The sequence below is a fragment of the Culex pipiens genome, chromosome 2, assembly GCF_016801865.2.
Source record: "Culex pipiens pallens isolate TS chromosome 2, TS_CPP_V2, whole genome shotgun sequence".
NCBI lineage: Eukaryota > Metazoa > Arthropoda > Insecta > Diptera > Culicidae > Culex > Culex pipiens.
In genome coordinates this window covers 34,904,425-35,048,603 of record NC_068938.1, presented here as the reverse complement: position 1 = coordinate 35,048,603, position 144,179 = coordinate 34,904,425, and the positions used below count along the sequence as shown (strand labels likewise).

The 144,179-nt window shown below is 35.9% G+C and overlaps 3 protein-coding genes and 1 long non-coding RNA gene across 4 annotated transcripts; 2 read left to right on the top strand and 2 right to left on the bottom strand.

Annotated features, from left to right (window-relative positions):
- Window positions 1–19,089: 19,089 nt before the first annotated feature.
- LOC120415722 (uncharacterized) lies at window positions 19,090–24,683 on the bottom strand. The gene is made up of 3 exons (XM_039577318.1): window positions 20,475–24,683; window positions 19,427–19,757; window positions 19,090–19,316 (listed from the first exon to the last, which is right to left on the bottom strand). The coding sequence occupies exons 1-3, from the start codon at window positions 24,681–24,683 to the stop codon at window positions 19,090–19,092; spliced, it is 4,767 nt and encodes a 1,588-aa protein (XP_039433252.1).
- A 31,922-nt stretch (window positions 24,684–56,605) lies between these two features.
- LOC120415710 (uncharacterized) lies at window positions 56,606–58,812 on the top strand. Its single transcript, XR_005605250.2, has 3 exons — window positions 56,606–57,366; window positions 57,440–57,835; window positions 57,901–58,812. It is a non-coding gene; the product is annotated as an uncharacterized LOC120415710 (long non-coding RNA).
- Window positions 58,813–61,795: 2,983 nt separating this feature from the next.
- Window positions 61,796–115,068, top strand: LOC120415723 (zinc finger homeobox protein 4-like). Its single transcript, XM_052706886.1, has 5 exons — window positions 61,796–61,813; window positions 63,121–63,506; window positions 63,576–63,747; window positions 63,790–64,049; window positions 114,996–115,068. Exons 1-5 carry the CDS (start codon window positions 61,796–61,798, stop codon window positions 115,066–115,068), a joined length of 909 nt encoding a protein of 302 aa, XP_052562846.1.
- A 14,515-nt stretch (window positions 115,069–129,583) lies between these two features.
- Window positions 129,584–130,429, bottom strand: LOC120415718 (uncharacterized). Its single transcript, XM_039577313.2, has 2 exons — window positions 130,041–130,429; window positions 129,584–129,922 (listed from the first exon to the last, which is right to left on the bottom strand). The coding sequence occupies exons 1-2, from the start codon at window positions 130,209–130,211 to the stop codon at window positions 129,782–129,784; spliced, it is 312 nt and encodes a 103-aa protein (XP_039433247.1). The 5' UTR covers window positions 130,212–130,429; the 3' UTR covers window positions 129,584–129,781.
- Between the last annotated feature and the right edge of the window lie 13,750 nt (window positions 130,430–144,179).

Below are 144,179 nucleotides of genomic sequence, written 5' to 3'. Positions count from 1 at the left end.
ATGTGTCTAATTCATTGTTTTCAGAAAATACAAATAAACAATGTTGCATTTTGAGCTAGTTCCGATTTTCTATCGATTACAGCAGCTTAAAAATAAACCCAACCACTTCTCTAATTATTCAACGCAACACCTGATATCAATTGTTTATTATGTATCCAGCCAACTCCTATGCAAAAAGCTTGTTCCCATCCCCCAAAACTAATGAGGTGTGCAGAAAGGATTATTGTAGTTGGATGAATAAATAGTTCCTTCTGACATGATAGCGAAATTATTTACACCGACTGTTATCAACGGGTGCCCCAAAGCAGTGAAGGGGTCAATCAATAAATTCATTGGGATTAATTGGATTTTTCTCGGGGCCAATCAATCATTTCGAGTTTGCCCTTGAAATATAATTTCATCACAAGCATAAATAAAAAAAATATTTAAATGGCAATGAATCACAAATCGAACTAATATTGTAAGGAAAGAAATTTGACGATTAAACTCTTGAATATGACTAATTACTTTAACGTATAGTTTGGTTAACCATTTTGTGAATTTTATTATATTTTATTCATTTAATCATAATTATGCATAGTTAACAATGGGCAAGATAATGTGACCAATCATTCCTTGTTTCAAATATGTTCAAATAAGTTAAGTTTATTGACTTATGGTCTTTTCAGTTTAACTACTATTTTTGAAGAAAATTGCATGCTCATTCGAATGACGACAAATTGAGCCATTGCAGATTGTATTGTAATGTTATATTAAATGACCCATGTCGAGGTCGAGAAGAGAGCTGAAAAACTAAATTTAATAAATTTCAGGCATTTTTTTTATAATTTTAAAGCAAAGATGTTAGCAAAATGAATTTACTTGTTTGTATCGTTCGCTGCAGATATTTTTTTTAATCCACGGCTTTTCTAAAAAACAATATCCTTTTTAATAAATAATAAAATAATAATAATTAATAATTAATTGCAGTACATTTTTAAATCCTTAAATATATTTCAACATCGACGAAACATATTGAAAAAAGACGAAAGTGCAAAAAATATATTTTACGGAAGGTCCAAAAATTGACTATGGAATTGATGAATGGACTAACTCCAATTTTCTTCTAAATGGTTGATCGAAAACCAATCTAAAATTTCTCACATTATTGAACAATTTAAAAATTGACGATGATTTTGGACAAGCAGAAATGTTTCAAAAATCGTGTTGCCAAAGCGGAATGCCAGTGCATTACACTTTTTTCTGAGATCGGATTTTCGATTCATTGTAATTTAGGACTAATCCAGTAATCCTGCATTACAGCTTCCTATTAAATTTGTTATTACATTTTTGTAATTCTTAAATACACAAATTTGAATAGTATAACTTTGTAATTTGTGATTACCTATCCAGACCATTTTACATCGCCACATTCTGCGCAACGTTTTTTTCACGCACGACTTGGTAAACAACTTTGATTCTTTTAAATCGAACTAGGTTCTATTTTTTTATAAACACAACAACAACAACATCAATTTATGTACGAGTACTTACATTTCGAAAAGAATTATTTTGCTTTAGATTTGATTAATTCTAGTTTTCAACAACCGAGCTTCCGTTGCCGTAAGGTTACGGGTTTCGACTTGTAAACGGAAGGAGATGGGTTCGATTCCTGTCTGGCCCGGACAAGTCAGATCCCTTCAAAGAGTAAATCTGCTCACTGGGAATACTGACCGATAGGGGATGGTTTTTGACTAACGGCGTGCTGGATTTCCAACCCAGAGGTCGTGAGTTCGATTCTCGTACCGGGATGATGAAGTTTAAAAAAAACTGTGATTGTAATAGACTGCTTTTACCAAATTGATCGTTTGTTCTGTCCCATGAGCATGACGAAGGCCAATTTGCAAAAAGTTTATTTGAAAAAAAAATATTTCATTATGTTGTTCTCCTAAAAAATCATCAGTTTACGATTTTTGTTTTAAAAAACACAATTTCAAAGTCAGGCTTTGTCATACACACAGAATATGTATTGAGAGCCCCATAGTATTAAAAAAAAACGCTGATCGCAATTTCTTCATAAAACTTTAACGAGTCATTGGAAATCATTATTTAAGTGGATTAAATAGACCTTTTGTACTATGATAAAATTTTGTGATTTTCTGCATGTATGTAACCCCTAATTTGCATTCTAATTTCAAATTCATCTCTGAAGTTTATTTTTTCATAAAAATTCCCCTTTATTGTTTGGATGAGGGTATTTTTTGTTAAATCAATTATTGACTGATTACTATTTGAATAATTGAAAACTATTTGAAACTGATTTACCTGCGATGACAATCATATTTAGCTTATTTGGACCTGTTAAAAAACAAAAATTATTCCGATGTACAGTTCCGCAAAAGTGTTTTATCGCGATAAAAAATCCTCAATGCTTATATATTTAAAGAACCATTGATAGAAAAAAAAACTTGACAGATGTGAAGTAAAATTTAAAAAACTTATATCGATTGACTGCTGCATTCATGACCAATAATTAAATTTTTTGGAATATTTTGAGAATTATCAATAAAATATATTTACACATAAATCACCTTCCTAATTGAAAAAAAAAGTTCAAGATGGTATGTCAGAGACATAACCGAAAGACATAGGACCAAACAATTAGAATGTGTTGTTGGATTGCTAGTGAAATCTGGAATAAGATTATTTTATTTTGTTTCATGGATTTGTCGGCAAAATTGTCATAAATGTTCTCCCAAGGTGAACCTTTCATGAAGGCACCGGCAACTCCAGGTTGTGGCCACTACGGTCGAAATGTCAATTTTCATGTTCAGTATCAAAAACCATGAATTTTGATACCCATATTGCCACAACTCGTATGGTTCTGTAAAAGACCCTCGAGGCCCCGGGGGAACCTGCTTTGAGATCACCGGCCACTCCAGGTTGTGGCCACTACTCTCGGAATGTCAATTTTCATGTACAGTATCAAAAATCATGAATTTTGATACCCATATTGCCACAACTCGTATGGTTCTGTAAATGTCCCCCCAAGCCCCGGGGGAACCTTCTTTGATGGCACCGGCCACTCCAGGTTGTGGCCACCACTGTCGAAATGGCCATTATCATGTTCAGTATCAAAAATCATGAATTTTGATTCCCATATTGCCACAACTCGTATGGTTCTGTAAATGTCCGCCCAAGCCCCGGGGGAACCTTCTTTGAGGGCACCGGCCACTCCAGGTTGTGGCCACTACTGTCGAAATGGCCATTATAATGTTCAGTATCAAAAACCATGAATTTTGATACCCATATTGCCACAACTCGTATGGTTCTGTAAATGTCCCCCCAGGCCCCGGGGGAACCTTCTTTGAGGGCACCGGCCACTCCAGGTTGTGGCCGCTACTGTCGAAATGGCCATTATTATGTTCAGTATCAAAAACCATGAATTTTGATACCCATATTGCCACAACTCGTATGTTTCTGTAAATGTCCCCCCAAGCCCCGGGGGAACCTTCTTTGAGGGCACCGGCCACTCCAGGTTGTGGCCACTACTGTCGAAATGGCCATTATTATGTTCAGTATCAAAAACCATGAATTTTGATACCCATATTGCCACAACTCGTATGGTTCTGTAAATGTCCCCCCGGGCCCCGAGGGAACCTTCTTTGAGGGCACCTGCCACTCCTAGTTGTGGCCACTACTGTCGAAATGGCCATTATTATGTTCAGTATCAAAAACCATGAATTTTGATACCCATATTGCCACAACTCGTATGTTTCTGTAAATGTCCCCCCAAGCCCCGGGGGAACCTTCTTTGAGGGCACCGGCCACTCCAAGTTGTGGCCACTACTGTCGAAATGGCCATTATTATGTTCAGTATCAAAAATCATGAATTTTGATACCCATATTGCCACAACTCGTATGGTTCTGTAAATGTCCCCCCAGGCCCCGGGGGAACCTTCTTTGAGGGCACCGGCCACTTCAAGTTGTGGCCACTACTGTCGAAATGGCCATTATTATGTTCAGTATCAAAAATCATGAATTTTGATACCCATATTGCCACAACTCGTATGGTTCTGTAAATGTCCCCCCGGGCCCCGAGGGAACCTGCTTTGAGATCACCGGCCACTCCAGGTTGTGGCCACTACTCTCGGAATGTCAATTGTCATGTACAGTATCAAAAATCATGAATTTTGATACCCATATTGCCACAACTCGTATGGTTCTGTAAATGTCCCCCCAGGCCCCGGGGGAACCTTCTTTGAAGGCACCGGCCACTCCAGGTTGTGGCCGCTACTGTCGAAATGGCCATTATTATGTTCAGTATCAAAAACCATGAATTTTGATACCCATATTGCCACAACTCGTATGTTTCTGTAAATGTCCCCCCAAGCCCCGGGGGAACAGGTTGTGGCCGCTACTGTCGAAATGGCCATTATTATGTTCAGTATCAAAAACCATGAATTTTGATACCCATATTGCCACAACTCGTATGTTTCTGTAAATGTCCCCCCAAGCCCCGGGGGAACCTTCTTTGAGGGCACCGGCCACTCCAGGTTGTGGCCACTACTGTCGAAATGGCCATTATTATGTTCAGTATCAAAAACCATGAATTTTGATACCCATATTGCCACAACTCGTATGGTTCTGTAAATGTCCCCCCGGGCCCCGAGGGAACCTTCTTTGAGGGCACCTGCCACTCCTAGTTGTGGCCACTACTGTCGAAATGGCCATTATTATGTTCAGTATCAAAAACCATGAATTTTGATACCCATATTGCCACAACTCGTATGTTTCTGTAAATGTCCCCCCAAGCCCCGGGGGAACCTTCTTTGAGGGCACCGGCCACTCCAAGTTGTGGCCACTACTGTCGAAATGGCCATTATTATGTTCAGTATCAAAAATCATGAATTTTGATACCCATATTGCCACAACTCGTATGGTTCTGTAAATGTCCCCCCAGGCCCCGGGGGAACCTTCTTTGAGGGCACCGGCCACTTCAAGTTGTGGCCACTACTGTCGAAATGGCCATTATTATGTTCAGTATCAAAAATCATGAATTTTGATACCCATATTGCCACAACTCGTATGGTTCTGTAAATGTCCCCCCGGGCCCCGAGGGAACCTGCTTTGAGATCACCGGCCACTCCAGGTTGTGGCCACTACTCTCGGAATGTCAATTTTCATGTACAGTATCAAAAATCATGAATTTTGATACCCATATTGCCACAACTCGTATGGTTCTGTAAATGTCCCCCCAGGCCCCGGGGGAACCTTCTTTGAAGGCACCGGCCACTCCAGGTTGTGGCCGCTACTGTCGAAATGGCCATTATTATGTTCAGTATCAAAAACCATGAATTTTGATACCCATATTGCCACAACTCGTATGTTTCTGTAAATGTCCCCCCAAGCCCCGGGGGAACCTTCTTTGAGGGCACCGGCCACTCCAGGTTGTGGCCACCACTGTCGAAATGGCCATTATCATGTTCAGTATCAAAAATCATGAATTTTGATACCCATATTGCCACAACTCGTATGGTTCTGTAAATGTCCCCCCGGGCCCCGAGGGAACCTTCTTTGAGGGCACCGGCCACTCCAGGTTGTGGCCACTACTGTCGAAATGGCCATTATTATGTTCAGTATTAAAAAGCATGAATTTTGATACCCATATTGCCACAACTCATATGGTTCTGTAAAAGTTCCCCCAGGCCCCGGGGGAACCTACTTCGAGGGTACCGGCCACTCCAGGTTTTTTCCACCACCAATTCGAAATTTTTCATGAGAACCGCCGCATCATAGTGGCTTCAACGCGGTCCGCTTCGCTCGAATTTCCTCCTTCTGCTACCGGTGGTTCTTCCTTCTGGTTGCTGGTCCTCTTCTTCTATTGGCCGCTGCTGCTGCTGCTGCTCCGCGCCTGCCCGACGTGCACAGTTCGAGTGCTCGTTCCAAAGTGACTTGCTTTTGCGAAATTTTCTGCTTAAATAGCGGCAGAGCCGGAGAACGGCACAAAAGGGGCGCGGTCTCGAATGCATACGCTCGCTCTGATTGGTCATCTGTCCGATTTGTACTGAAAAATTACTCATTTTGATTGCATGTTTTAAGTGCTTTAACTATGTTTAGTCAAACTATCTATGTAGTTAAACAATAGCTGAAGTCTTCCTCTTTCGATTGGTGGTCCAACCGTCTGTATTGATTCACAGGGAAAAAAGATATAAGCGTTCAAAATGTCCCCTTTTTTAACGCTTAAATGTGACGCTTTGGATCGAATTTCTGAACTGGCCCCCCAATATAGTAAGTAGAGACATAGTCCTATGTCAAAAATATTTTGATGCAAAAACATCAGGGGTTTGCTTTTAACCATCACGATTTACCGCGACTTTGGGGGAAAAAAAAATTGGGTGCCGTTGATCATGGCTATTCACCCTTGACAGAAACGAACGTCGAAACAAAAAGAAACAAAATAGTAGTTTATGCAACAAGTTGCAAAAAGAAGATTTATTCAGCACTAGTGCTGAAAAGTTCAACTTTTCAGCATCCTTTTCAGTGCTGAAAAGTAAAACTTTTCAGCATTTGTTTTAAAATGTGTTTCTATTCGATTCTGTTATTTATAGTAGATAAAAGTAGGCTGTTTCGTCTTACGAGAATGACAGGAAAAGTAGGAAGTTTCAAGACGGAATTGCAAAAATAACTTTTCAAAACTTTTTATCGTAAAATCGTGATAACTCGCGATGGGTGCTAGCAAACTTCTTATGTTTGTGTATCAAAATTTTTGTAATTTTCTGCTCTACAACTTTAGTACGTCATAGAATCCTGCTTCCAATTTTACATAAAAGTTCCTTTGACACCAAATTTCAAAACAACCACCATTTCAGGCTGATTTTTTTTTGAAATATACCTCTTTTTTCGTTTAACAAAAATGGAAGGGGTCGTACTACCCCTTCGTCACGAGATATCAAAAATTGGAGCTAGGATTCGTGATCAGGGACACAAGTTACCCCTTAGGACAAAGTTGCACTCAAATCGAAGAGGGCTACTGCTGGTTGCCCATTAAACACATTTAAAAATGTCAAATAAAAGCTCCTCAAACACATCACAACCACTTTTCCTTTTTTCCCAGAAAGAAGTCCTGCATTAATGTATTACAACAGCCCTGCCAATCGCATTAGTCACCAGGGCTGAACTTTCGCTCGAGTTTTACCCCGCTGCTCGTCGTCAACGGTTGTCGTCCACCGGTGGACGACGCCGACGACAACGAGCTAAACAAGCAGACAAATCACTTTTGGATGCAGAAGTTTCTAATGAAAATTTAATTAGACACAGTTAGTCGTCGTCGAGATCGACAGAGGATGAAATTCTGGAACCAACGAACGAAAGTTGCGATACAAAATTAGACTCTGTCGAGCGCAAAGCGTTCGTCACTGTCAGTGAAATCTAATGATTTGTAATAAATTGTGAATTTAAATGTTGTTTCGTGCTGTTAAAACTTTTCCTGGTTGAAAATTGCTGCAACCAGAGCCGGTTTAAATTTTCCCGGAAAACTTTATCTGCTTCAGTGGAAAATGCATTTTTCGCTCGGTACTTAATTTCCCGACCCGTTCCACCAAGTAAAACTTGCCCCTTTTGGCAGTTTTGCATTTATTTCGAGCTCGCCAAAATCGGCTTAATAGGCAATTAAATTTTTTTCACGAATAATAAATTCTCTCTCATTACCCTCTCCCACGCAGGATATTGATCACCGGTGCACATAATACAGTTAACTTGACCACCATCCCAGGGGGACTCTAGGGGCTTGGTGGCGAGAGGGGAAGTAAAGGACCAGGAATAAAGGCCGCGAAATCGAATCCTGCCTACCTCCTCCGGGGGCCCCTGGTGGAACCGACCAATGCCATTTCTGATTAATGGAGGGGCAAAATCTGAACGCTGGCAGCCGCCATCGGGCGAAAAGCAGCTTTTCGAGGCCAAAAAAAAGGAGTGACCAAACTTAATTCATTTTGACACCGGAACTGGCAGATCGGATTTTAACGGATGGATTGCAATGAAATTAAAGCTTCGTTTTCAAGGGTGATTTTTTCTGAACAAAAAAATCAGCGAAACCACCTTTGAAAGTCAAACCAGAGCGTTTCAATTAAGTTTCTTCTTCAGAGTTGACGAGATAGCACCGTTCCAATCATTTTTTTAATCAACACGACATTCAGCCAGCCAGCTGAGTCCTGGATCTGGGTCGATAAAAATATCCAAGGGAAATCCAAGTGGATGCCTCGAATTGGTTTCTGGGTTGTTTGCTCTGCGAACAAATAATGATTGTAAAAAAAAGTTGAGAAGTGGAAACTAACCACTGCTTGGCAAAATCAGCAAGCACACCAGGGGAACGGAAATTTAATTTTGATTGAATCTGATTTCCATTTTAAAATCTTTCTTATCGCTTGAGCGGTGAACTTGGAATCAATTTGAGATAGAGGCAAAAGAGTAGCTTTGTGTGGAAAAAAATGTGGTTTGAAGAGAATAGCATCCAATTCAAGTTTATTATGCTACGACAAAAGGGAACATTTTGCATCATTGGTTCGTCCATACCAATCTCGGTTTGGTGTCTTCAGTTATGTATGAATATGTAAAAAATATTGAAGAGAGTTTCAGACATAGAATAATTGTAACGTCACGTCAAAATGTGACTGTTATTTATTTTTATTTTGTTAGATGTAATTCAAAACTGTAATCAGGAATAGATAATATCTCAACTTTTCTGATATACTTACTTTACTTTTACTGATTTTCTGATATAAAGATCCGTAAAACCATGTCGTCTTGATTCCCAAGAGTTTCTTCCGCAAATTTATTCCAATCTGGTGAACTGATGAATCGCTCAGAAATAGATACGACGGAGGAATCGTTGCTCCCGCACGACACACAATCAGTGCCGATTAAATTTGCCACATCGGCTAATGCAACCTGTCACGTACTACGGCGCTCGCCCGAAACTGCCACAGTCTCACTGCAAGAAGTTGCGACGCGCAGAATTGTCACCATTTGGCCGGAACGCTCGAGGAACGACTGTGCGTCGGCGTTTACGCGGAATGAGGAAAAAATTTATAATCTTGGTCGTTGAATTCCTTCCTCTTCTTTCCCGCAGGTGAGTGCTGTCTATCGCGTAGACGGACCTGCTACTGCTATCGGAATGCTACGTTTCGCATTCCGATTTGAGAAACTGCCGCAGCCATCACGAATTCCCAAGAGTGGCACCTCTCGGCAAGCCACAGGCACGTTTCGGTCCCGTAATTTAATTTCACTTGGCTGACACGTAGGTATCGTTTTCATGACGTCTTTGGTTGCTCCGGCAAAGCTTCCGGGAGGACACATCGCAGCTCGCCGGCCACACTTTGAATGAGTGCTCGAGCTCACTCGTCCTCCCAAGGTGAAGGAAAACGACAACACGCCAAATGGATGTCAAAGCTTGATCGCGGCACGAATTGCGGTTCTCATCATCATCATCATCACTTTTGTGTCGCGGAAGAACCGTGTGCCGTGCTTCCGTTGTCTTCCGTGGCAACAAATTGGCTGAACGACGGAAACGGAATTGTTGGCGAGGTTTTCTTGTGGCTTCGCCATCTGTATCAGATCGTTGATATGGCTTAAAATAGCCGTTTTGATTCAGATTCAGAGCTAAACGATGATGAAGGGGGAAAACCAACTGATACTCACAATCACAAACTTCCGTTGAAAAGCAAACACATATTGCACAACCTAATCTATGGCTTGTGATTCGATTGCTTGTTAACAAACCCACAGTTTACCACCAACGTAAAATATGTCAAAACAAAGCAAATATGTTCTGTTTCGTTGAATTGCTAACGAGCCACATCCTACCGAGTTTTTTTCCCAAGAAAACCACATGCCACGTGTAGGAAGCAACATATAATAAACCGAGACAACCTATTGAAGTATTTATGAAGAGTTGTATTTCATCGTTCCGAATAATTTGTGGTTTAATTTCTAGAAAATATTGTTGAAAGAATTGATATGGCAGATATTCCAAGGGTCCCATACATCGCAATTGAATTGTTTGATGTTTCGACAAGTAGTTCAAAAGTTATGTATAGAAATGTGTTTTCTCATATATCCGGATCTCATTTAAATGAATGTAAACTATGTCCAGATCCATTATCCAACCTATCGTTGGTTAGGTTATTGAAAGACCTTTTCAACGAAACCAAAACATTGAATTGGGTACTAAAGCCCTAAGTAAATTTTTACATACAACGGTAAAAAAACACGATCAAAAACCATTTCTGATCGCTTTTTTTTTCATTTTAATGCCAAAAAAATTTACAAGACAACAATTTTTCGATGGATCAACTATGGTCCCCTTGGAACGAGCTGCACCCTTACCAAAAATCATGACTTTGTGTGGAGTGTTTTTTTGTTTCAGTGTATTTTTTTTTCGGAAAGCCCGTCGAATTTCCTACAAGTTTGTCTTTGATCACAACGGCTTCGAGATAAAGTAATATTTAAATTACGAATTACAAAAATATTGAAAACACTTACGCCCTTCTCAAATGCCATTATAGAGTGTAACAGGCTTCATATACACAAAAATGGCTTATATAAGCGTAGGATAACATGTCTACAAAGTTTCATTGAAATCGGAGAGGGTCGAGAAAAAAGTACCTAAAAAAATCCTGTTTTGGGCTGGTTACTCAAATTTCGAAGTTTTCCAAATTTTTTGACCACACTTCTCTATGACTCAAAAGTTGCGAGTTTTTGTCCCCTATTTTTTCACGATAAACACAAACTAAAGCACGCAATGCAAACAATAACAAACACGTTTTGTTTGGCTGACCATTATGTACATGGTCCCGAAGTTTGGTTGAAGTTGGTTGCTGGAGTCCCGAGTTATAATTACAAATGTATACACTAGTCTAACTTGTACGTGCGTCAAACGCGTTCTGACCTGAAATCCCTTTGGCCAGTTGTCGCACTTACATCAATTTTCAGGGAGTGACCTTTTTGGTTTTCATTGAATATCTCAGGATTGATATCGAATTTTGGGAATATGTGAAGGTTAAAAGATGAGGCATTCTGAGCTGCACAAAATGGCGTTCTTGACTCAATTAGGAAAAAATGCACGTACGACAAGTTAGAACGACAGCAACGATTTGTTGTCAGAGGGACTCTTGTGTAAAATTGGACGCCCGAGCTGATGGTGTGCTCAAAATTTTAGAAAGTATATTTTTAATCATAAAATAATGTATACATTTCCTGCCATTTTTCATAACTCATAAAAATCGTAAAATATTTCATTTTATGGGAAATTTAATGTACCGTCAGTGAGGGTGACATAGGTCTGGGGGGTGAGATTCGATCAAAGTGATTTTTATGGATTTTACCATTTCTCAGGTTATTCTCAATGAAACTGAATTTTGTTAAAAGTGTTGTGTAGGGGACATCTTAAGATGACTTCGCTGAAAAAATCTCGTTCCTAAAACAAATCCTGTTATTTTGGCAGATGTCTGAATTTAGGGGACGTTTTTGGCCAAAAATGACTTCTCGAAAAATCATTTTCTAATATTTTTGTGAGAATTGCTCGAAAACTAACAAATGATTGAAAATCTCCACTTCAAACATTGCAGCGTGTCAATACGATTCCCTCGAACAAGAAACACTGTTGGATGACTTGTTTTTACCATATCGTTATATTTGAGCATCATTTTAGTTTCATTTGACCCAATGTCACCCCCTCTAAGGGGTGGGATTGGGTAGTTTTTTAAACTATTGGCATTTAAGGTTGTGTTCATCGAAATACACCATATTTTGGGAAAATGTTAGTAAACTATCTAAGAACAAATCTACGTTGAAAGATTTTCGATGTTATTTAAATTGTTTTTGTTATTAAGAAATTACGAAAGGTGTATCATTTATTGACCCATAGTCACCACCACTGACGGTACTTTTCAAATTTGCAATAACCTAGAAAAGTAATTTTTTCTCATTTAGTACAAAATTTTAAATTTTTAAATCAGTTTTTTGTTACATTGAAGAGTTATTTCTTAGAGTGTAACAATGTTCTATAGAGTTGTAGAGCATACAGAAACAACAAAAACTGGTTAAAAATTATCGAAAAATAAATTAAAATCCCATCAATGTCCCCCCGGTTTTTGATACTTGAAAATAAAACCATTGCAAGAACATAAAACGAATGGCAAAATAATCAAACATAAAGTTTGATTTTATGAAAAACTATCTGTTTTTGATCTGGTTTTCTTAATCTTTTTTTGCATATTTATTTTAACTAAATTCTAAAATGGCAGTTTTTAAAATGCTTGGTTCAAGGATAAGTTGAAAATTTCACTGTAATTATTATTACTTTGCGGAAGATCTCAGAACTGTTTCAATGCCTTTAATTAAATTATCAATAACAAAAATGTTGTATAAACAAGGAAATATGTCGAAATTATTTTCTGTTGTTTTGAACAAATGAGGCTTATAAAACAGTTTTAAAATGATTATAAATACACGCTCAGAAAAATATATATCAGAAAAAAGGTAGATTTGCTACAAAAAATGTTACATTTTGTAACAGATTATGCAGCAAACCCGTGTATCAATTTTGCCCGTGTGTAAACAAATCAGCGATGTGCAGTTGTAACCAACACATATAATGCTGGCCCTTCCTCGAGCAACACATCAGAAAGAAGAATATGTTGTATGTTGGTGCTCTGTCCTTCACAATTCATGAAGCGTCCTTGGCGTGGTGGTAGCGTTTCGGATAAATAACCAAGAAGTTGATGGTTTCAATCCTCGTTCTGAAAGATTTTTGTCTGCAATAGAATCAATCAGACATCGGTAACGTCGATAATTGTCGGTAACGGGCAAATATAGCATACCCCAATATCGCAAAAAAAATGCATGAGGACAGATTCCATGCAGAATCTGATATGGCAACATTTTTTTTTTTAATTTCCAACATGTTAGTTTATAGAACAAAATAAGTTTAAAAGTTCATTACGATTCCAAATTCGATTTAACATTGAAATTATGTTTTGAATATTTTCATGTTTTGAATACTACCATAAATCACTCTATCATAAAATGATCCATGATTAACACTAAAAAGGTAGCATTATCACAAAAAAAGCATGTTAAGGAATTCATAGAGAAAGTGTATTAATAAAATGTGTCTTATTTTATTCTATTTAATCATTCAATACAACCGAAAAAAGTCTTCAAAAACAATGAAAAAAAATAAAGTCTTCAAATCGAAAAGAGAAACTCCAAAATATGCGAACAATGCACAAAAGTTCTGCAACATGCCAGCACAAGTACCTCCTCACCGAACAGCGGAAACCAACTTGTACTTCGTGAACGGACCAACGTTTCAATTTCCAGTTTTACAAAGCACACCCACCGACGACTACATGCGGCTACTGCCTGCGGTAACACGATCTCTCACTCTCCGTGGTATGATGAAGATGACCACACAGAACTTTCTCACCGCAGTAGCAGTAGCAGTACTAACTGCGCTAGAGTTACTGGGACGATTGCTGGGAGGGTGTGGCCTCGGCTCAACTGGCTAATCACATACCGCAGAAAGTTTGATACATGCTCCTCCAGTACAACATTATCCCGGCGGACCACGGGACCACAGTGCGACGTCGTCGTTTGAATCATGAGGTCGGACTCAATTTGGACGGAACAACCTTGTCCCCCCGTGGGCTTACGAATTGTTGCTTGGAATTAGTACACTCAGTAGCCCACAAAATGGACTGTGGCGTTAGAGTTGTAGTCGCTGAATCCCCAGAAGCCTGAGTGCAGCAAATATCCTGCTCCTGCTCGGGAGTTTGTGGTTTCGCGAAAGTGTGCGTTCACCCCTCGGATCAGTACGACATGAGATGACCCATAAATACGCGTCCTCCCACGACCAGGAAGCATCGACATTCCGTGGTTCGTCGTCAGATTTGCTACAAACATTGCATTCCGCTACAAATCGGCAGCGGTAACGTTTACGCCGGAATTCCAATCCACTGACTGACGGGCATTACGAAACACGGAAGAAGACGTTCACGCTTGGCCGACCGAACGCTCAGAACTTCGCGGGAATCCATTACCATAATGTGCACTGCACATTGGTCTAATTGAAAGTGATTCACGGATGGGCGAGTTGGCGTGTAACTGCAACGGAATTCTAGTTGGATTGATGATCGGGCTCGAGGCAGGAAGCGGAGCGGGATTCCACGAAATTATCGAACGTGGTTTTGGTGATTTGTGGATGGGGTTGTCGAGCTTCACCAAAGTTACCTTCAATTTGAAAAATCTAAAATCAGCCAAGACTAACATTTCAAAAAGGCGTAATATTGAATGCTTGGCCCTTTTGAAATGTTAGTCTTGATTAAAAAATAGAATAAAATATTTTTTTCGAAGAGATCGGAAAATTTCACGAACATTTTGTAATTAAACATTGTTAATCGGACCATTAGTTGCTGAGATATGGACATTACACAGTGTTCGAAATGGCAAAATTAAGTGGAATAAATTGATAACTTCTTTATTTGACTTCCTCTTCCTAGCCAGTGGCCTACTATGTTCTGAAGAGTTGTTCATGGCATAAAATTACATATCTTTGCCGAAGACAGCAAAGTATTACGAGTGTTTATTGAGGAGTTATAACCATTTTTATGTGGTTTTGAGCCTATTTTCATGTTGCTATGTCTTCAAAATGGCGAATTTTGGCACAAAACTGAACAATGCACCTAAAAGTACACACTTTCAACTACATAATATAATACCCCTGACTCAAGGCGGTTCTAAAAACACCCAAAAAGCAAAAACTGGAAATTTGGTTTATTGGTCCTTTTCAAAAAAAACTCCAGATATCCTGAAAATATCTCCGTGTCTATCGGAGTCTATTATTAGAATTCTCAATTTGAATTTGACGGTTTTTAACCAATTTATTTATATATGTTTTTCGAAATATTTTTGAAAACGAGGCAAAAATCGGAAAATTGAAGGATAAATTGAACAATTTTTATGGAAAAAACACGGAGATATTTTCAGGAAATGTAATTGAAAGTATGTACTTTTAGGTGCATTGTTCAGTTTTGCGCCAAAATGCGCCATTTTGAACATATAGCAACATGAAAATATACTCAAAATCACTTAAAAATGGTTATAGCTCCTCAATAAAGGCTCGGAAGACTTTGCTGTCTTCGGAAAAGATGTGTAATTTTATGTCATGAAAAACTCTTCGGAACATAGTAGGCTGCTAAAATGGTAACATTTTGAGTTATCACCAAAAAAGTGCTTTTTTGGACCATTTTTGCAAAAATGGCGTTTATGTCAAGAAGATTAAGAAATTTTTTCTTCTGCAACTTTGCCGAAGACACCAAAGCCCTACAACGTCATCCAACAAAGTAAGTTTTTGATTGACACCCTGGAAGGTCGTCACCTTGTATGTCAATAACTTCAAAAGATAGTCCTTATCAAGTACAACAACTCTTCCGAAGACACCATTTGGCTAGGAAGTCAAGTAAAGAAGTTTCCAATTTATTCCACTTATTTTTGCCATTCCGAACACTATGCATTAGAAAATTGTGGGATGTTTGGGTAAGGCTTATTAAACATCAATTTTTCTGTTTTTTAATCTTTGCATGACAGTATCTCAGCAACTAAGGGTCGTATCAACATAGTTCATAAAAGCAAAATATAGAGAATTTTCTCAGCTCTTTAAAAATATTTTTTCAAATGTAGGCAAACATAGCCACAAATTTAAAAAAATGAATACCAGCGACTATTTTCATGAAATACCTGAAAATTGTTATAACTTAAAACGGTGCACTTTATGATAATTTCACTCAAATACTTTTTGATTGCTCATTCAATTCAACATCGAAAAATGAAGTTGACAAATTTTTGCGACCTTTTTCTCAGCTTTTCAAAAATATTTTTTTCAAAAGGGGGCAAACTCGGACACCAATTTTCAAAAATGAATAACTGCGACTATTCTCAAAAAAGTTACCTAAAAAAAGCCGTTACTTGAAAACGGTGCACTTTATCAAAATTTCACTAAAGTACTTTGTGAATGTTGAAGTTGACAAATTTTTGCGACTAGTATGTCGATTTTTTGTAAAAAAAAACGGTATTGCTTCACATATTCATAACTCGGACAAAGATTTTTTGCACATTCTGGAAATTTCTGAAAATTTTGGTATTTGATGTTCCCTAAAACATATCAGAAAAAACAATGTTGTTTATGCAAATCAAGCTTTTGCATAGCATAGCATAGCATTGGTGACAAAAAGTGAAATTAAAAAACACCAAAAAAAATTATCTTTTATCATTTTTTCAACTTTGCTCAAGACACCAAATCGATCAAAAAAAATCCTTCAGAAGATACAGTTTTTTGTTAATTTTCATATATCATTTTTGTATGGAAAATGATATGGACAAACTAATGATGCAACATGGATTCTTTGGGCATACCAAAGGCACCAAAAAAGTTTCAGCCGAATTGAAAAGTACGAAAAAAATCGAATTACCGAAATCTCAGAGAATTCCTCAATAAAAATAAGACACGAATACAAAAACAACAAAATTCTAAAAATTAGTTTAAAATGTCAAAAAATGCAATTGTTTCAGCTGTATTAGGAGATGTACAAAAATGTACAAAAGTTGTCTGAAAAAAAAAATCATCGATTTACATTTATAGAACTATTATTTATAAATAGAATAAATTGTTATAAAGTAGTCAATTGCTTCTATTTTGGGCACGATTTTCCAGTTAAAGAAATATAGTGCATCAGTCGAAAAAATCAATCGTATGACATTCTTCGTCTAAAACAACACACATTTGCAAATGTATCACTCCCACATTTGCTTTCCAATTCAATAGCCGTCCCGTCTATCGATTTCGCTCCACACCCCGCTTTCAGCAGAAACTGCGAACCCAGCCGCTGTCACCGGGTCGATGGCGCGACACTTCCAACATGTGGTTCCCAAACCTCCCCCTCCAATGCCGCTGAAGATGGATCGATTTTCCGTCGACACTTTGTGCCACATCAGCATGACCTTCCCTAATGAAACCATAACCTATAGCGGAATGAATAATTCACTACAACACCACGCTCTTTTCAGCATCACGCCGTCTCGTTTGACAGTGCGCTAAAGTTCAGCCCGCGTGTCAACCTTTTTTAAGATGGAGGAGGTGCCAGGTGATTACATAGGAGGGAAGACGGGGGTGTGGGTGTGGTACAACATACGCGTCTAATTACGAGCTGAGCCAGGCCCATTTTCTTCACCCTGATGTCGACACAAATTTACCAACGCGAGACTGACGCAACAACCTCCCCCACCCTCATCCTCCGCCGCTCTCATTGGTGTTCAAATAAAGCAATTTATATTTACCTGTGTTTAAACACGCACACATTCAAACATACCCCACACGCAAGGGATCCAACAGTTAAGGGTAAGCCGGTAAAATGAGGTTCATTCAACGGAGAAGAAGGATTTTCCCGCTCGTTCTTTGCAAAGCACTGCGCGGCGCTGGGTGCACGGAGAAAAATGAGTTCCTAAAATCGTGAACGAGCGTTCATGAAAATGGGAACCACGAACAAAGTGTTCAAATTCCATGGTACGTTTTTGGAAATCGTACCATGGAATTTGAACACTTTGTTCGTGGTTCTCATTTTCATGAACGCTCGTTCACGATTTTGGGAACTCTTTTTTCTCCGTGTGGATTTTCCACCAGAAGACGACGACGTGGTGACAATGATTTATCAACAAAGTAATTAAATTAAAAGTTTGTAAAACTCGTGCTGCTTTACACCTACACGCGCGTAAGTCTAGTCGAATGTTTGGTGAGTGTTGGCAGTGGGTTGTTTGTTAGGGAAGTTTTGCTGGAACCGCAATAAAAGTTGCAATTTTCTATCTCTTAAACTTTTTGTCTTGATGGGTTTTAGCAAGCACAGAATAATAAAAGCTGTTGCACTCGTTGTATTATGTCTCCGTTCAAAATAATTCTTGAAAAAATCACAAGTGTCAAATAATCTAAATCTAAATAGTTCAAGATTAAATTAACTTTCTGATTTAAAACTCTGATTGAGCTATCGACCTAACCCTCTAGGTTAGACCGGGGCCAACATTTACTTCCTTAACCAACGGAAGGCGTGATCAGACAAATCTCGTCTCGAAAAATGCTACCGGGACCGAACTCAGGCCGATTGGTGAGAGGCAACCACGCCTACCCTACACTATCGGTCCCAATTATAGATCTACAATTTTAACAAAAAATCAGATGCCCTCGACCCGCAGGAAGCAGCCAAGGTGGCCCCCGAGACGGTGGAGCCACGGAGAAGGAAGCCGGGAAGGTACTCTACAGGTCGGCTGAGCTGTGGGGGATTTTCTCCGAGTACATCGGCAGGTTCAAGACCTGCAAGACCCGCTTGGACCAAGTAACCCTCGTCAGTTACATGATCTCCAAGTATGGAATTTAAGGAGTTTTTTTTTGTTATGAGCAATTCTCTCTAAAACCGGAGGATTTTATTTGTATTTTTTGATTCGGCTCAAACATTGTGGGGGCCTTCCCTATGACCAAATATGCTATTTTGCGTCATTGGTTCACCCATACAAGTCTCCATACAATTTTGGCAGCTGTCCATACAAAAATGGTATGTAAATATTCAAACAGCTGTAACTTTCAAGTGAATTTTCTGATCAATTTGGTGTGTGGGGGTGTTGGCAACGGTCCAGCCAGCACTCCACATCGACCACTGGTTGACGGGAACGGGTGAGCACCGATGATGGACAATTCGGTGAGGGACTTCCAACGGGTCAAGGCAGATTACCCGGGTTCCAACCGGGCCAGGTTCCGGGTTAGCGAACGGTTTGAACAAATAAAATCACGTACAACACTTTTAGACAGGAAACCACTTATATTTCGACAAACTACATTTATTTTTCTAACACCTAACAAACTATGTTCTTATTGAACCACACGTTAAAATTTGTGCGAGGGCCTAGCTTGACCCTTTTTCATCTGGTGACCAGGAATGACTGAGAGTTTTAGTTACGTAATTTCTTAGCTTATATAATAATTGGGTCATGTTGATACGGGTCATGCAAAGCTCATCCTCGTCGATCCTCTCTGAGAATCGGCGACATCAACTCGCTCCCCCGATCTGCTGCTGCTGGTCCGTCGATGACTATCGATGACGCTGGCCATCTCGTTCCCGCTGCAGCAACCACGCAATCGCGGTCCAGAGCTCGTCGCTCGATGGACTGGCACAATAGCTCGCGGTGATCCAGGGTTGTATCCCCGAACATTCTCACCCACCCAGAAATATCCAGCATTTCTGAAAATAAATAAAAAAATCCTCTTCGAGGGAGTGGGAGTGGGAGGGGATGGGAAAGTGATGTTTTCATTTTTCCTCTGTAGAGTCTGTTGTTGGCTGTTCATCCGGACGTGGTAATAAACATATTTTTTCCACCGGGCGTTTCAGGAATCCCGAAGCCGTCTTCAGCGTTACCACCCGTACAACCCCATCGTCCCCGGGATGTACCGTGTGTATTCTGCCGAGCTTCCAACGTATTGGTGGCAGGTTGTCGTCCACCACGACTACTAGCCGGCCAACTTCAATTGGGACTGCTGCATACAAACGTTTAGTTCTGCTCTGAAGTTGCGACAAATAGTCGCGTTTCCAACGTCTCCAGAATTCTTGGACCTTGCGTTGAACCTGCTGCCAGTAGTTGAGTCGGTTTGTGGGCACGTCGAGGTAGCTTGGATCCGGCAAAGACTGCAGCGAAGAAGTTACGAGGAAGTGTCCAGGTGTTAGGGGTTCCAAATCGTTTGGGTCGTCTGACAATTGTGTGATTGGGCGAGAATTCATGCAACTTTCGACCTGAACCAACAAAGTTGTCATGTCTTCGATGGCTAAAGTTTCCTCCCCCAACACTCGTAGCAGATGATGTTTTGCTGATCGTACAGCGGCCTCCCACAAACCGCCAAAGTGTGGTGCGCTTGGTGGGCTGAAAATCCAACGAATGCCTTGATCAGCAAACTCCTTAGCGACCTTCTCTTTGTGCTCCGAGTCTTTCATCAAAGCGAACAGTTCTTGAAGCCGATTTTTACCACCAACAAAATTTGTTCCGTTATCAGACCAGATCTCTGCGGGTCTGCCACGGCGACCTATGAACCTCCGCAGCGCTTGCAGGTACCGATCTGTAGATAAATCCGACACAAGTTCCAAATGAACTGCTTTTGTGCATAGACAAATGAATAAACAAACGTATGCCTTCACTGCTGTACGCCTCGGTCCTGGTCGCACGTAAACTGGTCCAAAAAAGTCGATTCCAGTCTTGGAGAACGGACGAGAGACCGTGACTCGCGCTGCAGGCAGATCTCCCATAAATTGTTGTACAGGTGATGGTTTGCACCTGTAGCACCGATTGCACTGGTGTACGATGAGCCGAGCCAAGCTTCTGCCTCCCAACGGCCAAAAACGAAGTCTCACCGCACCAAGTAGTAGTTGTGGGCCAGCGTGGAGCAGCCGCATGTGATAGTGTTGAAGAATCATGCGTGTGAGCTGGTGACGAGCAGGCAGAACAGCTGGATGTTTCGTTTCTTCTCCTTCCTCCGAGTGCGTCAATCGCCCACCGACCCGCAGAATTTGATCACGATCGATGTACGGATGGTACCAGCGAAGCGGGGATTTCTTCGGCAGCGGTTGACTTGCTGACAGGGCCTTCCATTCTTCAGCAAACACTTCTTTCTGCACACGACGAATGAGCACATACTCAGCCTGCCTCAACTCTGCAGAAGTGATGAAACCCCTGGACCGCTCCTCATCCGGTAAAGGCAGATTCTTCATCAAGCGCAACCAGATTGCTGTTCTTCGTATCAAAATAGGGTAAGTTTCAAACTTGGACAAATAATAATCAGTAAACTCTTGCAGGTTTGATGCAACGATCGCCACTGCTGTGCGTCGACGCTCCGTCTCAACTTCATCGTGCGCCACTGTAGCTGTTGAGTTTGGCCAATGCTCCCGTCCCAACGCTAACCATGGTGGTCCGTTCCACCAGAGAAGATTGTCTACGATGTCATTTGGCATGATTCCTCTGGATATCAGATCTGCTGGATTCTGCACACCTGGAACGTGCTTCCATTGATGTCCCTCCGTGATCGTTTGGATCTTGGAAACTCGATTCGCGACGAAAGTGGCCCACGTTGTTGGAATCGCGTCAAGCCAGCTGAGAACACACGTCGAATCCGTCCAAAAATGCGCGCTCAACGGGATGTCCAGTGCCTCCTGCAGAACTTTGAAGAGTTGGGCTACCAGCGTCGCGCCACACAGCTCCAGCCGTGGAATCGTTTGTACCTTCAGCGGCGCCACTCTGGATTTGGAAGCCACCAGTCGTACCATGACGTCGCCAGCTGCATTTTCGCTTCGTACATAAACACAACCTCCGTACGCTTTCTTTGATGCATCCGAAAAGCAATGTAACTCCACCTTTTCCGCATTTGGAATGACCACACAACGAGCAAAACGAATTGAATTGAGCACTGGAAGTTGTTCCTCATACTTCCTCCAATTCTCACCCACCGTGGGTGGTAACGGGGTGTCCCAATCTAATCGCTTTCCGTCAGCATCTACCAGTGTCCACAACTGCTGGAGAAAGATCTTCGCTGTTGTGATTGTTGCCCCAAACCAGCCGTGCGGGTCGAAAAGAGATGCAGCCTTTGATAAAACGACACGTTTGCAGAGTTCGTCCTCGGCAACAGTTGGTGTTATGTCGAACTGTACCTTGAACTCATCCGTGTTAGGGATCCAAGTTAAACCCAATGTTTTTACGGACGATTCCTTGTCCAGGTTGATTCCTTCTGGAAATGGAATGGCCAAATTCTCCTCAGCAACACCGCGCAAGACCTCTGCACGGTTGCACGCCCACTTTCTGAGCCGAAATCCCCCGCTGATCATCATTTCGTCCAGCTGAATTCTCAGATTGCGTGCTGCGTCCTCATCGTCCATCCCGGTTATGACGTCATCCATGTAGACGTCCTCGCTTATTGCCTTTGCCGCTAGGGGAAAACGATGCTTTTCATCCATTGCCAACTGTTTCAGAGCGCGAGTGGCAAGAAACGGTGCCGATTTCGTTCCATACGTAACCGTATTCAGTTCATACGTGCACACCTCAGCGGACGGCGTTGGTCGCCAGAGTACGCACTGTAGAGCTCGATCTTCCGGGGTGATTCCAATTTGTCGGAACATCTTCTCGACGTCCGACACCAGCATAATCTGCTTGATACGGCAGCGGTAGATTAGCGACCGTAAATCTTGCTGTATGACTGGACCGCATAACAGCGCATCGTTTAGGGAAACTCCTGACGATGTTTTGCAACTTGCGTCAAATACCACGCGAACCTTGGTGGTCGTGCTGGCTTCCCTGACTACTGGATGGTGTGGGAGATAGCACCGCTTGACTGCATCAGTTTCCTCAACCTTGTGCATATGCCCCAGGCGCAGATATTCGTCCATAAATTCCGTGTATTGATCCTGAAGATGCGCGTCCCGCGCCAGCCTTCGCTCCGTACCGTGAAGGCGTCTGAGTGCGATGTTCCTCGACTCGCCGAGCTTCGAGAGAATAGCCTCGTTCTTCGGTAAAGCCACCGAGTAGCGACCGTCAGCTCCGCGCTGAACCGTTTGCGCGAAAAGAGCTTCGCAACGTGCTTCCTCCGGCGAAAAACTGCTGCCTGACTCAACCTCCTCGCAGGACCAAAACCGAGTCACCAAAGCTTCTAGTTTATCCCTCGCCGACACGTTGCATGTGATGCGAATAGATTCTCCTGAGTCTGCAATTCCTCCGCAGACTACCCAACCGAAAACTGATTCGTTGAGTGCTGGTAGTTCCTCGCCCAATGAAATCTTACGACCAGTTTCGAAGAAATCGAAGAAACTTTCAATGCCCAACACCATGTCTACGCCCTTGGAGACAGAGAAGGTTGGGTCGGCCAGGACCACGTTGTCGGGAATGGTCCAACCGGCAGTGTTGATGTTTGAAGTTGGTAAGCTAACCGTCACCTTGGGTAGTACCAGAAACCGCATGTCTCGGGAGAAGTTGGAGACACGTGAGCACAGCGTAGCTCGAATCTGCTGTTTGACCTTGGATACCGATCTTCCAATGCCCGAAACGGAAATGTCCACCTTATTCCGTCGTACGCGAAGCCTTTGGCTCAGATGCTCCGAGATGAAATTGCTTTCTGATCCGGAATCCAAGAGGGCTCGTGCCGGAAGTCGGTTGCCTTCATCGTCCTCGATGATGACAATTGCAGTTGCTAACAGGACCTGAGTTGAAAACAGCTGAGCTGAGTTCGAAACTGTTATCTCGGGAGTGACTTGATTTGACGTGCTCGAGCTGGAATGTCCTGATGCTTGAGATTCGTCCGTAGCTGCCTTAGAGTTGTCTCGCTTGTATTGGGCAGAACCTTTATCCTTCCCCGATTTGAAACACAACAGCGTGTGATGTCGCTTGTTGCAGTTTCGACACGAGAATCTCGACGAGCAGTCCTTTGCCAAGTGGCCGGATTTCAAACAGTTTCGACATAACGAATTGGTTCGGAGTAGTGCCTCTCTGTCTGACACCGTCCTTTGTTGAAACGATTTGCACTGGTGTAGAAAGTGCGTTCCAGAACATGCACAACAAGGCCCTCCAGACTCCTGTGCAGTGTTGTAACTAGCTTTCACCACCGCTGGTTTCGACCGGACTTGGTTCTGTCTAACAACCTTGCTGTCTGCCTTCTTCTTGGGTAGCGATTCGAGAATTCTAATACGCGTCTGGAGAAAGTCCGTCATGTCCTTTAAAGTATCATTATCCTTTGCTGAATACTCTTCCCAAGCTCGACGAGTAATCGAGTCAAGCCGAGATGATAAGATGTTGACCAGTAGCAAGTCCTTGAAGTTCGCTTCCTCCAAAACACGATCCAATGTTTGTACAATTCTCACGAATCCATCCACGAGAGTGTGCAAGTCTGAAGAAGATTCCTCGGTGATTACAGGTAGTTCAAATAGCGATTGAATCTGCCGCTTCTTCAGAAGCTTATCGTTGTCGTACTCATTCAGCAGAATAGTCCAGGCCACAGTGTAGCTTTCTGCAGTGATCTTCAGATGATCGATCAAGCCAGCCGGTTTTCCATCAAGGCAACCCCTCAGGTAGTAAAACTTTTCGACGTCTGAGAGTTCGGCCTTCGAATGAATGAGCGATACAAACAGATCTCTAAAGCTGAGCCATTCCTCAATTATTCCGGTGAACTTCTGCAACTTAATCTGCGGTAGCCGAATGTGATCGTTGAGTCCATGCGAAGTTTCCTCAGACCGGATGGTCTGTTCCAGAACCGCAGGAGGAGCTTGAAGTTCTCTCGATTTGGTGATTAAACGAGATTTGTTGAGAAAGTAACTCTCACTGAACTTCGCACGGTCAGCTTCATAAGTTGCGTCTTCCGTGGCCACGTACTCTCCATGAGATTGAATCTCAACCAGAGTCTCATTGAAGTCTACCCACAGCTCATCTAAAGCACCCAATCTTACTTCGACATCAGCAATCGTACAGCTCTTTTCCAAATCTGCCGAAAAGTTAAAAATGTCCTGCATTGACGCTTTCACCTGCTTGAAAACCGTCGTCAACTGTTTGAGTGACAACGTTTTGTTACTCCGGGTGGTGATCGGCATGTTGTGTTGTTGTTGCAATGAAGAGATCAGAAACGAGATGCGTGGGTGTAGTATTCTGCGGTTGGGCCTAGCTTCGCTAGACATACACTAAAATGTGTTACCTGGACAAGCAGGTGTTGGTACCTCCCAACCGATGCAGACTAGCGTCAAATATTTGTCGTCACAAATCGTTCGATTCGGCTCAAACGGCTCAATGTTACGTACAGTACACGTGGCAGAAGAGGGCGAAAGTGTGGGCATGTAGTATCCAAAGTAATGCTTCGGCTGACATATACCGTGTTGTATTACCTGTAGGAACCAACAGCAACACAGCAGCCAACAAAACGAAGATCTGATCCCACCAAAGTTCTACGAATCGTGCGAAGCCAGTCCAATAATCAGCTCAGTCGATCGTGTGTAGGGCGAAGAGGATGAAAAACCATGGATGTAGTATCACCAAGAAACTGCCTCGGCAGGCATATACTGTTGGCCTCACCTGGAGAAACTAACAGCCGATCCAAAATTCAAATGCAAATCCAAATGGGGTTGGTGGACACGCTCGAGGCGTGATGCACAGGGATGTGGTGGTACAATAGGCAATCGAAGAGGTGAAAATATGATTTAATGGCGTGTATTTCCGTTCAGGCCTCGGCAGACATATACTGCGTCTAAAGTATTTACCTGGAAAAACAACCGATGATGCTGCCTCTTCGATGCTCGCGATGTATTCCAGCTATCCAGCCGGTGATCCGCAACGACGTCGTCCAGCTCGTGCCGTCGACGTGTCGTCGATCTCTCCCGTGACGATCCTCGCGGTGTGCACCAATTAGTACATTCGTCTCCCAGTCGAAGATGGCAGCCAGCAGGCAACCGACACCATGTAGTCCCGTTCGGTCGTCGCGCAGAACGCTGCGCTGTACGTTGACTCACGTTACCGGCCTAATCCGGGTTGGCGATGGTCATCCAGTCGAGTCGTAGGTGGCACCAGATGATCGATCCGATCAGTAGCACTTACAGGTCACAGGTCACAACGTAAAGAAGAGGTCGAAATGGCGGTGTTAGATTCACGTATGTGGCGCGCCGGCCAGACATATACTGAACTCAAAGTATTTACCTGGACAAGCAGTGTCCCGCGCTGAAGTTCAGTAGCAGGCGACGATCTACGATGCCGTGCGAGGACGATCCCAAATCGCAGTCGTCCCAGGCCGTCCGATGGCCAGTCCCAAGCTACAGGTGTTGCCAAGCCAAGTTGGCGCCAAAGGCACAAAGGTGAAGATAGCAGAAGTTATCTTGCAAGTACTAAAGAAGTTATCTTGCAAGTACTAAAAATCAAAAAACATCGCTGCAAGATAACTTTTTAGCACAGAAGTTATCTTGCAGCGATGTTTTTTCTGAAATCATCGAATCTGTAAGATAACTTTCTGCAAGATAACTTCAGCTCAAAAATGCGAGATAACTTTCTGCAAGATAACTTCAGTTCGGATTCTGCAAGGTAACTTCAGCTCGATTTTTGCAAAATAACTTTCTTCAAGGTAATTCCAGCTCATTTTTTTGCAAGGCAATTTTTTTGCGAAATAACTTCAGTTGGTTTCATGGAACTAGGCTGCAAGATAACTTCAGTTGGTTTCATAGAACCAGACTGCTAGGCAATTTAGAATTTATTCAGAATAATTGTAGGAATATTTTTAAGAATAAATTAAATAAAATAAATTCCCTTCTAAATTTTTTACTCGCAAGATAACTTCAGTTGGTTTCATGGAATTAGGCTGCAAGATAACTTCAGTTGGTTTCATAGAATCAGACTGCTAGGCAATTTAGAATTCATTTAGAATAATTGTTGGAATACTTTTAAGAATAAATAAAATAAAATAAATTCTCTTCTAAAATTTTAACTCGCAAGATAACTTCAGTTGGTTTCATGGAATTAGGCTGCAAGATAACTTCAGTTGGTTTCATAGAACCAGACTGCTAGGCAATTTAGAATTTATTCAGAATAATTGTAGGAATATTTTTAAGAATAAATTAAATAAAATAAATTCCCTTCTAAATTTTTTACTCGCAAGATAACTTCAGTTGGTTTCATGGAATTAGGCTGCAAGATAACTTCAGTTGGTTTCATAGAATCAGACTGCTAGGCAATTTCGAATTTATTTAGAATAATTGTTGGAATACTTTTAAGAATAAATAAAAAAAATAAATTCTCTTCTAAAATTTTAACTCGCAAGATAACTTCAGTTGGTTTCATGGAATTAGGCTGCAAGATAACTTCAGTTGGTTTCATAGAACCAGACTGCTAGGCAATTTAGAATTTATTCAGAATAATTGTAGGAATATTTTTAAGAATAAATTAAATAAAATAAATTCCCTTCTAAATTTTTTACTCGCAAGATAACTTCAGTTGGTTTCATGGCATTAGGCTGCAAGATAACTTCAGTTGGTTTCATAGAACCAGACTGCTAGGTAATTTCGAATTTATTCAGAATAATTGTAGGAATATTTTTAAGAATAAATTAAATAAAATAAATTCCCTTCTAAATTTTTTACTCGCAAGATAACTTCAGTTGGTTTCATGGAATTAGGCTGCAAGATAACTTCAGTTGGTTTCATAGAATCAGACTGCTAGGCAATTTAGAATTTATTCAGAATAATTGTAGGAATATTTTTAAGAATAAATTAAATAAAATAAATTCCCTTCTAAATTTTTTACTCGCAAGATAACTTCAGTTGGTTTCATGGAATTAGGCTGCAAGATAACTTCAGTTGGTTTCATAGAATCAGACTGCTAGGCAATTTAGAATTCATTTAGAATAATTGTTGGAATACTTTTAAGAATAAATAAAATAAAATAAATTCTCTTCTAAAATTTTAACTCGCAAGATAACTTCAGTTGGTTTCATGGAATTAGGCTGCAAGATAACTTCAGTTGGTTTCATAGAACCAGACTGCTAGGCAATTTAGAATTTATTCAGAATAATTGTAGGAATATTTTTAAGAATAAATTAAATAAAATAAATTCCCTTCTAAATTTTTTACTCGCAAGATAACTTCAGTTGGTTTCATGGAATTAGGCTGCAAGATAACTTCAGTTGGTTTCATAGAATCAGACTGCTAGGCAATTTCGAATTTATTTAGAATAATTGTTGGAATACTTTTAAGAATAAATAAAAAAAATAAATTCTCTTCTAAAATTTTAACTCGCAAGATAACTTCAGTTGGTTTCATGGAATTAGGCTGCAAGATAACTTCAGTTGGTTTCATAGAATCAGACTGCTAGGCAATTTCGAATTTATTTAGAATAATTGTTGGAATACTTTTAAGAATAAATAAAATAAAATAAATTCTCTTCTAAAATTTTAACTCGCAAGATAACTTCAGTTGGTTTCATGGCATTAGGCTGCAAGATAACTTCAGTTGGTTTCATAGAACCAGACTGCTAGGTAATTTCGAATTTATTCAGAATAATTGTAGGAATATTTTTAAGAATAAATTAAATAAAATAAATTCCCTTCTAAATTTTTTACTCGCAAGATAACTTCAGTTGGTTTCATGGAATTAGGCTGCAAGATAACTTCAGTTGGTTTCATAGAATCAGACTGCTAGGCAATTTCGAATTTATTTAGAATAATTGTTGGAATACTTTTAAGAATAAATAAAAAAAATAAATTCTCTTCTAAAATTTTAACTCGCAAGATAACTTCAGTTGGTTTCATGGAATTAGGCTGCAAGATAACTTCAGTTGGTTTCATAGAATCAGACTGCTAGGCAATTTCGAATTTATTTAGAATAATTGTTGGAATACTTTTAAGAATAAATAAAAAAAATAAATTCTCTTCTAAAATTTTAACTCGCAAGATAACTTCAGTTGGTTTCATGGAATTAGGCTGCAAGATAACTTCAGTTGGTTTCATAGAACCAGACTGCTAGGCAATTTAGAATTTATTCAGAATAATTGTAGGAATATTTTTAAGAATAAATTAAATAAAATAAATTCCCTTCTAAATTTTTTACTCGCAAGATAACTTCAGTTGGTTTCATGGAATTAGGCTGCAAGATAACTTCAGTTGGTTTCATAGAATCAGACTGCTAGGCAATTTCGAATTTATTTAGAATAATTGTTGGAATACTTTTAAGAATAAATAAAATAAAATAAATTCTCTTCTAAAATTTTAACTCGCAAGATAACTTCAGTTGGTTTCATGGAATTAGGCTGCAAGATAACTTCAGTTGGTTTCATAGAACCAGACTGCTAGGCAATTTCGAATTTATTTAGAATAATTGTTGGAATACTTTTAAGAATAAATAAAATAAAATAAATTCTCTTCTAAAATTTTAACTCGCAAGATAACTTCAGTTGGTTTCATGGCATTAGGCTGCAAGATAACTTCAGTTGGTTTCATAGAACCAGACTGCTAGGTAATTTCGAATTTATTCAGAATAATTGTTGGAATATTTTAAAGAATAAATTAAATAAAATAAATTCCCTTCTAAAATTTTAACTCGCAAGATAACTTCAGTTGGTTTCATGGCATTAGGCTGCAAGATAACTTCAGTTGGTTTCATAGAACCAGACTGCTAGGTAATTTCGAATTTATTCAGAATAATTGTAGGAATATTTTTAAGAATAAATTAAATAAAATAAATTCCCTTCTAAATTTTTTACTCGCAAGATAACTTCAGTTGGTTTCATGGAATTAGGCTGCAAGATAACTTCAGTTGGTTTCATAGAACCAGACTGCTAGGCAATTTAGAATTTATTCAGAATAATTGTAGGAATATTTTTAAGAATAAATTAAATAAAATAAATTCCCTTCTAAATTTTTTACTCGCAAGATAACTTCAGTTGGTTTCATGGAATTAGGCTGCAAGATAACTTCAGTTGGTTTCATAGAATCAGACTGCTAGGCAATTTAGAATTCATTTAGAATAATTGTTGGAATACTTTTAAGAATAAATAAAATAAAATAAATTCTCTTCTAAAATTTTAACTCGCAAGATAACTTCAGTTGGTTTCATGGAATTAGGCTGCAAGATAACTTCAGTTGGTTTCATAGAACCAGACTGCTAGGCAATTTAGAATTTATTCAGAATAATTGTAGGAATATTTTTAAGAATAAATTAAATAAAATAAATTCCCTTCTAAATTTTTTACTCGCAAGATAACTTCAGTTGGTTTCATGGAATTAGGCTGCAAGATAACTTCAGTTGGTTTCATAGAATCAGACTGCTAGGCAATTTAGAATTCATTTAGAATAATTGTTGGAATACTTTTAAGAATAAATAAAATAAAATAAATTCTCTTCTAAAATTTTAACTCGCAAGATAACTTCAGTTGGTTTCATGGAATTAGGCTGCAAGATAACTTCAGTTGGTTTCATAGAACCAGACTGCTAGGCAATTTAGAATTTATTCAGAATAATTGTAGGAATATTTTTAAGAATAAATTAAATAAAATAAATTCCCTTCTAAATTTTTTACTCGCAAGATAACTTCAGTTGGTTTCATGGAATTAGGCTGCAAGATAACTTCAGTTGGTTTCATAGAATCAGACTGCTAGGCAATTTCGAATTTATTTAGAATAATTGTTGGAATACTTTTAAGAATAAATAAAAAAAATAAATTCTCTTCTAAAATTTTAACTCGCAAGATAACTTCAGTTGGTTTCATGGAATTAGGCTGCAAGATAACTTCAGTTGGTTTCATAGAATCAGACTGCTAGGCAATTTCGAATTTATTTAGAATAATTGTTGGAATACTTTTAAGAATAAATAAAATAAAATAAATTCTCTTCTAAAATTTTAACTCGCAAGATAACTTCAGTTGGTTTCATGGAATTAGGCTGCAAGATAACTTCAGTTGGTTTCATAGAATCAGACTGCTAGGCAATTTAGAATTCATTTAGAATAATTGTTGGAATACTTTTAAGAATAAATAAAATAAAATAAATTCTCTTCTAAAATTTTAACTCGCAAGATAACTTCAGTTGGTTTCATGGAATTAGGCTGCAAGATAACTTCAGTTGGTTTCATAGAACCAGACTGCTAGGCAATTTAGAATTTATTCAGAATAATTGTAGGAATATTTTTAAGAATAAATTAAATAAAATAAATTCCCTTCTAAATTTTTTACTCGCAAGATAACTTCAGTTGGTTTCATGGAATTAGGCTGCAAGATAACTTCAGTTGGTTTCATAGAATCAGACTGCTAGGCAATTTCGAATTTATTTAGAATAATTGTTGGAATACTTTTAAGAATAAATAAAAAAAATAAATTCTCTTCTAAAATTTTAACTCGCAAGATAACTTCAGTTGGTTTCATGGAATTAGGCTGCAAGATAACTTCAGTTGGTTTCATAGAACCAGACTGCTAGGCAATTTAGAATTTATTCAGAATAATTGTAGGAATATTTTTAAGAATAAATTAAATAAAATAAATTCCCTTCTAAATTTTTTACTCGCAAGATAACTTCAGTTGGTTTCATGGCATTAGGCTGCAAGATAACTTCAGTTGGTTTCATAGAACCAGACTGCTAGGTAATTTCGAATTTATTCAGAATAATTGTAGGAATATTTTTAAGAATAAATTAAATAAAATAAATTCCCTTCTAAATTTTTTACTCGCAAGATAACTTCAGTTGGTTTCATGGAATTAGGCTGCAAGATAACTTCAGTTGGTTTCATAGAATCAGACTGCTAGGCAATTTAGAATTTATTCAGAATAATTGTAGGAATATTTTTAAGAATAAATTAAATAAAATAAATTCCCTTCTAAATTTTTTACTCGCAAGATAACTTCAGTTGGTTTCATGGAATTAGGCTGCAAGATAACTTCAGTTGGTTTCATAGAATCAGACTGCTAGGCAATTTAGAATTCATTTAGAATAATTGTTGGAATACTTTTAAGAATAAATAAAATAAAATAAATTCTCTTCTAAAATTTTAACTCGCAAGATAACTTCAGTTGGTTTCATGGAATTAGGCTGCAAGATAACTTCAGTTGGTTTCATAGAACCAGACTGCTAGGCAATTTAGAATTTATTCAGAATAATTGTAGGAATATTTTTAAGAATAAATTAAATAAAATAAATTCCCTTCTAAATTTTTTACTCGCAAGATAACTTCAGTTGGTTTCATGGAATTAGGCTGCAAGATAACTTCAGTTGGTTTCATAGAATCAGACTGCTAGGCAATTTCGAATTTATTTAGAATAATTGTTGGAATACTTTTAAGAATAAATAAAAAAAATAAATTCTCTTCTAAAATTTTAACTCGCAAGATAACTTCAGTTGGTTTCATGGAATTAGGCTGCAAGATAACTTCAGTTGGTTTCATAGAATCAGACTGCTAGGCAATTTCGAATTTATTTAGAATAATTGTTGGAATACTTTTAAGAATAAATAAAATAAAATAAATTCTCTTCTAAAATTTTAACTCGCAAGATAACTTCAGTTGGTTTCATGGCATTAGGCTGCAAGATAACTTCAGTTGGTTTCATAGAACCAGACTGCTAGGTAATTTCGAATTTATTCAGAATAATTGTAGGAATATTTTTAAGAATAAATTAAATAAAATAAATTCCCTTCTAAATTTTTTACTCGCAAGATAACTTCAGTTGGTTTCATGGAATTAGGCTGCAAGATAACTTCAGTTGGTTTCATAGAATCAGACTGCTAGGCAATTTCGAATTTATTTAGAATAATTGTTGGAATACTTTTAAGAATAAATAAAAAAAATAAATTCTCTTCTAAAATTTTAACTCGCAAGATAACTTCAGTTGGTTTCATGGAATTAGGCTGCAAGATAACTTCAGTTGGTTTCATAGAATCAGACTGCTAGGCAATTTCGAATTTATTTAGAATAATTGTTGGAATACTTTTAAGAATAAATAAAAAAAATAAATTCTCTTCTAAAATTTTAACTCGCAAGATAACTTCAGTTGGTTTCATGGAATTAGGCTGCAAGATAACTTCAGTTGGTTTCATAGAACCAGACTGCTAGGCAATTTAGAATTTATTCAGAATAATTGTAGGAATATTTTTAAGAATAAATTAAATAAAATAAATTCCCTTCTAAATTTTTTACTCGCAAGATAACTTCAGTTGGTTTCATGGAATTAGGCTGCAAGATAACTTCAGTTGGTTTCATAGAATCAGACTGCTAGGCAATTTCGAATTTATTTAGAATAATTGTTGGAATACTTTTAAGAATAAATAAAATAAAATAAATTCTCTTCTAAAATTTTAACTCGCAAGATAACTTCAGTTGGTTTCATGGAATTAGGCTGCAAGATAACTTCAGTTGGTTTCATAGAACCAGACTGCTAGGCAATTTCGAATTTATTTAGAATAATTGTTGGAATACTTTTAAGAATAAATAAAATAAAATAAATTCTCTTCTAAAATTTTAACTCGCAAGATAACTTCAGTTGGTTTCATGGCATTAGGCTGCAAGATAACTTCAGTTGGTTTCATAGAACCAGACTGCTAGGTAATTTCGAATTTATTCAGAATAATTGTTGGAATATTTTAAAGAATAAATTAAATAAAATAAATTCCCTTCTAAAATTTTAACTCGCAAGATAACTTCAGTTGGTTTCATGGCATTAGGCTGCAAGATAACTTCAGTTGGTTTCATAGAACCAGACTGCTAGGTAATTTCGAATTTATTCAGAATAATTGTAGGAATATTTTTAAGAATAAATTAAATAAAATAAATTCCCTTCTAAATTTTTTACTCGCAAGATAACTTCAGTTGGTTTCATGGAATTAGGCTGCAAGATAACTTCAGTTGGTTTCATAGAACCAGACTGCTAGGCAATTTAGAATTTATTCAGAATAATTGTAGGAATATTTTTAAGAATAAATTAAATAAAATAAATTCCCTTCTAAATTTTTTACTCGCAAGATAACTTCAGTTGGTTTCATGGAATTAGGCTGCAAGATAACTTCAGTTGGTTTCATAGAATCAGACTGCTAGGCAATTTCGAATTTATTTAGAATAATTGTTGGAATACTTTTAAGAATAAATAAAATAAAATAAATTCTCTTCTAAAATTTTAACTCGCAAGATAACTTCAGTTGGTTTCATGGAATTAGGCTGCAAGATAACTTCAGTTGGTTTCATAGAACCAGACTGCTAGGCAATTTCGAATTTATTTAGAATAATTGTTGGAATACTTTTAAGAATAAATAAAATAAAATAAATTCTCTTCTAAAATTTTAACTCGCAAGATAACTTCAGTTGGTTTCATGGCATTAGGCTGCAAGATAACTTCAGTTGGTTTCATAGAACCAGACTGCTAGGTAATTTCGAATTTATTCAGAATAATTGTTGGAATATTTTTAAGAATAAATTAAATAAAATAAATTCCCTTCTAAAATTTTAACTCGCAAGATAACTTCAGTTGGTTTCATGGCATTAGGCTGCAAGATAACTTCAGTTGGTTTCATAGAACCAGACTGCTAGGTAATTTCGAATTTATTCAGAATAATTGTAGGAATATTTTTAAGAATAAATTAAATAAAATAAATTCCCTTCTAAATTTTTTACTCGCAAGATAACTTCAGTTGGTTTCATGGAATTAGGCTGCAAGATAACTTCAGTTGGTTTCATAGAATCAGACTGCTAGGCAATTTCGAATTTATTTAGAATAATTGTTGGAATACTTTTAAGAATAAATAAAAAAAATAAATTCTCTTCTAAAATTTTAACTCGCAAGATAACTTCAGTTGGTTTCATGGAATTAGGCTGCAAGATAACTTCAGTTGGTTTCATAGAATCAGACTGCTAGGCAATTTCGAATTTATTTAGAATAATTGTTGGAATACTTTTAAGAATAAATAAAATAAAATAAATTCTCTTCTAAAATTTTAACTCGCAAGATAACTTCAGTTGGTTTCATGGCATTAGGCTGCAAGATAACTTCAGTTGGTTTCATAGAACCAGACTGCTAGGTAATTTCGAATTTATTCAGAATAATTGTAGGAATATTTTTAAGAATAAATTAAATAAAATAAATTCCCTTCTAAATTTTTTACTCGCAAGATAACTTCAGTTGGTTTCATGGAATTAGGCTGCAAGATAACTTCAGTTGGTTTCATAGAATCAGACTGCTAGGCAATTTCGAATTTATTTAGAATAATTGTTGGAATACTTTTAAGAATAAATAAAAAAAATAAATTCTCTTCTAAAATTTTAACTCGCAAGATAACTTCAGTTGGTTTCATGGAATTAGGCTGCAAGATAACTTCAGTTGGTTTCATAGAACCAGACTGCTAGGCAATTTAGAATTTATTCAGAATAATTGTAGGAATATTTTTAAGAATAAATTAAATAAAATAAATTCCCTTCTAAATTTTTTACTCGCAAGATAACTTCAGTTGGTTTCATGGCATTAGGCTGCAAGATAACTTCAGTTGGTTTCATAGAACCAGACTGCTAGGTAATTTCGAATTTATTCAGAATAATTGTAGGAATATTTTTAAGAATAAATTAAATAAAATAAATTCCCTTCTAAATTTTTTACTCGCAAGATAACTTCAGTTGGTTTCATGGAATTAGGCTGCAAGATAACTTCAGTTGGTTTCATAGAATCAGACTGCTAGGCAATTTAGAATTTATTCAGAATAATTGTAGGAATATTTTTAAGAATAAATTAAATAAAATAAATTCCCTTCTAAATTTTTTACTCGCAAGATAACTTCAGTTGGTTTCATGGAATTAGGCTGCAAGATAACTTCAGTTGGTTTCATAGAATCAGACTGCTAGGCAATTTAGAATTCATTTAGAATAATTGTTGGAATACTTTTAAGAATAAATAAAATAAAATAAATTCTCTTCTAAATTTTTTACTCGCAAGATAACTTCAGTTGGTTTCATGGAATTAGGCTGCAAGATAACTTCAGTTGGTTTCATAGAATCAGACTGCTAGGCAATTTAGAATTTATTCAGAATAATTGTAGGAATATTTTTAAGAATAAATTAAATAAAATAAATTCCCTTCTAAATTTTTTACTCGCAAGATAACTTCAGTTGGTTTCATGGAATTAGGCTGCAAGATAACTTCAGTTGGTTTCATAGAATCAGACTGCTAGGCAATTTAGAATTTATTCAGAATAATTGTAGGAATATTTTTAAGAATAAATTAAATAAAATAAATTCCCTTCTAAATTTTTTACTCGCAAGATAACTTCAGTTGGTTTCATGGAATTAGGCTGCAAGATAACTTCAGTTGGTTTCATAGAATCAGACTGCTAGGCAATTTCGAATTTATTTAGAATAATTGTTGGAATACTTTTAAGAATAAATAAAATAAAATAAATTCTCTTCTAAAATTTTAACTCGCAAGATAACTTCAGTTGGTTTCATGGCATTAGGCTGCAAGATAACTTCAGTTGGTTTCATAGAACCAGACTGCTAGGTAATTTCGAATTTATTCAGAATAATTGTAGGAATATTTTTAAGAATAAATTAAATAAAATAAATTCCCTTCTAAATTTTTTACTCGCAAGATAACTTCAGTTGGTTTCATGGAATTAGGCTGCAAGATAACTTCAGTTGGTTTCATAGAATCAGACTGCTAGGCAATTTCGAATTTATTTAGAATAATTGTTGGAATACTTTTAAGAATAAATAAAAAAAATAAATTCTCTTCTAAAATTTTAACTCGCAAGATAACTTCAGTTGGTTTCATGGAATTAGGCTGCAAGATAACTTCAGTTGGTTTCATAGAACCAGACTGCTAGGCAATTTAGAATTTATTCAGAATAATTGTAGGAATATTTTTAAGAATAAATTAAATAAAATAAATTCCCTTCTAAATTTTTTACTCGCAAGATAACTTCAGTTGGTTTCATGGCATTAGGCTGCAAGATAACTTCAGTTGGTTTCATAGAACCAGACTGCTAGGTAATTTCGAATTTATTCAGAATAATTGTAGGAATATTTTTAAGAATAAATTAAATAAAATAAATTCCCTTCTAAATTTTTTACTCGCAAGATAACTTCAGTTGGTTTCATGGAATTAGGCTGCAAGATAACTTCAGTTGGTTTCATAGAATCAGACTGCTAGGCAATTTAGAATTTATTCAGAATAATTGTAGGAATATTTTTAAGAATAAATTAAATAAAATAAATTCCCTTCTAAATTTTTTACTCGCAAGATAACTTCAGTTGGTTTCATGGAATTAGGCTGCAAGATAACTTCAGTTGGTTTCATAGAACCAGACTGCTAGGCAATTTAGAATTTATTCAGAATAATTGTAGGAATATTTTTAAGAATAAATTAAATAAAATAAATTCCCTTCTAAATTTTTTACTCGCAAGATAACTTCAGTTGGTTTCATGGCATTAGGCTGCAAGATAACTTCAGTTGGTTTCATAGAACCAGACTGCTAGGTAATTTCGAATTTATTCAGAATAATTGTAGGAATATTTTTAAGAATAAATTAAATAAAATAAATTCCCTTCTAAATTTTTTACTCGCAAGATAACTTCAGTTGGTTTCATGGAATTAGGCTGCAAGATAACTTCAGTTGGTTTCATAGAATCAGACTGCTAGGCAATTTAGAATTTATTCAGAATAATTGTAGGAATATTTTTAAGAATAAATTAAATAAAATAAATTCCCTTCTAAATTTTTTACTCGCAAGATAACTTCAGTTGGTTTCATGGAATTAGGCTGCAAGATAACTTCAGTTGGTTTCATAGAATCAGACTGCTAGGCAATTTAGAATTCATTTAGAATAATTGTTGGAATACTTTTAAGAATAAATAAAATAAAATAAATTCTCTTCTAAAATTTTAACTCGCAAGATAACTTCAGTTGGTTTCATGGAATTAGGCTGCAAGATAACTTCAGTTGGTTTCATAGAACCAGACTGCTAGGCAATTTAGAATTTATTCAGAATAATTGTAGGAATATTTTTAAGAATAAATTAAATAAAATAAATTCCCTTCTAAATTTTTTACTCGCAAGATAACTTCAGTTGGTTTCATGGAATTAGGCTGCAAGATAACTTCAGTTGGTTTCATAGAATCAGACTGCTAGGCAATTTCGAATTTATTTAGAATAATTGTTGGAATACTTTTAAGAATAAATAAAAAAAATAAATTCTCTTCTAAAATTTTAACTCGCAAGATAACTTCAGTTGGTTTCATGGAATTAGGCTGCAAGATAACTTCAGTTGGTTTCATAGAATCAGACTGCTAGGCAATTTCGAATTTATTTAGAATAATTGTTGGAATACTTTTAAGAATAAATAAAAAAAATAAATTCTCTTCTAAAATTTTAACTCGCAAGATAACTTCAGTTGGTTTCATGGAATTAGGCTGCAAGATAACTTCAGTTGGTTTCATAGAACCAGACTGCTAGGCAATTTAGAATTTATTCAGAATAATTGTAGGAATATTTTTAAGAATAAATTAAATAAAATAAATTCCCTTCTAAATTTTTTACTCGCAAGATAACTTCAGTTGGTTTCATGGAATTAGGCTGCAAGATAACTTCAGTTGGTTTCATAGAATCAGACTGCTAGGCAATTTCGAATTTATTTAGAATAATTGTTGGAATACTTTTAAGAATAAATAAAATAAAATAAATTCTCTTCTAAAATTTTAACTCGCAAGATAACTTCAGTTGGTTTCATGGAATTAGGCTGCAAGATAACTTCAGTTGGTTTCATAGAACCAGACTGCTAGGCAATTTCGAATTTATTTAGAATAATTGTTGGAATACTTTTAAGAATAAATAAAATAAAATAAATTCTCTTCTAAAATTTTAACTCGCAAGATAACTTCAGTTGGTTTCATGGCATTAGGCTGCAAGATAACTTCAGTTGGTTTCATAGAACCAGACTGCTAGGTAATTTCGAATTTATTCAGAATAATTGTTGGAATATTTTAAAGAATAAATTAAATAAAATAAATTCCCTTCTAAAATTTTAACTCGCAAGATAACTTCAGTTGGTTTCATGGCATTAGGCTGCAAGATAACTTCAGTTGGTTTCATAGAACCAGACTGCTAGGTAATTTCGAATTTATTCAGAATAATTGTAGGAATATTTTTAAGAATAAATTAAATAAAATAAATTCCCTTCTAAATTTTTTACTCGCAAGATAACTTCAGTTGGTTTCATGGAATTAGGCTGCAAGATAACTTCAGTTGGTTTCATAGAACCAGACTGCTAGGCAATTTAGAATTTATTCAGAATAATTGTAGGAATATTTTTAAGAATAAATTAAATAAAATAAATTCCCTTCTAAATTTTTTACTCGCAAGATAACTTCAGTTGGTTTCATGGAATTAGGCTGCAAGATAACTTCAGTTGGTTTCATAGAATCAGACTGCTAGGCAATTTAGAATTCATTTAGAATAATTGTTGGAATACTTTTAAGAATAAATAAAATAAAATAAATTCTCTTCTAAAATTTTAACTCGCAAGATAACTTCAGTTGGTTTCATGGAATTAGGCTGCAAGATAACTTCAGTTGGTTTCATAGAACCAGACTGCTAGGCAATTTAGAATTTATTCAGAATAATTGTAGGAATATTTTTAAGAATAAATTAAATAAAATAAATTCCCTTCTAAATTTTTTACTCGCAAGATAACTTCAGTTGGTTTCATGGAATTAGGCTGCAAGATAACTTCAGTTGGTTTCATAGAATCAGACTGCTAGGCAATTTCGAATTTATTTAGAATAATTGTTGGAATACTTTTAAGAATAAATAAAAAAAATAAATTCTCTTCTAAAATTTTAACTCGCAAGATAACTTCAGTTGGTTTCATGGAATTAGGCTGCAAGATAACTTCAGTTGGTTTCATAGAACCAGACTGCTAGGCAATTTAGAATTTATTCAGAATAATTGTAGGAATATTTTTAAGAATAAATTAAATAAAATAAATTCCCTTCTAAATTTTTTACTCGCAAGATAACTTCAGTTGGTTTCATGGCATTAGGCTGCAAGATAACTTCAGTTGGTTTCATAGAACCAGACTGCTAGGTAATTTCGAATTTATTCAGAATAATTGTAGGAATATTTTTAAGAATAAATTAAATAAAATAAATTCCCTTCTAAATTTTTTACTCGCAAGATAACTTCAGTTGGTTTCATGGAATTAGGCTGCAAGATAACTTCAGTTGGTTTCATAGAATCAGACTGCTAGGCAATTTCGAATTTATTTAGAATAATTGTTGGAATACTTTTAAGAATAAATAAAAAAAATAAATTCTCTTCTAAAATTTTAACTCGCAAGATAACTTCAGTTGGTTTCATGGAATTAGGCTGCAAGATAACTTCAGTTGGTTTCATAGAACCAGACTGCTAGGCAATTTAGAATTTATTCAGAATAATTGTAGGAATATTTTTAAGAATAAATTAAATAAAATAAATTCCCTTCTAAATTTTTTACTCGCAAGATAACTTCAGTTGGTTTCATGGAATTAGGCTGCAAGATAACTTCAGTTGGTTTCATAGAATCAGACTGCTAGGCAATTTCGAATTTATTTAGAATAATTGTTGGAATACTTTTAAGAATAAATAAAATAAAATAAATTCTCTTCTAAAATTTTAACTCGCAAGATAACTTCAGTTGGTTTCATGGAATTAGGCTGCAAGATAACTTCAGTTGGTTTCATAGAACCAGACTGCTAGGCAATTTCGAATTTATTTAGAATAATTGTTGGAATACTTTTAAGAATAAATAAAATAAAATAAATTCTCTTCTAAAATTTTAACTCGCAAGATAACTTCAGTTGGTTTCATGGCATTAGGCTGCAAGATAACTTCAGTTGGTTTCATAGAACCAGACTGCTAGGTAATTTCGAATTTATTCAGAATAATTGTTGGAATATTTTTAAGAATAAATTAAATAAAATAAATTCCCTTCTAAAATTTTAACTCGCAAGATAACTTCAGTTGGTTTCATGGCATTAGGCTGCAAGATAACTTCAGTTGGTTTCATAGAACCAGACTGCTAGGTAATTTCGAATTTATTCAGAATAATTGTAGGAATATTTTTAAGAATAAATTAAATAAAATAAATTCCCTTCTAAATTTTTTACTCGCAAGATAACTTCAGTTGGTTTCATGGAATTAGGCTGCAAGATAACTTCAGTTGGTTTCATAGAATCAGACTGCTAGGCAATTTCGAATTTATTTAGAATAATTGTTGGAATACTTTTAAGAATAAATAAAAAAAATAAATTCTCTTCTAAAATTTTAACTCGCAAGATAACTTCAGTTGGTTTCATGGAATTAGGCTGCAAGATAACTTCAGTTGGTTTCATAGAATCAGACTGCTAGGCAATTTCGAATTTATTTAGAATAATTGTTGGAATACTTTTAAGAATAAATAAAATAAAATAAATTCTCTTCTAAAATTTTAACTCGCAAGATAACTTCAGTTGGTTTCATGGCATTAGGCTGCAAGATAACTTCAGTTGGTTTCATAGAACCAGACTGCTAGGTAATTTCGAATTTATTCAGAATAATTGTAGGAATATTTTTAAGAATAAATTAAATAAAATAAATTCCCTTCTAAATTTTTTACTCGCAAGATAACTTCAGTTGGTTTCATGGAATTAGGCTGCAAGATAACTTCAGTTGGTTTCATAGAATCAGACTGCTAGGCAATTTCGAATTTATTTAGAATAATTGTTGGAATACTTTTAAGAATAAATAAAAAAAATAAATTCTCTTCTAAAATTTTAACTCGCAAGATAACTTCAGTTGGTTTCATGGAATTAGGCTGCAAGATAACTTCAGTTGGTTTCATAGAACCAGACTGCTAGGCAATTTAGAATTTATTCAGAATAATTGTAGGAATATTTTTAAGAATAAATTAAATAAAATAAATTCCCTTCTAAATTTTTTACTCGCAAGATAACTTCAGTTGGTTTCATGGCATTAGGCTGCAAGATAACTTCAGTTGGTTTCATAGAACCAGACTGCTAGGTAATTTCGAATTTATTCAGAATAATTGTAGGAATATTTTTAAGAATAAATTAAATAAAATAAATTCCCTTCTAAATTTTTTACTCGCAAGATAACTTCAGTTGGTTTCATGGAATTAGGCTGCAAGATAACTTCAGTTGGTTTCATAGAATCAGACTGCTAGGCAATTTAGAATTTATTCAGAATAATTGTAGGAATATTTTTAAGAATAAATTAAATAAAATAAATTCCCTTCTAAATTTTTTACTCGCAAGATAACTTCAGTTGGTTTCATGGAATTAGGCTGCAAGATAACTTCAGTTGGTTTCATAGAATCAGACTGCTAGGCAATTTAGAATTCATTTAGAATAATTGTTGGAATACTTTTAAGAATAAATAAAATAAAATAAATTCTCTTCTAAATTTTTTACTCGCAAGATAACTTCAGTTGGTTTCATGGAATTAGGCTGCAAGATAACTTCAGTTGGTTTCATAGAATCAGACTGCTAGGCAATTTAGAATTTATTCAGAATAATTGTAGGAATATTTTTAAGAATAAATTAAATAAAATAAATTCCCTTCTAAATTTTTTACTCGCAAGATAACTTCAGTTGGTTTCATGGAATTAGGCTGCAAGATAACTTCAGTTGGTTTCATAGAATCAGACTGCTAGGCAATTTAGAATTTATTCAGAATAATTGTAGGAATATTTTTAAGAATAAATTAAATAAAATAAATTCCCTTCTAAATTTTTTACTCGCAAGATAACTTCAGTTGGTTTCATGGAATTAGGCTGCAAGATAACTTCAGTTGGTTTCATAGAATCAGACTGCTAGGCAATTTCGAATTTATTTAGAATAATTGTTGGAATACTTTTAAGAATAAATAAAATAAAATAAATTCTCTTCTAAAATTTTAACTCGCAAGATAACTTCAGTTGGTTTCATGGCATTAGGCTGCAAGATAACTTCAGTTGGTTTCATAGAACCAGACTGCTAGGTAATTTCGAATTTATTCAGAATAATTGTAGGAATATTTTTAAGAATAAATTAAATAAAATAAATTCCCTTCTAAATTTTTTACTCGCAAGATAACTTCAGTTGGTTTCATGGAATTAGGCTGCAAGATAACTTCAGTTGGTTTCATAGAATCAGACTGCTAGGCAATTTCGAATTTATTTAGAATAATTGTTGGAATACTTTTAAGAATAAATAAAAAAAATAAATTCTCTTCTAAAATTTTAACTCGCAAGATAACTTCAGTTGGTTTCATGGAATTAGGCTGCAAGATAACTTCAGTTGGTTTCATAGAACCAGACTGCTAGGCAATTTAGAATTTATTCAGAATAATTGTAGGAATATTTTTAAGAATAAATTAAATAAAATAAATTCCCTTCTAAATTTTTTACTCGCAAGATAACTTCAGTTGGTTTCATGGCATTAGGCTGCAAGATAACTTCAGTTGGTTTCATAGAACCAGACTGCTAGGTAATTTCGAATTTATTCAGAATAATTGTAGGAATATTTTTAAGAATAAATTAAATAAAATAAATTCCCTTCTAAATTTTTTACTCGCAAGATAACTTCAGTTGGTTTCATGGAATTAGGCTGCAAGATAACTTCAGTTGGTTTCATAGAATCAGACTGCTAGGCAATTTAGAATTTATTCAGAATAATTGTAGGAATATTTTTAAGAATAAATTAAATAAAATAAATTCCCTTCTAAATTTTTTACTCGCAAGATAACTTCAGTTGGTTTCATGGAATTAGGCTGCAAGATAACTTCAGTTGGTTTCATAGAACCAGACTGCTAGGCAATTTAGAATTTATTCAGAATAATTGTAGGAATATTTTTAAGAATAAATTAAATAAAATAAATTCCCTTCTAAATTTTTTACTCGCAAGATAACTTCAGTTGGTTTCATGGCATTAGGCTGCAAGATAACTTCAGTTGGTTTCATAGAACCAGACTGCTAGGTAATTTCGAATTTATTCAGAATAATTGTAGGAATATTTTTAAGAATAAATTAAATAAAATAAATTCCCTTCTAAATTTTTTACTCGCAAGATAACTTCAGTTGGTTTCATGGAATTAGGCTGCAAGATAACTTCAGTTGGTTTCATAGAATCAGACTGCTAGGCAATTTAGAATTTATTCAGAATAATTGTAGGAATATTTTTAAGAATAAATTAAATAAAATAAATTCCCTTCTAAATTTTTTACTCGCAAGATAACTTCAGTTGGTTTCATGGAATTAGGCTGCAAGATAACTTCAGTTGGTTTCATAGAATCAGACTGCTAGGCAATTTAGAATTCATTTAGAATAATTGTTGGAATACTTTTAAGAATAAATAAAATAAAATAAATTCTCTTCTAAAATTTTAACTCGCAAGATAACTTCAGTTGGTTTCATGGAATTAGGCTGCAAGATAACTTCAGTTGGTTTCATAGAACCAGACTGCTAGGCAATTTAGAATTTATTCAGAATAATTGTAGGAATATTTTTAAGAATAAATTAAATAAAATAAATTCCCTTCTAAATTTTTTACTCGCAAGATAACTTCAGTTGGTTTCATGGAATTAGGCTGCAAGATAACTTCAGTTGGTTTCATAGAATCAGACTGCTAGGCAATTTCGAATTTATTTAGAATAATTGTTGGAATACTTTTAAGAATAAATAAAAAAAATAAATTCTCTTCTAAAATTTTAACTCGCAAGATAACTTCAGTTGGTTTCATGGAATTAGGCTGCAAGATAACTTCAGTTGGTTTCATAGAATCAGACTGCTAGGCAATTTCGAATTTATTTAGAATAATTGTTGGAATACTTTTAAGAATAAATAAAATAAAATAAATTCTCTTCTAAAATTTTAACTCGCAAGATAACTTCAGTTGGTTTCATGGCATTAGGCTGCAAGATAACTTCAGTTGGTTTCATAGAACCAGACTGCTAGGTAATTTCGAATTTATTCAGAATAATTGTAGGAATATTTTTAAGAATAAATTAAATAAAATAAATTCCCTTCTAAATTTTTTACTCGCAAGATAACTTCAGTTGGTTTCATGGAATTAGGCTGCAAGATAACTTCAGTTGGTTTCATAGAATCAGACTGCTAGGCAATTTCGAATTTATTTAGAATAATTGTTGGAATACTTTTAAGAATAAATAAAAAAAATAAATTCTCTTCTAAAATTTTAACTCGCAAGATAACTTCAGTTGGTTTCATGGAATTAGGCTGCAAGATAACTTCAGTTGGTTTCATAGAATCAGACTGCTAGGCAATTTCGAATTTATTTAGAATAATTGTTGGAATACTTTTAAGAATAAATAAAAAAAATAAATTCTCTTCTAAAATTTTAACTCGCAAGATAACTTCAGTTGGTTTCATGGAATTAGGCTGCAAGATAACTTCAGTTGGTTTCATAGAACCAGACTGCTAGGCAATTTAGAATTTATTCAGAATAATTGTAGGAATATTTTTAAGAATAAATTAAATAAAATAAATTCCCTTCTAAATTTTTTACTCGCAAGATAACTTCAGTTGGTTTCATGGAATTAGGCTGCAAGATAACTTCAGTTGGTTTCATAGAATCAGACTGCTAGGCAATTTCGAATTTATTTAGAATAATTGTTGGAATACTTTTAAGAATAAATAAAATAAAATAAATTCTCTTCTAAAATTTTAACTCGCAAGATAACTTCAGTTGGTTTCATGGAATTAGGCTGCAAGATAACTTCAGTTGGTTTCATAGAACCAGACTGCTAGGCAATTTCGAATTTATTTAGAATAATTGTTGGAATACTTTTAAGAATAAATAAAATAAAATAAATTCTCTTCTAAAATTTTAACTCGCAAGATAACTTCAGTTGGTTTCATGGCATTAGGCTGCAAGATAACTTCAGTTGGTTTCATAGAACCAGACTGCTAGGTAATTTCGAATTTATTCAGAATAATTGTTGGAATATTTTAAAGAATAAATTAAATAAAATAAATTCCCTTCTAAAATTTTAACTCGCAAGATAACTTCAGTTGGTTTCATGGCATTAGGCTGCAAGATAACTTCAGTTGGTTTCATAGAACCAGACTGCTAGGTAATTTCGAATTTATTCAGAATAATTGTAGGAATATTTTTAAGAATAAATTAAATAAAATAAATTCCCTTCTAAATTTTTTACTCGCAAGATAACTTCAGTTGGTTTCATGGAATTAGGCTGCAAGATAACTTCAGTTGGTTTCATAGAACCAGACTGCTAGGCAATTTAGAATTTATTCAGAATAATTGTAGGAATATTTTTAAGAATAAATTAAATAAAATAAATTCCCTTCTAAATTTTTTACTCGCAAGATAACTTCAGTTGGTTTCATGGAATTAGGCTGCAAGATAACTTCAGTTGGTTTCATAGAATCAGACTGCTAGGCAATTTAGAATTCATTTAGAATAATTGTTGGAATACTTTTAAGAATAAATAAAATAAAATAAATTCTCTTCTAAAATTTTAACTCGCAAGATAACTTCAGTTGGTTTCATGGAATTAGGCTGCAAGATAACTTCAGTTGGTTTCATAGAACCAGACTGCTAGGCAATTTAGAATTTATTCAGAATAATTGTAGGAATATTTTTAAGAATAAATTAAATAAAATAAATTCCCTTCTAAATTTTTTACTCGCAAGATAACTTCAGTTGGTTTCATGGAATTAGGCTGCAAGATAACTTCAGTTGGTTTCATAGAATCAGACTGCTAGGCAATTTCGAATTTATTTAGAATAATTGTTGGAATACTTTTAAGAATAAATAAAAAAAATAAATTCTCTTCTAAAATTTTAACTCGCAAGATAACTTCAGTTGGTTTCATGGAATTAGGCTGCAAGATAACTTCAGTTGGTTTCATAGAACCAGACTGCTAGGCAATTTCGAATTTATTTAGAATAATTGTTGGAATACTTTTAAGAATAAATAAAAAAAATAAATTCTCTTCTAAAATTTTAACTCGCAAGATAACTTCAGTTGGTTTCATGGAATTAGGCTGCAAGATAACTTCAGTTGGTTTCATAGAATCAGACTGCTAGGCAATTTCGAATTTATTTAGAATAATTGTTGGAATACTTTTAAGAATAAATAAAAAAAATAAATTCTCTTCTAAAATTTTAACTCGCAAGATAACTTCAGTTGGTTTCATGGAATTAGGCTGCAAGATAACTTCAGTTGGTTTCATAGAACCAGACTGCTAGGCAATTTAGAATTTATTCAGAATAATTGTAGGAATATTTTTAAGAATAAATTAAATAAAATAAATTCCCTTCTAAATTTTTTACTCGCAAGATAACTTCAGTTGGTTTCATGGAATTAGGCTGCAAGATAACTTCAGTTGGTTTCATAGAATCAGACTGCTAGGCAATTTCGAATTTATTTAGAATAATTGTTGGAATACTTTTAAGAATAAATAAAATAAAATAAATTCTCTTCTAAAATTTTAACTCGCAAGATAACTTCAGTTGGTTTCATGGAATTAGGCTGCAAGATAACTTCAGTTGGTTTCATAGAACCAGACTGCTAGGCAATTTCGAATTTATTTAGAATAATTGTTGGAATACTTTTAAGAATAAATAAAAAAAATAAATTCTCTTCTAAAATTTTAACTCGCAAGATAACTTCAGTTGGTTTCATGGAATTAGGCTGCAAGATAACTTCAGTTGGTTTCATAGAATCAGACTGCTAGGCAATTTCGAATTTATTTAGAATAATTGTTGGAATACTTTTAAGAATAAATAAAAAAAATAAATTCTCTTCTAAAATTTTAACTCGCAAGATAACTTCAGTTGGTTTCATGGAATTAGGCTGCAAGATAACTTCAGTTGGTTTCATAGAACCAGACTGCTAGGCAATTTAGAATTTATTCAGAATAATTGTAGGAATATTTTTAAGAATAAATTAAATAAAATAAATTCCCTTCTAAATTTTTTACTCGCAAGATAACTTCAGTTGGTTTCATGGAATTAGGCTGCAAGATAACTTCAGTTGGTTTCATAGAATCAGACTGCTAGGCAATTTCGAATTTATTTAGAATAATTGTTGGAATACTTTTAAGAATAAATAAAATAAAATAAATTCTCTTCTAAAATTTTAACTCGCAAGATAACTTCAGTTGGTTTCATGGAATTAGGCTGCAAGATAACTTCAGTTGGTTTCATAGAACCAGACTGCTAGGCAATTTCGAATTTATTTAGAATAATTGTTGGAATACTTTTAAGAATAAATAAAAAAAATAAATTCTCTTCTAAAATTTTAACTCGCAAGATAACTTCAGTTGGTTTCATGGAATTAGGCTGCAAGATAACTTCAGTTGGTTTCATAGAATCAGACTGCTAGGCAATTTCGAATTTATTTAGAATAATTGTTGGAATACTTTTAAGAATAAATAAAAAAAATAAATTCTCTTCTAAAATTTTAACTCGCAAGATAACTTCAGTTGGTTTCATGGAATTAGGCTGCAAGATAACTTCAGTTGGTTTCATAGAACCAGACTGCTAGGCAATTTAGAATTTATTCAGAATAATTGTAGGAATATTTTTAAGAATAAATTAAATAAAATAAATTCCCTTCTAAATTTTTTACTCGCAAGATAACTTCAGTTGGTTTCATGGAATTAGGCTGCAAGATAACTTCAGTTGGTTTCATAGAATCAGACTGCTAGGCAATTTCGAATTTATTTAGAATAATTGTTGGAATACTTTTAAGAATAAATAAAATAAAATAAATTCTCTTCTAAAATTTTAACTCGCAAGATAACTTCAGTTGGTTTCATGGAATTAGGCTGCAAGATAACTTCAGTTGGTTTCATAGAACCAGACTGCTAGGCAATTTCGAATTTATTTAGAATAATTGTTGGAATACTTTTAAGAATAAATAAAAAAAATAAATTCTCTTCTAAAATTTTAACTCGCAAGATAACTTCAGTTGGTTTCATGGAATTAGGCTGCAAGATAACTTCAGTTGGTTTCATAGAATCAGACTGCTAGGCAATTTCGAATTTATTTAGAATAATTGTTGGAATACTTTTAAGAATAAATAAAAAAAATAAATTCTCTTCTAAAATTTTAACTCGCAAGATAACTTCAGTTGGTTTCATGGCATTAGGCTGCAAGATAACTTCAGTTGGTTTCATAGAATCAGACTGCTAGGCAATTTCGAATTTATTTAGAATAATTGTTGGAATACTTTTAAGAATAAATAAAATAAAATAAATTCCCTTCTAAAATTTTTACTCGCAAGATAACTTCAGTTGGTTTCATGGAATTAGGCTGCAAGATAACTTCAGTTGGTTCCATAGAACCAGACTGGTAGGTAATTTCGAATTTATTCAGAATAATTGTTGGAATATCTTTAAGAATAAATAAAATAAAATAAATTCCCTTCTAAAATTTTTACTCGCAAGATAACTTCAGTTGGTTTCATGGAATTAGGCTGCAAGATAACTTCAGTTGGTTTCATAGAACCAGACTGCTAGGTAATTTCGAATTTATTCAGAATAATTGTAGGAATATTTTTAAGAATAAATTAAATAAAATAAATTCCCTTCTAAATTTTTTACTCGCAAGATAACTTCAGTTGGTTTCATGGAATAAGGCTGCAAGATAACTTCAGTTGGTTTCATAGAACCAGACTGCTAGGTAATTTCGAATTTATTCAGAATAATTGTTGGAATATTTTTAAGAATAAATTAAATAAAATAAATTCCCTTCTAAAATTTTTACTCGCAAGATAACTTCAGTTGGTTTCATGGAATTAGGCTGCAAGATAACTTCAGTTGGTTCCATAGAACCAGACTGGTAGGTAATTTCGAATTTATTCAGAATAATTGTTGGAATATCTTTAAGAATAAATAAAATAAAATAAATTCCCTTCTAAATTTTTTACTCGCAAGATAACTTCAGTTGGTTTCATGGAATTAGGCTGCAAGATAACTTCAGTTGGTTTCATAGAATCAGACTGCTAGGCAATTTCGAATTTATTTAGAATAATTGTTGGAATACTTTTAAGAATAAATAAAATAAAATAAATTCTCTTCTAAAATTTTAACTCGCAAGATAACTTCAGTTGGTTTCATGGCATTAGGCTGCAAGATAACTTCAGTTGGTTTCATAGAACCAGACTGCTAGGTAATTTCGAATTTATTCAGAATAATTGTAGGAATATTTTTAAGAATAAATAAAATAAAATAAACTCTCTTCTAAAATTTTAACTCGCAAGATAACTTCAGTTGGTTTCATGGAATAAGGCTGCAAGATAACTTCAGTTGGTTTCATAGAACCAGACTGCTAGGTAATTTCGAATTTATTCAGAATAATTGTAGGAATATTTTTAAGAATAAATAAAATAAAATAAATTCCCTTCTAAATTTTTTACTCGCAAGATAACTTCAGTTGGTTTCATGGAATTAGGCTGCAAGATAACTTCAGTTGGTTCCATAGAACCAGACTGGTAGGTAATTTCGAATTTATTCAGAATAATTGTTGGAATATCTTTAAGAATAAATAAAATAAAATAAATTCCCTTCTAAATTTTTTACTCGCAAGATAACTTCAGTTGGTTTCATGGAATTAGGCTGCAAGATAACTTCAGTTGGTTTCATAGAACCAGACTGCTAGGTAATTTCGAATTTATTCAGAATAATTGTTGGAATATTTTTAAGAATAAATTAAATAAAATAAATTCCCTTCTAAAATTTTTACTCGCAAGATAACTTCAGTTGGTTTCATGGAATAAGGCTGCAAGATAACTTCAGTTGGTTTCATAGAACCAGACTGCTAGGTAATTTCGAATTTATTCAGAATAATTGTAGGAATATTTTTAAGAATAAATAAAATAAAATAAATTCCCTTCTAAATTTTTTACTCGCAAGATAACTTCAGTTGGTTTCATGGAATAAGGCTGCAAGATAACTTCAGTTGGTTTCATAGAACCAGACTGCTAGGCAATTTCGAATTTATTCAGAATAATTGTAGGAATATTTTTAAGAATAAATAAAATAAAATAAATTCCCTTCTAAATTTTTTACTCGCAAGATAACTTCAGTTGGTTTCATGGAATTAGGCTGCAAGATAACTTCAGTTGGTTTCATAGAACCAGACTGCTAGGTAATTTCGAATTTATTCAGAATAATTGTTGGAATATTTTTAAGAATAAATTAAATAAAATAAATTCCCTTCTAAAATTTTTACTCGCAAGATAACTTCAGTTGGTTTCATGGAATAAGGCTGCAAGATAACTTCAGTTGGTTTCATAGAACCAGACTGCTAGGTAATTTCGAATTTATTCAGAATAATTGTAGGAATATTTTTAAGAATAAATAAAATAAAATAAATTCCCTTCTAAATTTTTTACTCGCAAGATAACTTCAGTTGGTTTCATGGAATTAGGCTGCAAGATAACTTCAGTTGGTTTCATAGAACCAGACTGCTAGGTAATTTCGAATTTATTCAGAATAATTGTTGGAATATTTTTAAGAATAAATAAAATAAAATAAATTCCCTTCTAAATTTTTTACTCGCAAGATAACTTCAGTTGGTTTCATGGAATTAGGCTGCAAGATAACTTCAGTTGGTTTCATAGAACCAGACTGCTAGGTAATTTCGAATTTATTCAGAATAATTGTTGGAATATTTTTAAGAATAAATTAAATAAAATAAATTCCCTTCTAAAATTTTTACTCGCAAGATAACTTCAGCTTTCAGTTTTCTCTTGTAAATTGTAGTGTAAACTTTGACCATTCGATGATTTCTAAATATAGAACATTTTAGTACATCTGTTTCATTACACTGAAAAAATCTAACTCGTCGGTTTAATAAAACTGCTTAATCGATGAATCGATTAGAATCGGTATAGATGGTCCCAAAGTACAATGTGATGAATAGAGTTATCGACGTGCGCATGTATTGCGTGTACGTACACGAAAAAGATTGAGGTTAAATTTTGTACCCGCCAGCAAAACAAATGGGGTGCTAGTGTGCGTGAGTTTGGGCTTAGATAACTCTATATAGTAAAACATTTGGTTGAATTCGTTTGATTTTGTTAATATTTATTTTTCATTTATTTCATATGTTTTGCAACTGTAATTTTCTGAAGCCAGCATGGACTAAGAATAAAAACTACAAATGCTGATGGGAACGGAGTAAGAACTTTTGGAGTGTTAACTGTGATCATTATTACCAAGTCGTAATCGCCCTGCCTGGCAAGCAGCAAATGCATTATCACTTCCGGTTGGTCCTGTGGATACGAACCGGCACGCCATTTAGAACGGAACAGAACGCCACACGTCACTTCTTATTGTTCCACATGTCTAAAGTCCAGCAGCTGCAACTGATGGTTCTTGTCAACACCTCGGCAGGTGAACCTGAAAGGAGACCAGCGGAGAAAAAAAAATCTCAGAGAGTCTTTCTAATCGGGGACGTGAAGAAGTAGCACTTACCAACGGGGCGCCTCGGGTTCGAGTCCTTGCACGTCACCGACGTGTCCTGTGGAACTGATATCCGTCAACACATCCGCGGGGGCTGCTGCACAGCATCCCGGATTCCACCTTCTAGCGGCCTTCAGAAATGACACGGATTTGGTCAGCTCACAACTGCGCCCCCGAGAGGGAAGTTAACCGGTTGTCTACTTCTGCTGCGACTGCTTCTGCCGCTAATCGTCGGTCGCGCCGTCGTCGGAGTGCTCGTTGTACCACCAGCTGCTGCTGCTGGGATCTTTCAGCTTGAGCATCGGAGCAGTGGAACAGCTTGCAGTTGGGACTGCTGCAGAACTCGCGCAGTTCGTCGAAGGCATTGATGGTTTCGCGGGCACCTGGCTCGTTGCACTCTTCGACGGTGAGAAGGCGTCGCTTGGGCGGGAATCGACGCCGGTAAAGGAAGCAGGAGGGTTCGTGGGAAGTAGCAGCATATAGAGAAGGCGATGCAGAATCCGGTGGTGGCCTCCCGGTAGGCGGGGTAGAACCCGAGCGTGCATCCTCCCAGCATTACGCCGTACATTATCGGCTTCCGGGGGAAGATCATTCTGGTCAAATAGACAACCACCAAAAAGCTGGCGAAAATGCCCCATCAAATCCCACAAATGTAGTAGAACAGCGCGTTGTCCGATAGTTTGGCCGCCGACAATAACACAAACACCCCCGCCGTAAGCAGAATAATTTGCCAAAAGTCGATCCGGATCAGGTTCAAACCGAATCACGTACGCCTCGCCGGAAACGATCCCGATTATTTTCGTGGATTTTTTACTCTTTTGTTTTGCACCGGTCCGAATTTGAAGAACAAAAACAAACAGAACTGTCAGTGCCAAAAGTGGCCGGTCCACCTGTCAGAGAAAAGTGTTGCCAAAATTGAAAGAGCTTCTAGCATAAACATTTATTTTGAATTATTTTCCACCTATTTGTTTGGTTTTTATACTCGTTACATGTATTTTTTATATACGAAAACTAAATTAATGAATTTTATAAACTTTTTACGACATTTTGGAAGACAAAATATCCACTAATATCAGTACCAACATAATTAATTATCAAATGCCCTAATCAAGAATCAACTTTTTCAGATGTATCAACAATCAAGAGTTGCTTGCTCACTTTTATTTGAGCTATTTGTTACTTTGGATCAGTCAAAAACACTTTATGAAAGCTGTAATTTATGATCAAAGTGCTGATAGGCCGATAATAGAAATGGGCTGAAAAAGGGTATAGTTCCCCTACTCTCGGTAATTTCGGGATTTATTCTCTCCGTCCGCACACAGTACCATCGACGACACGACAAGACACTCGGTGCAAAAATCTGAGTTAAAACAGGTCCCACCGTGAATCCCGTGAAATCACCGTGATTGACAAAAGTCACGGTAAATTGAAAGACCCCTCGGGTTTTGCTTAAATTTAAATCAACTCGCAACACTGTTTGAATGTAAATATTTACATTGGTCATAACCTCATTCATTTTTTTGGAAAATTCGCAGGTTCAGGATTCTTTCCCGGCGTTTCTAACGCCGGAATTTGGTTTCATTACGGCATTGGCCGGTGCCCTGGCCAAGACGCGAAGACGACGGAAATTATGTTATATTCAAATAACACGCACAGCGAACGAAGCATCCCTCCGATGACTTTAACGGCCTCTTCCGAAACACTTCCGTTTTTAACAGCGACCATTTGGCTTGCAAAGAGATTCTAGAATGTCTGGAGGACAAGGTACCTAAACGGTTGGAGCTGCTCAGGCCGTACGAAGTTCCGGAACCGTTCCGAAGGACTATCCATTTTTGTCCTAAGAATTCTAGCTTCCTGCTGCCGGAACTAGAACTTATCAAAAGCGGATCGGTTCGTTGAGGCTGGCGTAACCGGCTGCAGGTGCTTAACCAGATTTAACACGACAATCTGTGTGGCATTTCTCGGGACTGGCTCTTGGAAACTATGAAGGGGAACGATTGTGGCGCGTCAGCTGTCGGAAGCCGTGGATAATTCGCGGGATATTTGCTTCAAAAAAACTGGCTTTGCTGGCAAAACTTTTTTCCCGGAATGGTCTAGATCAGCGATTCTCAACCTTCTTCTAGGCTGGTACCCCCTGCCATGTAAATCAAGTAGGCTCGGTACCCCCGTTGAGAATCGCTGGTCTAGATTATGGGGGATTAGTTTATGCTCCCGAGAAAAACGACGGTAGAGTAGATCGAGTTGTCGCGAAGGTTTCTTCCGTTGGTGTATCACGTTATAGAACTGCTCAAGAATAGCTTTATCGAAAAGGATCCCAAGAAGGTTCTGGGGAAAGAGAAGAACCGAATAACAAGTTTTAAGTAGTTCCAGCTGAGTGAGGCCGCCCACAACCATTGCCACTTCGAACGCGGCCGCTCGGTTGTTCAAGTTCTAGGGTGGGTTCTATGGGTGGAATAGGTACTTAAGTAACAATTTCTTAGACGACTGTGGCAGTGCCAAGAAGATTAGCTACCTGTTCCCTTTCTCAAGCTTTGGTGCCGTGAAAGTGACGGAACAATGGCAGGCGACCCGAAACAGCTTTTACCGGTTATCCAGTACGATTTGCTCGACGAAATAAACCACGGAATTTCGCTGCTGGAACGCCTAATCGATTGCGGTTACTAGGACGAACCCACCGGATGCTACGATCAGCGCGTCATGATGCTAGAATGTCCGCTTTAGGGTGATCGCATCAGATGCGGGACAACTTCCGACTGTAAAAAGCTCTGGTCAAGTTCCCCGACCACGTGTTCTGCAAGGGTCATCGCGACAACGGTTCCACCAGTCTACCAGTACGCCGAGGACATCATATGAACGGAATCATTGTCAAGAAAACATCCCCCCCTCCACCCCTGGAGTTTTTATTGCATTCTACAACGCCTCATAACGCACAGTTATCACCATTTCCTATTAAACTCCGTCGTCCACCTGTAGGTTCCCGTTGTTTCGCCTTCACTACAACTTTTCTGCAGCATAATCTGTCCTTTCAGCTTCTCCGACTGCTATTTGATCTTCTCTTTTTCTCGTCCAACTGCTGGTATCGTTGATCGCGTTTTTGGGCACGGGCAGCCCGCTCGTCTTCGCTGGTCGAGTAGACCATCGTCAGTCTTCTCGTAGTGTCAGTCACAGGATAATCTACCCGCAGTTTCTTTGGCGGCGGTGTGCTAGCCTCCGTCATGCCCTGCAGGTCAAGCTGCTACACAGCTTGGTGTACTTTTTTCGCCGCGCTTTCTGCCGATGATGTCCCACTTTTCCGGCGAGCAAACTGCGTTGAGGCAATCTGTTCCCGACTAAGCTGATGATGTCCGGGCAACTTGGACACGCGTCAGAGTCGCGATGCGTTTGCCAAAGTTACCCACTGTTTCCTGTACGAGCGATCGCATCGGCGCGATATAGATAATCTTGAACTCGTCCACGTTGATCGTTCCGTCGTCGTTGATGTGCTTAAAGATTTCGCGCATCATGGTGGCAAATCTGCGTTCGTTTTACCGGCACTGGTTGAGGCGCAAAGTAGCAGATTTACATCGCTCTCGAGGGCCGTCTTGTACAGGCGACTTTCGATTCTGTTGAGCGTTTTGAAGCCAGCGAACACGGGATGCACGTACTTGAGCTGCTTACCGATGACCATCAGTCCCATTGCCTCTTCTTTTTGGCAACTGGCACCGTTTGTTTGCCATCAGATGGGATCTCTTTTCACCATCGTAATCATTTAACTCTTGCTGTCCCGTGTCCAGCTGGTGCAAGAACTTCGCCAGGAACGGATCGGCCTTTTCGCGAATATCAATCTCACTTACGCTCTGCAACGAAGCCAGCATCGTCCAGAACAGAATAATCTGAAAAGAGAAAATCAAAACAGTCAAACCTAAGCAAATGGACCAGCTGTCCCAGTATGTAGAGTGCTTTTACCTTCTTGCCTTCCTCGTTGCTGCCGAGATTTTCCGCGTGAATCATTCCGTTGATCTCCTTCGTCCATCACGTTCCTCGTCGCTCTCCTCTTCCGACCCGTACGGTCACTCCGACGCCCGCTCCCGCAGCGACAGCCGAATCCGTCCTAAAGTCGGTGATCTTATCCTTAAATTGGCCAACAACGCGTAATCATCCGAGATTCGTTTGAGTGGCCACTGTGGCCATATAATTCCATTTCGGAGTAAAAGAACCAGGTTGGGAAGGAATTTGACGACGTTGCGAAAAACAAACAAAAAATGACATTTCTAAATGTCAAAGTAGCAGTGTTGCTGATTTTATCATTTTTTTCAGGGAAACGTCAGTTCGACCGGTTTGACGTTTCGAGTTCCAAAGGAAGCGGAGGGGTAAGCCGATTTGGTGCCCACTTTTTGGAAGCGAGTGGCTTGTCGTGTCGTACCATTTTACTACCGAATCGTGCTCTTTATCCTCTCGTATGCCGATGCCAAGTTCTGGGTGTTGGAATTCAACAATTATTTAATTAATTTTATGATTTTTTAAACTTTGCACAAGATTGAAAATAATTTCACCAGAGTTGCTAAGTCAGAGCCTTCGTAGGCGAAATCAAGCCTTTTTCACGATTTGCAGTCGACAAATTTGGAGAAGCAGGAATCGGAAAATTATTTAAGCCAGAGTAAATTAATTTTGCATAAATTGTACGACTTAAGATTGAGCCATTTCGAGGGGCGAGACACAAGCTCAATTGATTAAAAATAATCGTTTAGTTGATTAGAATTTTCAATTAGTTGATTAGGATTCTCGCTAATCAATTAGCGTATTCTTACCACGGGGTGGTCACTATACATATATAGCATATTTCGCATGTATTTACTACGGTAAATCCGTATGTGCATCCATATTCACGAGATAGAAAAAAACACGAAATTCTACTTTACGATTTATTTCAGTGGTGCAGGTTGTCAGTTGTCGTCGTCGCGCGCTGCATATTGTTTACAAACAAGAAAAAAGGAAAACGCACACGAAAAGTAGCGATTGCGTTCCCGGTCCTGCTACAGACGGCGTTCAAGACAGCGCACCCGGTTCCATCACCGCCACTAGCATTCCAAGGAACCGGCAAACAAAACCGGGACCGAGTTCTTTATCAAGTATCAAGCTGGTTCGCAGTCCCAACAGACGGAAGCCACAAACACTTTTCGGTAAAATTAAGATGCACCCCAGGAAAATTTCCTGTAGCCGGAGTTGAACCTGCTTGAGTGGATTCCGGAACAGTGGCCCAGAAATGGTTCTTCGATAAGCAAGTGACTGTCGGATACAACCTATCTATGGAATGGGAGCTGCCACGGAACGGGACGTGTGGGTGAGTTCAAGGAGAAACGAATAAAAGCTATAGGTTATGTTTTTCAAATTCTTTCTTTTTCGTGAATTTTCAGGGCCAAGGAACGAACAGGAATCTTTACTAAAGTAGATCCAGACCAAGGAAGAGTCAATTTTGTCGCAAGAGCTTTCTTTGACCGGGCGGATGATTTAGGGTTTGCTAAGGTGACAACAACGGTCAAGAAGTTCGATCCAGCCTCGATGCGCCGCGGAAACCAACCTGCAGGGAACATTTCGTCACCAGGTAGACTACGACTTAGTTTCAACGACGTTACAGTAGTCCCTGGTGCTGCTCGTGCAAGCATTATCAACCGCCGGGACGCTATCTACGCAGCCGCCGCCAGCTAAGGAACAGCGCTCCCTGTCGCTGATGGCCCGCTTCTTGTCAATGCTGATCAAGCACCGGCGGCAAGACGTTAGCGACCAAGCCATGAAGAAGGCGGATGCTGGAAGTGAGTTTCATGATTGAGTTATTCAAATTAAGCTTAAAATAAAACTAAATTTGTAATGTTTGCAGAAAATGGATCGGGTCTGGGCCGGTGAATACGTCGTCATAAGCATCGCGAGAAGAACGAGCTAAGTACTGTGCGAAGTACTCGTACATTCTGACCCTAGTGATGACCCCTGTGGCAATTTAATTCAATTTAACATGTATTAATCAGTACCAAATAAAAAGGCTGGTCAGGGTGTTTTTTTTTGCTTGGAGAGTCCAACTTTTTTCGCTACGCCTCCAATCGACGGCACCTTTTTTGTCGGTGAACAGGTTATGGCGAAAACGATAAGACATCAGCATTCGCTTTAGAAAAATTAGTCCCCAGGTTGATGTTCTGCAACTTGATAATCGCGAGGCGGACATGATCTGACGGTTGTGCACGGATAACGTAACCGACAATACAAGAGTGCCAAGTCCCACAGACGCAGGGCCTTGTCCCAAGAGCCGGACAGGGCGTAGTTACCGCAAGAGCACTACGTCGCTGATGATGTGCGAAAGACCGTACAAGCGCTTCTGCGATACTTTAGTCGGGGTCGTCCCGGGTAAGCTTCCACACGATCAGCGGGGATGCTAGGTGCTACTTCGTGGGGGGAGGGGTTTTTCCGGTTTTATAGGTGTCGAACACAGCATGCCAATTTTTTACCGTACATAACTGGATCAACGACAACCCAGTTCCATCACTAGGTAAACGACACCTTCGCCTTTGCCGCTCTATTCAGCAGGTGTTGTTTGACCAAAAATGATTTGGCCAAATTCCTCAGCTTCCGGCTCCAGTCCGGGTAGTTCTAGTATTTCTAGTTCCATCCGAATCTTCTTCAAATACAAAACTAATCTAGGTGACAGTTGCCAATGACGTTTAGAAACGTCACAGCCCACACTGATCGAAATTTTCTCTCAAATCTTTAAGTTCATCCTCGTGAATCCGTATTTACCATTATTTACTGGATTTGCTCCAAATGCCATACGGATCAAGCATGTGCCCAACCCCTTGATTCTTACCCTTCATTTTTTTCTTGGGCTGACGGACAAACGTCAAAACATCAAAACAAAACAAACGTAAAGCAAACGTTTGGAAATTGAAGTGGCCAACCTGGTTCGGAACGAAGTCTACGTGTGGTCTTCTTCCGGCCGACCGCAGTCACGGCTTCGAGAACTCAGAGGATACTACGTCAGGAACTGGAACGAGGAGGAGGAGGCGGGCCCGAGGACGAGCTGAAAAAACGCGTCATAAAAACGGAGTCACCGGCATTGATTCCGCAGGCAGCAGTGTATCGTCGTCGGTGTTTGATGCGTTCAAGGGATTCGCCGGGGTGACGTAGACACCGGCGTTTTAACCGGCCGAAGGAGAGTCAGTCAATTTTCGCTTTCGCGGTGGCCACGACGTCGCGCTGGGAGCCAGCATCTTTGCCACGACCAACCCGAGCAAGCAAGTCTTTTTTGGGGTTGGAATCCCGCCGAAGGAGGACACACAGGCTCCGCCGGCAAAGGCACCGCGGATGAGGAGTATGCTGCCAATGTGAAGGCGCTCAAACTGGCCGAGGCCACTTGGATTTCGGAGAAAGTCAAGGAGAATCCGGTGTGCAAGCTGACGCCGATCTTCAAAATCACAAAAAGTATCTGGATGAGATCAAGGCCAAGAAGAGTAACAGCAACACACAAAGGAGTCAACGGCCGCAAAGCCGGACACTAACAGATTCACGTTTGGAAGCGACGCACCAGTGACGACGACAAACACGGCCGTTTGTTCCCGGCACTGTCCCCGCCGTTTTCCGTGGCGTGCTTCTCAGACAGCTCTAATTGGTTTTGCATGTTGGATCGCTTTTGTACACGGATAGAAATCCGGTCCGCATAACCGAAAACAAGTTGCGATAAAATCGAAAACATCGATTGTTTGAATCTATGACATTTTCCCGAAACCCATATTACCGAAGGGACATTTCCCCGAATGCCACTTCCCCGAAAAGACACTTCCCCTAATAGTCATTTCCCCGAATTCCATTTACCCGAATTTCCCATTTCCCCTAATCGTCCACATTCCCGAATGCCATTTTCCCGAATGGGCCACAATCCCGAATGCCATTTACCCGATTAGTCATATCCCTGAATAGTCATTTCCCTGAATAGTCATTTCCCTGAATAGTCATTTCCCTGAACGCCATTTCCCCGAACGCGGTCAAACCGAAATGCCCGGTGCCCCGGAGCGCGCGCGCTCCTGGGCACCGGGCATTTCGGCTTGACCGCGTTCGGGGAAATAGCATTTTACAGTCGACTCTCTGCTTGTCAATATCCAAGGGACCGTCGAGGAAGAGAATCATCAGATTACAGAACGATGCAAAATGAAGACTCGATTGAAAATATTTTTTTCTTGATACCCAGCTATGGGAGAGAATCATGGCAACGTCCATCAAACAAAACCAAACTAATGTCAAACACCCTTTAAAGCTTCGTTTCGCCAAGAAAAATGTCTATGCAAGCCATGAAAACTGAAATTATTGACAACCGGAAGAGATTTTTAAAGCAAACAGGGACTGAAGAATTCATCGATAGACCAGAGAGTCGACTGTGTAAGAAAAAAATGATGGCAATTTTTATCACATCAAACTACATATAATATTTCTTGAAAGGTTCGTATTGGCCTTGAATGATCAACTTTCTTTTTGGCTTCACTCAGAACAGACGTAGCATTTTAGGGGGGAAGGGGTGTTGTAAGGTTTGGTACTATTCATTCAAATACAATGAATATTGTTACAGACTATTTTTTATACATTCTCAAAACAAATACCTTTTTCTTATAGACATGATAATAATAATGCAATAGAAATTTTGTTATTTTTTATGATTCAGAAAACAAACCGTGCGATTTTCGTAGTACAGAACCCCGTTCACACTGATCATTTTATTCGCATTGCTGGTTTGGGATTTGGCGAAAAGTATAATCAACAAAAATTTATACCAGCCTTATGTACCTATTTGTTCGATTTTTGCGTTCTTGAACAAAATTCGAAAAAAAAAATTCCTTGCAAATTTCTCAAAAACAACATTTAATCATGCGGTTGAATACAAATGTTAATTGAACAACAAAAAATCTAGTAATTGGGTCCTAAAATTAAGCTTAAATTTGTGATATTATTGTTCACAAGAAAAATAAGCTTTACTAAGTACAATGACCCTTTGTACGACCGCAAAGGATTTAAAAGGGATTTTTAATTCAATTTCTAAAAATTCACTTCACGGCCCTTCTTGGCAGAAAAGCTCCTACTTGACAGCTCGATCCAGGGGGGGCATAGTTGATCCATCGGAAAAATGTTGTCTTGTCAAAAACTTTTTTTTGCATAAAAATGAATAAAAAAAAGTTATCAGAAATGGTTTTCAATCGTGTTTTTTACCGTTGTTCATAAAAATTGACAAAGGGCTTTACTACCCAATTTACAACATTTAATCAACAGTGAGATCATCAGCATACCCGAAAAAGCTGTTTGTTCGGTAAAATTGAGAAAGAAAATAACTGTTAGTCATGGAAAAAGGCTTTAGCGAAAATGATGATTAGGGGATATGCAAATTCGAGTAATTTTAAATTTAAATAAACGGCAATTGGCGTAAGTGTCATTTCGGGGAAACGGCATTCGGGGAAATGGCCGATTAGGGGAAATGGCATTCGGGGATATAGCCGATTAGGGGAAATGATATTCGGGGAAATGGCATTCGGGGATGTGGCTGATTAGGGGAAGTGGTATTCGGGGATGTGGCCAATTAGGGGAAATGATTTTCGGGGAAATGGCATTCGGGGAAATGTCATTCGGGGAAATGAGCTAGACCCGATTGTTTTCGATTTGATCGACAATTTTGACGAAGAACTTCGTCTTAGGGCTCTATACAGGGTAGCAATCCAAAATTTCGCGAAGCGAAATGAAACCGAAAAATGAAACACCTTCCCCAAGTAGAGGGGAAAATCACAGAAGAAGCGCGGCCGACGGTTTTGATATAAATATAAACGCCACTCCCTCCACAGCATTAGTCTAGTCGGTGGTCTACCACCGAAGCGAGAGGAGCTCAGCTCTTCTCGCGAGCGCCAGCCTTCTTTCTTCCCTACAAAACCACGGGAAATTTGAAGGCAGGCTTCAGTCGGTGGTCTACCACCGAAACGAGAGGAGCTCAGCTCCTTTCGCGAGCGCCACCAGGTGGCGTTTTCAGGAACTAGCCTTCCCGCTTCCCTACAAAACCATGGGAAATCTGAAGGCTGGCTTCAGTCGGTGGTCTACCACCGAAGCGAGAGGAGCTCAGCTCCTCTCGCAAGCGCCACCAAGCGCTTGGCAGTAGTGACCACCACCCAGAGTGGCCGGAGGCCCCGGGGATGTTCCGATAAGGGGACATTTGCGGAACCATAAGAGTGGAGGCAATATGGGTATCAAACTTTAGGGATTTTGATACTGGACATGAAATTTGACATTTTGGCATTAGTGGCCACCACCGGGAGTGGTCGGAGGCCCCGGGGATGTTCCGATAAGGGGACATTTGCGGAACCATAAGAGTGGGGGCAATATGGGTATCAAACTTTAGGAATTTGATACTGGACATGAAATTTGACATTTGGGCAGTAATGGCCACCACCTGGAGTGGCCGGAGGCCCCGGGGATATTCCGATAAGGGGACATTTGCAGAACCATAAGAGTTGGGGCAATATGGGTATCAAGCTCTAGGGTTTGTGTGTTGTGTCTTTAACACATGGTTCAGAATGACTCTTTGTAATAAATTTTATTTTTTGCAAAATATTTCTTGAAAATTGTTCAATGCCAAAAGTTTAACAGAGAATTGATGAAATGATTTCATATAAACTGGCTCGAAAATTTTGCTATTACGATTAGCTGAAGAAGCGTTTGAAAGTTTTAATTGTTATCAAACGTCAAAATACCATCCTTGAGCAAAAATAAATAGATCTTACGAAATAACTTTTTCTTGATTGATTTTGTGGCCAAGAAACGCAAATATTAAAAACTCTAAAAATTTCATTTACTTTTGTGTCCGAAGTTCTTCGTCATGATGGTTATGCCTGTAGGATTACCACTGCACCTTTTTTCAAAATCGACAACATTCTCATCGATTTTGAAACATTTTGTTCTCAAAATTGGCAACCGTCCCCTACGATTCCCCCGTAACAACTGTCAAAACGCAGCCAAAATAATCAAAACGTCAACCGAGTGATCGTGGCAGTTTGTGTTTTAGCCAAGTTTTTTTTGTTTTCGGGAGAAAAAAGCAACGAGAGGCAAGGCGTCCTCCTCCACCTACACCGGAGTGACCCCGCCGCAGCAGCAAGGCCAAGGTCAGACGCAGCAGTCATTGGATCAACGGCAAGGTGAAGAGCTCGGCTCGGGCGATTTCAGCTCGCTCTCATTACCAAGTTCACCCACGAACACGGCAACCGCAAGAAGACGGCCAGAGCAGCAACGGGGCACGACGCGGCGAAAGATTGAGCTGCGAACGCCGATGGACTTTTCCGAGACGGAAACGATCAGCTCCGGGTTCTCGGACAAGATCAGCAGCAAGACGACGCAGATGGACGAGCGGCCGAGGAACTTTTTGTGCACGATGGCGGACGGGAGGACTGCAAGTTCAGCATCTACGAGGATCAAGCCGTGATTGACTCGCGGTTCCGGTTCAGCCCGTAGCACCGGGAGTTGTTCCGGGAGATCTTTGGGATTTAGAAGAAGGCGGCGGATAACAGGCAATCAGTTGCCACTGTTAGACGGTCAGAATCCGGTTGTGGGAGGGAGCGGGGGCAAGGCTGGAACTCCGAAGGTTCCTCCGGTAACGCCAGCTGGGGAGGAAACACCGAGCGAATTTGGGAACGACACGCGGAGCGTCATCTCGTCGGCGGTGTTCGAGCAGTCGTTTGCCATGTCCGAGTGCATCACCTAGTCGGAGCGCAAGAAGATCGAGAAGCAAAACAAGTACGTCGGCGGCGAGCAAACGGAGAACAAACCTCCGGTCGGCGTTGCGGCACTTCCCTGTTCCGTCCGTGGAGAACTCGAACGCCGTCCAGCAGACTTCGTCGGTCAGTTTCTCCAACCTGGTCAGCACCTCTTCACCCAACTGAACGGCCAGCGCCGAGTGGAACCTCCTCCTCCTCCTCCTCCTCCTCCTCCTCCTCCTCCTCCTCCTCCTCCTCCTCCTCCTCCTCCTCCTCCTCCTCCTCCTCCTCCTCCTCCTCCTCCATCTCCTCCTCCTCCTCCTCCTCCTCCTCCTCCTCCTCCTCCTCCTCCTCCTCCTCCTCCTCCTCCTCCTCCTCCTCCTCCTCCTCCTCCTCCTCCTCCTCCTCCTCCTCCTCCTCCTCCTCCTCCTCCTCCTCCTCCTCCTCCTCCTCCTCCTCCTCCTCCTCCTCCTCCTCCTCCTCCTCCTCCTCCTCCTCCTCCTCCTCCTCCTCCTCCTCCTCCTCCTCCTCCTACTCCTCCTCCTCCTCCTCCTCCTCCTCCTCCTCCTCCTCCTCCTCCTCCTCCTCCTTCCTATATTCCTAAATTCCTATATTCCTAAATTCCTATATTCCTAAATTCCTATATTCCTAAATTCCTATATTCCTAAATTCCTAAATTACTTAATTCCTAAATTCCTGAATTCCTAAATTCCATAATTCCTAAATTCCTAAATTCCTCTATTCCTAAATTCCTAAATTCCTAAACTCCCATATTCCCAAATTTCCAAATTCATAAATTTCCAAATTCCTAAATTCAAATATTCCAAAATTCCAAAATAACTTAATTCCTAAATTCCCAAATTCCCAAATTTTCAAATTTCCAAATTCCCAAATTCCTAAATTCCAAAATTCCTGAATTCCTAATTTCCTAAATTCCCAAATTCCTGAATTCCTAAATTCTATAATTCCTAAATTCCTAAATTCCTATTTTCCCAAATTCCCAAATTTCTATATTCCTAAATTCCTATATTCCTATATTCCTAAATTCCCAAATTTCCAAATTCCCAAATTCCCAAATTCCTAAATTCCTAAATTCCTAATTCCTGAATTCCTAAATTCCTACACCCAAAACTGGCAGCGCTACTCCGAGAGAATGATGGTCTCAAGTCGAGAGAATAGTGGTACCATTCACGGACGCAGAGAACACAGCTCGAGATGGGCGATAGAACTATTCTCTCGAGGTTCATTTGCAAAAAAAGTTCATCCGTCAAACAAAAAACCAAAAGTGTCGACAACGGGAATCGAACCAGAGACCTTTGACAAACCAATCCAATGACTTAGCTGCCTCGGCCAGCTTGGTGACCATGGAGAAGTCAGAAGTCGATGTATGACACTTGTTGGAGATTTATTGATTCAACTAACGAATGAACTCATTTGTTATGATGGTGTGAGTTGGTACCATTATTCTATCGGTTTTGGCACTGAGCCCTCAATTAATTTTGAGAGAACGATTATCTTGACTCTGAATTTTGGGTGTAAATTCCTGAATTCTTAAATTCCCAAATTTCCATATTCCTAAATTCTTAAATTCCTAAATTTCTAAATTCCTAAATTCCCAAATTCTCAAATTCTCGAATTCCCAAATTCCCAAATTCCTGAATTCCTTAATTCCTAAATTCCTAAATTCCTAAATTCCCAAATTTTCAAATTCCTATATTCCTAAATTCCTAAATTCCTTAATTCCCGAATTTCCAAATTCCCAAATTCTCGAATTCCAAAATTCCCAAATTCCTGAATTCCTTAATTCCTAAATTCCTTGATTCTTAAATTCCTAAATTCCTAAATTCCCAAATTCCCAATTTTCCAAATTCCCAAATTCTCAAATTTCTAAATTCCTAAATTCCTAAATTCCTAAATTCCTAAATTCTTAAATTCCTAAATTCCCAAATTTCCAAATTCCCAAATCCCCAAATTCCCAAATTCCTCAATTCCTGAATTCCTAAATTCCATAAATCCTAAATTCCATAATTCCTAAATTCTTAAATTCCCAAATTTTCAAATTCCTATATTCCTAAATTCCTAAATTCCTTAATTCCATAATTTCCAAATTCCCAAATTTATAAATTCCCAAATTCTCGAATTCCCAAATTCCCAAATTCCTAAATTCCTTAATTCCAAAATTCCTAAATTCCTTGATTCTTAAATTCCTAAATTCCTAAATTCCTAAATTCCCAAATTCCCAATTTTCCAAATTCCCAAATTCTCAAATTCCCAAATTCCTAAATTCCTATATTCCTAAATTCTTATATTCCCAAATTTCCAAATTCCCACATTGCCAAATTCCCAAATTCCTAAATTCCTTAATTCCTTAATTCCTTAATTCCTTAATTCCTTAATTCCTAAATTCGAAAATTCCTTAATTGTTTAATTCCTAAATTCCTTAGTTCCACACACACACATTCACACAAAGATTAGTATTTTAATTAATGATGTATTATTTTGCCTCAATAAATAAAAAAAACGAATCAACTGTTTTACTGAACCAAAAGAAATATCCAACGGTCAATTAAAAAACCAAAACCAACGGTCAATTCAAAAACCGATTAACCCGTTCTGGATGGCTGCGTGCTTTTTGTTTTGCCAGGCGTCACCAACCGTGACGACTCAAAATCGACAACATTGTTCTCGATTTTGTTGCAAATGTTACCGGACGACTGGTCGACAATGTTGTCGATTTCCCGGACAGGATTTCTATCCGTGTAGCCTTGAGGTAAACTCCTTAAAAATAATCAGCTTAAAATAAAACAATCAATGTCTCAATCTCAGCCAAAAATATCCACTGCATTTACAGTTTTTCTTCATACAACAAAAAAAAGTACCCGTCAGAATTCACACCAAGCACTTGTAGAGCGGATTCGCGCCTTAGCCCGCTCGGCTATCAGACCTATACGAATGCATTTCTACTGTATCGGCCACTATGGTTCGTTAATCGAATGAAGGTCATTATCCGGTATAAGCCACTCAATAGGATGGCTACATACAAAATAATGTTATGAAAAAAATAGGACGGCAAAAAGGCAAAAATGCACAAATGATTAAAAAAACTGTCTTTAAAAAAATTGTGACGCTGGTAAGAAATATTATTTTATTTTTGTTGAATCATACCTACTTCGGTTGGGATAGAGCTAAGAATTTATTTAAAATCATTATAAGCTTAACGGCAACAGAAAGTTTGACCATTCGGTAAAGTAGGTTTCCACCAGAGCATACAGTGTGTCATATAAATGTCTGTACACTCCTGCAAGGAAGCATGTAAAATAAACTATACTATCTTATTATCAAACAAGTTGTTTATACAACCCAACACGATTCAGTTCATTAATTGAAAGCAAAAGATAGCAATGCCCCGAGTAATAATGTTTGATCTCATTGAAAAATTATGAGCTTTTTTATTTAATGATTTTTTTCCGAACCGTAATGTACTAACAATTATTCGACTCACTGTAAGGTTAAGTAGAATAAACGTCAATATTGATTCATCGATTAAGCAGTTTTATTAAACCGACGAGTTAGATTTTTTCAGTGTAATGAAACAGATGTACTAAAATGTTCTATATTTAGAAATCATCGAATGGTCAAAGTTTACACTACAATTTACAAGAGAAAACTGAAAGCTGAAGTTATCTTGCGAGTAAAAATTTTAAGAAAGGAATTTATTTTATTTTATTTATTCTTAAAAATATTCCAACAATTATTCTGAATAAATTCGAAATTGCCTAGCAGTCTGATTCTATGAAACCAACTGAAGTTATCTTGCAGCCTAATTCCATGAAACCAACTGAAGTTATCTTGCGAGTAAAAAATTTAGAAGGGAATTTATTTTATTTTATTTATTCTTAAAAATATTCCTACAACTATTCTGAATAAATTCTAAATTGCCTAGCAGTCTGATTCTATGAAACCAACTGAAGTTATCTTGCAGCCTAATTCCATGAAACCAACTGAAGTTATCTTGCGAGTAAAAAATTTAGAAGGGAATTTATTTTATTTTATTTATTCTTAAAAATATTCCTACAATTATTCTGAATAAATTCGAAATTGCCTAGCAGTCTGATTCTATGAAACCAACTGAAGTTATCTTGCAGCCTAATTCCATGAAACCAACTGAAGTTATCTTGCGAGTAAAAAATTTAGAAGGGAATTTATTTTATTTTATTTATTCTTAAAAATATCCCTACAACTATTCTGAATAAATTCTAAATTGCCTAGCAGTCTGATTCTATGAAACCAACTGAAGTTATCTTGCAGCCTAATTCCATGAAACCAACTGAAGTTATCTTGCGAGTAAAAAATTTAGAAGAGAATTTATTTTATTTTATTTATTCTTAAAAATATTCCAACAATTATTCTGAATAAATTCGAAATTACCTAGCAGTCTGATTCAATGAAACCAACTGAAGTTATCTTGCAGCCTTATTCCATGAAACCAACTGAAGTTATCTTGCGAGTAAAAGTTTTAGAAGGGAATTTATTTTATTTAATTTATTCTTAAAAATATTCCAACAATTATTCTGAATAAATTCGAAATTACCTAGCAGTCTGGTTCTATGAAACCAACTGAAGTTATCTTGCAGCCTAATTCCATGAAACCAACTGAAGTTATCTTGCGAGTAAAAATTTTAGAAGGGAATTTATTTTATTTAATTTATTCTTAAAAATATTCCAACAATTATTCTGAATAAATTCGAAATTACCTAGCAGTCTGGTTCTATGAAACCAACTGAAGTTATCTTGCAGCCTTATTCCATGAAACCAACTGAAGTTATCTTGCGAGTAAAAAATTTAGAAGGGAATTTATTTTATTTTATTTATTCTTAAAAATATTCCAACAATTATTCTGAATAAATTCGAAATTACCTACCAGTCTGGTTCTATGGAACCAACTGAAGTTATCTTGCAGCCTAATTCCATGAAACCAACTGAAGTTATCTTGCGAGTAAAAATTTTAGAAGGGAATTTATTTTATTTTATTTATTCTTAAAAATATTCCAACAATTATTCTGAATAAATTCGAAATTACCTAGCAGTCTGGTTCTATGAAACCAACTGAAGTTATCTTGCAGCCTAATGCCATGAAACCAACTGAAGTTATCTTGCGAGTTAAAATTTTAGAAGGGAATTTATTTTATTTAATTTATTCTTAAAAATATTCCAACAATTATTCTGAATAAATTCGAAATTACCTAGCAGTCTGGTTCTATGAAACCAACTGAAGTTATCTTGCAGCCTAATGCCATGAAACCAACTGAAGTTATCTTGCGAGTAAAAAATTTAGAAGGGAATTTATTTTATTTTATTTATTCTTAAAAATATTCCTACAATTATTCTGAATAAATTCGAAATTACCTAGCAGTCTGGTTCTATGAAACCAACTGAAGTTATCTTGCAGCCTAATGCCATGAAACCAACTGAAGTTATCTTGCGAGTTAAAATTTTAGAAGGGAATTTATTTTATTTAATTTATTCTTAAAAATATTCCAACAATTATTCTGAATAAATTCGAAATTACCTAGCAGTCTGGTTCTATGAAACCAACTGAAGTTATCTTGCAGCCTAATGCCATGAAACCAACTGAAGTTATCTTGCGAGTTAAAATTTTAGAAGAGAATTTATTTTATTTTATTTATTCTTAAAAGTATTCCAACAATTATTCTAAATAAATTCTAAATTGCCTAGCAGTCTGATTCTATGAAACCAACTGAAGTTATCTTGCAGCCTAATTCCATGAAACCAACTGAAGTTATCTTGCGAGTAAAAAATTTAGAAGGGAATTTATTTTATTTAATTTATTCTTAAAAATATTCCTACAATTATTCTAAATAAATTCTAAATTGCCTAGCAGTCTGATTCTATGAAACCAACTGAAGTTATCTTGCAGCCTAATTCCATGAAACCAACTGAAGTTATCTTGCGAGTAAAAAATTTAGAAGGGAATTTATTTTATTTTATTTATTCTTAAAAATATTCCTACAATTATTCTGAATAAATTCTAAATTGCCTAGCAGTCTGGTTCTATGAAACCAACTGAAGTTATCTTGCAGCCTAATTCCATGAAACCAACTGAAGTTATCTTGCGAGTAAAAAATTTAGAAGGGAATTTATTTTATTTAATTTATTCTTAAAAATATTCCTACAATTATTCTGAATAAATTCTAAATTGCCTAGCAGTCTGGTTCTATGAAACCAACTGAAGTTATCTTGCAGCCTAGTTCCATGAAACCAACTGAAGTTATTTTGCAAAAAATTGCCTTGCAAAAAAATGAGCTGGAATTACCTTGAAGAAAGTTATTTTGCAAAAATCGAGCTGAAGTTACCTTGCAGAATCCGAACTGAAGTTATCTTGCAGAAAGTTATCTCGCATTTTTGAGCTGAAGTTATCTTGCAGAAAGTTATCTTACAGATTCGATGATTTCAGAAAAAACATCGCTGCAAGATAACTTCTGTGCAAAAAAGTTATCTTGCAGCGATGTTTTTTGATTTTTAGTACTTGCAAGATAACTTCTTTAGTACTTGCAAGATAACTTCTGCTATCTCAAAGGTGAGACGTTGTAGAGCTCCGTGAAGATAATAGATGCTTCTGCTAATTGTTTCCGCGGCTCGATGGCGGCCGATGAATAGCAGCCAGCCGTGCAATCCAATGCCGAGTCCAGATGCCGCCAAACTCGTCCTATTCAGTGTCCTAGGTTCCCGGAATATCCGGTTCGAAGGACCATAATGTGGGGGTGTTGGCAACGGTCCAGCCAGCACTCCACATCGACCACTGGTTGACGGGAACGGGTGAGCACCGATGATGGACAATTCGGTGAGGGACTTCCAACGGGTCAAGGCAGATTACCCGGGTTCCAACCGGGCCAGGTTCCGGGTTAGCGAACGGTTTGAACAAATAAAATCACGTACAACACTTTTAGACAGGAAACCACTTATATTTCGACAAACTACATTTATTTTTCTAACACCTAACAAACTATGTTCTTATTGAACCACACGTTAAAATTTGTGCGAGGGCCTAGCTTGACCCTTTTTCATCTGGTGACCAGGAATGACTGAGAGTTTTAGTTACGTAATTTCTTAGCTTATATAATAATTGGGTCATGTTGATACGGGTCATGCAAAGCTCATCCTCGTCGATCCTCTCTGAGAATCGGCGACATCAACTCGCTCCCCCGATCTGCTGCTGCTGGTCCGTCGATGACTATCGATGACGCTGGCCATCTCGTTCCCGCTGCAGCAACCACGCAATCGCGGTCCAGAGCTCGTCGCTCGATGGACTGGCACAATAGCTCGCGGTGATCCAGGGTTGTATCCCCGAACATGGTGTCTTCGGCAAAGTTGTAGGTATTGTTGAGGACTTTTGAGATAAAAATAGGTGCACGGAAAAAAAATTGCAGATTTTTTAATCAACTTTTTGTTTACTAAAACTCAATTTCCCAAAATACGTATTTTTAGATTTTTGAGATTTTTTGATATGTTTTAAGGGATAAAAATCCGCAACTTTTGAGCCATAGAGAAACATGGTCAAAAAATCTGCCGCCGAGTTAAGATTTTTTGAAAAAATAGTGATTTTTGGAAAAAAATGGAAGTTTCATGCAAAAACAAGATTGACATTATTTTTTAATGCAAAATTGAATTTGTAATCGAAAAGTACTTTACAGATTTTTTGATAAAAGGCTCCGTTTTCAAAATATAGTCACCGAAAGTTTGATTTTAGCGAAATATTTGCAGTTTTTCAATTTTTAAAAATAGTGACCATAAGTGACCATTTCAAAAAATATTATTTTTGAAAAGTTCAGAAAATTTTCTATAAAATTGTCTAAGAGACATTGAAGATTGGACCTCGGGTTGCCTTTTTAAGAAAAAGAAACACGAAAATTGAAGTTTTCCTAATCTCACCAAAACAACCCACCATTTTCTAATGACCATATCTCAGCAAATAATGATCCGATTTTCAATGTTAATGTATGAAAAATTCGTGGAATTTTCCGATCTTTTTCGAAAAAAATATTTTGAATTTTTTTAAATCAAGACTAGCATTTTAAATGGTTGTAATATTCAATGTTTGGCCCTTTTAAAATGTTATTCTTGAATTAAAAAATTTCAAAATATTTTTTTCGAAAAGATCGGAAAATTTTACGAATGTTTCATGTATTTACATTGATAATCGGACCATTAGTTGCTGAGATTAGCAAATGGTGGGTTATTTTGGTGAGATTGAGAAAACTTCAATTTTCATGTTTTTTTTTCTTAAAGTGCAACTATCTCAGCAACCCGAGGTCCAATCTTCAATGTCTCTTAGACAATTTAATAGCCAATTTTTTGAACTTCTCAAAAAAAAAAATTTTAGAAATGGTCACTCATGGTCACTATTTTTAAAAATTGAAAAACTGCAAATATTTCGCTAAAATCAAACTTTCGGTGGCTATATTTTGAAAACGGAGCCTTTTATCAAAAAATCTGTAAAGTACCTACTTTTCGATTGCAAATTCAATTTTGCATTAAAAAATAATGTCAAACTTGTTTTTGCATGAAACTTCCATTTTTTCCAAAATCACTGTTTTTTTTCAAAAATTCATAACTCGGCGGCAGATTTTATGACCATGTTTCTCTATGGCTCAAAAGTTGCGGATTTTTATCCCCTAAAACATATCAAACAATCTCGAAAATAAAAAATACGCATTTTGGGAAATTGAGTTTTAGTGAAAAAAAAAGTTGTTAAAAAAATCATTGTTTTTTTTCCGTGCACCTATTTTTTCTCAAAAGTCCTCAACAATACCTACAACTGTGCCGAAGACACCAAATTGATCAGAAAATTCAGTCAAAAGTTACAGCTGTTTGAATATTTACATACCATTTTTGTATGGACAGCAGCCAAAATTGTATGGAGACTTGTATGGGTGAACCAATGACGCAAAATAGCTTATTTGGTCATAGGGAAGGCCCCCACAAAATTTAAGTCAAATAAAAAAATACAAAAAATTAAAATGGTCGAAATCGGCCGATTTCGTAAAAGTTGCTCTTATTATATATTGTTTTACTGATCCTCGGTCCCAACCTGGTCACAGCACCTAAAAGGACCACATAAAAATAAATTAAGAAAAAAAAAACAAAAAATCAGATGATTTCTTGTTGAGGTGCGATTTTTCATGTATCTTACCACGCAAAAATGTATTAACAAGAATGAAAAAATAATAATTTTAAGAAGACTAAATTACTAAACATGTGGCTAACTCCCCTTCAATCCCAACTGTTGTCATCAGCTACCTACTTAGCTTCACAATTAACTCATCAAAACTTTCCAGGGATCGGACAGCACTCTCTCTCTCTGACAAACAACTGAAATCACTAAGCGATGTTTCTGTTCATTACCCCGTACTCACCCACTAGTTTGAAATCCGCCCTCGCCAGGTGTGGATTGATCCCCCGAGGCATGTCGTACTTCCGCGTGTGTCCCCTGCGACGATAATGAATATATCTGTCACAGTTAATTATGCATAGATTGTACGTCCGTCCGTCCGTCGTGGTTTAATGGTTTGTTCAAAATTTGTGTGCCAACAATAGGATCAGTGTGGGTGGGTGTGCGAGCAGCGGCGAAATTTATACACGCACGCTTCCGGGTTCCGGAATCCGTCGGATGTTCCACGTAGGTGATGCCACCGCTCAACACAAATAAACACTTTTCGCCGGTGACAATTTTCGTCATTTTCTAATTCCCGTTTGAACTGGGGAGCAAATTCTGCCATTTTGCAGCAATTGGAAAGGTCTCTCGATTACCTAACCAACGATGAATTGGATGATGGATCCGGGCATCGTTTACATACATTTAAGTGAGATCCGCCTTCAAAAAAGTACATAAATATCACTTAAGTGGTCATAACTCGAGACAGGGATGCCAGATCTTCAATGTTGTGGACTCTTTGGAAAGGTCTTTCGATTACCTAACCAACGATGTGTCGGATGATGGATCCGGACATCGTTTACATACATTTAATTGAGATCCGGCTTCAAAAATGTATATAAATATCACTTAAATGATCATAACTCGAGACAAGGTTGCCAGATCTTCAATGTTGTGGACTCGTTGGAAAGGTCTTTCGATTACCTAACCAACGATGAATTGGATGATGGATCCGGGCATCGTTTACATACATTTAAGTGAGATCCGGCTTCAAAAAAGTACATAAATATTACTTAAGTGGTCATAACTCGAGACAGGGTTGACAGATCTTCAATGTTGTGGACTCATTGGAAAGGTCTCTTGATTATCTAACCAACGATTGGTTGGATGATGGATCCGAACATCGTTTACATACATTTAATTGAGATCCGGCTTCAAAAATGTATATAAATATCACTTAAGTGGTCATAACTCGAGACAGGGTTGCCAGATCTTCAATGTTGTGGACTCGTTGGAAAGGTCTTTTGATTACCTAACCAACGATGGGTCGGATGATGGATCCGGACATCGTTTACATGCATATAAATGAGATCCGGATATATGTGAAAACACATTTTTATACATAATTTTTGAACTAGTTATCGAAACTTCAAACAATTCAATAGCGATGTATGGGACCATGAACCAAGTCGAATGCAACCGGTTTGATCAAAATCGGTTCAGCCAGTGCTGAGCAAACTCAGTGAGAATTTTGGTCACATACATACATACACACACACATACACACACACATACACACACACAGACATTTGCTCAGTTTTCGATTCTGAGTCGATATGTATACATGAAGGTGGGTCTTTGAGTTATTAATAAAAAGTTCATGTTTAGAGCAGGATTATAGCCTTACCTCAGTGAGGAAGGCAAAAAAACAAAAATTAAAGTGTCAGTTTTACACGTAAAATTTATATAAATCAAATCAAATAAATTTATTTTCATTCCGTGACCAGCCAGCAAGCAATGACCGGAGCTGACCGATTGGGGGATAGTTTGGTCTCGGACAGGAATTACATCTATGGAAACCGGAAGCCCCGGCCCCTGAGTGATTGCATGTGTGTTTGTGTATTGTGTGGCCATGTAGTTGTGAAAATATTGTGCAAGTGTTTATGTGTGGAGAGAGTGTGATATTTCATATCCCGACATGGTGACATCTATGACCACACTGCCTAACCAACTGTGTATATTAATGGTTGGCCTTGGGCTCACGGATCATACAACTTGTTGTTGTTTCAATAGCAGTGTACACTTAGGCAAAAATAAGTATCTGTTCCAATTTTGAGCCAAATTGGTTACGGTTTAACGGTTGCTTTTTATCGTTGATGTTTATATGGGGAAAATCGCAAAAATGTATGGGGAAAACATCGATTCAGTATTTTTTCTACTAGGTGCCGCGGGTCTCGCTCAAAATTGCCCAAGTGTGAGAATCTTGTAGGAAATTCAATTCACTACAACTTTGCCGAAGCAAACAAAACCATCCGAGTTGATCCTGATTTATGGCGATTTAAGTAGTAAAAATAGTTTTCGTTTATACTTCCTATATACCCCTTATATACTTTCAAGTATATAAGCCGATTTTTTTTTCATGGCATTGCTAATAACTCATCAGAATCAACTAGGATCTTATTGAGCCCTTGGGCAAAGTTATAGGAAATTTAATTTCCTAGAAGTATCTCACACTTGGGCAATTTTGGGTCAACTGCAGCCAAAATCACGAAGCGATGTTCTTTCCCATACATTTTAGCGATTTTTCCCATATAAACTTCAACGATAAAAAGCGACCCTTAACCACCCTAATGTACATGCATAGTTGTCCCTTATGATTATTCTTTTTTTATTTTTGTTTAAATTACTGAGCACCTCTCTACCAAAATCTGAAATAGATTTTATTTGTATTTTTGGTTTGGCTCAAACTTTGTGGGGGCCTTCCCTATGACCAAAGAAGCTATTTTGTGTCATTGGTTCACCCATACAAGTATCCATACAATTTTGGCAGCTGTGCAAACAAAAATGGTACGTAAATATTTGAACAGCTGTAACTTTTGATTGAATTTTCTGATCAATTTGGTGTCTTGGGCAAAGTTGTAGGTATTGTTAAGGGCTTTTGAGAAATTAAAGGTACACGGAAATTTTATTTGCCGAAACATTCAATATTACGCCCTTTTGAAATGTTAGTCATGATTAAACAAATCAAAATATTATTTTCGAAAAGATCGGAAAATTCCACGAATGTTTCATGTTTTAACATTGAAAATCGGCTTTATCTTGAAAACGGAACCCTTTATCAAAAAATTGTGAAGTTGTTTTCGATTGCAAATTCAATTTTACAAAAATAATTGAGGACAATTTTGTTTGTGTGAAATTCCGATTTTTTTTCCAAAAATCACTATTTTTTCAAAAATTCATAGCATGGTGGCAGATTTTTTGACCATACTTCTCTATAGCTCAAAAGTTGCAGGTTTTTGTCCCTTAAAACATTAAAAAATCTCGAAAATCAAAAATACGTATTTCGGGAAATTGAGTTTTTGCGAAAAAATGTTATTTGAAAATTCGTCATATTTTTCCGTGTACCAATTTTTTTCTCAATATATCTCAACAAAACCTACAACTTTGCCGAAGACTCAAATTAATCACAAAATTCACTCAAAAGTTACAGCTGTTTAAATATTTATGTACCATTTTTGTATGGACAGTTGCCAAAATTGTACAGAGACTTGTATGGGTGAACCAATGACACAAAATAGCTTCTTTGGTCATAGGGAAGGCCCCCACAAAGTTTGAGCCAAAAATAATAATACAAAAAATAAAAATGCCTGAAATTACCGATTTCGTAGAGAATTGCTCTACTATCTTAACCTATAAAATAAAATATTTTGCCATGATATACAAATCATAATTAAAAAAAGTGCAAAATGAAAACAAAATTTATGATGATTTATTTCAAGTTTACGAGATGTGGAATTTTGAAAGTTGAAGACTAAAAGTAAATAACTGATTAATAGTGGCCCCTGAAAAACTCCTCGAAAAATGTGACCGATTGATTATGTCCAAACTTTACGTTTTTCAAGAAAGTGAATTTTCCCCATTTTAACGCAATTGCATAAGTTTTGAAATTTGAGTAAAATCTAAAATTTCAAAATTAAAATTGTAAAACGTGAGGTTTTACGTACAGGTTTCCGTATAAAGCTGAAATACAATGCGAAAAGTGTTGTTTAACGACCCAAAAGGCATCGAAAAACGTTGTTCTATTTTAATTTGATCATTTAATAATTGTGTACATACAACTACGAGTTAGTCTTAAACAAAGAAAAAAGATTTTAAGAAGCATCAACATTGATGCATTTAAAACTTTTATTGTTTTGAAAATGTGTGGAATTTTTCCCGCATTTCTAGATTGTTATAAACAAATTTTCTTTATCAACCTTATCAAAAGCTTAGTGTTTAAATGTTTCAAACCATCACTTCCCCAAACTGCAAAACTTGCTCGGGCATGTGCACACAGGGAAGCCTTTTTTTTGTTGCTTCAGATTTTCATCCCGAATCCATGCAGCGTTTTGACCTGCATCGTAGACCACGTCCAAAGCGGGCTTCAGTAGCAAGAGTGTGCACTAGGCAACGGCCAGCACCGGAAAATTAATAAAGTTTATTTTTCATAACGCTCTGAAAGATCCGACACAGCGAGCCACCCACACACACACATGCACGGGGCAACTGCAACAGCACACACACGTGGAATTAAAACACTTGCCGGGAAAATATTGGAAAAATGCTGGGAGAGAAGGGAAGGGGGCAGATCCACCTGCTCACGTAGCGTGTTTATAAAGTATGGCGTACGTGCACGCTTTCATCGGTCAGGTATTAGCACGATTCATTGAATCCAGTGCCCTGGCGGAACGTGGGAGAGGATCGAGGTTATTCCGTGATTCCCGTGCTATCTCTCCGGCGGTGGCTGTTTGATATCCGAGAGAAAGAAAGAAAAATGCCCCGGTGCATCCTGGGGATTGGTCAGATTGTGGGCGATAGCAAACTACTAGTCATACCGGATAAAAGGCGGATCAATTAATTTTAATCAGTGAAGCAAACGCGGGTAGAAATCCGCTCGAGACAAAGGAGCGAAAATAGTTGAGCACACACGGTTGTGATTTTATGAGCCAGTGGTGGAATAGTTTCAATAGTATGTTATTAAATTGCATAGCACTGTAAATTTCAACTGTCAAATTGTCAAATTGTCAAATTGTCAAATTGTCAAATTGTCAAATTGTCAAATTGTCAAATTGTCAATTTGTCAAATTGTCAAACTGTCAAATTGTCAAATTGTCAAATTGTCAAATTGTCAAATTGTCAATTTGTCAAATTGTCAAACTGTCAAATTGTCAAATTGTCAAATTGTCAAATTGTCAAATTGTCAAATTGTCAAATTGTCAAATTGTCAAATTGTCAAATTGTCAAATTGTCAAATTGTCAAATTGTCAAATTGTCAAATTGTCAAATTTTCAAATTGTCAAATTGTCAAATTGTCAAATTGTCAAATTGTCAAATTGTCAAATTGTCAAATTGTCAAATTGTCAAATTGTCAAATTGTCAAATTGTCAAATTGTCAAATTGTCAAATTGTCAAATTGTCAAATTGTCAAATTGTCAAATTGTGAAATTTTCAAATTGTCAAATTTTTATATTGTTATATTACCTTAAAATGTTTTTTTAACTTAAAAATCTTTGAATGTTATCTTCTTACTATACTGAAAAATTGGTGGTGGAAAAATTTAACGAATCATTAATTTTGAAAAAAAAACATGTTTTTTTTAAATATAGAAAACTTGATTTGAAAAAATTAAAAAATTATGTACAAAGAGTTTCACAATATGCACAAAAACAATATTTTGTTAAATTTAGTCCATAAGTCATATCTCGCTGTAATGGTCACATGTCCTTCCCAATCTAGACAAGCTTGTTTTTTTTATGCCCCGGCCAGGATTTAGGTTTGTGCGTTCTCTCGTCACTTGAATAACGCAATATAAAAAAAACACCAAGGACTGTGGTGAAATAAAAAATACCATCACAAAAAAATAACCTCCTTTCTGCTGCCAGCTACTATTCTTCTGCACACAGTGGGGGGATGGACGTAATGTATCGCAAGAATTTTCCACTCGTTTTAATATTTTTTATTAGTTTTCTCTGTGGCGGAAATGCCTCTCTCCAGGAGCGTAAAAGCACTCTTCTCCGGCCGGCTCGGAACGTTGGAGGACCGGGGGTGAAAAAAAACCAGGACATTGAATGCATTATGTAGGAGATATTGGAGATCTTGAAATGGCAAAAAGTCGAGAAGAAAGAGTTTTAAATTAGGAAAAAATCAATTAAACTTAAAACTTTTTTTCCTACTTTTAAAGAGAAAAATAAATCGCAAATTTAGCAAAATTACGAAAATAGAGTAGTGTGTTAGAGTATAAAACTACAGATTGTAGAGTAAATTGTAGAGTGTTTAAAAAACTACAAAAAATAACTGAAAACATTTTTCTCATGAAATTAACAAAACAATATGTTATAAGCAAGGCCCTAAATTGACCAAAACATTTATTATTTCCCAAAACTAATTTAGAACATTTACTTATTGCTCTTTGTATTTTTAAAAAGGGAATATAGTTTCCCTAAATATTGGAATATCACAATTTTTTGGAAGAGATATGAAAATACCTGATTTCGTTTGGCAAGATAGTCAATTATAGCTATAATAAGAAAAATGTTTGATTTAACAACAATAAACTTGAATGCAAAAACACAGAAATAAATTTAAAAAATCAAGCTTTCCCCAATATCCCCTTTTCCGACAGGAAACCTACGGATATGGGCCAAACTCACCGCACAATAGCTCTCCACTCTGCTTGTCTGTCTGTCTATTTGACCGTCCCTGCAGGGGCCAAAACATGCCACGAGGAGTTGGGGGGGGGGATGGAAAAAGGGCTTTCACAAGTGGGCTTAGTGTTGAAACGCACCAAGAATGCCAAGTCCACCAACCGGAGATCCACAGTATTAGCTTTGTTCGTGTGTGCGTGTGCGTGCTAGCGAGCTTTTCCTATGGTTGGAACCAGTACCACTTGATAAAGCAACCTCCCCTGCCCCCACTAGAACGGAACAACCCCAGCATGGCTTCGCAATGCGAAATTATGCCAGTGGGGTATCCCTTATTACATTTTATTTGATTTGAAATCATATATCCACGCAGAGCCAGCGGAAGTCCTTTCCGTCCCGAGGAGTGGGGATGGTGCAGGATGGCATGTTAGAACTTTTTTTATGAAATTGATGAATAACTAAAAATATCCTTGAAATATCCTACCATTTTCTAATAACATGTTAGCGAATTGTTGTCAAAATATTATAAAACTATTGTACTTGGAACACATTATGAACAAATCGTTCTAATTTTCCAAACATCCCTAATCCAGCAGTGCTCCCAGATAACGAAAAAAAAGTAGGCCAACCCGGATGGACGACTGACTGTCGAATAGGAGGCAAAAACAGCGGAAATCGCTTCCAGTCAGCACGATTTATACATTATTCATTAAATTGGATTTTACTTACTTTCGCTCGTTTTCCCGTTCTTATACGTTTCTTTTTTTTCTGTTGAAGAACCAGCGCGACTCATTTGAGGGTCACCGTACTTCACGAGATCTTCCCAGAAACTTCGTCGACGGGAGGTTTCATTCCTGCTTGATCAGAATACAACCCTGGACGTAACCCCTACCTCCCCACACCACTCACCCAGTTACCGAATAACTTCCAGCAATGAGTACATTGACGGTACTTGAAGTACTTCCCTCACTGACTGACTGACTGGTTCGTGGCATCGTGGACCCGATTAGCCTCGCGGGGAAAGAAACAGAGAAGCAGTAACAGCAACAACAAAAAATTGATAAACATTTTGATTTATGTTTCGCAATTTCGACGTTTCTATTACATCAACAAAAACATACCGGGGCCATCAGCTGGAGGGTGGAGGAGGTTGGGGGTGATATCAGGTTTTGAGGAGGGTGGGACTGAACCGTGCTGGCAGCTGAAGTGGTCTTTTTATGATGATGTTTCGCACGGATATTGTAATGAGGTCGTCCTAGGTTATAGGCGTGGATCGGGTAAGGTTCAGCTCCACAGAGTGTTATGATATTGGGTGTTTTCGTCAGATTTAGAGATGTTGTTGGTATCACTTTTTCAAAATTATTAACTATAAATAAGTCTAATACAAGTTTTATTTCACGTTTTTGTCTCTTAGCACTGGTGAAAGTCACAAGGGCAATTTTTGTGAAAATTCAGTATAAAAATAGCTGTGGTATTTTTTTCTCGAACCTCTCCGATTTCAAAGATTCTTAGTAGACATGTTATCCTTCGCCATTTTTGTGTATACAAGGCCAGCTTCACTCGATAATGACATTTGAAAATGGCGTAAGTGTTTTAAATATTTATGTAATTTGGAATTTAAGTATTGCTGTATCTCAAAGCCGTAGCATCGTATCAAAAAGTGGTCAAAGAAAAACTTGTAGGAAATTTGACGGGCTTTCTGAAAAAAATACACTGAAAGAAAAAAGCAAGCCACTTTTATCAGATTATTTTATTTTTTAGATTTAAAGTCAAATTTGAATGCGAGCTCTAGATTTTGGTTGGTACGATTTTTTTTGTGAAAATGGCCTAAGATGTTACAAAAAGACTAATGAAAAATTCAGGATGGAGCAATTCACCTAAAAAAAATAAAAAAATAAATCATTTACTGAAACTGTTTCTTTGTGCTCTAAACGTCAAAATTTTCAAAAACCGAATACGGGAATCGATTTTTCAGACAATTTTAGATAAAAGTATCCATATTGACCATTGTCCTAAGTCCAAAAGTTGGTAGTAACTTGGACAGTAAATTAGCTTAAAACTTCAAAAATGAGTTATTTTGAAAAGTGGTCAAAGACAAACATATGGGAAATTATTTTTTTAACATTTTTTTTTAAACCGCTGTAACTTCACAAGGATTCGACTTAGGACAATGGTCAATACGAAAACTTTCATGTAAAATTGTCTGAAGAATCGATTCCCGCATTCGGATTTTGAAAATTTTGACGTTTAGATAACAGTTTCAGTAAATGATTTTTGTATTTTTCAGGTGAGTTGCTCCATCTTGCATTTTTCGTGAGTCTTTTTTTAACATTTTAGGCTATTTCTTTAAAAATTTTGAACGAAAAAAAATGTGACATCTTGAAGGTGACGTTTAAACTACATAATCCAAAAATCTCATAAAAGTGGCGTGTATTTTTCTTTCAGTGTATTTTTTTTTTCAGAAAGCCCGTCCAATTTCCTACAAGTTTGTCATTAACCACTATTTGACACGATTCAGTTATTTTTAAATTGAAAATACAAAAAATATTTAAATAACTTACGCCCTTCTCAAATGTTATTTTCAAGTACAGTGGCTACATATACAAAAATGGCTTACAAAGGCCTAAGATAACATGTCTAAAAAGTTTCATTGAAATCGGAGAGGGTCGGGTACAAAAGTTCCAGAAAAAAACCTGATTGCTCTTACTTTTTACTTAAACTTAACCAAAAAAATGTGACAAGCTGTCACTTTTTACACGGCGCTTACACACAGCAAAACAAACGTTTGGTAGTGTGTGTGAACTCCGTGTCGAAGGGGTGTCAAACCATCGAGTTGGATTAAATATATTTTCACTTGAAATTTAAAACAATTTTTTTTTTGCGAACAAAACCAACGCTTCTGGAAAATGAAAAAGGGTAATTCTCCGCCAACTCACACAGCAGTTGCCCCGACCCCTCTTCGATTTGCGTGAAACTTTGTCCTAAAGGATAACTTTTGTCCCTGATCCGAGGTCCGTTTTTTGATATCTCGTGACGGACGGGCGGTACGACCCCTTTTATTTTTGAACATGCGAAAAAAGAGGAGTATTTCAATAATTTGCAGCCTGAAACGGTGATGAGATAGAAATTTGGTGTCAAAGGAACTTTTATGTAAAATTAGACGCCCGATTTGATGGCGTACTCAGAATTCCGAAAAAAACGTATTTTTCATCGAAAAAAACACTAAAAAAGTTTTAAAAATTCTCCCATTTTCCGTTACTCGACTGTAAAAAAATTTAGATTATGTCATTTTATGGGAAATTTTATGTAGTTTTCGAATATACATTGACCCAGAAGGGTCATTTTTTCATTTAGAACAAAATTTTTCATTTTAAAATTTCGTGTTTTTTCTAACTTTGCTTCTAACTTTGATATAAAGACATAAGGGGTTTGCTTTTAAACATCACGAGTTATCGTGATTTTACGAAAAAAAGTTTTGAAAAAGTTGGTCGTCATCGATCATGGCCGTTCATGGTCACCCGCGACAGACACGCACGACGAAACAAAGAGAAACGCAAAAAGTAACTTTTTCAAAACTTTTTTTTCGTAAAATCGCGATAACTCGTGATGTTTGTAAGTAAACCCCTTATGTCTATATATCAATTTTTTTGTAATTGTCTGCTCTTCAACTTTGTAGAACATTGTTACACTCTAAAAAATAACCCTGCAAAGTTAGAAAAATACGAAATTTTAAAATGAAAAATTTTGTTCTAAATGAAAAAATGACCCTTCTGGGTCATTAAAGATTTGAAAAGCACATTGAATTTCCCATAAAATGACATGTTCCAAAAAATTTTACAGTCGAGTAACGGAAAATGTGAGAATTTTAAAAAAAAATTTAGTGTTTTTTCGATGAAAAATACGTTTTTTCGGAATTCTGAGTACGCCATAAAATCGGGCGTCTAATTTTACATAAAAGTCCCTTTGACACCAAATTTCTATCTCATCACCGTTTCAGGCTGCAAACTATTGAAAAACAATTCTTTTTTCGCATGTTCAAAAATGAAAGGAGTCGTACCGCCCCTCCGTCACGATATATTAGAATACGGACCACGAATTCGTGATCAGGAACAAAAGTTACCCCTTGAGGCAAAGTTTCACGCAAATTGAAAAGGGGTCGGGGCAAAAGCTGTGTGAGTTGGCGGAGAATTACCCACATCCTTTTTTTTTACTGCGCAAGTTAAGTTTTTGGAGATGTTTTGGTTGTTGAGCCCTTCCTTTCAAGTTTTTTTTTCGATGAAAATTTGAAGGAAATTTTGAGATTCTCTCAATATTTTTTAAACAATTTGGAAATCTAAAAATTATCATAAAATTACATTGTTTCAAAATGGTATCTTTGTACATCCAATTTTTCATGCAAAATGTCAAACTATTTTTTTTCTGAAATGTCCTGAGCAATACCTAGAACTTTGCCGAAGACACCGAGTCGATCAGAAAATCCGTTCCAAAGAAACAGTCACACAAAGTTTCATCCAGATTGAAAAATGCAATGATAATCATTTTTAGAAGTCGCAGAGAATCGCTCTGAGAGTACCAACGGGACCCAACAATTTACAATCGGAAACCCCAAATCATTCAGCGCACAATTAGGTCACAATTGGGCAAACCCATCATCTCGCGTTTCTTCCACTTCACTTAGCACCGACACTCTATCCGATACCATCTCTCCATCATCATCAACCTCGCTCGCGTCGTGTGCAATTCCGCCCTAAATGTCCCGATGATTGAAGTTAATCGTGCATTCATTTGCACTTTTCACTCTTGCCAAGTGCAAATGGATTTTTCGGCACAGCCCCGCCGCCGGAATCAACTTCTTCGCCATCACCGCCGGTGCACAATTTTCCACGACAATGAACTGCATAATGATGGCTGGCCCGGCCATTTTGGAAATGAGATCCGGTTGTGCTTGGAAGTTCGACGAAGTTCGCTGACAGGAATGCATAAATGATGTATTGAGCGGATAATCGGATTGAGATGTGCACTTTTCAGTTGTTTCGATTTGTATCGACCGTGGGAGCAATTACGCCGGATGACGTTATTTGCAAGTGAGACAGAAGGTATAGTAAAGTTTTGAAATTAATTATTATCGATGGATTACACTGTCTAGCAAAAATATATTAAACTCATAATTTTAAAAGATGATTTTCAGAGAAAACTAAAGAATCAGCGATGATAGCACGTGTGGTTGATGAACAGAAAAGTTTCAAGGAGAATACCCTTGCTAGGAATCATTAGACATAGAAATAGATCATTGTTATCTCTGATATTTTGGAGCAGGAATTATCAAATGATAGTTTTTTTTTATCTATCACAAGTTTTAATACCAGACACCTCCATCGAATTGATACTCAAATTTTTTAGCTCTTCAACAGGGGCTTAAAAAAGCTCAACATTGTGTTACAGTGTGTGCGAATGGGTTGCGCATGGCACACTCCAAAAGTGGCAAATTTCATTACACAGGCAGTGTTTAAACAGCTCATCCTTGGATTAGCGCGCCAGGGTAATCACTGCAGGGTCCCGCCTGTCATCGACTGTGAAATTCGCCGCTGAACGATGATACTATGCCCGCACAGGCAGCGTGGGACGACCGACATGTAAAAGCTTACAATTAATCAGCGAATCGAAGGCACTACAGCGCATTAACTCTCGACTGTTCGAGCCGATCAATGAAGAGCTCGTTGTCATTGGCAGGAGCTGGAACGCTGAACCAGCAGTATGGGGCCATGCTGATGAGGACATCGATTGTTTTGATTTAATTATGTTCCCCGGAGGTGGACTTTGTATTGCTCGATTGGTTTTGTGAAGGAGGAGGACATATTGGAATTGGACGCTTGTCAAAGATTAATTTTAATAATTCTATTATAATTATTCCCAGAGTCATGGGAATTTCACGTCGATCTATTTATTGTTTGGATGTAACTTTGACTGTAAGTGTATTTCATGTAATATTTTTAAACCAACTTCAGGATAACATGCAAGAAGGTATCCATTTTGGGACGCCCTTTGTGTGCTGGTGCACCTTCAGGAGGATTCACCACGTTACAGCTCGTTGCTGATGGCTTTTGCAAAAAGAAAGTTGCAGAATGGAGTTGAGGCAACGACCCGTGCGTATGTAAGTACGAGTTCAGTTGGAAAGTGCATATGTACACACAATCAACTTCATTTATCCTTCATGTATAACAAGTTGAACGAATACGGGATATTGTCGGTAGCTCATGCATCGCAAAAGCAGCTGTACCGATTCTGACGAGAAAGAAAAAGTTATGCGCTTTTCAGGTGGCTTTTGTCGAGCAAATAGCTGTGCACTTGAGTCGGTACATTGCATTGATTGTTTGCTCGGCACTTGAGGCTAATGAAAAGAGTAAGTTTTCAATTCAATTGAGAAAATGTTACAGAAAAAACGCTGCGAATGTTTTAACATAACAAAAAACAAGCCATCCTCTTTCATGATCTACAGGTCTTTTGTGGTCTCTATTGATTTTTTTCTGCTCGAACCAAAGAGTCAAAAGCCTTGAATAGCACTCAAACCTCTTTTTAATCTAAGGAACCTTCCACTCCAGGATTCGAACTGAAGACCTTTGGATTGCGAGTCCATCGGCCAATCAGCGACTCAATCAGTACTACAGAGCTTTAGTTCGAACTCTTTTATAAACTTTGCGAGTTTGCTTTTCTTACTTGATTTTAAATTTGTACCAAAAAAATCATCTAATTAGAAAAAAAAACACCAATTTAAATTGCGTAGTGCCATGTCTGTCACGATGCCGATGAAATGAGCTCATTTTGGTATGACACCGTAGTGCTGCAGTATCAGCAGTTCTCCCAAATCACCACATCATGCACAAGAAACGAGAGATTCCGGCCCCAGACGACACTCTGACGCAACGAGAAAAACGACGTGTGAAGACAGGCGTGAGTGAGTGAGTGTGTGTGTCTGTGTGTGCGACCCCCGGACTATCATGACTCACTCGAGTGCACCATTAATCATTCGTCGAGGAATATTGTTTTCGCATTAGGCCAAACCACCCAAAAGCATCTTCTGATGCTGCACAGGTCGGGGTGGTTACTCGGTTGAAGTTTTGAAATTAATGGGTTTTTTTTTATTGCTTAAATTTTTTAAACGTAAGGCTATTACAAATTTTATTAAAAGTCTTTGTTTAAAGTCGAGGGGGACAGGCAAAATAAATAAATTTGTAATTTTTATCAAAATTTTCAAATAATTTATGTAAAACCCAAAAATCCTAAGTCCATTTTTTCAATATCTCGTGACGGTAAGACTCCTTCCTTTTTTATTCAACAGTGATCAAAGTCTTCACATCTTCAAAAAAATCGTGAAGTTCAGATAACTCGTGAAAATTCAACCCACTCATCCATAAAAAAATTGCCTGTTCAACAACTTTGTAGATCATTGTTGCATTCTAAAAAGTAGCCCTTCAATGTACCAAGGAAATAAAACGCTATTTAAATATAATAATTTTGTTCTAAATAAAAATATTACCTTTTTAGGTTTATTGCAAATTCAAACAGAAATTAAAATTTCTCATAAAATGAAATGTCTCAAGATTTTTTGTTCACATGAAATGGTAGCGATTCTAAAACTTGTTTTTTGCAATTCCGTCGTGGAACTACTTACTTTTCCTGTCATTCTTGAACGACGAAATAGCCTACTTTTCTTTACCAAAAATAACAGAATCGAATAGAAACACTTTTCAAAATAAATGCTGAAAAGTTCTACTTTTCAGCACTCAAATGGGTGCTGAAAAGTTGAATTTTTTAGCACTTGTTTCGAAAAGTAACACTTTTCAACATTTTTTTTATTTAAACGATTTATTGACAAAATACATGAAAATTTGACATTAAATTTCACTCAATGTGTGTTTTTTGGAATTGCAAAAAATGTTGTATGGAACTCGTTGGATAAATGTACGACTCGTGCTGAAAAAATCCTCTTTTTGCAACTTGTTGCATAAACTACTATTAACTCGTTTAAAGAAAAACAAAAGTTTCTTTTCGGAATTTTAAATACGTCATCACATCGGGCATCCAATTCTACAAAATAGATCCTTTGAACTCAAATTTATATGTTTTCACGGTTGCGAGCTACTTATCATTAAAAAAGACTTATCTTAAAAAAAATCCCGAAATGAAAGGGGTCGTACTGCCCCTCCGTCACGAGATATCGAAAAAAGGACCTGGGATTCGTTATTACGGACAAAAACAACCCAAAATTATCAACTGCTGTGCAAGTTTGCCTAGAATGCCTCTTTTGTTTTTAGTTTTTAGTTTTTAGTTTTTAGTTTTTAAGTTTTTAGTTTTTAGTTTTTAGTTTTTTGTTTTTAGTTTTTAGTTTTTAGTTTTTAGTTTTTAGTTTTTAGTTTTTAGTTTTTAGTTTTTAGTTTTTAGTTTTTAGTTTTTAGTTTTTAGTTTTTAGTTTTTAGTTTTTAGTTTTTTAGTTTTTAGTTTTTAGTTTTTAGTTTTTAGTTTTTAGTTTTTAGTTTTTAGTTTTTAGTTTTTAGTTTTTAGTTTTTAGTTTTTAGTTTTTAGTTTTTAGTTTTTAGTTTTTAGTTTTTAGTTTTTAGTTTTTAGTTTTTAGTTTTTAGTTTTTAGTTTTTAGTTTTTAGTTTTTAGTTTTTAGTTTTTAGTTTTTAGTTTTTAGTTTTTAGTTTTTAGTTTTTAGTTTTTAGTTTTTAGTTTTTAGTTTTTAGTTTTTAGTTTTTAGTTTTTAGTTTTTAGTTTTTAGTTTTTAGTTTTTAGTTTTTAGTTTTAGTTTTTAGTTTTTAGTTTTTAGTTTTTTAGTTTTTAGTTTTTAGTTTTTAGTTTTTAGTTTTTAGTTTTTAGTTTTTAGTTTTTAGTTTTTAGTTTTTAGTTTTTAGTTTTTAGTTTTAGTTTTTAGTTTTTAGTTTTTAGTTTTTAGTTTTTAGTTTTTAGTTTTTAGTTTTTAGTTTTTAGTTTTTAGTTTTTAGTTTTTAGTTTTTAGTTTTTAGTTTTTAGTTTTTAGTTTTTAGTTTTTAGTTTTTAGTTTTTAGTTTTTAGTTTTTAGTTTTTAGTTTTTAGTTTTTTAGTTTTTAGTTTTTAGTTTTTAGTTTTTAGTTTTTAGTTTTTAGTTTTTAGTTTTTAGTTTTTTAGTTTTTAGTTTTTAGTTTTTAGTTTTTAGTTTTTAGTTTTTAGTTTTTAGTTTTTAGTTTTTAGTTTTTAGTTTTTAGTTTTTAGTTTTTAGTTTTTAGTTTTTAGTTTTTAGTTTTTAGTTTTTAGTTTTTAGTTTTTAGTTTTTAGTTTTTAGTTTTTAGTTTTTAGTTTTTAGTTTTTAGTTTTTAGTTTTTAGTTTTTAGTTTTTTAGTTTTTAGTTTTTAGTTTTTAGTTTTTAGTTTTTAGTTTTTAGTTTTTAGTTTTTAGTTTTTAGTTTTTAGTTTTTAGTTTTTAGTTTTTAGTTTTTAGTTTTTTAGTTTTTAGTTTTTAGTTTTTAGTTTTTAGTTTTTAGTTTTTAGTTTTTAGTTTTTAGTTTTTAGTTTTTAGTTTTTAGTTTTTAGTTTTTAGTTTTTAGTTTTTAGTTTTTAGTTTTTAGTTTTTAGTTTTTAGTTTTTAGTTTTTAGTTTTAGTTTTTAGTTTTTAGTTTTTAGTTTTTATTTTTTAGTTTTTAGTTTTTAGTTTTTATTTTTTAGTTTTTAGTTTTTAGTTTTTAGTTTTTAGTTTTTAGTTTTTAGTTTTTAGTTTTTAGTTTTTAGTTTTTAGTTTTTAGTTTTTAGTTTTTAGTTTTTAGTTTTTAGTTTTTAGTTTTTAGTTTTTAGTTTTTAGTTTTTAGTTTTTAGTTTTTAGTTTTTAGTTTTTAGTTTTTAGTTTTTAGTTTTTAGTTTTTAGTTTTTAGTTTTTAGTTTTTAGTTTTTAGTTTTTAGTTTTTAGTTTTTAGTTTTTAGTTTTTAGTTTCTAGTTTTTAGTTTTAAGTTTTAAGTTTTTAGTTTTTAGTTTTTAGTTTTTAGTTTTTAGCTTCTAGTTTTTAGTTTTAAGTTTTAAGTTTTTAGTTTTTAGTTTTTAGTTTTTAGTTTTTAGTTTTTAGTTTTTAGTTTTTAGTTTTTAGTTTTTAGTTTTTAGTTTTTAGTTTTTAGTTTTAAGTTTTAAGTTTTTAGTTTTTAGTTTTTAGTTTTTAGTTTTTAGTTTTTAGTTTTTAGTTTTTAGTTTTTAGTTTTTAGTTTTTAGTTTTTAGTTTTTAGTTTTTAGTTTTTAGTTTTTAGTTTTTAGTTTTTAGTTTTTAGTTTTTAGTTTTTAGTTTTTAGTTTTTAGTTTTTAGTTTTTAGTTTTTAGTTTTTAGTTTTTAGTTTTTAGTTTTTAGTTTTTAGTTTTTAGTTTTTAGTTTTTAGTTTTTAGTTTTTAGTTTTTAGTTTTTAGTTTTTAGTTTTTAGTTTTTAGTTTTTAGTTTTTAGTTTTTAGTTTTTAGTTTTTAGTTTTTAGTTTTTAGTTTTTAGTTTTTAGTTTTTAGTTTTTAGTTTTTAGTTTTTAGTTTTTAGTTTTTAGTTTTTAGTTTTTAGTTTTTAGTTTTTAGTTTTTAGTTTGTAGTTTTTAGTTTTTAGTTTTTAGTTTGTAGTTTTTAGTTTTTAGTTTTTAGTTTTTAGTTTTTAGTTTTTAGTTTTTTGTTTTTAGTTTTTAGTTTTTAGTTTTTAGTTTTTAGTTTTTAGTTTTTAGTTTTTAGTTTTTAGTTTTTAGTTTTTAGTTTTTAGTTTTTAGTTTTTAGTTTTTAGTTTTTAGTTTTTAGTTTTTAGTTTTTAGTTTTTAGTTTTTAGTTTTTAGTTTTTAGTTTTTAGTTTTTAGTTTTTAGTTTTTAGTTTTTAGTTTTTAGTTTTTAGTTTTTAGTTTTTAGTTTTTAGTTTTTAGTTTTTAGTTTTTAGTTTTTAGTTTCTAGTTTTTAGTTTTAAGTTTTAAGTTTTTAGTTTTTAGTTTTTAGTTTTTAGTTTTTAGCTTCTAGTTTTTAGTTTTAAGTTTTAAGTTTTTAGTTTTTAGTTTTTAGTTTTTAGTTTTTAGTTTTTAGTTTTTAGTTTTTAGTTTTTAGTTTTTAGTTTTTAGTTTTTAGTTTTTAGTTTTTAGTTTTTAGATTTTAGTTTTTAGTTTTTAGTTTTTAGTTTTTAGTTTTTAGTTTTTAGTTTTTAGTTTTTAGTTTTTAGTTTTTAGTTTTTAGTTTTTAGTTTTTAGTTTTTAGTTTTTAGTTTTTAGTTTTTAGTTTTTAGTTTTTAGTTTTTAGTTTTTAGTTTTTAGTTTTTAGTTTTTAGTTTTTTGTTTTTAGTTTTTAGTTTTTAGTTTTTAGTTTTTAGTTTTTAGTTTTTAGTTTTTAGTTTTTAGTTTTTAGTTTTTAGTTTTTAGTTTTTAGTTTTTAGTTTTTAGTTTTTAGTTTTTAGTTTTTAGTTTTTAGTTTTTAGTTTTTAGTTTTTAGTTTTTAGTTTTTAGTTTTTAGTTTTTAGTTTTTAGTTTTTAGTTTTTAGTTTTTAGTTTTTAGTTTTTAGTTTACGGCAAATGCTTACTGTTTTCAATTTAATAGATTGAAGCTTGTGCCAGTATTCAAAAACGTATTTGAAAAGCAAAAAACTGAAATCCACCTTTGGCAATCGAGTGTCCACCCTGCGGCACAGAAACTTGTCGTGCTCAGTATCTCCTGGAACCTTGTTCCTCAACCGACACCGGCGAGAGGTCTCATCGTCAGTACCTCACGCAAAGTGATAAGCATCTCCCTGCTCGTGCTTTCTCAGTCCTGGATGGGTGTCAGTACAATCTTGCTCCGCTTGGCACGGCACGATGCCGACCCGCTAACCTTCAACCTTGTTCTTTCGAACACTTCACCACACCACACCGCACCCCCTAAAGAAAGGAAGAAATTGTACGGAAATGGGTTTATTTCTGCCGTTTTCTGGAACCGACTCACTTCAAAGCTAAGTGAGTGATGTTCCTGAGAGGCACACGCACATCTCTCTGCAGATGTGTGTGTGTGTGCGGATGTGAGTGTGTGAGTGTATGCTGATCACTATCCGTTCTTGGCAGAAAATCCTTTGATGTTTCAATTGGTAACAATATAACCTTTTTCCATGAACATCAGAGGCGGTACTCATTGCCGACGCAGCCTAACGAGAAACGCCACCAGTCGAGAGAGAATCTCGTTCAAATGCTTGCCGAGCCATATAACACCATCACAACAACAGCAGCATCAGAGGGGAGAAAATACTGCGAATTATAATCAGCAATTCATTCGACGATGCTTGAAAAACAATTATATGGAGCATATACACGGAAGGGAAAGGTAAATGGGGGGTAGAGCGGAAAAAGCGGAAGCTGCACCAGAACACGAAAACATGGCAGTCAAACTAATTCCGGGAACGTGAGCGTGCTAGGAATAGGGGCTTCTACAGTGACTGGATGAAGAAGTTGGAAATGCAACCAATTGTACCATTAGGTCCAACTCCACCAACGCCACTAATGGACGTTGGATTGAAAATTTAGATCAACCTGAACAACCTTAAACTGTCCAAAATTGCAATTTAAAAACATTGTATGAGCTGGGAACTCTAGCATAAAACTGCTCAAAGTTGTGCACATTCCAAACATTTCCAAACGGCACTGTTCCCACGACCATCAGGTTTGTAAAACTACCCCGACAAGCATCTAGTTTCCCAACCCTGAAAAAGACCAACTTTTGATGGACCAAATTTTGCATCCCCCGGCCCCAGAGTTCCAATGCCATTCCTGTGGGGGAAAATAAAAACCTAGTTAACCTAGTGGTATGAAATTTGCCTTCTCCACCCCCAACCACCCAGCGAGCACACTAAACTGCAGATGGAGTTGTAACTGGAAAATAAAGTTGTTTTGAATTTTCCCGGAAAATTCCGCTTTTTATTCGGTGAATTTTAAAATTCGCTTTTCGCTGCTTCCGGGCTCTGGAATGGTTGTTGGCTGCTCACTTCGAGGTGCATGTGCGGAATATTAAACGGTATCGAATGTGCTCTGTGGCAGATCCCACATGTGAAATTGGGCTGCTTTGCGAGGGTTGTTGTTCATTGGTAACACAGCGTAAAAAGTGCACACAAATAAAGTTGCATGTTTGTTACGAGTTGATGGGGTTTTCCGGGTGAACAAAGAAGAAACCCAAGTAACATTTTTGAATCAACTAGCCACCACATGGTTTTATCACGGTTTTATGGTAGCATCATGATTGCTTAATAATTTTATTTGGGCTTTCACCGCCGCAACCAATAAGCAAGAGCTTATTAATAGGTTCTAACAGGGTTTTATGTCTCGGACATAAAACCTTGTGACAATATAAGCTAAATGGCTTTCAACTAGGTTTTATAAAAGTTTTAAGAGAGGTTTTATCGCATGCTTCTTTAAAACCAATGGTGGTTTAGCTGTCAAGTGTCATTAGGCATGCGAAAAGCTTACTTGAAACCAAAAGCTCCTGAAAAAGCTTTTAACGCGGCCAATTAGCAGAGCTTACATATGACGCTAAACCCGTGTTCTAATCGAAGAGGGGGAGGGGGGCGGGGTTCGAGGATTTATACAAAACAATGTATCGGAAATGTATTACCAGGGGGTGGAGGGGGTCTAAAAATAAAAATGTTTTGTTACGTAATGCATGAACGCCCCCTTAATATTTTAATCGTTTTGGGAAATTTACAAAACACGTAGAAGTTTAAGAAGGGAGGTAAGGAGCTTCAAGTTTTCAGGAGGGCAGAAATTTGTAACTAAAGTGCCCATATCGTTTGTTGATGGCCCCTAAGTGGTGATCTGCAAACAACGTAACTTATTTTATTGACTTTTGTGCTTTTTGAATTAAATTTGAAGAAATAATAAAACTGTTTACCTGCGCAACATAACATTTTTAATTGCGAACAACTAAACGTTGCATACAACTTATTTAGGTAAGGGTTCGTCCAACAACAAAGTGACAAAAGATTGTAAAAGAACAATCGAATCACGTGATTATTATTGTTTGGTGAATTTTACCGTAATTTGGCCTACATAAGGGTGTGCGATAAAAAAAATTCGTTGCGTTGTATTAGAATGAACCCTCACATAAATCAGTTTATCATAAAGGGGCCATCCAGTAACCACGTGGTTTTTTTTTTTTTGAAAGTTATAGAATTTTTCCCCATTGTGAACATCGAGTCTATTTTAATTTACTCAACAAGTTTTATAAAATACCTACTTTTTTCGAGTTGCTACAAACCTAAGTGACGGAATTTGTGAATGACCAATTTTTCTGTAAATAGGCTCGGAAACATTATATAAAATATATATAATATTTATTATCCTTTTATCTCCAACAATCAACTACGCATACACCTTTTTTGCCATGTGACCAATATGATTTAAAATTTCGTGACGTTGCAACGCAAACTTAAACCTGTTGTAACTTTGGATCTAGACAACCAATTTAGTCGCTCTAGGTTGCATTTGAAAGCTCTTTCCAAGTACAAAGAGCATTCGAAATATCAAAATGATTGAATGTTTAGTATTTTGTTGACATTAACAACTGTCCCTTTTTCGTGACGTTGCAACGCAATAAAATGGTAAACTAACACTAGTTTGAAAAAAATACTTTACTTAAGATAAACTGTATATCCATGACATTTCCGTTTAGTACATCTAAAAACCTACAAAATGCAATCAAAAGAATAATTTTTGGATTTAATTTTGCTGAAAACCAGGAGTTTTTAGAAAAATGTTTTAAAACGCTGATTTTATCACGAATTGTTGCATAACTTAACCAACTTGTACATAATGATATTCAAAAGTTCAATTAATGAAAACCATGATTTTTGAAGCTTCAAGTAGTCTAGAATCGAGGAAAAATATCCAAAAAAAAACATTTTTGCAAGATATTTTGACAACATATCTAACGGTACTGAAAGAATATATTTTGAATTTGAATTTGAACAATATGTTATCAAAATTGCTGAGACCAAAACAGAGAATTAATAAAAATTAAGTGCTTTTAAGATCTTCTTTCTTTTGAACTCTCTAGAAAGGTTTTTGAATTACTTTTCCAAAGATAGGTCGCATGATAGATCCGGACAACGTTCTTATCAAAATATCTGAGATCCGGTCTACAAAAAGTGCATGAATACCACTTAACTGCTTATAACGTTTGATAGGGTTGTCAGGTCTTCATTCTTTTGGACTCGTTGGAAAGTTCTTTTGAACACCTTTCCAAAAATGTATTCAAAAACCACCTTTTAACCAGGGCTGTGGAGTCGGAGTCGGAATCAGAGCCGGAGTCGGTGGAGTCGGGTCTTTTGGGGACCTGGAGTCGGAGTCGGAGTCGGAGTCGTCAAAACTCGAACAGCTGGTGTCGGAGTCGGAGCCGGAGTCGGCTAAATTTTAAGAGCTGGAGTCGGAGTCGGAGCCAGAGTTATCTTAAATTCAACAAAAAAAATGTTTTCGGTATTTCCTATATAACAGCATAATTTACAAAACAACTTATATTTTTAATTGATTTATCAGATGGCATTATGTATTTGAAGCTTTTTATTTTGATTGAAAAGTTCTAATTGTGTTATTACACTATAATCACTAAATGATAACCTCTTACCCAAGTATGTAGTATCATAATTCAAAAAATAATAAAAAAAATATTGGTTATGTAGTCAGACTATATTTATGTCCCTTTCAATTCAAATTTGACCTAATTTCATCCAGTTATTTCTGAAAAAAAGTACACACAAAGTCATCTTTTACCCCGATAGCGAATGTCTTAGAGGTTTTAAGTTAAATCATTTTTTAAGAAAAAATTACGAGGTACATAAAAAGATTATAAATAGTAATCACTGTTTTTGCAGATCGAAAAAGAGTCACTGACAGTTTAACTTTTGTAACAAATAATCAACGATAATAACAATCTCTTACTTGGAACTCAACATGCGCATTTTGTTTATAACTGAGTACAAGAAAATCAAAGTGTTGCATTTAAAATAATTTAAACTAACGAAAAATATTCTTTTCAACAATGTTGTTTTCGCAACAAATTTGAAATAATCATTGATTGTTGATGTTGATGTTGATTTTAGGTAAACTATTTTGATATCGTTGCAAATTATCGTTGAACAAATCTCAAGAATTCAGTACAAAAATGAACTAATAAAAAAATGTATAGAACAAAATATAGGATTTTAATTTATTTTTCAAATATTATAAATAAAAAACACAGAATCAAAATATTATCAACTGGTACGAATTTTCTCATACTGTATGTCTTACGCCAATATGACGGAAGGTGATAATTATTGCAAATCAATGTACCTTAAAAAAATGAAATATTTGTGACCTAGAAAATATTTTACTTGTGGATATTTGTTTTTTATTATATTTTAAGTTTTTTCATATATTTTGATGGAGGCGCAAGATCATCCATAAAGCTTCGTTTTAGGTGAAGATTCACGAAGTATCGTGCACCTCCTTTTTAAAGTATATAAAATTTTAAAATTAAAATAAATTAAAAATTTCCAGGTTAAAATATTTTCCATGTCACAGATATTTGAAAAGGACATCTTAAGCGTCCTTTCCACGAAGAATTTGTTTAGATACATTGATTTGCAATAATAATCTCCTTCAGCCATGGCGTGATGTCCATGTACGTCTTAACAAAAAAAAAAAAAAAAAAGTTTCGTTTAAAATTGTCATTTAAAAAACAAGGTGCCTGTCACTGTGCTTCTTACAAATGTCAGCCTGAAAGTGAGCAAATTGAATTTTAATGTTCAATAGATCATTAAGGCCAGATTTCTTTTAGTTATTCATTCAAAAATAACAATTTAATATTTAAATTTATTAGCTCTGAAAAAAATATTTTCAAATTTGAGGTTAAGCAAGTAAATCCAAATTTACTTACAAAACTGTTCTTCTCAAAATGCCTCTAAAACTGAAGATATTTTTTGATTTCTGTTTCCATAACGTATAAAACTTGTAACCTAGAAACTTTTTTCCGTTTATTTACTTTATTTTACTTTTACTTAACTTATTTTTCTTGAGAAAAACATGACGCTTAGAGAGTATTTAAATAATCCTATTTATCAATGTTTTAAAAATAATTAACTAATAATAGTTAACTAACTTTTGAGCAATTCTCTACGAAATCGGTCTTTTTTCTTCAATTTTAATTTTTGTATTTTTTAATCCGGCTGAAACTTTTTTGGTGCCTTCGGTATGCCCAAAGAAGCCATTTTGCATCATTAGTTTGTCCATATAATTTTCCATACAAATTCGGCAGCTGTCCATACAAAAATGATGTATGAAAATTCAAAAATCTGTATCTTTTGAAGGAATTTTTTGATCGATTTGGTGTCTTCGGCAAAGTTGTAGGTATGGATACGGACTACACTGGAAAAAATAATACACGGTAAAAAAAAATTTGGTGATTTTTTTATTTAACTTTTTATCACTAAAACTTGATTTACAAAAAAACACTATTTTTAATTTTTTTTATTTTTTGATATGTTTTAGAAGACATAAAATGCCAACTTTTCAGAAATTTCCAGGTTGTGCAAAAAATCACTGACCGAGTTATGAATTTTTTAATCAATACTGATTTTTTCAAAAAATCGAAATTTTGGTCGTAAAAATTTTTCAACTTCATTTTTCGATGTAAAATCAAATTTGCAATCAAAAAGTACTTTACTAAAATTTTGATAAAGTGCACCGTTTTCAAGTTATAGCCATATTTAAGTGACTTTTTTGAAAATAGTCGCAGTTTTTCATTTTTTTAAATTAGTGCACATGTTTGCCCAGTTTTGAAAAAAATATTTTTGAAAAGCTGAGAAAATTCTCTATATTTTGCTTATTCGGACTATGTTGATACGACCTTTAGTTGCTGAGATATTGCAATGCAAAGGTTTAAAAACAGGAAAATTGATGTTTTCTAAGTTTCACCCAAACAACCCACCATTTTCTATCGTCAATATCTCAGCAACTAATGGTCCGATTTTCAATGTTAATATATGAAACAATTGTGAAATTTTCCGATCTTTTCGAAAAAAATATTTTTGGAATTTTCAAATCAAGACAAACATTTTAAAAGGGCGTAATATTGAATGTTTGGCCTTTGTGAAATGTTAGTCTTGATTTGAAAATTCCAAAAATATTTTTTTCGAAGAGATCGGAAAATTTCACAAATGTTTCATATATTAACATTGAAAATCGGACCATTAGTTGCTGAGATATTGACGATAGAAAATGGTGGGTTGTTTGGGTGAAACTTAGAAAACATCAATTTTCCTGTTTTTAAACCTTTGCATTGCAATATCTCAGCAACTAAAGGTCGTATCAACAAAGTCCAAATAAGCAAAATATAGAGAATTTTCTCAGCTTTTCAAAAATATTTTTTTCAAAACTGGGCAAACATGTGCACTAATTTAAAAAAATGAAAAACTGCGACTATTTTCAAAAAAGTCACTTAAATATGGCTATAACTTGAAAACGGTGCACTTTATCAAAATTTCAGTAAAGTACTTTTTGATTGCAAATTTGATTTTACATCGAAAAATGAAGTTGAAAAATTTTTACGACCAAAATTTCGATTTTTTGAAAAAATCAGTATTGATTAAAAAATTCATAACTCGGTCAGTGATTTTTTGCACAACCTGGAAATTTCTGAAAAGTTGGCATTTTATGCCTTCTAAAACATATCAAAAAATAAAAAAAATTAAAAATAGTGTTTTTTTGTAAATCAAGTTTTAGTGATAAAAAGTTAAATAAAAAAATCACCAAATTTTTTTTACCGTGTATTATTTTTTTCCAGTGTAGTCCGTATCCATACCTACAACTTTGCCGAAGACACCAAATCGATCAAAAAATTCCTTCAAAAGATACAGATTTTTGAATTTTCATACATCATTTTTGTATGGACAGCTGCCGAATTTGTATGGAAAATTATATGGACAAACTAATGATGCAAAATGGCTTCTTTGGGCATACCGAAGGCACCAAAAAAGTTTCAGTCGGATTAAAAAATACAAAAAAAATCGAATGACCGAAATCCTAGAGAACTGCTCTTTTGAAACACTTAAAAACATGTGGAGTCGGAGTCGGAGCCAACGATTTGTTGAAAGCTGGAGTTGGAGTTGGAGTCGGAGTCAGCTAGAGTTGGTAGGCCGGAGTCGGAGTCGGAGTCGGAGCCAACCATTTGTTCAAAGCCGGAGCCGGAGTCGGAGTCGGAGTCGGAGTCGTTTGAAATATGACCCGACTCCGCAGCCCTGCTTTAACAATCTTCCGGACTTAAGCTTAAATATTTTATTAGCATAACTTTTAAAGTACTTGCAAACTAGTTTGTTTCTTGGCTCAACAGTTTTGCAAAAATGAAGCTAAGCCAAAAAAAACAAAATGATTTGAAATACATTCTTCAGTGGAAAACCATATTCTACTACGACACCTAGGTACTAGCAACACATACAGCTCAACGCACGCACACCCACTTGCACTTTTGTTGGCTCTATCGACTAAGAGGTGCTAGGTGCCGTTTCCAACCGGTTGGATCCTTTTTTTTCTTCTGAACCAACTTTTTTTTTCTCTTTATAACTACTATCACTTCTTCCTGCATTTCAAGACCACACTGGAAGGACCTGTACTGTTTCTTTAGCCTTTTTGGAATCATTTTGGAATCGATGATACTTTTGGTACCGTAATCTGGGGTGAATCGGGTCTACAGTCTGAATAGGGACAGCAGTTTTTAGAGAACTTAAAGCTTATAAATTTGGAAATTAATGTACACATTTTGTTGGCCTAAGTCTTTTCTAACCTAAACCAACCAGAATAATCAAAATATTGTGCTCCAACATGGTTAAAACTGCTGCCCCAATTTGCCTCATGTGTCCCGATTGACCCCAGTTTACGGTAATGTTACTTTTTTTTCCTTTTTTAGGTTTGACATGATATGAATAAATGTTTTGGGTTGTCTTTAAAAAACATAAAAAAATAAAACCATCAAAACCGCAAAAATCCTGAACTCAATGTCACTCCCTCCGACAGTAAACAGCAAAACGACGTCGTCGTGCTATCTTGTCGCACCCGCCATTTTGACGTTCCGAGAAAAACGCGTTTTAATGTTTGACCTTGAATATTCAAAAACGAGAGCACGCAATGTAAACAATAACAAACACGTTTTGTTTGGCTCACCATTCTGTGCATTGTCCCAAAGTTTGGTTGAAGTTGGTTGCTGGAGTCCCGAGTTATAATTACAAATGTTTACGGTAGTCTAGCTTGTACGTGCGACAAACGCATCCTGACTTTCCTGGCCTGAAATCCCTTTGGCCTTTTGTCGCACTTACATCAATTTTCATGGAGTGACAAGATAGCACGACAAGATTTAAACTACTTTCATATGTAAAGTGACAAAAATGCACCGAGTTTTTTCAGTTTTTGTTGAATATCTCAGGATTGAAATCGAATTTTGGGGATCTGTGAAGGTCAAAAGGTGAGGCATTGTGAGCTGCACAAAATGGCGTTCTTAACTCAATTTGGCCCAAAATGCACGTACGACAAGTTAGCACGATGGCGACGAAAAGAACCATAGAAGAGTTTGGCCACCCATTCATGACAACGACTTCGACGACGACGACGTAAGGTATAAATTATTTCCAGTGTGCAGCTACGTGATCTCCTTAGCATTCCACGGAGCGTGAGCAATCCCGGGACTGATTTGTGCCTCGACCGGCCAAGTTTAACATCATCATCATCAATTGGGTGGTCGATTTTCCGCCCGGGATGGCCCACTCTACCCTTCTCCCCTCCCATTGCCAATCGCCGTGAAAATTACCACCGAGGTGGCTGGCATCATTATCATCTTAGTGTTCACGAAAGTTGTGGTCTACGATGGGAAAAGTTTTTTCGGTGCTTTTTATCGATTCGTAGAGCATCTCGCATGAGGTAAGTTTGCGGTTCAGTTTGGGGGAATGATGGAACAGAAATGATTACTTGATGTAAGCTGACTTATACACTGAAATAATGCATTCAAATTACTAAGGACTTTTCACTTCAAATAAACAAAATTGAAATGCTAGCTCTCCCCACTTCAAACGAAACTCATTCATCGCTAACATGTTCTACTTATCTGAGTAAACTTTCGCAAAATGCATCACTTAGAGAGGGGCACTCTCAGTGATGATTACCCATTCAATCGAAAATTCATGAAAGGCACTTTATTAGCCAAGCACTTCAGTTATGATTTAATGCATTCTCAAACACTAGCCACACACACATATTTCCGACGCTACGGACGCTTGACCGTTGCCAATGTTTTGATTGGCAGGCGAAATTTGCAAAATTTAACCACTTGCTCAATGCTGATGATAAGTATGCAAACAATCCGGTTTGCAAAAGTACTCATTGTTCGAGGCGGAAAGTGGGTATTGATGAGCAATTTTCCATTAGCCCAAGTAAATATGGTTGTTCATCTGGATTGGATGATCTAGAGGAATGATTTCACGTTTATATAAAAACCAGCCCGTGGCAAAATTAATGCGGCTTCTGTCCCACAAGCAGAAGGATCGAAGATCAAATCCCACACTGCATAAAAAGACAAGGAAACTCACAAAAAATCATCAACATATTGATTTTCTTAGAGAAGTTTGGGAGCGATTTTCTTTTGCGTGATTTGCCTCCTCTCTCTTTCGCGGATGAAGAAAGTTCGCAAGCGAAAATGATTTTTTGCAATTCCGTCGTGAAACTACTCACTTTTCCTGTCATTCTTGAACGACGAAATAGCCTACTTTTCTGTACCAAAAATAACAGAATCGAATAGCAACACTTTTCAAAATAAATGCTGAAAAGTTCTACTTTTCAACACTCAAATGAGTGCTGAAAAGTTGAACTTTTCAGCACTTGTTTCAAAAAGAAACACTTTTCATTTTTTTTTTATTTAAACGATTTATTGACAAAATACATGAAAATTTGACATAAAATTTCACTGTGTGTGTTTTTTGGAATTGCAAAAAATGTTGTATGGAACTCGTTGCAAAACTTGATTTTTTCAGCACTCTTCGTATTTATCCAACTCGGTGAGCCTCGTTGGATAAATGTACGACTCGTGCTGAAAAAACCCTCTTTTTGCAACTGGCAACTTCTATTTTTGCGATTATTCCATCCATCCCTGGAGGGGATTTAAAAAAAAAAACAAAAAACTTTGATCGCCAATCAAATTAGACAATATGATAAAAAATCGATTTTGGTAGCCTTTTTATGCTGCACTAATGATGATTCAAAAGCAGTTAGTTTGGTTATGACACTTGTTTGACCTGATTTTTTCTTCTTTGCATTGACGTTTGATCAGTGGTGGCAAAATGTAAAGTAATAAATAACAATTGAATAAATATTCTTCAAATTATAAAAAAAAAATCAATAAATAATAAATTGGTTAGATTTTTCTCTAATTGTTAATTTTTATCACTAACTTTTCCATTACTGATGTTAAATTTAAAAATGTTTCCCTGACCCAAAACAGAGCACCATACTGACTATCGATGGGTTACGAACTTTTTTCTCTAGTTTCTTCTTCCTATTCTGAATCCTAGAATTGAGGGAGGAATATGCTTTCTTATTAGTTTTCAAGAGGCTTACCACCACGACCACTTCTCTCCCTTTCTTTTCCACATAAAGATGTTTGTTTTCCATGGGTAAACGATCCATTGTGTATGTGTGTGTGTGTGGAATGGTTTTTCTTTCGTGTTTCCGGATTGTCTTTGGCCTTTGGAGCCTGCGGAGGTGAGTGTGTGTGAGGTCGAACTTTTCCACTTTTGTGACGGTGGTAAAGTGGGGGTCCAAGGAAAAACATCGCCACCAGTTGTCGCGCGTCCCACTGAGGGTTTGCGCTAGTGTTTGGCGATGATTTATTGTTTGCTGCAGACTTTTTGAATTGCTGTTTGTGATAACTTTTGTGCGAACCAAGATCCTTTTTTTCTGGGTGTTTGAGTTAACGGGGGTGTGTGTGTGTGGGGGTGAGGGTTCTCATATATCGTTGATAAATGTTTGTTTGAACAATCTAGGTTTATGACAAGATGCAGGGGATTGGTGATTTTGAAAAATAAAGTTTAGACATCTAATGTGATGATGACAGCATTGACATATTGTCTGTCATTCAGTCATTAAATTTTTAAACTCAAATATAACATTAAGAAAATATCACAACCTTGCATTTCCAGCATCAAACAATTTTTCAGTTCATCACCATCAGCCAAATCCGTGTTTTGCCCTCATCTAACTTTACAGACTAATGCCCTCGAGCATCGTCGTCGTCAACAACTATCAGACTAATCAACCAACAACAGCATTTGTTCTAAGAATGTCAGCAGACACAAAGGAAAAGGGGTTTACCATCTGCCTGACAACTGGGGATGATCTGTTTCCGGAGTTTCCTGTGTAGTTTTTACTTTCATCGTGATGAAATGAGAAAATTTTGCCGACGGTTGCTTTTTAGACCCGAGCAGACGGAAATAACGCGGGAATAACATTTTTTGATATTTGAAAATACTAGGCCAATAACATTTAATGTGATGAATAACAAGATTTGTTATTCGTCGTTATGATTTTTTTGTCATTGGATTGTTATTGTAATAACAGACTAATAACATTTTAAGTTATTCTTCGAACAAATTTTTGTTATTATTTTTTGTTATTTTAACAACTAATCCGATCATCCCAATAACGGTTTGAGGTATTCTTCCATAACAAAAAATGTTATTCTCAAGTTGTTCTGGCTTTCAATCAATATCAGACCAATAACAAATTTTGTTATGATAACATAAACTGTTATTGAACTCTTATGCAAAAATAGATTTTGCAGGAATATTCCATAACACTTTCTGTTATTTTAACAGTATTTGGTATTTGTATATTATTAACGGTACCGTGGTGTAGGGGTAAGCGTGATTGCCTCTCACTCAGTCGGTCTGGGTTCGATCCCAGAAGGTCCCGGTGGCAAATTTTGAGACGAGATTTGTCTGATCACGCCTTCTGTCGGACGGGAAGTTAATGTTGGCCCCGGTCTAACCTAGAGGTTAGGTCGTTAGTTCAGTCCAGGTGTAGGAGTCGTCTCCCTGGGTCCTGCCTCGGTGGAGTCGCTGGTAGGCAGTTAGACTCACAATCCAAAGGTCGTCAGTTCGAATCCCGGGGTGGATGGAAGCTTAGGTGTAAAAAGAGGTTTGCAATTGCCTCAACAATCAAGCCTTCGGACATCAAGTTTCGAGTAGGAATCCAGTAATCGGGAACGCCAAGGCAATGCTGTAGAGCGAATAATTTGATTTTGATTTTGATTTGTTATTGAAATGGCATAAATTTAGTTATTACCGTCTGTTCGGGGAGTCACTTTTACTCCATCAAATCATATTCCTCGGAAGGCCTCGTGGGTTTGCTTGACTGGGTTCTGACTAAAATGTTTACTTAAATTAGTTGAAAAACGAGTTCAGATAAATTATTTTGCTACACGCCAAGGTGGCGAGTAAATTTTACTCATCAACCAAACAAAAGGTATTTTTTCAATCATTCTGGAAATCATGAGATGCGAAGAAACGATTGCAGTACATAAAGAAGGTTGTCCTTAATTGGTCCTTATCTGAGAACAAATCCATACAATTGCTACTTGCAATATGCAATTCATGAATTATTTATTAATTTGTCGTCGTCGTGCTAACTTGTCGTACGTGCATTTTGGGCCAAATTGAGTTAAGAACGCCATTTTGTGCATCTCACAGTGTCACATCTTTTGACCATCACAGATCCCCAAAATTCGATTTCAATCCTAAGATATTCAATGAAAGCCAAAAAAGCTCCGAAATTTTTTGTCACTTTTCATATCAAAGTCATGCTATCTTGTCACTCCCTGAAAATTGATGTAAGTGCGACAAAAGGCCAAAGGGATTTTAGGTCATGATGCGTTTGACGCACGTACAAGCTAGACTACCGTAAACATTTGTAATTATAACTCGGGACTCCAGCAACCAACTTCAACCAAACTTCGAGACAATGCACAGAATGGTCAGCCAAACAAAACGTGTTTGTTATTGTGTACATTGCGTGCTCTCTTTTTTGTTTATTCAAGGTCAAACATTAGAACGCGTTTTTCTCGGAACGTCAAAATGCCGGGTGCGACAAGATAGCACGATGACGTCGAATTACAAGATTCAAGATCATTTCAGCTCCCAGATTAATCATTAAATCTGGAGTTGTTTTAAAGGTCCAACAAACCAAATTTTCAGTTTTTGCTCTTTGGGAGTTTTTAATACCCCTGGGGAGCGGCCGTGGCTGACTGGTTACGGTGTTCGCTTGGTAAGTGAATGGTTCTGGGTTCGATTTCCATCTGCTCCCAACGAGAAAGTTAAGTACACAGAATTTGAAATGATAAATATGAACGAAAAATCAAAAGTCGCTCGAGGCGGGGTTCGATCCCCCGTCCTTTGGGTTGGTAAGCAAAAATGCTAACCACTAGGCCATGACGACTTAGTATGCTTGGACTGGAATTAAGAATACTGTTACAGAGAGCGAGTTGTGGCGCTATAACCACGGCAAATAGTGTCCAGGGCATTCGTGGAAATACAATGTCCCATCTCAGAGGGTCCCGGAGTACCAAACCTTCTTAGCATGGTGCTCCCAACGAATACAACCAAAATCTCGGAGCGTATGGTGGTGTGTCCCCACGCTTCTTCCTCCCCTGTCGATTCAGAATTGTGTTGTTGTTCGAACACTCAGTGCTCAAACTCAACCCAATTACGAATCATCTCTGCGATACGGCTTTACGCAGTAGGCCTGGCCGCTTTAATGCTTGTGATGTTTCAATGCATTCCGATGCATTGGCGCACTACAAATGTTAATAAATGACAAGAAGAGTGCTAGGCGTCATCTAACCTAAGGCACTCTCCAGGATCCCTTCGAAAGATTGGCTGCGCTAGGATCTGATTAGATTAGATTAGATTTGGGAGTTTTTAATACCCCTGACTCAAGATGGTTTCAAAAACACACAAAACGGGAAACATTTGCTTGCTGTTACAATTTTTCATTGAAACGTCAAGCAATATTAATATTGTGATGACTTTATACACTTTAGCATACTCATGCAAATTAACAAATTAATAAGGAATTTATAAAAAAAAATCTTAAACTTGTACCGATTGGTGATTTGAGTCTACAATTTTTGAGGACATTTTGAAAAAAATGTGGGGGACAAAAAACATGAAATAAAATTTGCGATGGTCGAGCAAAAGGTTTTTTTTTGCTTAAACTTTACAAAATGTTCCTTCTAACAAATGCCTTCTTGTTTTCTTTGGTCTTTAAACCCAAACTGCAATACAATTTGAGCAATTATTAACCAAAACCGGAAATTGATTTTATTTGTATTTTTTTATTCGGCTCAAACTTTGTGGGGGCCTTTCTTATGATTGGTTTACTTCATACAATTTTGGCAGCTGTCCACATAAAAATGGTACGAAAATATTCGAAAATCTGTAACTTTCGAATGAATTTTCTGACACATTTGAAGTCTTCGCAAAGTTGTAGGTATTGATGAGTATTGTTTAGGAACGAATTGCCAAAAATTCAATATTTTGCCCCTTTTAAATGTTAGTCGTGATTCAACCACTCTGAAAATATTTTATAACATTGAAAATGGAACATTAGGGTTGTTGAAATGAAATTAAGGGTTGTTTGGTTAGACTTAAAAACTTCGTTTTTCCTATTTATTGCTTTTTCTTCAGGCCGCTGTATCTCAGCAACCAGAGACTCAATCTTCAATGTCTCCAAGACAATATTATAGCAAATTTCCCAAACATCAAAAAAATAAATGTTTTAAGAAATGGTCACTCATGGTCAGATTAATTTTGATTGCAAATTTAAATAAGAATTTTTTTTTGTCAATACACTTAACCCCCGGTCGTTGGTCTCTTTTTCGTTTGACACTTTTTTGGTTTGTACCCCGTTGGTTGGTCAAAGTCAAACTAAAAAGTGACGAACTGTCACTTTTTACACGACACTCACGCACACTATCAAAACAAACGTTTGGTAGTGTGTGTGAACTCCGTGTAAAAGGGCTGTCACACTAAAAAGTGACCCCGTTCGTTTGACAACAGTTGGTGTCAAACCATCGGGGTTTGAGTGTTAAATTTCTGAATGAAATTTCGATTTTATAACTCGGCAGCAACATTTTGGACCATATTTCTGTATAAAAAAATCTCAAACATAAAAAAAACAATTATGGATGTTTTTTTGTAAAAAAAAAGTTAATTAAAAAAATCGGCAATTTTTTTATGTGTATCTATTTTTTCAATGATACCATCCATAAATCACGTGGACACTTCAAATTTTCGAATATTTACTTATCATTTTTGTATGGACAGCTGTCAAAATTGTATGAAGGCTTGTATGAGTGAACCAATGACACAAAATGGCTTCTTTGGTCGTAGAGAAGGCCCCCTCAAATTTTGGGCCAAATAAGCATAAGCATAAGCATAAGCATAGGTGCCCACCCGCAGTTGCTACTCCGTTATTGACCAGGACCTCCAGAAGTTACATCCACGAGCCGTGGAAGATAAGTGGGAGCTATCTTTCCTCGCTTCGCAACTTCTCAAAGGCCCCTATCATGCTGATCAATACCGGCGCCGGCCACGACCAGTGGTAGGGTCACGGGGAAGTGGATGGGAATGTTAGTCCGATACTTGAGTGATAGAGACCGCCCAATCGACTGCATCTCCGACAAAGTATCACATGAGTTCAGAGGGGGTTAGTAGATGGGTATGAGGTCAGGATTCACGAGTGGCAGTGATGTGACCATGAGCATTTTGTTTATCGGTTGAAAATTTTAAATCTTAGGCAGCCGGCTGCGGAAAGATAGATAATTGATCATTTAAAAAGTTTTTTTTTATCGAACGCGTGCCAGCCGAGCAGTAGTGCTATGGGCTGGACTTATCAGTATATTTTTACAATTTAGATAACGCGAGCAAATTTCAAAAATAGTAAATAAATGACGCTTTACTCTTCATAAAATCGATCGATGCGAGTTGGAATAAATTTTTACGATCATTCACGATGAAAATTATCGCGAAAAGAACAGGACTGCGCGTCCCCTGAAGCACTGCACTTATGATGTCCAATAAGTTATAATAACCAATCACCCCATGCACACAAACAGCGACATAAAAGAAATGAAAATGAGCATGCAAAAACAGGACAGCGCGTCCGCGTGGTCAGCGCACTAATGATGCCATTATTTAATTATAATAACCACTCACCCAAGCACACAAACAGCGACATAAAAGAAATAAAAATGAGCATGCAAAAACAGGACAGCGCATCCGCGTGGTCAGCGCACTAATCCCCCTCAAATTTTGGGCCAAATAAACAAAAAGTGTTGAATTCGTCCGATTTCGAAGAGATTTCAGTTATTGAAAAAAACTTTAGTTTTCCCTGTTTTGAGAGTGTATAACTCACCATGGCCTAGCTCCAACAAGTCCGGGCTGGACTTCAACATAAGTAGAAGAAAAACTGAGACGCTCCGAGATTGGCCCCTCACTTGCAGCTCTGATAGGGGCTAGTTTTGCTATGGCTGCCACCCTCTTAATGGATTAAAATCCAATGGGCTTATCTGCAGCTACATTTAATTCATTTTATATTTTGCTCCCCTCTTCTTGGGCTGGGGAGGGGGATCAATGGACGAAGTTTTTCGACCCCTCACTCGATTGTTGGTTTTGATGGAAAATAATGATGGAGTATGTTCTGTTGGAGAAAAATACTATCAATGGCTTTATTTTTTATATTATTATTAATAATTATCAATTATTCCGAATAACAAATAGAGCCCAATTTATTGTTTGTGTTATGTGGCATCAAAACCATACAATTTTCATTTTTAACCTTTTGATCAAATAGAAATTTAAAGCTGTTGGACTAAAGCGTGCAATTTAATGAGGCCCATGTATCTTAATCCGGCGAAGAATCCGTTTCTTTTTCCAGCTTCATTCATCACGACCAGAAGCTCCGGCCCCGGCAAAGGTGAAACACTCATGGGCAGACCACCTGGTCGTAGGCGCCGTTCGGCTCTAGGAAAGACTTACCATAAACTCATTTCTGGAAGGTTGGCCCGAGTTTGTTTGTGCATGTGCTCCCAAGTCGATTACCGGTATCGTCTTCACTTCCCCTGGACGCCTCCCCCGCGTACCATGAGGGGGCGGGTGCAGGAGTCTATTTCAGAGACCAGGGAGCTCCTACATCTCTATCTGGACCCATTTAGCTAGCTATCTATCGAGCAAAGGACAAGCCAAGCACACTTATTCTTCGAGCAGCAGTGGCATATCTCGCTCCCTCATCTGCACTTGGCCACAATCTCTGGCCACCGGAACGTGGGCAGGAAGCTTCCGCTTTTCTGCTTATCTTTCTCATTCCGCACATTTCCCACAAGATTAAACTAAGTTATTTCAATTATCGTTAAATATAATTTTCCACTTCGAAATAATCCAGGAAAATTGGCCCAATAATATTATTACTGCTATATGGCTATTTCATTAGACAAGCAAAACCGTATGTGTATATGTGTTTAGTGTGATGAGGACATGTACTTTTGTGGAACTGTAGGGAAACTCTTCGGAGAGACTTTTAATGACAATCCCAGGTTTTGGTTGGTAAGGAAAATTTTATCACTCTGGAGATACTGTACTTCGACCACTTGATTGGAGCAAATCGTCGCTCTCGTGCTAACTTGTCGTATGTTGAATTTGGGACAAATTGAGTTAAGAACGCTATTTTGTGCAGCTCACAATGCCTTTTGACCTTCACAGGTCCTAAAAGAATCGATTTCAATCCTGTGATATTCAACAAAATCCTAAAAAATCTCAGTGCATTTTTGTCACTTTTCATATGAAAGAAGTTTCAATCCTGTCGTGCTATCTTGACACAGTCTGAAAATTGATGTAAGTGCTACAAAAGGCAAAGGGATTTTAGGTCAGTACGCGTTTGACTCAGTTACGAGCTTGACTACCGTAAACATTTTTAATCATAACTAAGGACTTCGACAACCAAACTCAACCAAACTTTGGAAAAATGCACAGAATGTTCAACCAAACAAGACGTGTTTGTTATTGTTTACGTCGCTTTTTGACGTTCCGAGAAAAAAACTCGTTTTTTTTTTTTGCTTGACCTTGAATAAACTAAAACGATGGCACGCAATGTAAACAATAACAAACACGTTTTGTTTGGTTGACCATTTTGTGCATTGTCCTGAAGGTTGTTTGCTGGAGTCCCTAGTTATAATTGAAAATGTTTACACTAGTCGAGCTTGTATCTGTGTCAAACGCGTTCTGACCTGAAATCCCTTTGGCCAATTGTCGCACTTACATCAATTTTCAGGCTGTGTCAAGATAGCACGACAAGACTGAAACTTCTTTCATATGAAAAGTGACAAAAATGCAGAGAGTTTTTTTTCAGTTTTTATTGTATTTCTCATAATTAAATCGAAATTTGGAGATGTATGAAGGTCAAAAGGTGAGGCGAGCTGCACAAAATGGCGTTCTTAACTCAATTTGTCCCAAAATGCACGTGCACGACAAGTTTGCCCGACAGCGACGCATTACAGCAAATGTTAGGTTATGTTAAGATAGCTCGATCAGATTGAAACTACAAATGCACGTGCGACAAGATAGCATGGATTTCGAGTTGCTAAGTTATGTGTTATTTTAAGTCTGGAGCTGTTTTTGTAAAATTTATTTCATAATCAAGGCAAAAAAATTGCAAAATAATGTTTGAAAGAGTGCCCAACAAACCAACACAAAAGCAAACACATTATCGTTAGCCGGGAATGAACTTTGAGCAAATAATTTATTGAAACAAGTCAAACAGACAAACACAACCGCGATCGTCAGTGCATTTTCCAAATCCATACATTATAAACCTCGGTACAAGTGTTTCGAAATGTCACCGATTCCGGAGGATGGATGGCAGTGGGTGCGAGTGTGTTTGTGCGTGCGTGGAGCTGGCTGAAGAGCTGAGCAAATATTTAGTCGACGAGGTTTTTCGCCATAAATTATGTCGCTTTGTTCCGCTGCGTCCTTGGCCGGAAAAGGAAGCTGTGGGAGTGAGGGGAAAGGGGAGTGAGGGGTAGATTTCCCACCGCGGGGAACCGTTTATGATGTACTTCCGCGAAAGGATGGCTCATGCATTAAACAACGGTCGTGCTCCCCAATGACCTGGGTTTGTGTACGTGTGTGTTTTTGTTATTAGTGAAACCATTATTATTTTTTAATCAACGCAATATGTCAATTCATCAGAGTAATTTATCGGACCGATTTCAGTCGCGCAAATGACCGTGGTAATATTTGGCTTTTCCCCCCACGCTGCTACTCTCCGATTCCTTCAATGATTGGTTTTGGACTGTGATAAATGATTTATTAATTGGACTTGGTTTAAGTCGTACAATTCGACACTGTACAATTGCATGCACGCACGCCAAATATAACTGTTTAAATATAAACAGATCAAAACGTCAAACGTTTCTATTTTAACGGTATATAAAATCCAATTATCGAAATGTAATCAATTCGAATGCAATTGAAAAATTCACAACATAAAATAACTCAGCTTCAAAATGTGCAAATTAAAATTTCTAAATTAACCTCAAATTTGACGAGCTACTAAAGTCAGCCACAACATTGGTAATGATTGACGGTGTGGATAAAGCTCTAAAGGGCGTTCATGCGAAAAATTCTGGCTGGTGAAATCCGCTTTTCAACGAACAGTGTGGTGTTAATTGATCAAGTTTCCAAAACCACCACACCATCAGCTCAGGTAAAACCACGAGCGATTAACCACAACACTGCTGTGTATGAGGAAAAGCTTCTGAAACTGTCTGTTTTATTGTTTAGCAAGAAAGAAATAATTTGAATTTAATCAACTTAAAGTCAAAGATTTTTAATGAACACCTTACAAAGATGAACAAAGTGCTCTTGGCGAGATAAAACTTAAAAGGAGAGGTTGAACTCAACTATTAAACCAATTTAATTTATTTTTTTGTGAGGTAAAGCTATAATCTTGCTCTAAAAATTAACTGTTTACAGAATGCTCATAGATCCATCTTCATGTATACCTATCAACTCAGAATCGAAAACTGAAAATTGGTATGTATGTGTCTATGTGGATGGGTCTCGTGGCACAGGGGTAGCGGCTTCGGCTGCCGATCCCGATGATGTTATGAGACGCGGGTTCGATTCCCGCCTTATCCACTGAGCTTCTATCGGATGGTGAAGTAAAACGTCGGTCCCGGTTTCTCCTGTCTCGTCAGAGGCGCTGGAGCAGAAATCCCACGTTAGAGGAAGGCCATGCCCCGGGGGGCGTAGTGCCAATAGTTTCGTTTTTTTTTTTTCGTGTCTATGTGACCAATTATGGTTGACACATCTGTCTCAAATTATGACTTAAGTAGTAGTGATATTTAAGTACTTATTGCAAGCCAGATCTCACTTATCTGTATGTAAACAATAACCAGATTAATCATCCGACCTACTGTTGGGTAGGTTTTCAAACTTGTTCCAAACGGGTGTAAAACTTTGAAGATCTTGCAACCCTGTCTCAAAGTTTTACTACTTAATTGATATGTATCTCCTTTTGAGGCTGATAAACTTTGCTAAGCACTTGATTTTCAATGCATTATTGACTCGGATATAAACCATTTCCTGATTTTTTGTGCGATCAATTATTGCCAAACAGTGAGGATGGCTCTATCCACAAGGGTGGATTAAGCAAGTTTTATTATATATTTTTGCCAATGTATTGGAAAAACTTTGGCCACATTAATCCTCAGGGTATAAAGTAAAGAACAAAATTGATACAAATATATACAAAAACTTTAAAAATGTCAACAAAAACATAATAGAATTTGCTCATTATTTTTGAAAATAATTTTTATTGAGTTGAAATACATAGCAATATCGTATTAATTTTAAATACAAAAACTTTATCATTTTGTATTGTACATTTTCCGATGTACATTTTATTCTATGGGTTGGAATTTCAATTTCAAATAAACTTATTTTGTATAATGTCAGACAATTAAAATATTAATTTTGTAAAAAGTTGAACTCATAATTATTTTTTAACGAAAAAAAAAAACAAATCCTTTTTTTTGCAATTAAAACATATTTTATGAACAAAAAGTACCCCTAAAATAGTAGTTTATGCAACATGTTGCAAAAAGAGGATTTTTTCAGCACGAGTCGTACATTTATCCAACGAGGTTCACCGAGTTGGATAAATACGACGAGTGCTGAAAAAATCAAGTTTTGCAACGAGTTCCATACAACATTTTTTGCAATTCCGAAAAACACCCATTGAATGGAATTTTAAGAAAAAAAATTTCATATATTTTGTCAATAAATCATTTGAATCAAAAAAATGTTGAAAAGTGTTACTTTTCGAAACAAGTGCTGAAAAGTTCAACTTTTCAGCACCCATTTCAGTGCTGAAAAGTAGAACTTTTCAGCATTTATTTTGAAAAGTGTTGCTATTCGATTCTGTTATTATTGGTACAGAAAAGTAGGCTATTTCATCGTTCAAGAATGACAGGAAAAGTAAGTAGTTTCACGACGGAATTGCAAAAAATATATTTTAAAAACCGGCTCAGTGGCTTAATGGTTGCGGCTTCTGCCTCGAAAGCAGAAGGTTCAGGGATCAAATCCCGGTCGGTTCTCCCTCGAAATTTGGAATCAGGAATTGAACTTTGAATATGAACAAAAAACTTTTAAGAATCAGGTGGGATTCGATTTCACACCTTTGGATTGATGGTCTGGGACGCTAACCAGTCGGCCACCGTGGATTTATTGCTCTAGAACTGAATTGATCCATAGAGGCGAAATAATGTCACAAGGTATAATATATCAACCCATTATATAACTACTAACACCGTCTCAAAACAGCCCAGGGCCATCTCATATACTCATGAACTGGACGAGGGAGTCGTGGATTGCCTGGCCCGAGTCATCTGCATTACCGATCTATGTCTGTACAATTTCAGAAGAAACCGTTAGACAGAGAAAGATATTCGCTTCAAAGGTTCTTGAGTTATATGGTGGTTACTAACCGAACCGTCTCAGTTGAAATATACTGTGGTCATGGCCAAGTCCTGCCAAGACGGGGGTTCAAATACATACATACAAACATACATACAAAAAGTGCCCCTACAAAATATATTTTCATAAAGATGAGAATTTTCTAAAATTTTCTAAATTAATTACTTTTTGACTTTGTTGTTTGGACTGCTGGTTGCTGCCTCTTGAAGTTTGAATGCTGTGAAAAATGAGTTTTACTCAGTGTCATTTAATTTGACTTCATTTTTTAACACTGGAACGCCCAACGCATGTCCAACTTACACGGACGCCCAAGCCTCCAAAAAAAGGTGGAACGGTAACTTCAACTCGCTGGTTCTCGGGCATAACTCAACCAATCGGGACGATTCTTCTTTCCAGTGATTTGTAGGAATGTCTAGATGATTCTACAATTTTGCAGAACTTGATTTGAACAAATCTGTAATTTCTGCGACCGAAAACATCATTCCACCTTTTTTTTAAAGACTGTCTCCGCGGAATTTCCGGCGAATATTTTTTACACGCGAAAAAAAAAGTTGGAACGATGTTTTTGATCGCAAAAATTAGAGATTTGATCAAATTAAGTTCTGCAAAATTCTAGAATCATCTAAACATCCTAACAAATCACTGGAAAGAAGAATCATCTTGATTGGTTGAGTTATGCCCGAGAACCAGCGAGTTGAAGTTACCGTTCCAACTTTTTTGAAGCCTTGGGCATTGGAATGTTAACTCGCAAAATGATGGAAGATAACGGTTCAATTTTCAATGTAAAAAAAACTTTTTTTTTTAATGTAATTGCCTTTGCCATTGTTGGGTCGCAGACCCTATAATTAGGTATTTTAAGTTACCCCCCGTCGTACGGGAGGGGTGAACCAAAGAAGTAGTGTCAGAGTGACATTTTGACGTCTTCGCTGTTTTTCGTAGTTGCTGAGGGAACTTGTGTGCTTTCCCGGTCGGCCAACCCGACAGACACAACGTAGGGAGCTAACTGATCGAGGCGAACAGCCATAAAAAATAAAATTTAAGAATGCTCAAAATAAGTATTTAACCCATTTCCAATTTGAACACATTGCTCGTGGTTCTCATTTTCATGAACGCTTGTTCACGATTCTGGGAAATCTTTTTTCTCCGTGTAAAATAAAGAAAATTGATGATTTTTTTCAGAAAACTTTTTGTTCTCAAAGGGTTGATCTATAAAATACGCCGTGATTCAATCCGAATGTTATCCCAATGCACCAAAACAACTCCCAACAATCGGAATCTTTCAGGAAGATTCACAAGCAACTCTCGCCGACAGCCACCCAAACGTCAGTCGATCCCGGCCGGCCGGAGATACGCTAAGGCCCCTCCCATTCCAAGTTGGCGTCTCGAGTTGGCAAAGTATCCCACGGAGCGTAAAATTTAATCCAATTTTCATCCCGAGGATAATGAGCAGCAGCACTGGGCTGGCCGTCGTCGTCGTTTCTTCCGCCACTGCCACTGCAACTTTTAAGGTTAATTTGGATCATAACACCGCACCACAGCAGCGCCGGCAGTCCGGACAACGGTCAGGTCGGCACATCTTCAGTGTCTGTGCCTTCGAAAAGCCAACCCTTGTTTGGAACCCTTTTTTTCCCTCTTCGTCTTGTTAGTCTCTTCAGGGAGGTTTAAATATAATTGCTTTCATTATCATCCAGCTGCACACTCTTGGAGAAGTTTTTCATCGCTGGCAGGAAGACGGGAAAAAAGAGGGAAGGGAAACGCTAAAGAAAAACTTAAAAAAAATCTCCCTTTGCTGCCCCTTTTACAGTTCAAAGTTTTGCTTTTCTACACTTGGAAGCAGAAAGAAGAAGAGAGAAAAAAAATCCTAAAGAAATCTGCATCTCCTTTGAACGTGGTGGAAAAACGGAAAACTCGCGCAAGATAAAACAATACCAAACCAGTGCAACTGCAATGCCCTTCGCACCTCCCTCGCCTTCAGTTCCCAACTCCCTCCTCAGTGGAATAGCGAAAAAGTGCAGGCGAGAAACTTTGAGCAAAATCTTATAAATCGTGTGTCCACCGGTGTGAAATGGATTGTGCGATAATTGTCAGAGATGGATTCCGCCGGAAAGTTTTGTGTGTGGTTAAAAGATTTTTGTTTCGCGAAGAAAGATTAAAAAGTTTTTACAGCTCTGTTTGAAAAAAAAAAAACTGAATTGAGATAGTTTGTGGTAACGTGCTAAATTGATTGACACTCTTATAACTTATGAAAGGTCAATTACCAACTGTAGAGGGATGGTTTTTGAAAATTGTTAACCGAAATCATTGTTCTAAAACTAAAAAAAAAACAGAATATAAATAATTATTAAATAAAAATTGCCACCATTAAAAATTTGAATGTACTTTTACACAGTACTTTTGCAGGAAAAGCTTTCGTTAGTTTCAGTTTTCTTTTATTTTAAAATTTCTGAGTGTCTTTTTTCTGATTTCTAATTATGCATTCTTTTTTTATTTTTAAATGTCACTAAAGTGTGAAAGTTTCACATTAACGTTCAATGAACGCTATGGCAAGTTCTAATTTGCAAAACAGCAAAACTCAGAGAGCAAAGAAAGGTATATATTTATTGGTCATAATTCATATCAATAATAGGGGAAAGTGGGGCAAGTGTAACAAGCTAAGGGAATGCTCGTTATAACCTATTAAAAACGTTAAAAAAAATCTGTCGGATTTTTTTATAATTATCTTATTCCAGGTCTTGACTATGACTTTGATAGGAGAAGTTTTTAAAAAATCCTGTATTTTAATGTATAAAATCGATTTTAAAATTTTTGATTATCCGTACGTTCTACTCAACTAGTGGGGCAAGACGAACAACTCGTTGGGACAAGAGGAACAATGCATGAAACAACATGTTAATATGATAACAATTGAACTGTTTTATATCTAAGTTATCATCAGATCAGATTAGAATGTATTTGAAACGTTTCTTTCATTTTTAGATTAATATTAGTAATAATAATATTAATAATATTTTACTATAAATATGCTCGTTTTAACGAAAAAAATTATTAGTTAGATGATAAATAGTAAATTTTCAAAATCTCACTATATTTTGAGTGGACAATTTTTTTTATCAACTGTTTATCAGTTTTGAAGTACTTTTATGTATTTGTTTCTCAATAAAATATGTTGTTGCAGCAATTCGTAATTTTTTCCATACTAAAAATCCATATGGTACACTTGCCCCACCTGAACAAGAATTTTGAAAAGCTCTCAACAAAAATAACCAAAAGTCAAATCATACTTTATAATAAGTGCAAGTCATTGATAGGGACACTACTGATCTAGGAAAAATAGCATTTTGATAAAATGAGCTTCAAAACGATCCCTAAGCCTTATTTTGTACTTTCCAAAAAATATAAGAAAACTGTGGTTTTGACAAAAACTTCATTCAATCTTTTGTCCCGTGGCGTTTACGTTGTTTTAGCAGTTATGTGGTAGTCGAATCAGCTAAATGCATTGCTAGCAACAATTCCTCATACTGGAAATAATCAAAAGTGTAAAAATTACGGCCGTACGAGCGATTGTTCCTCTTGCTCCATATGGTCGTCTTGCCCCACCTTCCCTTAATGATGTAAAGCCGTGAAACTTAAGGGAAAATAATGCTCAAAATGCTACAATTTTGTGACTGTTAATCGTTTTGAAAATTTAGATTGGCATTTAAAATGTTTACACTTTTGGTTTTGGAAATGAAAAACAGATGGTTAGCATTCAATATTTTTGAAAACTTTGATAATTTTACTCCTACTCAATTTTACAAAAATTGATATTAGGGACATGAAAATTTGGTCAAAAAATCTATTCACGCAAGAACGTCTTTTTCAAATCAGAACCATCTTGGATCGCTTTGCACTATTCAAAAAATATGTAGAGCTTTGAATTTCACATAAGGACCAAAATTATCTCAAAATCAATTTTTCATTATTTTTTCTTAAATCCCTGTGAAAACTTAAACTTTTAGCAGCAACCATTAAACCTTAACCGATTTGACTCAAAATTGGCACAGCTGCTTAATTTTGCCTTAAAAAATTTCCAGAATTTTCAATTTTTATTGTCTCCCTTAGAGGGACTGTCCTTCAAAGTTGGTCCGAAAAAACAGGAGGGAATTTTTTTTTTTCAAAAAACTTCAAAATTTTAATGGAAATTTAAGTGAAATCAGCTGAAATCAATTTAACATGCATTCCCCTGCGTTTCGAAACATTTTTGCGTTTTTGGGTTGGTTTAGAAATCTTTGGAATATTATAAAATTTTCGATCTTTATTATCGCAAAAAGTTTTATTTCGCTTAAATATTTGTTTTAGTCAAATATTTTATTTTTTGCCTGATTGCAAAACAACTGAACTAGTGTATAATGCATTTTAAAACACTTTTTCCATGCCAATGTGGAAATTTGGGCTTGTTATTTCAATATTTATTTTTTTTTGCCTTCCCAGAAACCCCAGCCAGAGCCGAGGGACAAAAACTTTGAAAAATATTTGCATCGGCCTTATGTTGATCCAAAAGTATTATCAAAACATATTTTTTTTTATATTGTCTTTTTTTCTTACAAATAATTTTTGTAGGAATTTGCTTCTTTTCTATTCTAAATTTATTTTTCTCAGAACAATGTTTGTTTTGTTGAAAAATGACAACAGAAAACAAATTATTACATTTTACCAAAAGTGATTGCTACATGTACAGAAGAAAACTAATTATAAATTTGTAGCAGTTTTTGCTGCTCTTTCTTCAAGTTGAAGTTTACCTTTTTTAAGAACATTAATAATATTCATAACTTCAAAGGCGTGGGTTAGCAAGGTTTCCATAAATAAATCTCTTGTTTATTTATTAGAATAAATTTTAATAATAAAGTATTGCTTGCAAAATGTTTCAAAAAAATATCAAAATTCTTCATTTTTGAAATGAAAAAAATGCAAATATTTTACAACGATTTAAAAATATCTGAGACCACAAATATGTACAAATGGACAAAGATGTTTTAAAGTTTGTTAAAGTTGATTATAACAAGATATTTCATTCAATTCGACAAAAACATTTCAAAATTAGGAAAAAACAGGACCTTCAAAAAAACTCCAAATTCGTCCCGAACATTTGCTAAGGTATTATGTATAGTATACATTGAATACTCAAAGCAAATTAAGCTTAATTCAAAATGGAACAACAGCCATTTTATATCAAAATCGCAACCGAATAGTTTTAAGACAATTTCATTTGGCTCTGGTTAAACTGTCAGAACAAAGTACTCACATAGTGTCAATCAAAAAGATACATTTTTTTAAAGTTTACTATTGATTTTTTCAATTCTCCAACTTCAAGCATAATTTTGTTTGAATTTAAAATAAGTTAATTCTAAACAAACTTTGCATACTTTTAAAACTTCCATGAATTTTTTTAAAACGTTTTGTTTTATTTTGGACGGCAAATGAGAACAAAACAAAGCTCAAGAAAAATAATATTTTCATAAATTCGGAAATTTTTGATGATAGCAAAACTGTAGTCATAATGTATAAACCATTTTGTGATAATATTTGTTTCGACATTTTTAAAATCGGGGTTGATATTGAGTTTTTTTTTTTTTTTTTTTGTTAACGACCAGAGTAATGTATAACGAAATACATGGCTCTTATAGTTATTAATTTATTCTTTTTTCACAAAGCGAAATGCTTCAATGACCTTAAAATCCATTGAGGTCATATTTTTATTTAAAACGAAAAAATAGTAGCTAAAATATCTGAACTCAAAAATTTTAATCTAAAAACAGCAATGCAAATGTATGCACCGTCCCAATTTCATCTCTGGAATGCGTGTGCAGCTCTGTGTATGTGTGAATGTGTGTGTGAGTGTGAGTATCTGTGTGACTCCTCGACTTAACACTTGCACTCGGAAGCTGGAAACGGAAAGAATTCCATAATTTATTTGTGTAAAACGGAATTAAAAGCCTTTCTGCAGCTGTGTGCGCCAGCACTCTTCAGGGGAAATCCTTCTCCATCTCCTTCTTCTTCGTTCCTTTCATCGTAGTATTATCTCGCCGGTGTCCCGTTCCGTTCCGGCCTGCGGCATCAGATCAGAGGGAGCGCCTCGCCAAAACGTGCCACGTGAAAAGGCTCGTGGAGCAGCAGCAGCAAAAAAGGGGATAATAATTTGCAAGAAAAAGAATTCCATGCAAATGCAAATTTGTACTCGCCCGGATGCTGATGTCTGGAGAGTTTCTCTCGCCAAATACTGTGATGCCTTGTGTCCTGGTTACGGGCTCTGATCCTGAATGTGACAAGTTTTCCAGTGAATTCGTAGACAAAGCATCAACTACCTACCACCCCACGTGTCCCTCCCGGGAGAAGAGTTGGCGATTCCGGGCGTTTGGTCCGGGAAAAACTTATGTATTCAAATGAACTTTAATTAAGCTTGACAGAAAGTTTTTTTTTCTTCTGCGTCCTTTTCTCCTAATGATCCCATCTTGCACTGTCCTCGTCGTCGTTGGCAGCTCGATTTGGCGACGCACAATTAGAATGGAAACGGCCGGAGGAAAGTGACCTACGAATGGGTTCTTTTTGGAGACGTCCTCGTCGCAGCGGGCAGCTCTCTTATCCGGTGTCAAAATCTGAGCGCGCGTGTGAAAAATTAAGAAGATTTAATCGCGGGTGATTTTCGCACGATGAACACAAGAAATGCATTTGAGAGATTCCAACGGAGTTTCACTGGAGTTGGCTGCAGAACTGTTGGGTGGGAATGTTTGGATCGACGCTCATTGCTATTCATTTCTTGTTGGGTGCAGTGTTGCCAGGGAATAAAGTTAGCTGCTTTTTAATTGTCTGAGTAGTACTTCTCTAGATCATCAGCACAATAATCTTGAGAATGTCTTTTAAGTATCAATTTTCAAACATCTTATTAAACAGATTATAGGTTCATTTCTGGCAACCCTGCTTCAGACGTGCAAATTTTGTAGAGCCAGCTCTCTTCAGCCAGAATCGAGCTAAATGTTTCCTAATTAAAATTATTGTCCATTTTGCTTTGGCAGTCGAGCCTCCAGCAGCAGCACCTTGTGTCCCCTTGTAGCAGTCCCAGTCTTTTTCCATTACGACGGGGACAATTTCCCCAATCACGCGAATCGTACCGGGCTTCAGCATCCAACTATTTCAACCAGTCTGCTGGGGCTGGATTTCGTTAGCACTTTAACGAGTTAATTCAATGTTAGGCAGAGTAGATTTGCAAATGCAAATCTGTTTAAGACATGAATTGTGTTAATTTTTTGTGTTTCCCTCCGTGACTGTGTATTCATGGGATTAGATTTAAGAACAGATTACAATTTGGATTAGATCAACATAAATTTATCTAAATAGATTAATTTTTAGGCTTACTGCGAAATATTAATTGTTTGCATAAACTTGGCAAACCTTTTTTTCTAAATTTATTTAGCTAATAAATTTTTTCACATTACCGCCACCTAGAAAACCATTCAATCGATGAATATTATATTGGATCTGTCAAATGAACAGATTTATTTTCCCCCATTTCCCTGTCTGCTTTTTCCTCTCCATTTCCTGATATTTTTACCTTTCGTGCCATTTGAACTGGTGACACAGAATACAACGGAAATCCACACACATTCCGCTGAATTATAGGGTTAGATTTCGGAGTAGGAGACTGGTGGAGTTGGCCAAAAATTCAAATCCAAACCGGAAGGCCACATTTATTGCCAGATTCCGCCGATATCCGGCCATGAAAGCAGAGCACTTCCAAAAGGGCGATTCGGCCATCAATCGGGAAATTTGTTGCCGTGTCAGTTTATGGCGGGCCGAGCCCTGGTAGATTTGAGGGGGTAAAAGTGGGAAAGAGAACTGTCCCTGCTGGATATGTGTCACTCGGGGATCGATTTTGCTGTTTGGAGAAATTTTGTGCCTGCCACGCCATGTAGTGCGTTTGTGTAATCATTGTTTGTTTTTAAAAATAGGCTTTTGTTTTTTTTATCTATTTTCTTCTTTTGGATTTTTTTAAACAAGGCTTTTGAAAAAAATACTTTATTGGTGAACATTAATTTCAAATTTCAGGCTACTGCAAAAAAATTGCAACAGATTTTTTTTTTGTTTAAAAATTTCTATTATAAATGATATCACATGATTAATTTATTCTTTTGTATAAGGCATTTCTGGGTAAAAAGTTTTCAAGGAATTATTTTTTTAGCATAACAACAGCACAAGACTTTTCACGTGTTTTCAAATTTGACTGATTTTTTGTCATTGATTTTCAAAAAAAATATGATTGAGCTCTTTCTGTAGTTTGAATACAAACAGTTCTTGAGAACTATTTTTGGACTAGTTCTAAATAAAAATATTACATGGATGATTTTTTTTTTCATAAGGAAAGTTGTAAATTCTTTTTTTTATTTTCCTTTTATTCCAGAGTGATGCAATGCCACACAAAACGCAGAATACAAGCGAAACCTTTCCGATTTCAAACTTCCGCTCCAATTCGTAGGTCCTAAGCTTGTTTAATCGGGACTCGCACGTTGATGTTATGTTTTATGGAGCAGGACACACCACGTTCGTCCTCGTCGGTGGAGCTTTCCCGCAGTCGGAAAGACCTTTTATTTTATTTGTTTTTCCGAGGCAAAACCCACTCAGTTTAACAATGCACACTCACACACATGCACAAACCGTTTAAGGCACCCTGAGTGATTAGATTGGCGATATAACTTTTTGCAGTAAATTGTCGAATTTTATGGCGTTCAGGACCCGGACCCGGGAGGGGGTTTTCTCTGATTTACATATCCTGATGGTAACGGGTGCAAACGGGTGGAAGGGAAGCTCGGGGGTTGGACAGTTCGGTTCGGTTTTTGCCTTTCAGTTTTGTGGAAGCCAACCAGCCGGGACAAAAACCTAATGGATGTGAGCGCGGTTTAGTTACCCTCCAACTTCCCACCCTCCAGATATTTTAAACGGATCTTTACCCTCCACCCTCCAAATTTCCAGGCAACTTTTTCAAAACGGCGTATATTTTATTTGGTTTAATATACATACAATTTCTTGAAAAGATACTCCTGGCCATAAAAAAATATTTGAGAGCTCTCCGAAGAATTCACTCGATCAATTGTAGAAAAATCTCTTGCAACAACACCACCACCAACCGCCCTGTTCCGCTATCGATGGCTAAGTTATGTTTCAAGCAGCACCACTACCCACACTAGTAATGTTACATCTGCGATGGATAAATTAATGTTTGTAACCAATGGGCTTTTGGGAGCGATTTAGATTAATAATATGCATAATTTACCGTTTTTACTTTCAAACAAACAATTTATTAACAGATTAATCACATTTCGCTTTTCAACTAATGAATCATTCCTTTCTAAGATTTTTATTCATTTCAATCATTTTAAGCATTTCAATAGTTTGAAGTATGTTAAGTTGATTTTAAATATTACGAGTAATTTTTATATTTAAGGTACCGTAAACTGGGGTGACTTTGATAGCCCGGGGTGACTTTGATAGGTTTTTCAAATGACCGTCAAATTAATATCTCAACATTTTTGAAAATTTTGAGTATGTAAACATTATTTCAAGGATTTCATGTATTTCATAAATTTCGAGTTTTGAAGTATTTCAAGTATTTCATGTATTTCAATTTCTATGATTTAAAGTATTCTAAATTGATCTTAAATATTTTAAGAATTCGGTCTTTTATGTATTTTGAGTGTTTCAAGCAAATTTCATGTATTTGAAGAATTTCAAGGATTTCATGAACTTGAAGGATTTCAAGTACTTCATGTTTGGAGTTTTTGCCTTCCTCACCTCACTGAGGCAAGGCTATAAAATCACTCAAAAATTGAACTTTTAAAATAAGCCTCCCAGATATACATTTACGTATACATATCGACTCAGAATCAAATTCTGAGCAAATGTCTGTGCGTGTGGATGGACGTAGAATTTTTTTTCTCACTCACTTTTCTCGGAACTGGCTCGACCGATTTTGTCCGGATCTATGTTTTTGGATTTGCCTTCAGGTTCTTTAAGTCTTTTTTGAATTTCATCCGGCTTGGTGCAGTACTTTAAAAGATATGTTCGAAAAACTGGTTTTGGTTGATACTAAAAAGGGTCATTATTTACATAATTTGAAAGCTCCGGCGGATAGCTGTCGGAACTTTACGCTCAGTGCACGCACACAAACACTGCAGTGCTTTCAAATGGTTCATTAAATTTATCATACCTAGATGGCAGCACTCAGATGTATAGTGTCTTTACTAAGTAAGCGTTAGCCAAAGCTTTCGTAGTGTGTGGCTGCAAGGCTTTTAGGAGGAAGGCAGCAACCACCTTCCGGTGGATTAAGTAACGTTTTTACAGTAAAATGAACAAAATTTTGTCTTTTTGGTGTATCTGAAACCGCATTGAGTCAGAGGTAGCAAAATTAGACCTTTAAAGAAACAATAGAAATAAATAAATATGTTTTAAGTATTTCAAAAACTTCATGTTTTCAAATTCATCAAATATTTCAAATCGATTTCAAATGTTTCAAGAGTGTTATAAGTACCGTCATCAGGGGTGACATTGGGTCTGGGGGTGAGATTGCATCATACAAATTTCGAAATTTTTGTCTGACCCAATGTCACCCCTGATGACGGTACATCAAGCATTTCAAGTTTTGGAGTATTGGGTTTTAAGTCTCATAAGTACTTTAAGTTTTTAAATTTTTCCAAGTTTTCGAAGTAGGATTTCAAGGATTTAAAGTATTGCGAGAACCGAAAGTGTTTCAAGAATCAATAGTATTTCAGATTGATCTTAGATATTTCAAAAACTTGTAGTATTTTAAGTATTTCGAGTATTTCGAGTGTTTCAAGTATATGAAGAATTTCAAGTACTTCAAGTCTGGGGTTTTTTCAAGTCCAGTAAACACATTTTTGTTTTTTTTTTTGTGTTTCTGGAACCGCATTTAGTTAGTAGTATTCAAAAACACAGCAAAATTTTGGTAATTGGACCTTTAAAAACTATAGAAGTAAAACAAGTATCAAACATTTCTAGTAATTCAAATACTTCAAATTTCTTGTAATTGAAAAACTTCGTGTTTTCGTGTATTTCAGGAATTTCAAGTTTTTCCAATATTAAATGTATTTCAAGTTATTCAATTAATTCGAGTATTTTGTTTTTTGAATTAATTCGAGTATTTTGTTTTTTGAATTAATTTGAGTATTTTGTTTTTTTCAAGACCTTGAAGTATTTCTATTACTTTAAGTAATTCATGTGATTCATGTAATTAATTCAAGTTGTTTAAGTCATTCAAGCATTTCATTATTTTCAAGGACTTTAAGTATTTCGAAATGATTTAACATTTTTCGATTACTTTTATTTTTCATGTATTTCAATTATTTCAAAGATTCCAAGTATATTAAATTTTCAAGTTTCTATTATTTAAAGTCTTTCTGCTTTGTTTTTTTTGTTATTATATTGAGCATTTTAGGTTTGTCGAGTATTTTGATCATATGAAGCTTGAATTTTTTTACGTGTTTCAGTGTTTTAAAAATATGTTAGTGATTTCGAATGTTTTAAATGTTGTTGAAGTATTTTAAGAATTGTTGACACGTTAAATACTTCCTGTTTAAATATTTTATCATGTATTCCAAGCTACAAAAATATTTCAACTGTTCAAGTAATCTTTGAAAATATTGTAAATATTGAAAGTACAATAAATAGTTTATGTATTTCAAGTACCATTTTATTCGGGTTTTAGAATGATTTCACTTAATAAGAACATTTTTAAAATTTTAAACTGTTAACTGTTTTATGTTATTAAAGTGTTTGAAGAATCAAAAACATTGACAAATTTCTATTGTTCAAAGATTTCTTTTGTATATTCAGATGAGTTTCAATCAAAATTATCACTTTTCGGTTTACATAAACTCCTTAAAATATGAGCTTTTATAAAAATAACATACGGTTTTTTAAATTTTATTCAAAAAAGGAAATTAATTTAAATCAGTTATTTTATTTATTTAGAAACACTTAAAAAACTGGTATTTTTGTCAAATTTTTGCTCAAATAATTAAAGTATTTCATGTACTTGGTACTTGAAATTCCTTAAAAATCTTAAATTATTGAAATTCTTAAAATAAATAAAATAAATAAAATTAAATAAAAAACATGAACATAATTGAAGTGCTTGAAAATTAAAAAAGTGTTAATATGATTAAAATATTTGATACACTCCAAATATTTTTAAAACTGGCACTTGAAAATGAATAACTTTAAAAACTTAATATAATAGAATTACGTGAAATACTTGAAATACTAGAAATATTTTAAATTTGGATGTGTACATCGAGGGTTACATACATGTATAAAACCAAAAAAAAAATCATATTACTGAAAATTTATTAAATCCTCTAAAAAAATGATTTTCAATCACTCCTGAAACGTTTATAAAGATATTTCATGATTAAACTTAGTAAGAGACGATTAAATCTAAAAAAAAAATGAATTGAAATTATAGAAAAATTAAAATATTAACATTAACTGAATTACTTGAAATACATGACTTATTTGTATTACTTGAAATGCTTGAAAAACACAAAATACTTGAAGTACAGGAAATATTTTAAATTCTTTATGAAATTAAAATAAATGAAAAAGATACTTGAAATATTTACTTCAACTACTTGAAACACTTGAAATACTACAAATATTAAAAATCAATTTGAAATACTTGAAATCCATGAAATAGTTACAAATGTTGAAATGATTGTGTACAAGAAATACTTGAAAACTTGATTTACTTGAAATGCTTAGAAAAAAATTAATACTTGAAATTCTTTAAACCCTTGAAATACTTGATGCACCGTGAGGGGGTGAGATTGGGTCATACAAATTTCTGCATTTTTGTATGAACCAATCTCACCCCTGATTGCGGTACTTATAATACTTGAAATGCTGGAAATACTTAAAATCCCTGAAAACTGCAAAAAACTTGAATTACGTGAAATCTTTAAAAACCTTCAAAAACTTGATACACTCGTATACCTGAAATACCTTAAATATAAAAATTACTCGTAATATTTAAAATCAACTTAACATACTTCAAACTATTGAAATGCTCAAAATGATTGAAATGAATAAAAATCTTAGAAAGGAATGATTCATTAGTTGAAAAGCGAAATGTGATTAATCTGTTAATTAATTGTTTGTTTGAAAGTAAAAACGGTAAATTATGCAAATTATTAATCTAAATCGCTCCCAAAAGCCCATTGATTAAAAACTTTAATTTATCCATCGCTGATGTAACATTACTAGTGTGGGTAGTGGTGCTGCTTGAAACATAACTTAGCCATCGATAGCGGAACAGGGCGGTTGGTGGTGGTGTTGTTGCAAGAGATTTCTCTACAATTGTTCGAGTAAATTCTTCGGAGAGCACTCAAATATAGTTTTGGCCAGGAGTATCTTTTCAAGAAGTAGTATGTATATTAAATCAAATAAAACATACGCCGTTTTGAAAAAGTTGCTTGGAAACTTGGAGGGTGGAGGGTAAAGATCCGTTTAAAATATCTGGAGGGTGGGAAGTTGGAGGGTAACTAAACCGCGCTATGGATGTGCGTATCGTGCCTTTTACTTCTGGTGGCTAGTTTTCCTTCGCCAAAATTTATACATTTTTAGTTGACTGGATATAATGAACTTTGAGCTGTCGAACCGTGTTTGCGATTTATGGGTGTGGCTTTCGGGGCTTAACGATCTTTATCGGAAATTAAAAACCGACGAGAATGTGAGTTTTGGGTTTGGGGTGCTCGTAAAGTGGACCGGAAATGGAATCGATTTGAAGTGCTCCTAAATGGCTTTTCCAAAGCTATTGTCGGTAGAACTTTTCCAATTGCATTGAAACCCGTGATTGCGAAGCATCACTAATTTTTATAAGTTTTATGTATGTTTCTCAAATATCATTATATATGAAAGATTTTAATAATTACTTCCATCAACTCTAGAAAAAGAAGAAGATCATATGAACTATGAATAGCTGAAATATATCAGAATCAGGACATTTGATTAGTTGACATTTATAGTTGTATTTTGATTTTTTAATGATCCTACTAGATTATTTAAAATAAAAACTCAAGAATTATAGATAAATGCAGCAAAAACATATCAGTATTTAAAATAATAGATTTTTTTAAATGGACTAATTTAATCAAAACAGACATTTTTCAATTGGCCCCCCAAACAACCCCCTTAAATTTGGGAGTGATTGATTTTGACATTCCCCAGTGGTCCAGATCGCAAAATAGAATGGAAAATGGATTTTCCGAAAAAAATGTGAAGATTTGCAGCCTTGATGTCTTCAAAAGTGTTGTTGCAAATGAGACGATGCAACTGTTGGTTTGGTTCATAATTAGGGTGGTTCACTTTGAGGGTGATTTTGAAAATCTTACATTTCAGGAACATTTTTGGGACTTCTGTTGTTTTCAATCTTGCAGCACTACAAACGCTGAAAAAATCTCAGGGGTGTTTTTCTTTAAACTTGATATGTATTCATTTGAAAATGGCTGATTTTCAATGGAAAAGAGTAGTTGTTCAACTATATGTTTTGCCTTCCTCACGTTACTGAGAAAAGGCTATAAAATCACTCGAAAAAAAAACCAAAAATCAAATCAAATTATTCGCTCTACTGCATTGCCTTGCGTTCTCGATTGCGAGATTCCTACTCGAAACTGAGCAACTCTCTACGAAATCGGCCGATTTCGACCATTTTTATTTTCTGTTTTTTTTTTTTTGAATTAAACTTAGTGGGGGCCTTCCCTATGACCAAATAAGCTATTTTGCGTCATTGGTTCACCCATACAAGTCTCCATACAATTTTGGCTGCTGTCCATACAAAAATGGTATGTAAATATTCAAACAGCTGTAACTTTTGAGTGAATTTTCTGATCAATTTGGTGTCTTGGGCAAAGTTGAAAGTATTGTTGAGGACTTTTGAGAAAAAAATGGGTACACGGAAAAAAAATTTGCAGATTTTTTTATCAACTTTTTTTTCACTAAAACTCAATTTCTCAAAATATAAGGAGCGGCCGTGGCTGACTAGTTACGGTGTTCGCTTTGTAAGCGAATGGTTCTGGGTTCGATGCCCATCTGCTCCCAACGAGAAAGCTTAGAACATATAAATTTGAAATGGTGAATATGAACGAAAAATCAAAGCCGCTCGAGGCGGGGTTCGATCCCTCGTCCTTTGGATTGGTAAGCAAAAATGCTAACCACTAGGCCATGACGACTTGGTGAGCGTGGACTGGAATTAAGAATACTGTTACAGGGAGCGAGTTGTGGCGCTATAACCACGGCAAGTAGTGTCCAGGGCATTCGTGGAAATACAATGTCCCATCCCAGAGGGTCCCGGAGTACCAAACCTTCTTAGCATGGTGCTCCCAACGAATACAACCAAAATCTCGGAGCGTAAGGTGGTGTGTCCCCACGCTTCTTCCTCCCCTGTCGATTCAGAATTGTGTTGTTGTTCGAACCTAAGAGGAAGAGATGCCGACTCGCTAACTGTTTTGAAACCAGCTCAGGAACCAGCGAAATTTGACAGATGCTCAGTCGACACCGTAGACAAAAAACTACAACAGGGCATCATCCATCGCGTTTGGCAGTGTTGTCAGAATGGGTAGAATTTTATGTTTCAAATAATTAAATGAAAGTTTTATTTCAAGTAATGTTTTAATTCATGTTTAATCAGTAACAAAAACCGTTTAAAATAAAAAAGTGATAACAACAAAATCAGTCAACTCAAACGAAGATCAAACATACATACTCCTGCTGTCAAACTTCATTTTTCTCGATTTTCGTGGATGATATGTCTTCAATCGTAGGCGGATGAATCTTGTGTGTATGGTTCGATAAATGTCCCCCAGGTTGTGGCCACCATTATCGGAATGGCCATTTTCATGTCCGGTATCGAAAATGATGAATTTGATACCCATATTGCCAAAACCCGTATGGTTCGGCAAATGTCCCCTATGTCCCCCTTTGTCAAAATACTCAGTAATTTTAAGCAGGAAACAGTAATAATTACAAAAAATTACCGTTCCAATTTCACCACTTTCTCTCGCAACCGGGAAACTAGTGTTCCAACGTTCTCATTATTTTCTGCTCCAAGCTCATCCGGAATGGGTCCTCGTACGGTTGTATAGTTTTTGGCATTGCCGTCGACAAAATGGATCTGTAAATTGAAGAAAAAAAAATCATTGGAATACTGTTTCTTTTATGTCAACCCCTTGTCTTAATTTTCTTGTTGCGTTAAATTTCTACAAAAAATATATTTCTTCAGAGAAACTTACCTCACAAACGCGGGTACTGCCTTTCACATTGAAGTGAAGTTCTTCATCCGTGCTGTTCACACAAAAGCTGATCCATGCACGTCGGATACACAGATCCTTCGGGAATCGGTGAAAGCTGAGCAAGGGATCAGTCCGCCGTGTCCTCCCACACCCAACAACCATACACTTCATGTTAAAAATACAAAAAAACTGAAAATCAAAACCACCCACTCCAATCAAAACAAACGCGTGCGCTACAAGCAGTAGGATGCAACAGAATGACACTTTCTGGCAACTCGGTATCCCTCTTCGCACTACCCCGTCGAAATGTTTGATAGGGCACAATGTTGTCAAAAAAAGAGGTGGAAAAGAAAAACAAGAAGCTCATTGGCACCTCTTCCTCTTAGGTTCGAACACTTAGTGCTCAAACTCAACCCAATTACGAGTCATCTCTGCGATACGGCTTTACGCAGTAGGCCTGGCCGCTTTAACACTTGTGATGTTTCAATGTATTTCAATGCAATGGCGCACTACAAATGTTAATAAATGACAAGAAGAGTGCTAGGCGTCATCTTACCTAAGGCACTCTCCAGGATCCCTTCGAAAGATTGGCTGCGCTAGGGTCTGATTAGATTAGATTAGATAAAACTCAATTTCCCAAAATACGTATTTTTTTGATTTTCAAGATTTTTTGATATGTTTTAGGGGACAAAAATCCGCAACTTTTGAGCCATAGAGAAACATGGTCAAAAAAAAATGTGGACCGAATTGTCGTAGTTCTTCCAGGATGCTTTCTTCGGACTGGCTGCGCTTGTGTTCGATTAGATTAGATTAGATTAGATTACATAGAGAAACATGGTCAAAAAATCTGCCGCCGAGTTATGAATTTTTGAAAAAACAGTGATTTTTGGAAAAATCGAAGTTTCATGCAAAAATAAGTTTGACATTATTTATTAATGCAAAATTGAATTTGCAATAGAAAAGGACTTTACAGAATTTTTGATAAAGGGCTCCGTTTTCAAGATATATCCACCGAAAGTTTGATTTTAGCGAAATATTTGCACCTTAGCTTCCATTCACCTCGGGATTCAAATTGACGACCTTTGGATTGAGAGTCCAACTGCCTACCAGCGACTCCACCGAGGCAGGACCCAGGGAGACGACTCTTACACCTGGACTGAGCTATCGACCTAACCCTTTAGGTTAGACCGGGGCCAACATTTACTTCCCCATCCGACGGAAGGCGTGATCAGACAAATCTCGTCTCGAAAAATGCCACCGGGACCGTCTGGGATCGAACCCAAGCCGACTCACTCGAAAAATGAACTTATTAATTAGGCCTCGTAAGGGAACCTTCACATTTACATATCGACACAGAATCATGTTCTGAGCAAATGTCTGTGTGGATGTGTGTAGGTGGGTGGACAAAAAAATTGTCACTCGATTATCTCCGGACTGGATGAACGGATTTTGACCATTTTAGTCTCATTCGATCCATCTTGGGGTCCCATAGGTCTCTATTTAAAATCAGCAAGTTTAGTTAAGTACTTCAAAAGTTATGCTAAAAAAACAATTTTTGCGTATGTCCGGAAGATTTCAAAAAGGGTTTTTTTCAAGAAAACTTATCATGTTGTACATTTTCAGAAAGGTATTAAAAAGACCTTTCTAATGAGCCCAAAACATAGAAGATCTGACAATCTTATCAAAAGTTATTATCACTTAAGTGTTATTTATACACTTTTTGGAGGCCGGATCTCAGATATTTCAATAAAAATGATGTCCGGGTCCATCATGCGACCCATCGTTAGTTAGATAATCAAAACACATTTCAAATAGGCCTAAAACATTCAGGATCTGAAAACCCAATCAAAAGTTATTAGCACTTAAGTGTTATTTATACACTTTTTGAGAGCCGGGTCTTAAATATTTCAATGAAATGCTGAAATGCAATGCTCTATCATTAAATTTTTGATGAAATTTCAAACTGTTTCGGATTATCTTCTTCAATGCATGTAACGTTCGAATGCAATATTTTCATGTCAAATAAAATATAAATAAAAGAACTAATTAGCTCTACAAAATTTCAAATTAAGTTTTATTTAAAAATGTATGCATTCTATAAAGCTGGGAAAATTTTAATGAAGAAAGTGTTTTTTTTTATTCGAGAAAATTCAAATTTTAAAAATGGATTTAAAAATCCATACCTAACCCATATTTTTTTTTTTCTCAGAAAGACAGGCTAGTAATCATTTCATTCGTTACCAAGCCAACGGCATTCTTTTGGGCAAACCAAATTTTATTCGTCATTTATGTGCAACCATTCCGTAGGGCACGGTGCAATTTTCGATTTTCGCGCCTCAACATGCTCGGTTGACGATTCGGTCAGCTCAGTCTGGCGAAAAGCTCTCGCTTCCGCTTTGGTTGATTTCATTAACGCGGGGTTTTTTTTTATCGCGATTCGTTTTTGGCCGAGTGGCATTGAAATTCCCATTATCGACGGCGATGGCCGAGAATTTGCTTTTATTTTGTTCGGCTTGCCATTTTGCAGGGTTGCTAATTTTTGCTTTGAAAAAATATTTATCAAACAGTGAGCTTTTGAAGCCCTGGTATGGAATTGGCCGGGTAACCATTAACCACTTTTTTTGTAGCAGCTGCCATCAACGAAGGACTTCATCATCGATTGGGCCGATTTCGGGCAGCCAGTTGACCCTTTCTGTGCAGAAATGTGTTTTTTTTTTTTTGATGCTGTGCTGTTCGCGGTGTATCCCTCCCAGCCTGAGCTGGTGGTTGGGGCAGGGGGCGTAATGCAGAAATTTATACTCAACATATTTACGCCTTGTTTAATTTTGCGCTCCAAGTATCAATAACAGTCGACACGATTTCTAGCTATCATCGGTAAATTGCTATTTAATTATTTGTTTGATCGGCTTGATTTTGGTTTTCATTGCATATGGGGCAATCATAGAAAAACATTTGCATGATGTTTATGAGCTCAGCGTGTGCCATTATTGACCGTGCTCCAGAGCCTGGGAGCCAATTTTGGAGTTCATTTTCAGCTTCACTAACCCCTCTTGCCACGTGGAACACGTGGCCCGAACTGAATACCTTCGCGCTCATTTAATAAGAGCGCCAAACTTTGACCATTTTTCATTCGAGCTTTTTTTCTTGCGAAAAATTCCGGCTGGTTTTGCAAAGAAATTCGCAAAATGTTACACACACTTGGCTTACCATTATTTTGCGTTTTCTTTTTTGTTGGGGTTGGAAAAACTATTTTTCAGCTTTTCCCCCCACACACACCTCAAAACCCCATAAATAATTTGCGCCTGGCTGAGCTTGGTTTCGCGCGCCCGTGTGTGTTTTCTTTTCGTGTGTGCATTCTTGGGTTGCTTTCCCGCGGAAAATTATCAGCCCTCGCATAAACACACAACAGCAGCAACTCTCCAGGTACACCAGGTTCTTTTGGTGGGGGTGAAATACTGCACCGACGCTGAACTGTTGCTCCAGAAAATGGGAAAATAATGGGCGAATAAAAGTTGCGCCTGCAGTGGAAAAGCCGCACATTTTGCGGGAAAAAGATTGGGTTGGATTTTATGAAGTTGTTTATTGATATGAATTGATTTTAAAGCAACTTGAAAATATTGTGAAAATATGTTTAACAAATCAACAGTTTCGATAAGTTTCATTGGATTTTTAACGCCTACACTACACAACGAGCATGATTCATGTTCTCTAGTTACAAAAAGTCAAAGATTAATCCCTTCAAAGAGCATGTTTTGATTTTTCGTCCTATTATTTCATACCTCCCGCTCTCGACAACCCCTTCAATATTGACACAGAGAGAAGTATTCCACATTTAAAAAAAAGTTATAAGGAAACAAAACTAACACAGAAACCAACAAAAATACCGTTATGGCAAATTTGCAATTGCCAAAACTTGAGTAACAAAATCAAAATTTATTCTTACAATAATAATTGAAAAGTTTTGGTCACAGCCATCAACAAACGGCAATTCAGAAAAAAAAGAAACGAATTGCTCTCAAGGGAACCAGCCAAAAAAAAATTCAACTCCACCAAGCTAATAGAAACGAATCACTGCCGATGAAAATATTCAATTTTTTGAAGCCCCCCAATAAATCAACACGGGAGCGAAAACTGATAAATGGAACACGGTGCCGGCTTGCTTGCGTACATAAATACTAATAAAATAGTATTCTGTTTCGAATGCATTCCAGGGCACGTGCCCGCAACTCCCTGCCCACCCAAATTTGGGGAGGGAGATCGACGGGGAGAAAGCAGGTTCGGTCGATGGCAAAACATGGGCAAGATTTAATGAAGCAATATATTCTTGCGAATGCGCCAAATTAAAACCAAAACAAAAAAAGGGCAGCGGTGGAAAAAGTCGTGCTCCGGTCATAAAATGTTATAGCACAACATATATTGTGCACTTTGGGCTCGCACACACACACGTGTGGGTACAAACCAATCACATTTAATAGGAGTTGCGCATGAAAGGGGAGAGGAAGCTATTTTCAGTGTGAAACTCAGATTTATGCTTTTTTTTCTATTATTTGTTAAATTTGAACATTTGTTTGGTTGTATTTGCATACAGTGAGGCACCGCCTTAATTCTCCATACAAACTTTTAAGAAAAACCATTCAACCCTTTCTAAATATTTTTGAAAAATTTAAAGTGCACGTGCTTCTGGAAACCTCAAATTTCATGCTTCCCCTCGAGTTGAGCCTGTGCAGTCTTTTTGTCATTTTTTGAAGGTCAGTGTAATTGATACGATTATAGGTGTTCAGATTTTTTTTTTTCTCTGATTGATTCGAAAATTATTTGAAATGTAATAGTGGGGTAATTCTCCGCCAACTCACACAGCAGTTGCCCCGACCCCTCTTCGATTTGCGTGAAACTTTGTCCTAAGGGGTAACTTTGGTCCCTGATCACGATTCCGAGGTCCATTTTTTGATATCTCGTGACGGAGGGGCGGTACGACCCCTTCCATTTTTGAACTTGCGAAAAAAGAGGTGTTTTTCAATGATTTGCAGCCTGAAACGATGATGAGATAGAAATTTGGTGTCAAAGGGACTTTTATGTAAAATTAGACGCCCAATTTGATGGCGTACTCAGAATTCTGAAAAAACGTATTTTTCATCAAAAAAACACTAAAAAAGTTTTTTTGCAATTCCGTCGTGAAACTACTTACTTTTCCTGTCATTCTTAAACGACAAAATAGCCTACTTTTTTGTACCAAAAACAACTGAATCGAATAGCAACACTTTTCAAAATAAATGCTGAAAAGTTCTACTTGAAGTTGGACTTTTCAGCACTGGTTTCGAAAAGTAACACTTTTCAACATTTTTTTTTATTTAAACGATTTATTGATAAAATACATGAAAATTTGACTTAAAATTTTTCTCAATGCGTGTTTTTCGGAATTGCAAAAAATTTTGTATGGAACTCGTTGCAAAACTTGATTTTTTCAGCACTCTTCGTATTTATCCAACTCGGTGAACCTCGCTGGATAAATGTACGACTCGTGCTGAAAAAAATCTCTTTTTGCAACTTGTTGCATAAACTACTATTAAAAATTCTCCCATTTTCCGTTACTCGACTGTAAAAAATTTTGGAACATGTCATTTTATGGGAAATTTAATGTACTTTGCGAATCTACATTGTCCCAGAAGGGTTATTTTTTCATTTAGAAAAAAAAATTTCATTTTAAAATTTCGTGTTTTTTTCTTATTTTGCAGGGTTATTTTTTAGAGTGTAACAATGTTCTACAAAGTTGTAGAGCAGACAATTACAAAAAATTTGATATATAGACTTAAGGGTTTGCTGATAAACACCACGAGTTATTGCGATTTTACGAAAAAAACGTTTTGAAAAAATGGTCGTCATCGATCATGGCCGTTCATGGTCATCCGCGACAGACACAGACGACGAAACAAATAGAAACGCAAAAAGTAACTTTTTCAAAAAAAAAAATCGTATAATCGCGATAACTCGTGATGTTTATCAGCAAACTCCTTATGTCTATATATCAAAATTTTTGTAATTGTCTGTTCTACAACTTTGTAGAGCATTGTTACACTCAAAAAATAGCCCTGCAAAGTTAGAAAAAACACGAAATTTTAAAATGAAATTTTGTTCTAAATGAAAAAATGACCCTTCTGGGTCAATGTAGATTCGAAAAGAACATTAAATTTCCCATAAAATGACATGTTCCAAAAATTTTTACAGTCAAATTGGGCGTCTAATTTTACATAAAAGTCCTTTTGACATCAAATTTCTATCTCATCATCGTTTCAGGCTGCAAATTATTGAACAACACCTCTTTTTCGCATGTTCAAAAATTGAAGGGGTCGTACCGCCCCTCCGTCACGAGATATCAAAAAATGGACCTCGGAATCGTGGACAGGAACAAAAGTAACCCCTTAGGACAAAGTTTCACGCAAATCGAAGAAGGGTCGGGGCAACTTTTCCCGATTTCGTGTGAGTTGGTAGAGAATTACCCATGTATCTAAGTGATAACAGTTCAATTGTTAGCAAATTAACATGTTTTTTCATACATTGTTCCTCTTGCCCCAACGGTTTGTTCGTCTTGCCCCACTTGTTGAGTAGAACGTACGGAAAATCAAAAATTTTCAAATCAATTTTTGACATTAAAAAACAGGATTTTTTTAAAACTAGTTCTATCAAAGTCTTGATTATAAAAAAATCCGACAGATTTTATTACATTTGTAATGGATAATAACGAGCATTTCCTTAGATTGTTACACTTGCCCCACTTTCCCCTAATTTTAGTGCATCTTTAGTGAATTATCTGTGAACGAAAAAAAAACATGTTTTGCCAAAAATAAACGAATTTTAAACACATGATTTTTACAAAGCAATTCGTTTGGTAGCAAATATTCCTAACCCAAGGCATCATCTAAAAAAAAACTTGTCTCTGATTTTGTTAAAAAATGTACAAGATTGAAAACAAAACTGTAATTGACTCCAAAATTAAAAAAAAAGAATATGGGTTAATCCGTGTCAACTGGGAATACTTTTGGACTCGACTTTCACCGATTTGGACCAAACGTTCATCTATCGATAGTTAACATTCATCCCTCTTTCTTTGGCACCGCCCTCTTTTTTGACGATTTTCTAAAAAGCTTTATTTTCTTTTACTCGTAACTTTCCAACTTTTAGACCAGAAGGCTTTATTCTGGTTGCATTTTATAGGAAATCGTCCGAGGAATTCATTTATAACAATTTATGGTTTAGAACGTGATTTTCACCCATTCCACATATTTATATATATTTTATTTGGTCACTTTCGTGTTCCCCGAACAATTTAACATGATAATCAATGCGTATCTCAAACTAAACCAATCCATTACCGAAAAACAGCCCTTCAAAATTAAACTCTGAATTTCACATACAAAAAAAGCACTGCACTGATACATGCGCAATAAGTTTTGCACAGGAAATTCAGAGTTTTTATTTTTTAAGGGTTGTTTCTTGGCAATGGTTTGGTTTAGTTTGAGATATGCATTAATTATTATGTAAAATTTTCCGGGCAACACGATGGCGATAACATAAAAGAAACAATAATCATAAGGGATGGGTGAAATTTACGTTTTAAACCATAAACTGTAAAGAAACGGGTTGATATTGTTTGGTCATTTTTAAAGAATACGTTGAACAACTCCTGTAAAATACAACCAGAAGAAAGTCAAGTACGAGTAAAAGAATATAAAGCTTTTTAGAAAATCTAAAACTATTAAAAAAATGTCAAATTGAAAAAAAAGACAAGGAACTCCAAATTTACCCTATTAGCCAGCCAGGTAAATGAATGAGCTCGGTAAGTTCTCTGGGGATTTTCGAACGATCTTTGGCAACAAAAAAAAAATGCGACAGCGACAGTTTCTGCATATGAGGATACCAAAACTCCCGTTGATGGATGGTCCCACCAGGATGATGAGGTTCGCAGCTTCCATTTTTTTCCTTTTTTCACTACGAAAGGGGTTTAAAATGGGGAGTTGCATTATCGATTTCGATGGAAAATCACGTGCTGTAATTCAATTACCGGTCGCTGGACACAGTTAATCTAGCATGCACGGGTAAATAGGATTAAATTGAATTTTAATTGACAAAAGATATCGTGCAGTGGCGTTAATAAAGTGCCCATTTGGGAACGGTAAAGGGGCACTGGCTAATTGGATCAAATTGCACACATTTGGTGAGAGGAAAAGTGGAATTTCTAACAAAGTTTTCATAAATTTGAAAAGCATCCATAGTCATTTGTCATCATCACGAATGAAATTATCATTCATTACAGAGCATGAGGACTACAATGGCTGATCGCACTGACATTTACTGTCTCGCCAACTAAAATACCATCCATTATGGCTTCGCATGGTTGCGCCAACTCCGGCAAATCAATTTATCATTCATACCCCGTCACTACCGACAGCGGAAAATGGCAGGAGATTAGATAATGCTCTTTTGCCGAAACTATTGCACTAACTACGGACTAATGTATAGTACAGGCCAGGCTGCATGAATTATGCACATTCTATTATTTCCACTGGAAGATTTAGCGCCCTCTGCCAGGTTCTCCCCGTCTTCTATGAACGTGCAAACGCAAATGTGTGTGTCTTGCGGTTACATAAATAAATTATAAACTCATTTTCACTCCCACGCCACGGTCACATCCCCCACCTAGAATGCATGCATGCCGACGGTGGGGAACTGCAGCTGCTGCTGGCTTTTCCAATAAGTGAGCAATAAAGCTTCCACTCGCTCTGGATGGGCTCTCCCAGGCACTCGTATATCTAGTACTAGGGAGGATAGGACCCACCGCGGTAACTAAGGCACAGTAATTACGCCGAACGTGAAGAGGGATTTTTGGTGGTCACTTTCTGGTTTTACGAAATTATAAGAAAATTAAGTAAGATCCCGAGCATGGGTAAATAACAAGGGAAATGCGTAATAATACCAAATTTTGGTATTCCTGGACCCTTTAAAATTTGTCTTAAGGATTATACAAGAGCAAAATGTGGTATCATACCAATTTAAGGTATTGTTTTGATATTGCAAAATTGCAGAATTTGTCAATGATCGAACACCGCATTTTGGTATTCTTTTGGTATTACAGTATTTTATCAGATTCCTCTGCAACTATGGGAAAATTTTAACCAATTTTGACAAAATAATTAATTTTGCGCTATAATGATGTCTCATAGCGAATGCTTTCATTCAAAACCGGAAATTCCAAACTTGATTTTAAACATTTTTGATATACCCCCTACAGAAATGACTTGAAATTGTGGAAAATTTTCTAAGTCAGGATGGCACATTTTGGTATTATTTTGGTATTAAAGAGTTTTATCAAATTCCTCTGAAACTATGGGAAAATTTTGACCAATTTTGACAAAATAATTAATTTTGCGCTATAATGATGTCTCAAAGCGAATGCTTTCATTCAAAACCGGAAATTCCAAACTTGATTTTAAACATTTTTGATATACCCCCTACAGAAATGACTTGAAATTGTGGAAAATTTTCTAAGTCAGGATGGCACATTTTGGTATTATTTGAATATTGAAAGGTTTTATCAATTTTCTCTGAAACTATGGGAAATTTGTTAAAAAAAATTTACGAGTTAATTAATTTTGCGCTAAAATGACTTGAAACCCAAAAATGTTAAAGATGATTTTAAAAATTAGTGTGATATACCCACTAATATTTTTTTTCAAAAACGTTGAAATATCTCTAAGTCGGGATAACCATATACATTGAAAAACGAGTCAATCGACAGGATAATGAATTTTGGTGAATTTCAATTCAGTTTCATTTTAATAATACTTATTTTTAAATCTTGTTATTTTTCAGAAGCTTCAAGAACTTCAAGCACAGGCCGTTCATCAATGACAAATGCATTCGGTGTGGTGAAGAATATCACTAATAACAACATGGAATCATGAGGTGAGTAGATTTGGCTGTTGCATATGAATAATTTCCGTTTTTTCACTAACTGCAACTGCTGCACTAAAAATGGTATGAAAATACCAAATTTTGGTATTACTTGTGCAAATATCAGCGACCAAAATGTGATCTTGGTTGCCCAGTAATAGATGATAAAATACCATGAAATCATACCAAAATCATGTATGTGGAAGACCACAGAAATACCAAAATATGTTTTTCCAAGGGCGCGGGAATACCTAAAAATAAAACCATAGCAATACCAAGTTTTGGTATTCAAGCAATGTTCAAAAATCCAGAAGACCTCAACTTGGTATTGAAATGGTTTTATTTTGAGATATTATTTTACCCTTGGAATAACATGGTTTGGTATTGTTGTGCCCTTCCACATACAAGACTTTGGTATGATTTCATGGTATTTTACCATCTATTACTGGGCAACCAAGGGCACATTTTGGTCGCTGTTATTTGCCCAAGTAATACCAAAATTTGGTATTCCCGTGTTATTTACCCCTGCTCGGGATTAGCTCAAAATTACAGGATATTTATTGATGATTTTTTTTTACCTACAATCACTTGATCTCCACCAAAAAAAACCCAAAATTTTACGGTTAAAGTTAGACGAGATCTTTCATCTAGTCAAAAATAAAACATAACCCTTTCTTTGGTAAGAAAGGCTTCAAAATACAATAACATGAAACGCACCGAAATTTATTTCAAACCCTACGCCGTTCAAACTTTCTCTCCGTCAAAATTCTTAGAACACACGCGCACGTACTCACTCGGTCTGGTTAAGCTCCCAGCGTCAGTCGGTGCAGCGTGGTGGCAGGGACATCCATAAAATCCCCAAAGGCCCCCCTCCAGAAACCACCTACTCGATTCCCACGACGACGGAGCAAACGCCAGAAGCCGGCTCTCATTAGCTGCAGCCAGCCAAAGTCATTCCAGTGCTATGAATCAAATGGATTAAATTTCCGTCCCCCAACCCCACGCACAGCATCCCCACTTGGCGTTGCTCCTGTTCAGGGAAGACGGCGCGAGGACCTTTTCGAAGTTTCGCAGAAGTTTGCAGCAGCAGAGGCAGCGACGCTGTAGTTGGGTGGCTGTGGTAAAACTCAAACCGCAAAATTATTGATTCAAACATGATTTAGTGCACTAATGATGGCACTGCCAGCGTGAACAACCCCCGAGGCCGCGGATTTAGGACTTTTGAGGGTTGCTATGCTAGTCTAGTGGTCTTAACAAGCAACAAATTTTGAAAAAAAAAAATTTGAAGCACAAAAAAGTGCAAAAAATTAGCATAATTGCCCAACCGCGGTCATACTGGAAGTGGATGGATAATGTTAGTCTGAACCTAGATAGAGACCGCCACTCTAAGTAAAGTTGCTGAAAATTAGCTGAATCCGATGCCGTCTCCGAGGTCTCACTCCAGCTCGAACTTCAACGTCAGCTCCGACTTCCTGGCTCTGTGAAAATAATAACAGTTTTTGTTATTCGCATTTCAAAAATTCTCAATAAATAAATCGAATCCCTTAGGGAATATAACAAAATTTAAAAAAAATCATTTCAAGGTCAAATAAATGTTCCCGATGAACATGGTCAAAATTATTCCATATAAGTAAAGTCCTTTAGGAGGTATATCAAATAATTAAAAAAATCAAATTTCAAAATTTCAACTTTTTAAAATAATTTTAGCTTAAAGATCCCAATTTCATGATCAAAATAGTGACTCCGACGAAAATGGACAAAATTATCCCATAGTTCAAGTCATTTTAAGCAAAGTCCCTTAGGGGTTATATCAAATAAATAAAAAAGAAATTCTCAAAATTTCAACTTTTTAGATAATTTTAGCTTAGGGACCCCATATAGTGACCCCGACGAAATTGGACTTATTCCAAAGATCTAAACATATTTAATAAGACAAAAAATAATAACAGATTGTGATATGGACACTTAGAAACTTTTCTTTTCAGGGGATCTATGGTAAATGAAATATTATTAATTTTGTTATTACCGTCTGCCCGGGTAATGGGAACGCACTAGCTCAACATTTATTGATGTTAAGGTTTCTTAATTATTATCATATAAAAAGATCAAACTTTTTTCCAATGCCAGTTTTCTCATTCGACTGTTAATAACGTCATGATTCGAATTCCCGGTCGCATCGAAACTTGGACACCTCATCTTGTTTTATCATTTTTTTGGGTATAAGTTCGACTGTGTTATTTGATGAATTCTTACATCAACTTTCATTTCAAACATTTCACCGCGGGCCAAACGTGGCCCGCGAGCTCATTTTTTGTGGCCCGCGAGCTCATTTTTTGTGGCCCGCGAGCTCATTTTTTGTGGCCCGCGGACCCATTTTGAATGATCATGTAAAATGACCCTTTGGCGCATTTTTAAGTGGTTTTATAATTTTTAGAAATTAAGGATAAGTTTATGCCTATTTTGTGAACCTTTTTAGATTTTGAAGTAAAAAACTAACAATATAATCGGGATCATACTTTGATCCCGATTATATGAAACAAATATTGTGTTAAACAGGGCTGTGGAGTCGGAGTCGGAGTCGGAGCCGGAGTCACTAGAGTCGGGTCTTTTTGGAGTCGGAGTCAGAGTCGGAGTCGTCAAAACTCGAACAGCTGGAGTCGGAGTCGGAGCCAGAGTCAGCTAAATTTTATGAGCTGGAGTCGGAGTCGGAGTCAGAGCCGAAGATTTCTGATAACCCGGAGCCGGAGTTATCTTAAATTCAACAAAAAAAGGTTTTTTTTTATTGTTCAGTATTTCCTATATAACAGCTTAAATTTTTAATTGATTTATCAGATGCCATTATGTACTTGAAGCTTTTTATTGTGATTGAAAAGCTCTAATTGTGTTATTACACTATAATCACTAAATGATAACCTCTTACCCAAGTATGTTGTATCATAATTCATAAAATGATAAAAAAAATATTGGTTGTGTAGTCAGACTATATTTATGTTCCCTTTCAATTCAAATTTGACCAAATTTCATCCAGTTATTTCTGAAAAAAGTACACACAAAGTCATCTTTTACCCCGATAGCGAATGTCTTAGAGGTTTTAAGTTAAATCATTTTTTAGGAAAAAATTACGAGGTACATAAAAAGATTATAAATAGTAATCACTGTTTTTGCAGATCGAAAAAGAGTCACTGACAGTTTAACTTTTGTAACAAATAATCAACGATAATAACAATCTCTTACTTGGAACTCAACATGCGCATTTTGTTTATAACTGAGTACAAGAAAATCAAAGTGTTGCATTTAAAATAATTTAAACTAACAAAAAATGTGAAAAGAAGTTGCAACAAATTTGAAATAATCATTGATTGTTGATGTTGATGTTGATGTTGATTTAAGGTAAACTATTTTGATATCGTTGCAATTTATCCTTGAACAAATCTCAAGAGTTCAGTACAAAAATGAACTAATAAAAAATGTATAGAACAAAATATAGGATTTTAATTTATTTTTCAAATATTATATATAAAAAAACACAGAATCAAAATATTATCAACTGGTACGAATTTTCTCATACTGTATGTCTTACGCCAATATGACGGAAGGTGATAATCATTGCAAATCAATGTACCTTAAAAAAATGAAATATTTGTGACCTAGAAAATATTTTACTTGTGGATATTTGTTTTTTATTATATTTTAAGTTTTTTCATATATTTTGATGGAGGCGCAAGATCATCCATAAAGTTTCGTTTTAGGTGAAGATTCACGAAGTATCGTGCACCTCCTTTTTAAAGTATATAAAATTAAAATAAATTAAAAATTTCAAGGTTAAAATATTTTCCATGTCACAGATATTTGAAAATGACATCTTAAGCGTCCTTTCCATGAAATTGTTTAGATACATTGATTTGCAATATTAATCTCCTTCAGCCATGGCGTGATGTCCAAGTACGTCTTTAAAAAAAAAACAAAAAAAAAGTTTCGTTTAAAATTGTTATTTAAAAAACAAGGTGTCTGTCACTGTGCTTCTTAAAAATGTCAGCCTGAAAGTGAGAAAATAGATCATTAAGGCCAGATTTCTTTTAGTTATTCATTCAAAAATAACAATTTAATGTTTAAATTTATTAGCTTTGAAAAAAATATTTTCAAATTTGCGGTTAAGCAAGTAAATCCAAATTTACTTACAAAACTGTTCTTCTC

What these genes read in the sequence shown, in the direction of transcription:
- LOC120415722 (XM_039577318.1), bottom strand. Translation starts at nt 24,683, where the DNA reads ATGCCGATCACCACCCGGAGTAACAAAACGTTGTCACTCAAACAGTTG. An exon ending in CACAACTACTACTTGGTGCG is followed by an intron (nt 19,758 to 20,474) that starts GTGAGACTTCGT and finishes TCTTCGCTGCAG; the next exon opens with TCTTTGCCGGATCCAAGCTA. An exon ending in AAAAATATGTTTATTACCAC is followed by an intron (nt 19,317 to 19,426) that starts GTCCGGATGAAC and finishes ATTTATTTTCAG; the next exon opens with AAATGCTGGATATTTCTGGG.
- LOC120415718 (XM_039577313.2), bottom strand. Translation starts at nt 130,211, where the DNA reads ATGAAGTGTATGGTTGTTGGGTGTGGGAGGACACGGCGGACTGATCCC. An exon ending in GCAGTACCCGCGTTTGTGAG is followed by an intron (nt 129,923 to 130,040) that starts GTAAGTTTCTCT and finishes TTCAATTTACAG; the next exon opens with ATCCATTTTGTCGACGGCAA.
- LOC120415723 (XM_052706886.1), top strand. An exon ending in GCATCTACGAGGATCAAGCC is followed by an intron (nt 63,507 to 63,575) that starts GTGATTGACTCG and finishes TTTGGGATTTAG; the next exon opens with AAGAAGGCGGCGGATAACAG. An exon ending in GGAGCGTCATCTCGTCGGCG is followed by an intron (nt 63,748 to 63,789) that starts GTGTTCGAGCAG and finishes TGCATCACCTAG; the next exon opens with TCGGAGCGCAAGAAGATCGA.